The sequence below is a fragment of the Micropterus dolomieu genome, linkage group LG14 (genome assembly GCF_021292245.1).
Source record: "Micropterus dolomieu isolate WLL.071019.BEF.003 ecotype Adirondacks linkage group LG14, ASM2129224v1, whole genome shotgun sequence".
In the NCBI taxonomy this organism is placed as follows: domain Eukaryota; kingdom Metazoa; phylum Chordata; class Actinopteri; order Centrarchiformes; family Centrarchidae; genus Micropterus; species Micropterus dolomieu.
In genome coordinates, this window is record NC_060163.1 from 15,959,853 (window position 1) to 16,104,031 (window position 144,179).

Sequence of the window (144,179 nt, forward strand, 5' to 3'; positions counted from 1 at the left end):
CTGTTACGTCGACGAATCTCCCCAGCCCTAAAGATACTGAACCCAAGGGGGTAAGCCAGAGATCGGACAGTGAAGCTGAGCAAAGCCTGCATGCAGGGATCCATGTAGGCCCAAAAATGAAGTCAAAACCCTGTGACACCCTGTCACACATGAGCGATATAACCGAATTGCTTAGAATATAAGCTCTCCAATCTAAATAAACTATTCGGCAATCAGTGACGCTGCATTGGTGTTTGGCAGGTGAGCCTCGTAGGTGGGCTGATTAAACAGTGACGATCCGAGTCAGACAAACACACTGAGCCATGAGACTTTTTGTAGCTGCAGCTATGCAGCTACCAGAATTACGGTGTTTCTGCCGTTGTTCTACGTCATTAAACCAAGGTTATGCTGCTCGATCATGCGCAGTAGACGCTGGTGCTAACAGGAAGTAGCCCTGTAGTAGTATTTTATTGTTCCAAAACTGGCTTCACTCCTCTCCATTCAAATCAGCGGGTGGCTTTGTCCAGTAATATACTGTCTATGACTGAACCCCTAACTGCCATCTACATATGAATGTGTGCTCTGGCCATCGCCACCTTAGAAATCAGTCGGTTAACTTAACAGATATTTCTTGCATCTGTCTCACATGGGTTTTGTTATTGGCTCTCTCCTTTAGGAGTCAAATGTTGGTTCCTGATTGATCTCCCCCCCGTACAATTGGCATGAAGGGGGAAATAAGCTATAGTGACCAAAACCAGGCTGTGAACATGTTTATTACAGCTGCAAAGTTAGGCATTTTAACATGGGGTTCTACTGGGATTGACTCTTGTAGCCAGTTTTTAGCACTTCTGTGTTGGCTCAATTTTTCAGCCCTGGAGGTTGCTGCTTGGTGCAAATAGGTGAGTATTGGCATGCATTGTGTGGCAAGAGCAGGGAAACAACTCGCAACAATGTCAACTTCTTCGCCAGGGGGGGAAGTTTCCCTCCAGGAAATGATTAAGAAATTTAACCACTTCAACGCTTAAAAAGCTAACAACCTGACGGTAGGAGCAGAGGAGACAAAACCAAAGCAAAGTCAGGCCCAGCCAGGGCTCAGAAGCAGGGCGACAGTACAGAAACCTGCAGCCAGAAGAGGAGCCAGCTACGCTTGCTGTGAAACCCAAATGTGGAGACATGGCGTCTGAAGCAGCCACGCCAAACTGCAGACTGTGCCGCACACCAGCACCCCGGATCCAAGAAGACAGAAACACATCCAAGTAAGCAGTCACCCACCCCCAGATGTAGCACTGAACAGCGCCACAGAGTAATCAGAGCACCAGAGATTCATTGCCCCTGGCCTGGTAACAATTCCATATGCAGGAAAACAAGGAAAGAAACTTTATCTGCCACAGACGTAAAGGGCCTTGAGCGGCTGGTAGACTAGAGAAGCACTATATAAATGCAGTCCATTTACCATTTAGTAAGACAGCTATGTCAACAGCTTGACAAATGTACTGGCAGTTTTTATCATAAGTTCTGTGTCCCGATGAGGTGTTTTGGTTTGGGCCGTTTTGTTGTAAGTTTTGTAAAGGCTTGGTTTTACAGGCAGTTGACTCAAGATCGTGAGGTAAGGGCGAGCAGGTTGAGTAAAAACAAAATGTACTGGACTGTACTCCGAAGTGCAGAACAAAGTTTGCTATGAGGAAGTCAGTTCAAAGAGGCAAACAAAACAGGAGGGTCAAGCTGCCAGTGTGCTGCCCCCAAAACCTTTGGGAAGTTGGTAAGGAGTGGGAGGAGGTGAGAAAAGAGCCAGGGTTTGAACTTTCCTCTCAGGTGAAAAACTTGAGTGCAACACCATGAATGCCTTCCAGAAGAGACTGTCTAAATATGGGGCTAAGTGAACACATTTTCAAACAACTATTGTGTATCCACCTTCTCTATGACTTTTCAAGTGTGGCCCTTTGGAAAAACTATAAACACTTGATTTCTTTTGATTACACTTTGATTATTTGTGTTTAATACAACACGCAAATATTTGCCCTTAATCTGGTTTGCTACAGAGGTATGTATATATATATATAAATAAAGATATTTTGCTGTGATTACTGATAAACTGATAAGAGGCCTAAAGAATCAGGATGCCAACTTGTAAAACATCATTCATGCTTTGACAGGTCTGCAAGATGACAAGCAAACAACTTTTAAAATGCTTGTTTTCTCAAAGAGGGCAGAAAAGGTCAGTGCCAGGCAAAAAGGCAACGGAAAATAAATTCTGAGCACTGGTAGAAGCCATGAGAAGCTTCGGACTCGAGTCAGGTTTGGTTATTATATCACTGCTTGCATTAAGTTCAAGTCACTAATGCTCACTTATAGAGTGGCGACTAACACTACCTGAACTCCCTCATTCAGGTTTATGTCTTGCTGAGTACTCACCTAATATGCTCTTCCTCTCTCTCTCTGTCCCAAAAAGAGAGCTCTGCACTTCCGTGTTACGTGGTCCGGATTGTAACTCGTTTTTGTATGTTCCTCTCTTTCTCTCAATGATACACAAACAATGCCTAGTTGTAAGAGGGAAACAGACTGTGGCCAAAGCCTGCACTTATTGACAGTAATGGATAGAATATAGCAAAAATATGGATTTGGAGCTCAGGTTGGGTTCAAATCTGGTCTCACATTTTGCAGTCCCAGTTGGTTTCTGTTGGGGCAGATCTTAAATAAGTCTAAATTCTAGGCCTGTGCAGAACTTTAGTTAAAGGAGCAGTTCACCTACCAACACCTCATTGCACCCTCCACAGAAAAAGTAAAACCACAGCCTGGCTATTTTACATTTATTGTTTTTGTACAGTTTAAATAAACATGGTTCAGTGTGTTAATTATTAAGATGTTGTTACCTTTGGACAGAGCCAGGCTAGCTGTTTTCCCTCCTTCTTTATACTAAGCTAAGCTAAGCTACCATCTCTTGGCTGTAACTTCATATTTAGCAGCTGGACGTGAGTGTGGTATCAATCTTCTCATCTAACTTTCAGCAAGACAGCACATAGCATCTTTTTAGTATAAATTATTAATTAAAATGTTAACTTGGTATGTGTGTATGATTCTGACCCTCAGGATACACATTAATCTGGCTATGAAAAAAAAACGGTTGTCATTTTGCATACTGGTCAATCACAGAGCTGAAAACATAAACAACAAGGGATTCAGGTCACCAGGGAAAACAGAGCAGCTAAGGAGATTCCCCACACTGGAATAGTCAGGGCATCAAAGGGGAGGAAGGCAGTAAGTAAGGATCGGATTTGGGTGCTGTTGGTGTGTGCTGCAGTAAAACCATCTCAGAGCGCTCTGAGTGCGTTATCTCCTCGCCTGCCTGGGCAACTGCCTCTCTACCCCTCTCTGAAGGGAACTAGGCTATTAAAAACCACACACATGCATGCACACACAGTCGTGCATGCTGGACTCATGCACACTCACTGGGCGCGCACACACACACACACACACACACACACACACTCACCCAAAACCACCTCCAAAATGTGGGGAGTGCGGTGCATTTGGAGCTAGCTCACAGGGTCTAAACTTGCCTTCCAGGTGAAAATCCACAGGGGCCCCAAGCCATTTACGTCTAACCAATACAAACGGACCTTCTGCGCATGTAGAGGAAGGAAGAAAGAGGTGCCAAAAATACATCAATCTGTCATTATACTCACCATGTAGGTGATTATAGTACAGAGAAAAATAATCATCATCCTAGCCCCACAGTATGGTTTTATACAGCAGACCAGAGGGTATGTGTTGTTAATGGTACGTCATGGTGGGATACTTTTGGCCCCTTTTGCTAAAAGAGGGTGATGAGTGATAATGAGACTCAAGTGGCATCACTTGGGGACATTTATCAGACTTCACACAGCTCCCTTTCTTCACATGTGCAGTCGAAGTTCCCAAACACCGGGAAACACAATTTGATGTTTAAAATTGGTGGAGTTCCCCTTTAAACACAAATGCAGAAATCTTTTTTTTCCTTGTACTCCTGTACATTATCTGTCATCTGTGAAGTGATGGAATACCACAGTCAGCTGTAGGTCTAGCTTATAGGCTTTCAGGCTTCATCAACTCCTTCCTCTGACAGCAGCTCAACACAGTGAACGACATTTTGGGGAGATATTCTCTGTCTTTACGGACAGAGGAGGCTGTTAGGGATTCATGGTGCCTGCGGGAGATTAGGCTGGAGAGCAGCAATTAAACCAAGACACAACTCTCCATCTCTGTCTCTCCCTCCACCTTTCTCCTCCTCCTACCTCAGACTCACACAACTATAGGTTACTATGGAAACTACTTCTCCTCCCTTCCTCTCGCCATCCCTCCCACTTTTTATCTCAACCCTCCTCTTGATCTTGCTCGTCATCCTCACCTCTTTACCTCCATTCATTCCATACATTCATCCTGGTCTTTGTTGTCTCCTCATTAACACCTTCGTCCTCACCTCTCTTCTCTACCAAGTGTTTTTTCCTCTTCTTCCTCTTCCCACTACTCTCCATGTTGCTCCCTCTGTCTGACTTTTTATCTGTCCTGCTGCTTCCAGCATGAAACCAAATGTCAGGTCTGAGCTGGCAGTGAGAGGAATCGTAAGGGAGAAAGATGGAGGAACAAAAATGAAGAGAGGGAGACAGAGAGGGGCGGAGATAGTGGTGAGTAGTAGAGAGAGAGAGAGATGGGAAGCTAGAGACAGTGATGTGGAGGTGCAGGGTTAGATATATAGTATAGATGATCAGACAAAAAGAGAAAACCAAAATTTAAGGCTAATTTAAATAGATTGCTGAGTTTGGAAAGTTTTTACCAAATATTCTGTAAATAATATTTTGTGACCATGTCCATGCAGCGTCTGTTCTGGAGTTTTTAATCACATCGCAGATCTTCCTCAGCAGTACTGCAGATGTACGACTATGGGGGGGGGTTCAACAACACAATACGACAACACAACAGTTGAACCTGGTTCTGCTTTTGCAACAATGCAACACGATGTCATCCGCAAGACACTTTACGGACACTCAAATACAATACGTGCAAGCGCACATTCCTGGTATATTACATTATGTTAATACCTGGATATCATTGCGACTAAAGGTGTAAAATCATGTCTCATACTATTTTAAACAGCTGTGAGTTTGTCTGAACATTAATCTGTATTTGGTGTGAACACCCACCAAAGGCCAATTTATACTTTTACATCGAATGCACCTTCCCCTGAAAATTTAACTACATGTTGCAATGACGCAGACCCCAAGAACTGTGATTGGTGGGCCTGGTAGCATCGCATTTCCTCTTACGCATTTCCAGCTTGTCCTTCTTCTTCTGTCTCAACTGGTTCAGAGGTCCCCATCTCCTACGACGCACTATTTCGTTCCTGCGTTTTAAGTAATTTCACCAAAGCTAACTGCTGTTCAACATCAATCAGCTCCAACTTCAGCATGATGCGCTCAGTTTCAGTCGCCATTGTTTGTAGCAGACTACACCAACGAAGAAGAAGAAGAAACTCAACACAGTGGAACACAGAAAATCTACCGACAACTAGCGTTTTGGCGGTGTAACTGCAGGGTATAAATGCTCACAACGGCACATAGCCTCGACGCAGAAGTGCAAATTAGCCTTAAGGCAGAGGTGCTGCTGAACTGAATCAAATCAAACACTGTGTCTTTGCCATGTTGGCCAGAAAAGACTGTGCCCTACATGAACACCAAAACCAAGTATGCAAACCAAACCCAAAAGAGAATTCATTGCTCAAAGGCTAGGCCAGTCAGTCACACCTGACTTTTCCAATGCATGCACTCCAGACACTATTTTATCCTCTACAAATCCCTCCGACTGAACACAAAGGCCAAATCCATCACTAAAATCATTGAAATCTTCACTCCAACACATCAATGTATGGCTGTTCTTCTCTGACCAGTCTCCAGAAATATATAAAACACTTTTCTTGTGGAAGTGTGAGTTTCATTATGAGCTGCCCAGAGTCACAGTAGATATGTAACCCTCATGCTCTTCTGTTGTTTTTCTTCGCTACTCCAATGGGCCTTTTCATATACTGCCATGTGAGATCGTTATGTGGAAATATTATTATTATTGATTTTGATGATGAGGCTTTCTCATAAGGCGATTATAGATTGTATTAAAAACACATCAAACATTCAGGATGGTTGGCTGTGATATTTATATTAAATGTTTATCATTTAGCACTGGCTCCAAATATGAGGAATACATCTAGCACCTTTACTAATACAGCATCTTGGCTTGTTACTCAGATAATGTGACATGTCATTAGCTGGTTTAACTTGCTCTATGATTCCCTCTTGATTTTGAAGTAATTAAAATCTCTTCTGATTTAAGTAAAGTGTTTACAATTAACTTCACACCTGTTTTTAGCTCTTTTTTTGAAGAGGGCTTGAAAACAAATTTAAGTGAACACAGAATTCAAAGGGGACTATTTTTAACTGTGTGGGTGAGAGGTATTTGCCTTTGTGCCATGTCAGACTGGCTGTAAGATCAAAGTTTCTTTTCTGTGTCATGGGTGGGATCAGTCACCTTTTTTTTTTTTTTATCACAAACACTTTCATCACAATGATAAGTGCCATTTCTTCATGCATATTTTGGATTTACTTATACATTCATGGTAGAAGTTTTAATAATTCTTAAACACTGACGTTATGCAAGTGACCCCATTTCTAAACCGATGAAAGCATCCTCACGTCTCACTCTTTCCTTCCATCTGGTTAGTTCTTTTTAGCATCGCTGCAACTGCTGAACTGAGTTTGAAACCTGCTCTTGGTTCATCAGATGTGAAGCTACTGCTTCTCCTTGATTCACACAATGAGAAAGGTCATCCTTTTGTGTGTGTGGCTGTGACTGTAAGAGACAGATAAAGAGAGGATATAGTGCTTTTGGTTTTGGACTGGCAATGTGGTAGCTCTTTTGGTCTCTCAACAGTGCCGTTTACCTTCCAAAAGATTTTTGAGACTTCAAAGGCTGGTCACATTCTATATTTTATTATAAACCCATGAAAAGGTCTAAACCAATGATATATTGATCCCACTAACATGTTTTTCCTGTAAATCCAAAGCCTTGTAGATATATAACTTATTCATAGACCATTAATTCCCATAAAAGTGTTTTTATTAGAAATATCCAAATACAAACTATTTACAAAAAGATAAGCGTGAAGTGTGGAGGTTAGTTGCATCAATGGTGTATGAATGTGTGTGTGTTGAAGGCATGGATATTCTTCATGTAATTATGAAAAAACCCGTTCACGTCAGTGTCTGACTTGGAATTACAAGTCGGAGATATCAGGAATTTCTGAAACCATTATCTCCCACTTGTTAAAAAGTACTACAGACATGTTGACATGGTGATGCACCACCGCTGGCAGTTACATGAAAATAAAATCCTACATCAACACTAATACAATCTATTCAGCTAATTTCATACAAGCTGTTTGATCTGGTTTTACTTGGCAACCAACTGCTCTAAATATCCAGCTTATCGTCATCAGAAAAACAACCATATAGGTTGTTTGTTCAAGCCCATATTTACATTTAATGTGGCAGCAACCTGTAGTGGCCGTATGACGGTTGCAAATGAGGAAGTCGGGTACGTACAGAACATACTTATTTTAACCCAAATTATGTTGTAAGTAGTGTAGTATGTAAGTAGTTTAACTTCAATTCTCAAAAATCGTTTAGATTACTCCTGGCTAACAAACTCACAAAAGCTCTTGATGTTGAAAATATGAAAATATCCAACTTTCTTTGTGAGCAGGTACTCAACATCAAGGGGAATCATATCCAAAGCTGTTCTGGCTGTTATGAATGATCTGGGCAGAACAACCTGCTGTGTCATTTACAACTTTGGTGTGGACACTGACCCTCCCCAGCCTATTCAGTCCTCCATAGTTGGTATAATCAGGCAGTGTTGTTTCCCATGATGTGCTGCCATCATCTCTCTCGTAATATCTGATATTTGTCAGCAGGGCAGGGACACAAAGTCAACCTTACCAAACTAGTTACCCATGTTGCTAACATGTTACTCACCATGCCGTTACATTGTGTTGGAGCACATGTAAACTTTGGCTCATGAAGCTTCCGTGTTAGTTATGCAGTCCATGGATCTGTAATTGCATCACATAGTGTGGCATACAAAGATTCGTGGGAAGCCTCTACCTTCTTTAAGAATGTGGCGACAGAAGGCACACCAGCGCAGGCAGTCAGAGAGGCTTTATTATTTTTTTGTCTGTTCATGTTCTACCACTGCTGTTCTTCCCCCTGCTGCCAATTGAAAAAGATGAATTACAAAGGGTGCAGTGGACCGTGCATCACCTTGACCTGGGCGTATAAATGGAAATTCTCTCTTGATGTTGTCATTAAAGTGGCATTTCCGTTCCTTGGAAAGAGCCATTGTACCGCCTCTGCTTGCTTGTCTTTACTCTCCTCGGGTCACTTTTCTTACTCTTAACTTTTTCCTTCTGCAATTTTTCTCCTTCTCTTTCTTTACTTCTGCACTCTACTCTTTTCACTCACTTATTTTTTTCCTTTTCACTCTTATCCTTCCTCTTCTATCTTTTATAATAAGTAGTACACTATTAGATACAATACTTTGCCTCCTAGCGCTCCCTTCTTTTTTTTATTATTTCAAAGACACAGTTTGGAATAATAAACCGGCAGGCTGTGTAATCATCTCTTTACCTTTCCTCATCTATCTCCTTCTGTCACAGCACCCCTGCTGTGACACCTGTCCAGTGACATCTGGTATGAGTGTGTGTTTTGATTTATTTTGCCGTTTGGGATGCTTTCTGTATGCTAGGTGTGCTTTGGTTTCTGTCTGTGTAATGCTTCCTTCTCTCATGCTCAGCATGATGAGATGGTGGGCTTGTCTTTTGATTTACCTGGTTGGCATTTCTTGTTTGGATATGGCTTTGCCACCTCCTCAGTCCTTGGGCCTTCTTATTTCCCAAATTTGCGCCTCCTCGACTCCTAGCTCCTCAAGGTGCATTTTAGGAATAGAGATGTCCTTCAAGATGGCGCACTGACATCGATTTCCGGGTCAAGGAGGCACAAATTTGGGAAATGAGAGAGGCCCCTGTGTCTCTCCTGTTTTCCCTCCCTGTTTTTTCTGTCTGTCTGTTATAGTGTGTTTGTCTGGGTGTGGCGCTCCGGTCCTCACTCTGTTTAAATCATCACATCACCTGTGGCTTCCAGCGCACCTGAACTTGGCTTGGTTACTTTGCCCAGTGTTTTTGGACCAGTTTTTTCAATGTCTAATTCTTTACTCTGTCTCCAGTCTGCTTCTGGGTTCAGTCTAAAGCTTGACACCTTCACTCTTGTTTTCTTCCTATCCAGCCTTCCTCTTCTCTTTCCTTCCTTGTGATCTCCAATGAAATCCAGTTCCCTCAAGCCCCCAGGAAGTGCGCTAACATAGTGGCCAAACATTGGAATTACAACTTCTGGATCCATCAAGTGATATAGACCGGACCCAAGCGACATTTTCCCAAAGACTCAAATTGGGAAAGACGCGGCTGTAAAACAGGGGCGATGTGGCTTCACTTGACACTTGCACAATGTGATTAAAGGGTAATTTATACTTCATATAAATTATAAAATCTCCCATTCCCATAAAACAAAAAATTGATGTTTAAATGTTTTTATATCATATTGCACTGGACCTATTTCATATTGCAGGATCTGGCCCATCCATGACAAAACATTGTTTTGTAGGTATTCTTGATAACATTCGTCATTTCCTGGAAAACAATTTTAAAATGTTGATCATCATTCTGCCCTGGGGGGCTTGTATTAATTTAGTGTATTACTGTACATAAGCACACATTTGTTCACAGATTTTGCTGAAACTGGATTGTATTTGGTGGAGAAAATATTTTCTGTTTTTCTCTCAGATGTTTCCTGGCTGCTCTGCCTCAACTCTGATTTACGGAGTTCCCTGATGGACAGATAGCTTTACTTGTTGCTGTAGTCAGTTCTGCTGCTAGCTAGCTGACATTATCTAATTAGCTTAGTTAGCCTGCAACTACTGGTCAAATTATCTTACTCTGCCTATACAGGGAAGTCGGAACACCGGAGTGTGTGTGTTTAGGTTTACATCTTTACACAAGCACTGGAGGTTTTCAGGCCAATGGCAGGGGAATGATTGCGGGGAGCTGCGCAGGGTGAGCGGGCATCGAAACTGCGCTCAGCGGACTCCAAGTGAACAAGACACGAACAGGTCCGAACACAGCCTTGTTAGTTGACTCAGCCCCGGTGTAGCAAAAGCCAAACTGGCAAGAAAAAAACCTTCGTACTATATTCCCAGTGGTCAAACTGGCCTCTGTTAATTGCAATTTATACTTCTGTGTCAAATTGACGGCGTAGCCTCTGCGTAGCCCCCTACCCTACGCCGTCACCTACGCTATCGCGTAACGTGCACCTCCTCAAAAATGTAACTACACGTCAAGGTGACACGGACCATAAGCACTGTGATTGGTCGGCTGGGTAGCCTCGCAATGCCTCCAAGCCGGCAGGAAGTGCTCCATGCTTTGAAGTAACTTTTACTATCAGCCAAAACAGTGTCTGTAACGTGGTGGATCAGTATATTTGACTGTCACAACCCAAGCGAAGTGACTCGTTTCACTATCAGAACGCGATCCACTTAGTTGATAACATTTGAAAAGGCTACACCAGCTGCAATTTTACCCGCATTCACGTTAGTGGAGGGCTAAACTGGAAGTTAGCCTGCTCGACCGGCAAAAGTCAACACAGTGGATGCTGTAGCGCTACTGCCGACTAGCGTTTGGGGATGTAATTGCAGAATGACTGGCACACCTATGCAAAAGTATAAATGCATGGCCTAAGGCGTAGCTACGCAGGAGTATAAATAGGCCTTTAGTCTCAGAGTCGGTGCTCGGGTCTGGCTGCCGCGTTCATTCACTGGGAGCTGGAATCAGAGTCTGCATGAATGGGAGGGGGCGTAACCACATTCAACTACTGGCTATACTGGCAATCAATTTCTGCGACAAATCCCTCACTAAATGTGTGTTTTTACAGAAAACATGTAAATAGCAAATAGCACTCCGCTTTCAGTTTCATGGAAACTTTTTCCTTAAAGTAATCCCTATGTGTAATCCCCACTGCTACAAAATACCTGTAATCGCGTCATATACAGATGCGCCTGGAGGAGCCCTAACCCATACACACGCACCTAGGGCGTCTATTATACACAACAAAGAACAGGCTGAATGCACAGTTATGAATGGGAACATTTCCTTGGACAGCTCCAGCCAGGGACAGGCCACCAAAAAAGGCATTGTCCCTGGAAAACAGGAACACTTGAGGTTATACAACCTTGGGATGAATGTGAATTTTTTGCAAGCTGAAATATTTTCAATTTGTGTGGATGCATCTTTGCCTCACTTTGTACTGTCTACCATTCATCTGCAACTATTTGAGCAGACACACATATTTGCAAGTCAATTCAAGTCAGTTTTATTTATATGGTCCAAAATCACAAATTTGCCTCAAAGAGCAACACGTTCTATCCTTAGACACCATCCTGAGGCAAACTGACTTTGCATTTAGTCTGAACACACCTTTTAGCAATTGCGACATTCATGCAAAACACTGCATAGGCCACCTACCGCAAACCTCCCTGAAATGTCTCAGGGTTCCCCCCCCCCCAACTGTCTCCCATCCTTTCCCCTTTTCACTCCCACTCTTCGGGCCCCACCTGTGTGTCAGAGATAAAGGTGAGGTCAGCCTCTCAACAGGCTTCCCGGCCCAGCGATTGGCAGCACTGCCCACAATGCAAGTGGCCAGTGGAGCGTGTGAATGGGGTCATGCCTGGGAGACGCGAGATGGAGGGTGAAGCTGCCATCCGTGAAAAGGGAAGAGAGGGATAACAATTTCTGAGGCTTTCTCCTCTGCATTAGCAATAACCGAGGGCCTATAATGTAGTCTGCCTCTCAATTGTTTGTCCCTTCTCCAGAGGTGTAAAGTGGCCAAACGGAGGGAGACAATATGGGCTCTGATGAAGACTGCAGTGTTTGCTCTTTGCTGCCGTGTGTGTTTGAATAAACTTAGAGCAATATAAGTGCTCAGTTGTTCTTTTTTGCTGCAATCTACATTTTTACATTATTATTTTTTGAAATGCCAGCGGGAGACGAGATGGCCTTTTCAATTTAATTTTGATTGTTGTAATGATTCTTCCGTTTCCCAGAGCATAACTTGATGAACTGCAAATTTATCATCGGTGCTACTGCGTTTCTGTTTGTATATAACTATATGTCTCTTATCAGTGAGTCAGTTTGAGAAGCGCCATAAACTAGATATGAGGAAAAATGTTTCATATTCACTGCTTTCTTCCACTTGAATTCAACTAACAGGGTTATGGATGCAGTCACCCTCTACTCACAGGTTTTGAATTAAGAATTTCAATTGGCTTTATAATTTAGTGAAAATGAATCTCATGGCAGTTGGGACAGATCTCCAGGGGGTCCTTGGTGTGTGTGTGTTTGCTATTGCTTGTGTGTGGAGCTTAAACCATGTGGCCTGTAAAAGAAACTATATTACAAGAGCCCAGAAGACCAAACACCAGCTTTTTTTACCACATAATGAAACTCTACACTCATTATCTTGTTGCATATTAGATATTAGTCCTATTTTTTAACTCAATTTTTTCTGGCAGCATGGCTCTAGGGATGGCAATGTCAGTCGACCACTTTGGACCAGACTGAAATATCTAAACTATTGGATGGATTGTCAGGAAATTTGGTTCAGGCATTCATTTCTCTCTCAAAATGAATTGGAACAACTTTCGGTGACCCCTTAATTTTTTTCTCTTGTGGCATCATTCAGTCAGTAATTTGGATAATTTTGGTTTAAGATCAAATACTAGCAAAACTAATTACATTCCCATCAGCCTCAGCTGTGCTTAGTGCTAATTAGCAAACTGTAGCACGCTGATGCGCTAAACTATAGTGTACATGGTAAACATTATCCCTGCTTTAGAATGTAAGCTTTGGCATTGTGAGCGTGTTAGAATTGAACTCAAAGCACCACAGTGTAACACTGCATTCACGTGCTCCTCAGATGTCCCATTTCCCATGTTGTGAAGTAGTTCTTCCACCTTTGTTGTGTTCAGTTGCTTTTAATTCAGAATGTGGAAACAACGTGGACGCTACTACAAAGATGTGTTGGATTGTCATTCACTGTTATCTGTTTCCACATGTATGACGTCAACACCTTGGCAACTCGTACAAAAATTTTCTTCAACTTTCCAAGTTGTTTGTTCCGACTTCAGGGGGCATTCACATGAATATTCCCAGTTGGAAAATAATTTACGATTACTCCGATGGGACTATCTGAGGAGCACATGAATGCAGCATTACTGTGCATTCATGTGCTCCTCGGATAATCCTATCTCCCGAGTTGTGAAGTCGTTCTCCTGACTTTGGTTTGTTCATGTGCTGTTAAGTCGGAATGTGGAAACAACATGGATGCAACTACAAAGAAATCTGGGATTGTCATTGTCATCCAAGTATGCTGAAACAGCTTGAAGCTTTCTATTACAAAGTTAATTTTTGACCCAGAGTTTGTTCCTTATTACCTGAAACCACTAAAGTAATCCTTGTACTGTAAATAAATAACTTTCCTAATTAACCTAGGTCACTCTACATGGACAGCAAACTAACGTTAAAACCCAATACCATATTACAAATGACACAATAGCAAAAAACGTAAATGTAATACATGATTTTGCACCACTAATCAAACGTTTCTACCCATCAACCATGTTATCTACCATGTTTCTACGTGTATGATGTCAGTAGCTCAAAAACTTTAGTAAAAGTCAGAGTTTCCGAGTTGTTATTGTTGCACCTTCGGGGAGTCCACGTGCAAAATTTCCTATACACACACACACACACACACACACACACCCACCCACCCACCTCTGTAGGTTTATTTGATCTTGTTTGAGTTTATATTTTTATGCTTATTGTAACATTTTTTAAAGATGGTGGACTATTTGTCCCATATGATTGAAATTCTATCACTACACACTAAAGGCTTAGTGGGGCAGGTAAAGAAATGAAGACTCAGAGACAGGCAAGTAAAAGGCAGGCACGAGGTCATGACTGGCTGGCAGCAGTGGGTAACCTGTTGAGGGTAAGGAGCAAGTACAAATACTGGGGAGCTGATTAGGGAATTGGGAACAGGTGTGCAGGTGGGTGTGGGCATCAAGCTGTGACTACTGCAGGGCAAGAAGGGAATAACAGGGAGACTTACAGCAGACTGACATGCAAAAATATTAAGAGCTGATTGTAGCCATGACACCCTCTTATTTATTTTCCCAATTAAGGAGTGAGCCTCATGAAACATACATGAAATAGGCCTACATTGCTCTCACTTCCACATGCAGTGAAATGTTTAAAATAAAGATGCAGATATTTTAAGTTGGTCCACAGCTGAGTTTTGGTGTTTGATTAAGTCCTTTCATCTTAGAGTCACTTGTTCCACCTCGAGGGCTCTGATTTAAATGATCCCATTCTGATGATGAGAGAGTTAAGATATATGAGCTTGAAACACTCATATAGAGATTTCTCATTATGTTTTACCATAAAGTATACCCTAAAATAGCTTCACTTTTTCTGTGCTGCAGTCTCCGTTTTTTTAATCAGCTGACTAATACCTTCCAATCATTCTAAGTAACCTGCTATTGTATATACCAGTAACATTGTGTGGCAAAAATAGTGCATTGTCCCATTATGTTTATTAGTAATTTTGATGGCAAGTGATGACAGTGCCCTGAAAGCACTCAAGGGAGGCATCAAATTATGCTAAACAATGTCTCTGCATATGATACAGAGAATATTCAATCACAATTTCACAGAATCATTTCACTGAGGAATCAAGTGAGAATAGATCAGAGCGATGGACACGCACGCAGTTGTATTTACGTCTTTAACACAATCGTGACAGCTTGGCACAGACAGCACTGCTGATGTGTTTTGTGACAATAAATGTAGCCAGAGGATGAAGTAGTGTGGAGTACACAAAACGTGTGATGGCAGTACATATGGTGGTTATGGTTGGGTTTGTTTAGAAGTGGTTATTCAGCTGCTGTCTGTTGCAGTCAGATTGAGATTATTAGGCTTCAGTGAATGGTGGGAAGCTTGCGGAGGCCACACATGCAAAACACACATATGTGCAGAGTTGTGCATATAGTCCAAAAATCCACAAAAACATTGTCTTTAATCCTGCATGACATCTTAAAATCTTATTTTTAGCCAGTTTAAAGATATTTTAAAAAAATGTTTTTTATTTATGTCTTTTGTGACAACGTTGTTCTGGGCACGTTGTGAAGTTGTTGGTAGACATGGACATTTACCAGACATGGAGTGTCTAACAAACCATATCAAGTTGCATAATGTGGAAATGTCTGGGTATCTAAGCCCCTGTTATTTTGATTTTATGTCTATTCAGATCCTCCACGTAAGTAAAAGTAGGAATACTGCAATATAAAAATGTACTTTAACTATCAAAAGGAAAAGCGCTCAGTGCAGAAAATGGCACCCCGATACTGGTATGTATTATTTTATTGGGAGGTTGAATTATTTTATGAAACGTTGGGCAGTTTTATACATAAAAGGTATACAGAGCATGTTTGATATGTTTGTTTTGAATGTAAAATCTTAATAATATTAAACAACAGCTGTAAAATTAGTGGAGTAAAAAGTACAAAATTTACCTCTGATGTGTCAGGTTGGTGCTGAGGCAGGAAAAAAATGGTTTTGGACCAAGAGTTCAACGGCAGCAGTTACAAACAAAAGCAAAATCCAAGGAAGGCTCGGGCATTCACTCAAAAGTCCACCGACAAAAGAAAAGCTGAGGCCAAACTCCACAGAAAGACAACGATTACAGACAAATGCACACGACATAATCGATGACAGACTGACAAAGACCAGGAAGGACTACGGATAATATATTCTCACACACACACAAGAAGGCAAGGTGATTAAACTCAGGTGAGACACATCAGGTAATGAACGGGAAGACACGGACAGGTAATAAAGTAGGACAATACACAGGAGAGAAATTTCCAAAACCCAAACAAAACCCAAAACCTCGTAGTGGAGTATAACTATAATAGTTTGAGTGGGTGGTAGTAAATTAACTCCAGACAGGCCTCTGGAAAACAAATAAATAAACTTTATATTATATATATATATATATATATATATATATATATATATATATATATATATATATATATATATATTATGACAAAATATATTTGTCAAATGTGTTTATTTATTTATCTATATATTTATTACTGGTTGTGGTGGTTACCATTTGGACTGTGTATATAATCTGTGGTGAGAGGTATGTGTGAGTGTGTTTTCACATGTGCAATTGTGTGTGTCCCGTCCCTGGGCTTCTTTATTTTAAACCAATGGGCCGTTGATTCACCTGATTTTGCACCTGCCCTCTGTCATTGAAGTGGTGAGTCAGATGGGCCTTTTGAGGCAAAAATGAAATCAAACTAAGAATGTAAAAAAATATGTTATCACAGTTAATAAATGGAAGCTTTGCAATGTAAATTGCAATGTAGAATTTGCTTACTTCTCTTCTGTTCCTTTTTTTGCCTGGGTCAGTGCTGGATGGGACACTTTCTTCCCTGCGGTGCCCGGTGCTGATTTCCCCTGGACGTCCGCAACAACATATGGGACCCAGGGCAGTGGTCCAAAGATGGAGCCTGCTCACACTATTGATTTGAGAAATCACCAGTGATGTGATCTGATTTAGCCGACATAAACTCACACTCAATTTAAACAATGATATTGTTTAAAATACCAAGAATGTGCATCTCTTGCAATTTTGAATATCCTGTATTTTGCATTTTCACAACTGCCGAATGAGCATGTTGAGTGGAAATATAAATTTTTGCAACCAGGCTTTTTTTAAATAAAGAATTTTGTAAGACCAAAAAGTAAAAGCTTTATCGAGCAGTTACTCCTTTAGTAATTTTAGGTTAATGCAGATATTTTAATGTGATAATTGATGATAATTGTATTATTTACACTCACCTGGGAAGTCTGAAAGGTGCTCGGTTTGAATCAAACTATGCCGCTGTGACCAGACCCAGATTCCCCTGTTCCGGAGAACAAATTGTGCACTTTCACCTAAAAAATGCCCTTTGTGCTGACAGAATGTAAGGTGTTGGTACTTTTTCTGTCTCTTGCTCCGAGTGCCTGAGGCCTTTTTCAATTTCTAACTTGTCAATTATATTGTTGAATGTGTCTAAAAGCTTAAAGTCAAACACACAGTGTACTAAACAAAAGATAAAGTCTCTAAGTCTCTGGTTTCAAAGAGTTCATTTCTAGTTTAAAATCATTTGATTTGGTTTTGGTCAGCAGCTTTATTGAGGTACGAATGCACCATGTCTCAAAATGCTCAGGCATAGAAATGTTTTCTGTTAAAACAAGAAAAGTAACACGAAATATCTAAGTCACTATAGTGGCAGCTCACCCATGAACAGGCCTGGAATTTCAAATTACTTCACATATAGTTTGTAGGCTATTTCAATGCATGTGTATTTACACTTCCTTGTTTCTGTGTATAGCCAACAATTTTGCAGCTGAGTAATATGCACAGTATCTCAGGCTCACTAATTCAATCATTTCACCCAATGTGATCTATAAGAAAACACACCTTTTGCATGTTTGACAGGATTCAGTCCTTGTGAAGGGTAAATCAATTTAAGGCCACTTTAAAGTTCATGTCCAAGCTGGGGTGTAAGATTCTAATAAAATTTGTAAATTTTGGTCTAAAAAATACAGTCTTTCATCATATGCAGTTCACAGCTGATATTATATGTATTATATATTATCACTCTGCTAATTTTATCAGTTTATTTTATATATTTGTTTGAGCTTAACTGTCCAATATTCAGTGTTTATTTGAATTATTTGAGTACAGGCATTTTGTAAACTATAACTTCAATTTTAAGTGGTACTTAATCTAATTAGCCTATACAGTAGGCCTACCATTTCAGATATTTTGGCTATCATTGTTATTTTGCCCTGTTCTTAAGATATTTTAGATGTGACAGGCCAATGCATGTATTTAAACCCATTTTTATAGCTTTAAAATAATGGAGCATTGTGTAAATTGCGCCTGCTATGGCTGTACATAACATTTTGATTTCTATAGTTTAACCAAGCCCATATTGTTAATCAGCAAAATCTAAAATTAAGTTTATTTCACATGTATGCACAATATGTGATATTTTAGATCATTTTATATAGAATTAAAATATCTTTACTAGCAACTAACTAACCAATCCTAGAAAAATTACTTTTACTACATTCATGTCAACTGCACAATCTCGACAGCTAAATCCTTTGAAAAGCAATTTTTATGTCTAATTTAAACAGACAAAAAATGTAAGTGACTCAAAATATCTTTGACTTGCCTGTTGTAGGCACTATCCATTTTTTTAATCATTTACTTGCAGTCAAAGATTCCAGATGATATAATTACAGAAGAGGTTTTAATTTGTGAGAAGTTTTTTTTTTTTACCTGAAGTTACCAAGTTCTATCTTTGACCTGAGATTATTTGATGAAAACGACTTAGCCACTGCTTTGGGCCTCCATGTTCACAAAGCCCCAGAGTGAATGCCCCCCTGATGTTCAGAAGAAGATATGTTCAATCATATCAGACAATTACAAAACATTTTTTATTTCTGTTGTTTGTGTCATAACATGTTTAGGCCTATACATCTTTTTATGTCAGTTGCACTCATTCTGCATACAGGATACTACTGGACACACTTTGATAGGATGTACAACAGTATAGGGATGACATCAGTAGAATACAGAAGGTAATCAGGAGACTCTTTCTGCCGCCACATATCTCATCCTTTCAGAAGCTCCTCTTGTTTCCCAAACAATATTACACGTTATAGGATTGTCATTATAAGGTCAATGCGTCTGATTGTAAGGGCTCAATTGTGGAAAAAAGCATTGAGATCCTCATAAGGGGGCGCCCTGTCATGATGCAAGTGCACGTCGTGGAAAGGTGGAATGTTTTCCGAGTGCGCACCTCCACTGCGCGCTCCAGAGGGCCCAAAAGGTATGCTGTGACTGGGTCGAGACGTGGTCAGTCCGGAATAATGCATAGAGTAATGATAGTTCCTGTCTGTCTCAGAAGGCTCCTGCTGTCTCCCGGACAGTCCGCCGTTCAGGCAGACGGGCGGGCTGTGCTGCCCCTCGTAGTCCGGGCTGCTATAGTCAGGGGATGTGCCACCCGGCGGGTACACGGCCTCGTACCCAGCACTGTAGGAATGGCCCCGCAAGTTAAGCGCACCGGTTCCGGGCTGGTAATGAGGGCTGGAGAGGCGGGAACACCGGTACGGGTAGGGGTGGACAGAGAAAGGAGAGCTGGGCATGTGGAAGCGGGCTCCATCTGAACATGGTTCAGTCAGGAAGTTCCTGGTGTTGAGCTGCAGACAACCTGCCACCAGGTTGGTAGTGGGCTGGGACAGGCCTTTGCACAACATCTGCACGTAGGTCACCACATCTGGACGTTTCCCGTTGCGTAAAATCTCCCCAAGGGCTAATATATAATTCTTGGCCAGCCTCAGAGTCTCTATCTTGGAGAGTTTTTGGGTTTTGGAGTAGCATGGCACCACTTTGCGCAGATTGTCCAGCGCAGAATTCAAGTCGTGCATGCGCGTGCGCTCCCGCGCGTTTGCCTTCATTCGGCGCACCTTAGAGCGCTCGACGCGCGCCGCCGTCATCTTGCGTTTCTTTGGGCCGCGCTTCTTGGGTTTGTCTCCACTGTTTTCATCCTCGCACTCCTCTTCCTCGGCATCGTCGTCCTCATCATCGTCGCCGGCCATCTCAGACTCAGCTCGGCTGCTGCCTTCCAGTGGCTCGTCCAGGTCGTCCTCGCCGAGATGACAGGGCTCGTGCTCATCTTCCTTGGCCGTGCCGTCCTCGTTCTCATTGTCCTCCACCCAGTCAGCCGCGAGTCTCTGGACGTCCGGCAGCACCTCGCTGAACAGCCGGCTCAACATCGTGGCAAGCAACCTGTAAAAGACACAGTCTAGGCTTTAGCTGGGCTGCTTTGCGCCCTGCTGCTGTTTACGCACCATAGACGATCTGTCAAAGCAGGAGAACCTTCCTCAGTGGGCTCCCACAAGGCCTCAGGCTGTATATGTCCCTCACCCAGGGGAAAATAGACTACAATTAATATTCCGTTTGTTTCATACAGACTTGAAACGGTGGTATTTAGCCTATTTGAGTTTATAATTGAAAACCAACAATTGTTTTTATTAGGCCTTTAACTAAGTTTTACTTGTACTCCAGCTTTTAGATCTAGAAAGTCGTTCACTTAAAACACGTGAGCGATGTTTCTCTCATTTTTTATGAGATAGTTTTGATCCAATAAACCCAAAATCCGGACATGCTGTACGAAATATGTTTATAGGAAATTTTGATTAAAGACTGGATTAAATGTTGTCTCTATGTGGGAAAATTGAAACCCCAGTTCTCATGTTTAGTCTGACATGAATCCAGTTGGGGCCTTAAAACAGGAATAGGCTACATCTCCGTATTAAATGTTTGTGTGTGGTGTTGATGATTTCCACCCCAAATTTTTCTTTACCGGACTTCAACTGAAGTAAGAAAGATTCCCGATTCCGAAAGACTGAAAAATGTTGTTTAAATTTTTATTTTATAAAATCAGTTTATTTTAATGGCATAAAGCAACAGTCGGGGCCACCCCTCGGCCTCCAAATGTGTTTCGGTCTGTGCCCTCCAGCAGTTCGGCGCAGGGAGCGGTGCTGACCTGCTTCAGCCGGTCCCCCAGGGACGCATTAGGGGTGCGGGTGCCTCCTCAGTCCAATAAATTGGAGAAATTCCAGCACAGCCAGGCCTCACACTGGACCACAGGATCCCAAACATTTTTATGTCTCTGAATTAACAGTTTTAAAAATGTATAATAAAAATAATCCACTTTAAAAGGACTTTATCCCAAAGAGCATCTCGAGAAGATTTATGTTATTAAAATAATTCTGTATGAATCGTTGATATTTCAGTTGACATATGCCACCAGGACCTAGAGCCTCTCCAGGTTCATGATGCCAATTTTGGACATCACTCGAGACCACGCAGGCTACAGAAAAAAACGATTACTGACATTTCCTTTGCTGAACTTTAGTCCGGCTCATAGTTCCGATGGAGTGTCGACCTGGACTGTCGTTTTAACTTCACGGACGCCTTTCTTTTCTTGAAATAAAAATGCAGATTTTAGGGTTAATCAAAGCTGTATTTAAATGGTCTCAGTGCCAGGTTTTAATTAAATATTTATTCATAATTTGAAAGCTTATTTATTGGAAGTGTTTCCCCCTGGATTCCTGGCATGATAATGAGCAATAATTCAGGCTAAAAAGACAAGTTATTTATTAAAGCGACATTTAAAACTAATATAAATGCTGTAGCATCTCCTAATCTTCACGGATTCTTCCAGTAGTCTGAGCTCAGCTGTGCGGTGGAGTCCAAGGACGGATTTTTTTTCCTAATCTTGTAAGCACAATGTAATTAATGCCAACCAATACCTTGTCAATTAGCCTGTGTATCTCTATGGAGAATTCTACCCCCACAGTGCTCTGACGCGCATCGTGCAGGAACACACACACACGTGCGCGCCCGCGTGCACCTCTTTAGGTTTTCTATTCTACGGTTTTCCCAAAAAAATATATCAAATTCACTCTCCAGGGCTCATTTTCTAAAGTAATTTAATGAAAATTATGAATACAAAAGTGCTAGGACAGCTTATCTTATAGTGATCAATAAGATATAGATAGATATAATCTTTCAAATTAAACGTAATAGGTGGATCAATATCTTCGATAACACCAGCGATAAAGAGATAAAGAGATTACGTCGCATGCGAGGAAAAAGACGCAATAGATTTGAGCAAACAGTCTCTTATTTTGATAAATGCAATTACCTCTGCCTCTAATTCCTCCCTCACAATACAACAGGCTAACACACACTAAGGCAAAAACAAACCTTGATCCACATCTGATGGTCTTAATATTGATTGGAAACGTGTAACCTACCTCCGCGGTGGAGCTCAGTGACGGGGCAAAGCGCGTTTGTTTACACCATCTCTCTCCGGGTGGGCATCACATCCACACGCCCTGTACGGATGCTTGTGCAGGCGAGGCGCTGTGTTCTGCTCTCACACCTCTCTCTCCTCTCTCGCCACCCTGCTCTGTCTCTCTCTCCCTCTGTCTCTCTCTCTGCTGCTGCTGCTATCCGGAGCCCAAACGCGTGGAGGGAGCCGTGTGGCACCTCAGAGGCAGGACTGGGTGGGTTACATACCAGCTCTGATGCCAGGCCCATATGGCTGGCACGTCATTGGCAAGAGCCATCACATGAGAGCCGGTGATTGACATGCGGCCGCATTCACAGAGACTGGCTTACCCCTGGGGGAGAGGGACTCGCCATCTGTCACTGAGCTGAAAGAGAAAATGGAATAAGGAGTGAATGGCACAAAAAACGCACTGGATTCAAACAGCTTCTGTTAGCCTCCATCTTTGGGAAAAACGGGGTTAATCTCATAGAGAAGGTTTAGGAAAACAATCCCCTTACCAGAAATAATTAAAGCAATCCTATAATTATCAGTTTTAGAATGATATCATTCATTTATTGGATTGTTAAAGGATTGCTTATAGGGTAATGATTTTGTTTGATAAGGGAAAGCTGATGAATAAACCAACAAAAAATACAAATAAACCCTTTAGGGAAATTTATTAAATTACATGATTAGTGCTAGTAGAAAATGCCCCAAATAGGCCAATAGGCACAACTAAATCCCAATAGAAATGTTATAAGGCAAAGCTGAGTTTCCAACAGGAAACTGACAAGACAGAAAACACTACTGCCTTCACACAAAGGCCTGGGATAAATAAGGGACCCGCCATAAAGATCAGAGTCAGGGTGCAATTGCCTAAACGAGTCAATTGAACTGAGCCAAGCAGAGCGTCTTGGTTTGGGTTGCCAGGCTTGGCACCGGTGCCGGTGGGCGGGCTGGTGCCAAAGGTGGCAGAGGCACAGATTGCAGAGAGGGGCCAGAAGATGGAGCAGGACAAGAGAGAAAGAGAGGGGCAATATAAGAATGAAAAAATAGAACTGGAAGGCTTTGCCATAACGTTGCTGAAGTACACTTTATTGGCTCACCGTTTCCATTTTCAGTGAAGCAAACCAAATTGTCTGAATGGCTAGATCAAAATGTTTCTGCTCATGGTTGTCCAGCCCTGTCCTCTGCTGATGAAGACTTGCTGTAGGGTCACACCCCAACACGGTGCCCATGTGTAATCATCCTGAGGGACACAACTGTGAAGAACTGAAGAACATTATATTTGACTAATTTGGTGGTTTTAGTGAAAAATACCCTCATCATTTTCAAATTGTGATTACATAGAGGTTCCTTTTTAGTCTTTTTCCATGCTGTAATCACATTTATAACAATTTTAAAAATTTAAAGACAAAAAACTTAGCATTTCATTTCAAAGGACGATATGTCATTAATACAATGATACACTTCAAATTGAAATTTGACTAATAAGGAGCTGAAGATGCGTATCTGTTTCCCAACAAAATAATGATTTAATTATGTTGATTTCAGTCTATTATTTCGAGGTGTCCTATATCATTATGTCGTGGGTTACAAACCACTATGCAATTCCACAGTTCAGTGGGAATACTGAAGTAACCAAATGAATGCATGAATGGCAAAAACTGAGTTTTAAAAATGAGCTTAAAGAATTTTAAACCTAGATGAGAGTCTGGTTCATTGTGCTGTTTTATTCGGACTGACTTTTAGTGGTTTAATTTAAAGCGGAACATGTGGAGGTCAAAAGGAGTATTTAGCTTAGAAACAAGGGTGATAGCTGCAACTGCTTGTTTTTTGGTTTTACAAGTAACCTTAAAATAAAGCTGTTCTCTGCACATTGTCAGTCAGTTGGATGGTTGAGTTCACACAGGAGCCTCAGTTCATGTGCTTTCTCATGCTACATGTGGGTGACATCTACTGGTAATTAAAGGCTTGTGCATGTCTGGAGCAAAATATTGAAAGTGATGTCATCATTTTGCTCAACACTAAACAGGACATGGAGTCAGTTTATTTTTTAGTAAGGTGTCATAGATGTTGTTTTGCTAATGATAAATTTTGACTTTCTAGAAATGAATGTGTGACAACAACACGTGTCACTATGCTCATCTTCCAAAGATGCTTTGAACCTAATGTCTGTATGTATTCCATGCATTTATATTCTGAAATCATGATGTTGTTATCTGAAATGTCCAGCTTGTCTCAGTCAAATGCAAATCATGTTTAACCCTTTTTTTTTGGAATGACCTGAATGGTTCATACTTTCATTCAGAATCAGAATCAGCTTTATTCTGTTCTTTTTGTTGGCAGATCCAAATCAGACAGTGATGGATGTGCAGAGAACAGGCTGTTTAAAAGTTGATCAGCAGCTCCTTAGGAAGGTTGAGCTTCCTCAGGAAGTACATCCTCTGCTGGACTTTCTTGATGATAGTGTCAGTGTTGGGCTCCCACTTTAGCTCCTGGAATATAGCTGAACCCAGAAACCTGAAGGATTCCAGGAGGGCAGAGTGGGGGGCTCCTCCTGAAGTCCATGATCATCTCCACAGTTTTGAGCGTGTCAAGCTCCAGGTTCTTCTGACTGCACCAGAGAGCAGGCTGATCAACCTCCCGTCTGTAGGCCGACTCATCACCATCCGAGGCCGATGACCGTTGTGTCGTCAGTTTGACAGATGGGTGTCCTGAGGTGCAGTGTTGGTGTAGAGGCAGAAGAGCAGTGGGGAGAGCACACACCCCTGGGGGGGCCAGTGCCAATAGTCCAGGTACTGGATGTGATGTTCCCCAGCCTCACCTGCTGACTCCTGCCAGTCAGGAAGTTTGTGATCCACTGACAGGTGGAGGCTGGCACAGTGAGCTGGTTGAGTTGTCCGGGATGATGGTGTTGAACGCCGAGCTGAAGTCCATGAACAGGATCCTTGCATATGTCCCTGGAAAGTTGAGGTGTTGCAGGATGTAATGCAGTCCCAAGTTGACTGCATTACTTCCTGCAAGATCAAATCTACTTGAAATATTTCTAGACTAAATAAAACATGTGTTTATCACATATTGTGTTCATCACACAAACAGCAGAAGTCATAAGACACCTCCTAGTGGTGGTATGAAAAAAGACAACAATGCTCACCGCATCATTGATATTGACACTGATGAAATGCACATTACAGTTACCTTTTGTGGTCATAATACTATAATCCTATACAGTATTTCTCTGCAGCTCTGTGTATTTTAATGCTGTGTGGTTGTAACATGTGATGTTGTGTATTTCCATGCATGTCTTCTCTTTTTGAAAATATTTCCTCTGTTTTAAACATTAGATGACACAAACAAATGCTCGTGTTCACTTTTCAAGGGTAACAGTTTGAACTGTAAGTGAACTGAGCCACAGACGGGCTGTTTTAAATTTCCAAGGTGCAAGTTCTATTTTTCATCTGAAGACCTCTGAGTTTGCTGTCAGCAGCAACTTTCTCTGGAGCTGGCAGAGATCCAGAGCCTCTCTCAAGTTCATGTCAGTACAGGGTGAACCTGTGGGAACCGGGATCATACAGGCGGCGCCCTTGTTACAGGACGGTCTGCTATACTTCTCCAGTCCAACTGCATGAGAGCTGAGAGGAAGTATTTACCAAGCCAAGAGGAAAATCAACAATTAGTCTGATAACAAAAATGTGTGAAACACTCAGTGAGCAAAGATTATATCCACAAAAGAAAGCGTCTTTCTCTCACCTCACACAGATTCCGTGGTTGTTGTTCTATGTTTTTCTTTGTCCTTGTGTCACCCCTTTTTTTTATCTTTAAATGCACAATAATTTACAAAACTATGGAGCAGTTGTTTGTGTTTCCATGGTCAGGAATGATATGGTCTCCTGATTTATTGACATTAATTGAAAAGAAGTTCTGTCTTTCTCTCTTTTTGTTATACATTTGCACATGAATTTCTGTCTCTCCTCGAACTTACTCTGAAGCACTTCCACACACTGACACAATGCTTACTGACTGCCAACACTCAACACTGTGAAGAGAAACTGTTGCCATGGCAATGCATTTCCAAGTGGTCTACCATTTACAGTATATATGATATAGCCTAAATAGCTATCTGAGAAACAGCAGTTTGATTTTTGACTCTACTTTGAGAAGCATTTCACAGGATTTCATGATGACTTGGTGACAAGTGTGAGAGGTCCAGCTGATTGCAACCATCTTTCAGCTCCTCATCAAAAAATGAGAATGTACTACTGCACATTGTGCATGAACAGTAGCTTACAATTGCAAATAATGTGGTTTGCTGACAAAGGGGACTTTGAATTGCTGTGTTCTCAACTTTCTTAGATACTGTGCATGAAATGTCTTGTTTTAAGTCACATCCAGTTCGTGCCAAGAAAATAAAGAACAGCCACCAGTAGATGATGTTTCTTGATATTTTTTAATAAAATAAGATAAAATAGAACTTTATTCATCCTGAGGGAAATTGTCATGCAGCAGTTGCATGTCAGAGATTAGTGCAAATATAAAATAACCAATAAACACATTTCCTGAAGTTGCTTCTTAGTGAGTTGCATATAGCTATGTGTGTACGAAAATCTCAAGTGCAGATATACTACATATGGTTGATATTTATATGTATATGGCTGATCTATATCCATGATATTGCACGCAATGTCCCTTTTGTCAGAAAATAATTAATATAATAATCTCTTCTAATTGTCTCTTATAACTGAATATAGTAATTAAGTAGTTGCTATTGTTATTATAATAGTTACTTGGTTAAATTTTATTCAGTTTTACTCAATGGCACCTTCTTTTGCTCTGTTAATAGTTTATTATTATTTTAAGTAAGCGATCATTTGTTTTGTTTTTTATTTTACAAGACAGTCTTGTGGAGGTCGCAGTTTTAAAAAAATACACGTTCTCCCTGCAATAAATGCCATTACTAATAAGCCCTATGTAAAATTCAAAGAAAGTGTTTTGAACTTCTGTAACACTGATGACATCTTGACAGTTTTAGAAACGTCTTATTTTCTGCCGATCTCAGGGGAAATTGCTTTCTGGGCCACTTTTTTAAAATTCCAGTTGCAGACATTTTCCGACGGCAACTGAAAGCATCACCCCCCGCACCCCCGCCCCTCCACCTTCACTCCTAAACGGACAGTGTGTAAGAGAGGGAGGGAGGGAGAAAGAGACGTGAGAGAGGAGGAAGCAGGCAAAGCTGTCAAACGCAACTCAAGAGTCCAAAGAGACCAGAGGACTGGTGGGACAGAGGAATGCCGCTGGTCACTAACAGAGACATTATTTTAAACCTATCTTTTTATACATTGCAGAACCATACAGCTTACACAGGCTGTTAAATCGGACTTTTAGTTGAACATTTGTACGCCTGGCTGTGGAGGTGACAGGCTAGATGCCATGAACCCGCTGCTGCCCGCAGACACGGAGGTGATGGAGCGAGAGGCAGACAAGGATGCGAGGAGGAAGATCCAGTTCTCCGTGCCTTCCGCCGTGCCCACCCAGTTGGACCCGCGGCAGGTGGAGATGGTGAGAGCATATAGGGGATTGTGGTGTGAAGCCTATGATGATGATGATGATGATGGTCATCATAGTGGTGGTGGTGGTGTATGTGTCTGTCTGTTTGTGTGTGTGTGTGTGTGTGTGCGCGTGCGCGTGTGTGGAAGAATGAGGTCAGACCTGGGTCATATACCAAACCCATTTCAGGATCACCAGTGTGTTGTGTCCCTTTTTTGTGCAGCCTAAAACATAATCTCTAATCACATAAGCACTACTTTTAGACTGTGAGGTTCAAGAGCACATTGTCAGCTTTATTCTATAGACTATTTAAGAAGGTAAATGGACACAGAGGACTATGGTTTTAGCCTACCTGGCAAAAGCGGTAAAAGTACAAAGATACAAATCTGAAACATGCGTGCTTCCAACTTTCATCCTGACTTTTAAGTATCCACAAAGTGAGCATTGCCCTCCTCTGTGGCTTCTGAAGCATCAGGACTTGCCATTGAGGTTGACAGACAGTTACATAACCAGTCTAGCACTAGACTTTGCAGAACTCTGTAGTTTGTACATTGGGTATTTCTCTGTGGGCAGCAGGGTATGGGCAGCACTAGGATTAAGCTGAGCTGTGCAGCCTCAGGTTTTGGGGGGGGGTTTGGATCCCGTAAAAGTGATGAGGCATCTCTGCCCTTCAAAAGGCATGCATGAGGAGGAAGAAGAGTAGGAGGAGGAGGAAGTGAGGGATAAAGGCACCGTTAGTAATATTAAAAATGAGATTACGTGCCTGAGTAATAATGCATTCACCACATCTGTAAAGCAAAAGATAGGTCACATTGTTAGTCATGTTAGAAGGAGGTGGTGAGTGCATTATGTAAAATAAATCAAGCATAACTCAGTTTTCTGTAGGTTATGCTGAACTTTTCCAAAGTAAATGCAGCTGAAACATGCTGAGCTGGTACTGTAGACATTATGTTAGAAAAATAGTGCAGCATGCAACAGGAATAATGTTTGCTGGTGCAGTATGGATATAGACCAGCATTTAGTCTGGCAATGGCCGCCCATAAATATCATCAAGGTAACTCCAACTCCATTCCTCCATTAAATTCTGCTTTATTGATTTCTTCCGCTTTTAAGACAAAAGGCATTATTGTCTTAAGAGCCTGCTGCTCCCTATTGGTGGGAATCTCATTGGAGACCAGGTGCAATGTCCAGAATCCTCTTCCCAGTAGAAGATTTTGAGATTTCATGGCACATCTGCTTGGACAGCATGTTTCGCCTGGAAAGTAAAAATAAACTAATAAATCAATAATATAGGCACTCAGATATTTCTCACACCACTGCTGTTTACAGCCCAGCATGCAGTCTCTAAGGCTTTAGACTACTTTTTTTACCTAGTCATTTGCTTTTTTTTTAAAGCATCCTCATGTGGCAGATTTCATAAAAATCTCATCATAGTACTTTTGAAAAGCTAAGAACACTATTTGGGTTAAACTAGCTCCTCCTGATCTGATGTGTTAATTTCTTTTTCATGGTAAGTTGTTACTGGTCTGAAACAAACCATTACTACTACTGCTCATTACTTCCATAGTATTAAAAGACCCCTTCCTACATAAATTCCAACCCGTAAATGCTTATTGACAGCATCATGTGAGCTGAGTCAATTTTCTAAGACGCTCTGGCAGTTTGCTAGCACAGGACCAAGTAAGATTACTTCAAATCTTCCACAGTGGATCTATTGGGAATTAAAGCAGCAGCATTCTCTGGCAAAACATGCAAAAGGTTACAAGGTTCTTGTATCATAATACGTTTTCTTATAGCAACCAAAGCGCCCTAACTCTGGTGTTGCAATTTACAGGGGATTGGATCCTTATATCACCTGTTGCTGAGATTCATAGTGGAGAAAAATGAGCTGGCGATTTGAGGCATTTCTTCAATACTTAACATACCAGCAATCCAGCTGAAGGGATAAACAGTCACTCAGCTGCAAAATAAGTTTTATAATCCTTAATTTAGGCAGCATGCATGAGAACCCCCCTCTCTATTTTCCTTCCTCTTCCTTATTTTCAAACTTAACTTTGCAGTACAGCCTGCCACTTTGTTAATTAGAAATACTGCCTGATGGTCCTGTCATGTGGGATGAGACTCAACTGTCCTTGAGACATGTGTGAATGCTGAAACCGCTACCCTCCTGGATAAGTGACCCCAGCATGCTTCTGGGAAATGGTTCTTTCTTCAAGGGACTTTGACCGTAGCTGACAGTTGTGGAGGAAGTATTCAGACGCTTTACTCAAGTAAAAGTACCAATACCACACAGTAAAAAGATTGCATTGAAAATTATACTTAAAACTATAGGCAATTTATTTCAGAAGCATTTTTTGTTGTGATACAATAAACAAAAAAACGATCTGTGGTTGTTTCAGGACTGTAAAAAGCACGGCCAAACATTATATGAAATCATTGGCTGATCTACCATAACTACCTACGCGCGATCCACCCATGCACTTAATGCACATGGAAATGTGGCTTTGGAGGGAAGCCTATAGGGAGGGGGTGGAATTGTTTCAGTTGGATACTTTCAAAATCTAGCTGTCTCTTGCTAGTTCTCCAACGTTGCCTACCCCAGGTTTAAGAAAAATATGTAAGTATGATTAGGAAAAGGTGTTGAAAGTAAAAATACTCTGTGCAGAAAAATGTCTCCTGTGACTGTTATTCTATCACATGTGATAGCATTAGATTATTATTATTACTCATGCACTAATGTAAATGCAGGCTTTTACAGTTGAGTAGCTTGTTGAGGTGAAGTTTATTTAACTATTTTGTATAGGACTGCAACTGCTTGATTGTACGGTTTGTAGAAATTCTGAAATTCTGTCACAGTTACCCAGAGCCAAATATGATATGTTCACAGTGCTTTGTTTTGTCCAACCACAAGTAAAAAAAAAATCAAGATTATTAAACATATTTTTTTTAAAAGCATCGACTTCTCAAAATGCTGAAAACCAAAGCTGAAACCATCTAATTGCCAATTAATTTTCTCTAGATCAGCAAATCTTGATTTGTAAAGTTGTAAATAGTAAAGCTGTCAAATAACTCTAGTGGAGTAAAAAGTACAATATTTCCTTAATGTAGTGGAGAACAAGCAGAAAGTGGAATAAAAAAGAGAAATATCAAGTCCTAACATTCCACCTCTGGTAGCTGATCAGGAGCCTTTATTGTTGCCCTTTTTGAAACCATGATAGAGATGCCACCTTTCCTGTAATCTACCATTGCCCTGCTTAGATTCTGAGGAATGGGGTAAATGTATTATTTTCTCAGCAATGACTGCTCAAGAGATAAAAGTGCAAAGTTGGTCATTGTCACACCAATAGATTTCTCATACAGCCCTTTGAGACTTGGTCAGGGTATATCATCCCTTGTTTCCCATGTGAAAGGCAGACCCTGCTGCCCTTTCCCACTGAGAGTGACTAAAACCTGTGCAAGTGTTATGGGGCTTCAAGAAGAATATGTGTGGGTCAGCTTGTGTACAACATTTCCAAAACACGACCATAACATTAGCACTGAAATGGCAAGCAGTAGCACGGATAAAGAGACAGGCAGAGAGATGAGTAGAAAGAGTGGGAGGGAATAAATAAAAAGTCCTGAGTTGAGAAGGACGAGAGGGAGGGGGAAAAGGGAAAGATAACTGACAGAAGGCATGTACAAAAAGGGAAGAGAAAAATCACCAGCCAAGGAGATGACTGATTAAAACCAAAGAGATTAGCTGTGGATGACTGAGGCCTGAATCAAGGGCAAGGACAGCTAATGCTAAGAACAAATTTTCACAGCAGGACAGCCAAGAGCTCTAAACTCCAGTAGGGTCTTATTCAACAAACCTAGCCTACATTCTGCTACTGTTAACACATTATTCCTAAATTGGGTAGCAGGTAGCAGGAAAAACACATTTGCTTGCCATTGAAGAAGATACAGTAACTCCAGTTGAATGTACAGATGTGAAGTTCTTTAATCAACTCTCATCTAATTTTTTCTTTCAAAATGTTCACTGGAAAACAAAAGGTCAAATGGCAGTAGTAGGTTTCATTGATCTTTTCCTGAACCTCAAATCAAGCTCAACACAGGATTATTCGCAGAATAAATTGAAAGCACGGCAAATGGACTTATGCTTCCAATGCATGGTAGATAGGATATTTCTGCATAAAGGTTCTTTAGTAGCCTACACAACCCACCCAGTGCTGTCACTGCGCAATATAAACTTCCAGATTGAATGTTAGGTTACCCTGAAGATCATCCTACCTACCAAAAAATGAGGTGGGGGTTTAATGATTTACTATGTGAGCACTTAACAGAATTCCTGTGCTGTTTAAATTCTTCTTTCTGGCATTTTCTGTGGCAGTGTGGTTGTAGCTGCTGCATTTCAAACTTTGCTGCATAGTTCTCAAACAGGCAATAAAACCTGAAGCAGAAAAATGTATAAACACATCCGACATGCACAGTTGGTGCAGTGTTTGGTCCAGCTGTCCTTACTCTCATTGGCCACAGCATGGTGTATGACTGGTTGCATCAAGTTTATTTATATGATTTGTTATACAGCCTGTATGATGGTGTGTAAAACCTTGAGCGATATTTCAGTGAATGCACACATACCATTTGTGCACCTAACAACATAAAGCATTAGGTTCGTTTTTAAAGTTTTGTGTTTTCAAGATGTATAGGCTTATGCAAACTTTGTCAAAAATGACTTTCAGCTGTGTTTTAATTATTCTTTAAAGATACCACACCGCCAAATGGTGGGGTGTTTAAAGGCCATTTTGCCCATTGAAACAGACATGTTAATACATGTTTTTTAATTTTCTACAGACTTAGCCATTTGTGTAGAAGACAGTTGTCATTGAGAAATTCAAATACCAAAAAAGTTTTACTGTAACCACTTTACTTGTAAAACAGCCTATTCTAGATTTGTAAAGCAGTCATATCTCATTCAGTTATTGCTACTGTCATCCCAAACAAAACTGAATCATTGAAACCTTATTGAACATTATAAAAATACAGTACTTGTCCAATAAGTCAGGATGACTGGTTAAATAAATGTTTAAAAACCAAAACTAACTCAACTCTGTAATGGCAGAGCTATTGTCAAAAATTATAAGTCAAAAATCAAAACAAATCCTTAATAATAGCAAATTTCAGCAAACCAGTAGGTTACATACTGCTCACACACACTGAAGATTGTTATATCCCACCATTTAGCCCAGTCAAGAGGATGAATATATTCTAATGTGCTAAAATGTTTCTTACAAACCCTGCTACTGTAGATGCACACGCTAAAAAATGTGAAACAAATCAGTTACAAATCAAAACAGGCACTTGCAGGCATTTCAGACATGCAAAAGGACTTGTTGAAAACACTATGTTCCCTGTAGAGGCCTGACCTTCTGGCAAGCGTGTTAACAAAACACTCAGAAAAGGTCATTGTGTCTGAAAAGGCTCTCAGACAGGTGCTTCACCTGTGGCTTGGTCCTTTGACTGCACATGCTTTTTTCCTGAGAGATGTGCGTGTGTGTCAGTCAATGTGTGTGGAACTGCTCATGTTTGTTAGATTGCGGCATTTAAATGTTCATGTTCAACCTCTAATTGGATGCTTTGTAATTCATATTTAAATCTGTTCCTCCACAATGGCAGCATATTTAATTCTAGTGTCTGAGTGATGAATATGTATGAGCACGCAGAGTGAAGAAGAAGGAGAAAAGAGTTACTCCAGCGTGGAAACTGCCCACACATTTCATGCCTACACTCTCACCCGTGATTGGCTTGGCAGCCGCTCGTATCTCACGATATTATTACCACAACACATTACAAAATAGAGAGAGTGATGCATCTATTGTTTATTTCATAACACTTTTAGTTATTCTTAGGCAGAAGACAGTGGTGTTTTTTTATTGTTTATTATTTTACTATAAATAATCAAACATTGGTGTAGCTTGGGCTTAAATCATAAAAACAGGTGAAGAAAACAACACACAAGTATTTAGTATGTAGCCCCTGTAGTGTTATATTATTGGATCATAATTATTAATACTTGAATAAGGAGTACTTTCAGGTTGTAGTTGGTCATGGTAGAGCTCATTAACTAACTACTTTATATACTTTGTGTAGTTTTATTAGTAACAATGCATTATATTATATAAATAATAAATAAAATGTTTCCTATTTAAAATCTCAATATAAAAGTTCCGAGTTACTATAGGTGTAAAATAAATGTAGTACAGTAACAGTAATAGTTCCATCTTAAATAGAGTGGTGTAAGTATAAGCATACAATGAAATTACTCCAATAAAGTACTAGTACTAGTTAGAAAACCCATTCAGATTGAATAACTGCATTGTTAAGTTGTTATGTAACAGTTTACATCAAGTAAAGTATGAGCTCCTCAAAATATATACATATCAGACTGAAACTGACTTTAGATTTTAAAGTTATCTTTCAGCACATTTCCTATCAGTTGCATAACTGTTGCTTTCCATGACTCACTCTGCTCCACACATAGAACATGGGAAGATGAGGAATCAACAGGATGGCAGATGTAGAATATCGTTTTTGAGCCCACAGTTTATGACCTGAGTGGAGACCTCAGGTAGCATCCAACACGTGCATTTAAAAATACATCAGTCGTGACAATAGCTGCAATAGCTGGAGATAATTTTATAATGATGCCTTATGTTCATTTTACTGATATAGTAACTGAAAAGATTGCAAAACTATTTGGACAGGACAAAAAACTGTCATGATGTTGAAAGGTGTAAAACCTAAGAAACAGAACACCGGTATTTATACTGTGAACAAGCCACCACCCAGCACCAATCAGTGAAGGCAAGAGGGCTATTATATGGGAGAATGATGTAAGATTGTTCAAGAGGGCTTAAGTAGAATTCGACATCCATCTGATGATAAAATAACACACTGGACGAATTGAAAAACATAAATGATTGCCACAAATAAAAGTAATCCAGCTGCCATCTATGACCAGATTTAATCTTCATTCAGAAGTCTGGACTACAATGTTTTGAATGTTGTTATGTAATAATATGCATTTTCTCATTGCAAGAAGATCCACAAAGCTAAATAAAAGCCTTTTCACATCAGTCACACCCTGTTCCTTGTTTTTATGGATGGGGCTGTTTGTGTCAGGGTTTTGCGTAGCTCATACATGCGCAAATATATGCACATTCAAGTCTTCAATCTCTCTCTCTCTTTGCTAAGATTCGACGTCGGAGACCGACGCCAGCCACGCTCTTCAGATTGACGGACCCACCATCACCAGACGAAGAAATTGGCCCTCATCAGGTAGCTCAGCTGGTGTGCACTATTTTGGCCTTCAAAATCCACCAAAAACTTTCAGAATTAATGAGCAGAGATATGATTTTAGGCTGAAGAGATTCCAGCTCTGCCAGTTGCCTCAATACACCAGAACACAATGCAATGACAAGTCTGTGTGTTTTGAGTGAGGGGTGTGAGTTTAATGTTTTCCTGATTGTTAAACAATCACTTAAATTTTCTATATGTACACAAAGTGAATGCAGCATTCTCAGACTTGTTGCCTGGTGGTTGAAGAAAGGCATTCTAAGAAATGTTGCAAATTTGCATCAGAGGCAGGAGGTATATTCAGTGGGAGTGGGTGCACACCAAAAAAAAAATCCAATCTGAGCCAATTCTGTATCTGTCACGAGGCAATAGGACTGCAATGCAGACAAACAAACAAAAAAGGATGAAGGAAGATATAAAGGGTGGGAAGGGCCAAGGGCATCTGGTGGACAGGTGGTGAATGGCAAGTCTTTAAATTGACTCTGGTTAAGTCCAAAACCAAAAAATTGGTTTCTTTTGAATACGGCTGACAGTTAAATGCAATTGTTTTGTGTCTCTTGGATCACACCTTTTCATCTTAAAGGAATGTCTCATCTTGGCTGCCTTTCTACCTTCATGCTACCATTTCAAAATTAACAAAATAATAGCAATTTTACTATATTTTCTAATTTATCTGAGTCTCTGGTATTTTAATGGACTCCCCTGATAAAACATGTAGGTTACTGTGCATATGTGCGTTACTGTATATGTAAACAATGATTTGGATGTTTTAATTCTGCAGTGGGTTCTGGGGGAAAATGGAGCATTGAAAGCCAAACTGGTTCACACGTCAGCCTACCAGCCACCCTCACTTAAAGGTAAACACACTGTCTTTAATGTGTCTGTGTAATGAATTACACAAAATGAGAGAATTTGGGAGACCTAATTCTGCTGTGGCAACTGCCATGTGGTCTATATCTGTTTGGAATATGCGCCTATCCAAGTGAGAACTGTGTGTGTGTGTGTGTGTGTGTGAGTTTATGTATGTGTGTGTTTGTGTGTGTATGTGTGTGTGAGAGACAATGTGTGTGTTATGTGAGATTAGGAGCAGAGACAGCTGTGAGTCTGTGCTGGATCATCCTGGATTATAGGATGGGCACACAGCTGCAACATGGTCTCACACACATACACCCAGAGTCACACGCATACAGACACAGAAAACATTTGATATAAATATGTATATTACTTATTATTATCTTCTGTTTTGTAGGCTTAAAATGTCTACATTGTTCTACTGAAAATGTTGGTGTGATAAATTATATTTTAACATCCTCATTACAAAATGCTATACCTTCTTTTTTTTTTTTACATAAACATAATCTATACCAAATATCATTACCAACATATTGTCAAAGACTAAATAAAAAAAGGGGGGAAAAAAACAAATAAACATCTGATTGTGTTGTGGTGTGGGGACAGAGTGGACCCAAACGCAACAATCGGGAAGAACAGGCTTTATTGAAGGGGAAAAGGGGTTGAGGGAGTGGAGGTGAGGAAATGGCGGACGCCGGGGAACCACGGGCACGGGGAACCGAGGAGACTGAGACAAGGGAGCCGGGGGCACTGGGGACCGAGGAAGCAAGGAGGCACGGGGAGGAGCCGGGAGGACGCCGGGGAAGAGGTCCGAGGGGAGAGGGCAGGGTGGCGAGCCCAGCTGACGGAACGGAGGACGGAGGTGAGTGGACCGGGTAAGGAGCAACGACGATCAAGCAGGGGTTGACTGGAGAACCGGGGTAGAAGTACTGTCAGAGATGAGGCTGATTGCTGGCAGGTGTGAGTTCATGCGGGTGGCCCGAAGGCGGGACCAAGAGGGGGCAAGGAGCCTCGGGCGGATGTCCCAGGGGCAGGGCAGAGAGAGTACATGGGACCTGAGGCGGACGTCCCTGGGGCAGGGCAGCGAGAGAACATGGGACCTGAGGCGGGCTTCCCAGATGCAGGGCAGAGAGGGAACATGGGACCTCAGGTGGACGGCCCGGAGGCTGGGCAGAGAGGGAACCGGGGAGGTCAGGAGGTCGAGAGCCTGAGCTAAGGTCCACAGGGGGCCGAGCAGAGGGTCGACGGCGAGGACCGGAGGCCCCTGGAGGCCGACCACGAGGCCGGCGGAGAAGGCGTAACCTCTCCGGAGGTCGGGCTAAGGGGCGACTGGTATGAGGGCGAGACCTCTCAGAGGCCGGGGAGTGGGGCGAGACCAGAGGCCGGGGATTAGGGCGAGACCTCTCCAGAGGCCGGGGAGTAGGGCTGAAGGCCGGCAGCGAGACAGCAGCAGGGGGAATCAGGGACGGGGCTGCTGGGCTGAGGGCCGGCGCCGAAGCAGGAGCAGGGGTAACCAGAGACGGGGTTGGAGGGTTGGGGACCGTGGACAGGGAACAAGGAGGTGGCGTGGTCTGGGCCGTGGGCTGGGTGACGGCCTTGGTGCAGGGATCAGCCGGACCACTAACGGTGCTGAAGCCGATCAATCCGCTGAAAGGGCACGAGGAGCAGGAGTCGGCTGGACCACCGACGGGGCTGAAGCCAATCTATCTGCCAACAGGGCACGAGGAGCAGGAGTCAGCCGGACCACCGACGGGGCTGAACCCGATCGGTCCCCAAACAAGGCACGAGGAGCAGGGGTTGGCCGGACCACCGGCAGGGTTGAATCCGGTCGATCCACCAACAGAGCACGAGGAGCGGGAGTCGGCCGGACCACCGATGGGGCTGACTTCGGTCGGTTCTCCGACAAGGTATGGGGGGCCGGGGTTGGCCGGACCACCAACAGGGCACGAGGAGCAGGGGTCGGCCGGACCACCAACAGAGTAGGTTTTGGTCGGTCCACCGCCGGGGCGTGAAGAGCAGGCTGGGGGCTAGAGGCCCTAGGAGGCCGGGAATCAGGAGGGACAGGCTGGAGGCTAGCGGTGCTAGCAGGCTGGGGATCAGGACCAGACTGGGGGCTAGCCGGCCGGGGATCAGGCTGGGGGCTAACGGCGCCAGCAGGTCGGGGATCGGGCTGGGGGCTAGCGGCACTAGCAGGCCGGGGAACAGGAGGGACAGGTTGGGGGTCAGCGGCAGGGGCCTGGCAGGACAGGAGGACGCTTCCCAGCCTGCAACTAGCAGGTCGGGAAGAAGTCCACTGGGGGCTAGCGGGTAGGTGGAAAAACCTGGCCAGCCACTCAGGGATGGAGTCTCTCAGCCACGGCCTCTGAGAGACTTTTACCTGGCCAAAAGTCAGAGGAGCCCTCTTGTCGCCCCCCATGACTCGAGTCCCTCCACATCTACTCCAACTCCAACAACTCCATGCAGAGTTGATTCGCTGCCTCCTGGAAGATGGTTGCTGGGTCCATTTTGTGGCTTGATAGTTCTGTTGTGGTGTGGGGACAGAGTGGATCCAAACGCAACATTCGGGAAGAACAGGCTTTATTGAAGGGAAAAAGGGGTTGAGGGAGTGGAGGTGAGGGAGAGGCGGACGCTGGGGATACACAGGAACGGGGAACTGAGGAGACTGAGACAAGGGAGCCGGGGGCACTGGGGACCAAGGAAGCAAAGAGGCATGGGGAGGAGCCGGGAGGACGCCGTGGAAGAGGTCCAAGGGGAGAGGGCAGGGTGGCGAGCCCAGCTGACGGAACGGAGGACGGAGGTGAGTGGACCGGGTAAGGAGCAATGACGATCAAGCAGGAAGAACCGGGGTAGAAGTACTGTCAGAGATGAGGCTGATTGCTGGCAGGTGTGGCAGGCAGAGGAGGAGGCTGATGAGGTGCAGGTGCGGGTCGTTGGCTGGGCTCAGGAGCGGAGGGAGAGAGAGAGGGAGATGGAGAGCACATGCAGGGGGAAAGGAGGAGACACAACACCAGGGAAAAATAGAATCACAAGCAAAAAAACAGAAATAAACAGGACACTCACCGTCAGCCGGGCTGCTACCACAACAGATTGCTTGAAACACTTAAAATGTGACTGCCCAATCCTCCAGATTCTTTTAATATATCCATTTTGTGATACGTTATACCTGTTATAAACAATAACACAATTGCTGTTGAAATAATGTAGCTCAGTATAATGTAGCTCACTATATTATATATATTTTATCTGTCTGTCATGAAACTGCCACTGTACTGTACGTAAAGAGTGAGACTCCCTGAAAACTTCTGACCTCCAGTGGCATAACTTCGCACCTTGCAGCAGTGATGTACAAGTGTACTCCATGACCCCATGCCATCACTGTTGGGTGTGGTTACAGGCCAATGAGAGGGCTGCCCCTTAACACCACTTTTTTATATAGTTTTACTGAACCAATGGCTCATCCTTTAAAGGTGCCGTAGAATGCTCATTTTCAGATTCATACTTGTATTTAGGGTTTCTACTAGAAAAGGTTTACATGCTTTAATGTTCAAAAAGCACATTTTATTTCTCATACTGTCCACTGCATCAGCACGTCATTTCCCCCTCTGTTTTGAACACTCAGTTTTAGCTCCATGCCTCCATTTTTGCCGATTTATAGTTTATATGTTACTGGTAACTTTAGCAGTTAACTACTGCTAACAGCAGCTGCTACTAAGGTAGCTACTCAGATAGCCATGCAGCTAGCCATCCTAGAAGTTTTGGACTGCTGGTTCAGAGCCAGCTGATAACAGGACCTACTATTAGCAACAGCTAGTTGTAAAGGAAAGCTATCTGTCCATCAGGAAACTTCACAGGAAATCACAGAGTTGAAGCAGAGCAGCCAGAGGACATCAGAGGGAAATCCAGAATTTTATTTTTACTATTCCTTCCTTCCATAACCGTAAAAGCACTTTCTGTGAGACACACTGCACTGCATAACCTACAGCTTTAAGTGAGTTTCAACTCATTATATTTTTCTCTTCTGTGTTGGTTTGCTCTCACAACTCTCACAGCATCACAATAGGCCGTAGCAGGCAGCAGTTTTCAGAGAAAAAGCTCTACAAACCCTCTGCTCAAGACCAATATTTTAAAGACAAAATCAGAGCTAAAACAAGAGTGAATATTGGACTTACATCACCAGTTTATGTTGCTCGTTAACAACTGGATGTATTTTTGTTGCCTCCAAGTGGCCAAAAGATCTAAACACAGACATACAGTACATAATCTCTTATATCCACCTGTCAATTAATTCATCCATTATATGTTTTTTAAAGGCTTAAATTGATCTTTGTTTTTAAAGTTGGCACAGTGCTACTTTATTCTATATATTGATCTGTATTTTCAGCTGTTCAGAGGATGGCCCAGGCCCACCTGTCCTCGCTAGACATGTCTTCTGTGGACAAAGAGGAACCCTCTTCTGGGGATGAAGAGGAGGAACATGAGACGGAGAGCCAGCAAACAATCTCAGCTACAGGTGGGTCAGACAGCACGGTCTTTCACATCTTATACTTGCATATGTACCCTACCACACATAGACATATTTTACACTTTGAAAACTCCCTTTCTTGCCAGATCTAAAGGAAGAAAGCAAACCACTGAAAGATCAGTGTGCTGCGCCAGACAGTTTGACAGGAAGTGCTGATCTCAGCCATCACCACAGAGACAAAAAGGAGGCAAAAGAAAGAGAGGAAAGAAAAGGAGAATGACAAAAGAAGAGGACTCCAATGGAGAACTGAGTGTTAGTGAGGAACAAACTTGCATAGCACACATATAGGCCATGTGTGTGCATGCATTGGTGTATGTATGAGTGTATGTTATTTTGGTCTGTGAGTATGTGCTTGCATGAGACAAAAGAGTTGAGGAAGAGTGTGGAAGAGAGAGAGAGAATGTGGAAAACAGACGGGCAATAAGGAAGGTCAGAATATTAATGAGCAGGTATGAGGAAACGTTTAACTGGAGACTTGTGAAGGACATCACATTTCAGTCAACCAAGGATGCCAGGGCTAAATTCCAGTCAGCCAAGGACACTGCGCAAAAAATATGAGAACTGCTAAGAACAGTGGCATTTTCTCAAATAAATAACTGTGGATTTTTTTTTAGGTTAAACAGGATTAAACAGAATTCTAAGAGTTGCTCAAAGTATATCCATGTGTGAAGAATCAGATTTTGAATCACCTTTATTCACATCATCTACAGGGCATGTCATGCAGTGATACTGGTGCTAAAACACACACCTTAAGAACAATTAGAAAGAGCAGATGATGCACACAGCTCAAGATAAAATTTCTATACAAGCGGTAACAAACCTACATTTGCAGATAACATATACACTATCTAATGCATACATGTAAACATGTAAGATTCAATCATATCTGTATTGATATGATCAAAGTGAAAAAATGTCTTAGGGCCCTGATGAGGTTCCTATTTTATAGTATGTGTCATACAGTTTGAGACTAAGGTCTTGCAGTTATTGTATGTGATACACAGATATGATACACTTTATTACATGATATACTACATTATAAAATACAGTAAAGAGTGATAAGATGACAAAATCATATTGGAATGTAACCCAAAAACTATAAGGATGCTTTCAAACTGTTAAAAACAACTATTTCACTTTGCTTTCCTCAACCTTGTAGACATTTGAGCATTTGAGCGCCACCAAAGCCACAGCAGACCAGATCACATCATATCAGACTAATCTGACTAATCATGATAATGCAGGACAGTTTTTCTGGTTTGATTATGCACGGGCTTTTTGTAACATGGCGATTAGCACGCATGATCTGTTTGGGATGGCAGAGAGGATGTTTGGTAACTGAGAAAAGACCTATTTTTTCAAAAGCAACATATATTATAAGTTGACATTGTAGATAAATTGTGTTTTGTGTTGGTTGCTAATAAAACAGTTATATTGTGCAGTTGTTGTTCGTGTGATTGTATGTCTGTGGAGTTAATCTGCAGCAAGTTCAATGTTCCAATCATATTTCTTTTCTGAGAAAAGAAAGACAAAGTGCTTTACAAGTGCTTTATTTGGCATTTCAATACCCAAACGGAGTCATATGTTTGAATACAGTAAATGAGAGTGGGTTTTATTAAATAAGGGCCCTGAGCAAGTTTTTGCCCTTTTATGACATTTTTTTCTTGTGCATTTGTAAACAGCCTTGGATGTACACCACTATTTGTGTTCTTTACATTGTCCCTAAAGATGTCACAAGATCACTAAAATTTGAAAAAAAAAAAGCAGTTGAATTAAACACATTTAATATCTTTTAAGATAAGCCAAGAACCAATTTTGGTTATATTTTTGTCTTTGTCCACAGTATAAACTGTTTTGCCATTGTAAACTTAATTAAATCTATCAACAAAGTCTGGACAATCATTTATATCTGTTTTAGAGTCCTTGGCTAATATTTGATAAGCAACTCAAGATGCCCAATGTTCAGTACTTCTAATTACACATCATATTCTCAGATTCAGATCTACACTGATCAAAATAACAAAAACATTGATACCATAGCAAATCTTAAGATTAACATGGAATTGCAACAATATGCGACGATGGATGATTTTGAAGCATTTTATACACATAGCTATTATTTACATTTACACTGCTTACACTCATCTCTGCCTCCATCTATTTCAATGTGAAAATAAGTTTATGTCAACATATTAATGTCAGTCTGAGATAAGAAAACATCATGAAATAAGCCTTGTTTTAGCATTGCTTCTTTATTCACATTATCACATTATACAAAACATAACAGGAAACTCAAACCTCTTAACTGAATAATAGTTAACTGAAAAGAAGTATATAGTATATCAAAATATACTGTTTGTAAACAGCTTGAAAATTGCTTTGTTTTGATATTATATGACGTGTTGAAAGCAAAAATTGAAGCATTACATTCTTGGTGCTGTAGTTGCTGTGTTTGAACTGCAGGAGGCAATGTGCAATTACATTTAACACAGAGCTCTTCCAACAACAAAGGGGGAACTCATGTACATATTCACCCTCAGAAAAGACATCTACAGAACCAATACAATTAAAGGAAAAACATGAAATAGTTCATTCAATTGAAAGTCTGTTGGAATATTTGTAAAATGCATCACTGATAATCCCATTTTTTTTTGAATTGTTTGTGTTTTTAACCATGCATTTACCTCACGTTAATCCATAATATTTTCATCTGGATAGTTACTGCCTTTTAATCCTTTCTTGCCTTTACGAAAAACACCCCAGTCACATCATCTACCCCCACTCTCATGTCCTGAGGCAGTGTGTAAACCTCCAGCCTGATCAGGGTGTAGCCATTCTCCTTCAAACTATCACAGACCTGGGCCTCATTCAGTGGGACCACAGGGATCTTCACCCCAGGCCCCCCAAAATAGTAACTCTCTCCCAGGGCTCCAATGAGCAGGAGGTGGCCACCAGGCCGCAGGAGTCTCCCAATGTGGCCCAAAGCCCTGGTAAAGGCAGCCAGGTCAGGGCTGACACTCTCCAGGCAGAAGCAAGACACAAGACAGTCGGCCCCTGCTGAGGGAAGGGCATCATGGGCCAGAGGCTGAGGGCAGTGCACGTCAATGGGGAGGATGTCTGTGATGGCTTGACGTAGCTTTGCAGCTTTCTCTGTCCATGCTGAGGGCCTAGTAGAGACAATATCAGTGAGACAACAAATTACATAAATACAGCTTTGTACATGCAGAACATTAATCTACACACGCGCGCCATTTTCAATACAGTTCACATTGTGCTTGACACAGAAGCACACTCCAATGCATGACAGTGTTGAAGGATTAATTAGCTATGCAGGATGGAAATGGCAGTCTGTTGGTCAGTCGGTCCACCACATTGGTCCAGATTGAAATATCGCAACAACTATTGAATGAATTGCTATGAACTTTTGTACAGACGTTTGTGGTTCTCAGAGGATAAATCCAAATAACTTTGTTGATCGACTGACTTTTCCTTCAGTGACACCGGCAGTTCAAAGCTAGTGAATTGGTACGAAATTTACTGCAGGCCTTCATGGTTCCCAAATCATCATGTGTCCTACTGACTTTGGTGCCAAAATGAAGTTAGCAGGTGGTTTTATGTGAACTTTCTTAACAACTACTAGATGGAAAGCCATAACATTTGGTACAGACATTCATGTCCCCCCTCAAGATGAACTGTAATCACTTTGGTGATTCCCTGACTTCATCCATCATGAGTTACATTTGTCTAATACTTTAGTTGATGAACAAATACCTGCAAAACGAATGCCATTCTCATAAGCCTCAACTGTAGTTTTGTATTGAATACTAATTAGCAAATGTAACTAAGATCGCGTTACATCTGCCTCTGGGACATGATCTGCCATGCACTCTACCTCTAATTTAGTGCCTCTCTAACCTGCTGCCACTTCCTCGCTCTCTCCATCTCTCTTCCTGTGTGTGTGTGTGTGTGTGTGTGTGTGTGTGTGTGTGTGTGTAGGTGGGTGATTGCTTGCTGGTGCGCCAAAGTCAGAGCATAGCCACAGCAGCTGCATCTCATCTCTGTAATCAAGCCTCCACAAATACTCAGCCCTACCACTTCCACTCTGTCAGGTTGTAGATTCTACTACTAGTTAGTGTTGCTACACGGCAAACTAATTAATTACCAGTTTTGCTATTCTGCATTTCGTACTTGTTGGCTGCTCTCTAGAACTCATCCTGCTCGCCGCTTCCCTTGTAGTCCAGCCTGTTCTGACTCCAGCCCCTGTTTCCTGCTTCTCCTCTGGTCAAGCTCTGCTGTTCTACCCTGTAACCCTGCATTACTCTGTCTACTTGGATCGTACTCTGGACCTGCTTCCTCTGTCCATAACTGCCCCTGCCCTAGCTTATGCTTCCCCTAACCTGCTGCTCCTCTGCCTCATGCTTTCATATATATCTTTTTACATGATTCCTCTGTCCTCGTATTGTCTGCGACTGTGTTCACCTGTTCGGCAGCCCCATGTAACAAACATTGTACTTGCTTAATGTCAGAATGCTACACCTAGTTTGGTTTGTGAATATGTCTTTGTATGCCTTCTTATCAAACTGACTTTCCATAACCAGGCACTTATGTTATTGTTACATTAGGCACAGTACAATAATTACTCTTTGCTCAATGAGAGGGCCAGAATAAAACATGAGATCTTAGGACCTTTTAGAAGATGACTGATCAATTGTTGGGACAGTGAAACCAATTTTGAGGGAGAAATGGTGACATATTTCTTTCTCTAGAACATACTGAATTTACAAATATAAATAATTTCCTGATGTTAATGCTTGTATAACACCCATCATAATTCATTAATTCTCAGGGATTAATATTTCAACATATCTCAAGTCTTTAAACAGAGTTTACAAGGACCTGGTCATACCGTCGTCCCTCCAGCTTGCAGACATGCTGCAGGTAGGGTGTCCAGTCCAGGCTGCAGCCTCCCTCATCTTGAAGCCAGTGCCTCAGCTCCTGCCTGTTGACCTCCAAGAAGTCTGTGAGGAGCACCTTGCTGAAAACCTCACAGCCACTCAGCACCTGGTATAAGGTGGGACCCGAACCTATGTCCACCAGCAGCTCACCACTCACATCACCTGGAAAGGTAGAGGAAGAAGTGAGACTTACAAAGAGCTAATTGAGACAGCTCAAAATACCTTGCTCTTTCTCAAATATCTCCATATCAGACACAATAATAGATTCAGAATATCAATTAAATAAAACTTATCAACAATAAATGATGAATTAAATCAGATCCACATCAGAAAAAGATGATGAGATGAGACCAGAGAAGAAACAAAGTGTTTGTCTCCAATAACCAGCATCTGGAACATTTGCCTGTTGCAGAAGTCGAAGTATTGATTAAGAATTAAACACAATATTATTATTGAAACCAACGAACTCTTTAAAAATATAGCCGTTAAATAGTAGTCGTAGTAGATTATGACACTGTGTGTTTAATTTTTATAGCTTTTTATTGAGCATGGAGTGTTTTGGACAGAAGTTTCCACGATCCATCACCCTGTCTCCTTACCTTCATTGAAAGCTCTATGCAGACATGCCAGTTTCCACGGCACAATGCTGTCCTTTCTTTCAAAATCAGCCCGTGGTGGAGTGTAGTTATACTGCAGATATGCTGCAGGATCAAATCTCTGGTAGCAGGCTGCCATGTCTGCTACTCCATTCACTTTTCCCTTTTCTTCCATCCTTTTCTTTCTCTAAAGACCCTACCTAACACCTCTGTTTTGTCAGCCTTCAGGTGCACTGCTACCCCATCAGCTGCCTTTATATACCTGTGTATGTGGGTGTGTCTGTGTCAATATGTGTGTTTCTATGCTTTGGACTACTCGAGTTTCATGAGCAGAGATAGCAATCCTGTTTTTGCGTGCGTGTTGCTGCCTGATAGCATTTGTTCTGTTCACTTTCCCTGCCCTGAGGCACTGATACCATCAGATCAGGGGGCTTCCTCCAACACTAGACCCACTAATGGACTCCTCACATGGCTTTCAGGTCTTCCACCCACCTCTCAGAGGCCCTCCATATCTCCACAATCATTCCACAGGGCCTTTTACACACAAACAGTAGACAAGGTTTGTCTCAGGCAACCCTGTTTAAAAGGCACAAGTAGGTCTATCTTCGAGACAAACAGGCTTGTCTCTGTCTGCAATTTCACTTTGGTGATGTTATGCTGAAAAAAATAAATCTGAGAGGATATAAATGTTGGATAATTAAATCTATGAAGTTGAAGTTCGTATCTTTACATGAATATATCTAGTTTTGAAGTTAATCAGCACTTTTTTCAAAACCCAAAGCATTTTTCCTCTATCAGATGTATTTATGTAAGCCCAACCAGTCTTTTTAGGTACTCCCACACAACGAACAATGATCTTGATGTATTTACTCCACGGGTCGAGCCACGGGTTCCAGAATATTTCCTCCATTGTTTTTCCCAACTTGCAATTTAAAAAAGACCAAAGATGGTCTGGCTAAACCAGCTAAACCACAGAATTTGAATATCAGTGACTGGCTGTTTCTTTGGGCATTGCACATGGGATTCGTATTTAATTTATCTTCTAACATTTTTATGTGGACAAACTTGTAGCTTTTTGCTACTGATGATTCAACTCAAGAGAGTTAAACGCCCATCCACGTGTTCAAAACCCTAACCCTTTGGTGACCACATGACCTTTCTGCCACCCTCAGTCCAAAATAGACAAACCCTATTTCCCCACTACTTGCACTCCCCTGACAAATAACAGTAGTGGCCCACACACATTTTACCAAAGTGAATAATTAACTATTTGAATTGATATTTTTAGTATAATATAAGTTATACTCAGTTGCTAACTAGAAAATGTGAGTAAATGTAATTTGGAAATGAAAAAATAAGTGGGTTACAAATAAAAATAGACATTAAAGTAAAACTTAACTTAAAACTTAAAAACTCTATAGTAGAAAAAATTACTTAAGAAATGCTAAAATTAAGGTGACTTTACTTGCAAATGTATTCTTGCTTGATCTACGTAATAATCAGAGTAGTAGATCAAGCAGGATATTTTTATCAGTGTAGTATTGACTGGTAGTGAGATGGGGAATGGTGAAGGCAAGGGAAAGGAAAAGTCTCCCATGTTGACAGGCAATATTGGATTATTGCAAAATCAGAGATTGTCATAAGATGCAGAAAGAAGCTGTTATCAATCTGAGCAATAAATTTCAAACTATCAAAGGTTCCTTTAAGTCCATTAAAAAAGGAGCCAGATGACAGCCAAGAAAAAATATGAGGAATGATAGATTTTTCTAAGAAGCTCATGTGAAATATTAAAAATCAGTCTTTCAATTTAACTAGGCTTTTATCTGGCCATGCAAAGTAGACCCCAGAATGAGGAAGGGCTTATACAGTATCCAACTCAGTCAGTTTTCGAATATCAAAAATATCTCTCTTGTAAAGAAATAAACCAGTTTTAAAGGGCTTTATAGTTTTATTGAATTAAATTACAGAACCTTATAAATAATAAAGACTTCTGCTGTTTGTACACAGGTGGTTTACATTTAAGATGCATGTCAAACTTGATAGTGTTACATCTGTTCCACTACATTACTAATTTTATATTAAATTTTCATGCTCTTATCTTTTTTTTGTATTATTCTTTACACTTGTTAAAGCACTTTGTAACTTGTTTTTGAAAAGTGCTCTACAAATAAGGATTATTATTATTATTATTATTATTATTACATGAATTTAGTGTTTGTGCAGACTAAGAATGTCTCAATCAACAAACTCCTCACATCACTGTTCAGAATTATGGTCATTTTATGCCATGGGATGGGACAAATCTTATTGCTCCTGTAAAATGGGTTGCTATATTTTGAAACCACTAGCCAAAGTGGCCAGCTAACAAAACACTGAGCTTTATCCCCTGATTGAATTAATTTCCCATCTAGTCCCTGTGTATCCCAAGGCAGCAGCTGAACCAATGTGGAACATAGCCATGTAATGATCAAACGTCTTCTCCGCAGGAGTCTCTTAACACCTCGCTCATCCCTGGCAGCTGAACCAGAATACCAAATACACACACACGCTGACCCTCATCAGACATCCAAATATTACAGTGTCCAAAGCAGACAAGGTATTTGAGCTGGAATTCTGCCATGCAGGTGATAGTTAAAATTAGGATATTTGAAGATTAAAATGAGAGTCAGACTCAGTAAAACGGGTCGAGAGTTTTATTTTCCAGGAAAATGTTACAAAATTCCCTTTGGCATTACTTCTGAGTCTGCAAACATTCAGTATTCATGGTTTTTGGACAGTAGTGTTATCATAAAAGCTGAAAAATTTAGCATTTGCAAATACAACTCCAGGAAGAAATTAAATATCTTACACTTAGAAATATAAGTATGTAATTTATTTTTATTTTTAATATATTTAGAGTACATCAATCACCTTTTTTAAGAAACACTTTAATTTAAACAAATCAATAAACAAAAGTGAATCAATTACAATTCATGTTTTCATGGCAGATTTCGATTTTAACCTCTGTCTTCTCTACAAGGCTTCACATTTCTAATCAACAGCAGTAGTATTTTCTACTGTGGAAACTATTTTGACACAAATTTAATGAAAACACAACTGCCATAACAATGAAACTGCCTGAAAGGACCAACAACACAAGCCTTAGTGAGCACCAATCTAAAAAGCTTTTCATGTTAATGATTAAATCCCTCTGCCACAGTTAATGTTCTGAAAATAAAACCGCATAAAAGGTACAACACTGATTATTATTCATCATACTTTTAGCCAAGAAATCAAATACAATTTTAACATTACAAACATAAACAATCAAAATGAATTATGCTGGAAATAAAATAGGCATGCAACAAAAATACAACTTTGTGCTTCTTTTGCATTTGTTGCACATTTAGTAAGTTTTCCAACAAAAGATACTTTGTTATCTTCACCACAGTCTTCCTCTCACTTGTATCTAACATAGTGGTCTTCCTCCTCAATATGAGCTAGGCCTCGTTACACCTTCAGCCCAATGGCAGAGGTGTTGGAGATATGCGGATGGGGTTGTCTGATTGACAGTGTTTTGGGATGTGGGTAATTCTTGCCAATGGCCCCTGAGAGGAATCGCAGGAAGAGTCTCCTGGCCTCCCAGTATTTCGCTGGGCACTCTGCCTTCATCACTGTCGACCTGTAAGAGGATCACAAACCTCTGTCTTAGGAAGTTGGTTAAGTGTCATCACAAACAGGATTGCCCATAGGCTATCATCACATTTAAACCCTTCCTTCTTTTTATAATATTATTCCGTGTGAGTGACATTGTCACTAACCTGTGGTGATGTGGTACGATGGTGAGGCTGTGCCAGTGAGCCATGTAGCTCTGTCCCCTCTGCCAGTCCTCCTCCAGGACGCTACAGTCCAGCTCAGCTGTAACTGCACCTCCCACACTGCACATCCCTGCTGCCTCCACCAACCAATCCTGTCTGGACCGGATCAGTCTGGAGGAGAAGTCTGAAAATTCTCACATTAAATGTACAGAGAGGTGCTCCCACACTGTGTATTGCTTCTATAATTGAGGACATAGCAACATTTGAAGTTCTTATCACGTCTTTGCCAGACACCCATACTTTTAATTAAAATCTTTGCTGCATGTTATTTTTGTGACTAACAGGCTTATTCAAAAATAACTGAGAAGAGAAAAATATGGGCTGTATAGCTGGAAGGTGCTATATTATATGTTGTAACATATCACTGTCCAGTTAAATTTTAATGTTACAACAGTCATTTTGAAATTACCATGCTCATGAGTAAATCAGTCCATGGTCAATTAAATTTTCTTCTATCCTAACTTGCCATAATTTTCTTCTTTTTGACAGTTTTCCTCCTGTGTACTTGTGTTTTGTGCTTCTCCCTTTCTGTCCAACAGATCTTCTGTGAAATTTGTTCCATTTGCACCTGATGATTTAGTCTGGATGCTACAAATGAAAGATGAGAACTATTAAAATGATTCAGAAATGTCTTAATGGATAGTAAAACAGCAAGGCAACTTACTTTTTCTCTTTATATTGCAAATTTTCTGTTTCCTTCTAGCAATCTTATCCTTTGTAGTTCGTCTTAGTCAAAACTTTTCACACAGAAAAATGTTTATCTTCAATGGAGACAGTAGGCTACAGCTCCTCTGATCTTTTCTGCTCTTCTAACTGGTCATTTTGACTATGTGGGTGGAGCATTATGGGGGTTACATTGTTAGAGTTATTTTAGAATGGCTCTAGCTACCACCTAGACATGCTGATATTTGAAACAATCCCCATGCTGCCACTTTGACCACAGAGATAATGAGAATGAGGCACAATGAATCAAGCACTCAACACAACATAACCCAATTACTGTATTATCACATAAAGTACCCTAAATAACCCTCAAATTCTAGTTTTCTCATTTAGAAACCTATATGACAACAATACTAAAAGTCTGCAGCCATTCTAGTGGCTTTGTTAAACTGTACTTAGGCACAGTATAGATGCTTGGAGCTAAATGTTAGCATCAGCAGGCTAATATGCTTACAGTTACAATGCTAACACACTGATGTTAAGCAGGTACAATGTTTATGTTCAAGTTAGTTTAGCGTGTAAGCATGCTAGCATTTGCTGAGGATGACAGGAATGTCATCAGTCATAAACCAAAGTATTGGACAAAGTGTAATTTTGGCCTGATGGTGGCGCTATATGAAAAATCAGTAGGTTTAAGTTAACAATTCATTCTGATGGGGACACGCCGGCCCTACCAAATTTCATGACAACCCATGCAATAGTTGTTGAGATATTTCAGTCTGGACAAAGTGGTGGAACAACTGACCACCAGATTACCATTGTCATCCCTAACATGAGTCTAGCAGGGCTAAAAATATTAAAATGAATACACTATAATGATCTGTTACTATTTCAGCTGTCATCTGTGAATGCTGTAATCATTTTGTTCATGACCAATTCAAAAGGATCAAAATGACCAGAAGTGCAATAAGTTAAAAGTTTGTGCAGATAGACACACACACACACACACATACACACACACACACACACACACACATACATATAGTTAGTGGATTAGTAGAGCCAGGAGTAAGGTATGGGTCAGTTTCTTCCCCTGAGCTTGATGGACAGATAAAAGAGCGAAGAGGAGCAGAAACACAACAGAACTGATAAAGGACAAAAGCAGACAACAGAGAAAAGAACAGGACAGACATAATAGAATAATACACATTTAGCCAGAGCTACAGGAGCCAATTTAGGTATGGTCCTAGGGGCAGTGGGACTCCGACAGTGTCAGTCAACTCTGCTCTGAGTTACTTTTCATTTTGTCACAGCAGGATCCTGCAGGTACAGAAAACCTCTATCACCTTGTGCTTTTTTAACCACATGGTGCAAATGAAAGTCGCACAGGTTAATGAAATAACTAAGTAGAAAAGTTGGTTCCCATAAACCCATGTGTTTCTAATAATTTCAGATTAACAAACTGACAATAATTACAAATGAAGAGTGAAGACTGTGGTGGCCCTGTATTTTGCCACATCCTGTAATGTAGTTAATTGTGAAAAAGCAATGTAAAATTTGAGAGTATTCTTATGTACAGGGTCTGGATTTTTATGTGAAGACCCTGGGCATCTGTCTGAAAATGAATTGATAACTGGACACTTGCCTTTTTCTTGCCTCTCTTTGTGTTTCTTTTTTTAACTGCTACTTGCTGACCAGCAAGTTATCATTATTTGATTACTGCCTCCATTAAATGCTGGTTTTCTCTTTAACACGTTCCTGAGAAAGATCTTGTAGAAATGTTGCCTTGAAAAGAGAGTTGAACTGTTTATTTGGAGTCTAGTAGTGTGCTTTCTCCTTGGTGCCCTGCAGTTATACAATTTTTTTTATCTTGCACCTGAATATTTTTGCCTGGACCTGCGCACAATTGGTCTCTTAAAGCTGGGGTAGACAACACTGGAGAAACTAGCAAAAGACAGCTATATTTTAAAGTATTCATCTGAAAAAATCCCAGGCCTCCCTCCAAAGCCACTCCCCCAAAACAAAATTTCATGCACAGAGTGCATGGGCAGAGGCACAGGCAGGCAGGTAGGTTGTGGTAGGTGGGCAGGCAGGCAGGCCAGTCAGAATTAAATGATTGGCCGTGCTTATTACAGTCCTCTGACTGTGTCAGAGCATTTGATTTATTGATTGCTGTTGGGATATTGTGGTGTATAACATATGTGCATTTGATGTATAACAGTTTAACATAGCACTGTAGCAGCTGGATAGAGGATTAGTGACCTTTTAAGGGGAGAGCAGAGGTCAGTGGTTATGTGGAGACTCAGACCCTTATATGGTGTCTAACAGATGCCTACACATATCCTATAGAACTGTGCCCTTATATGGATTGGTGCCTTAGTTTGCAGACTCAGACCCTTATATGGTGTCTAACAGATGCCTAAACATGTCCTATATAAGCTATGTTTGATGTACAGAGAGACAGAGTGGTCATCGGGCTGGGTCACTCTCCAAGCTGCTACAGAGCTTGTAATTGATGCTGAACTCCTTGATGTAATAAACTTTTATGATCAAGAACAGTGTCAAGCGGATTTCTTCTCAACACATCATCGCAGCATTATTGTTCGGACACCACAATATAAAGATAACAGCCATCATCTAGTCTGTCCTCTGTACATCCATCACTATCTGGTTTGGATCTGACACCAAAAAGGACAGGGACAGACTACGGACAGTCAGGACTGCAGAAAAAATCATCGGTGCCATCCTGCCCTCCATTCAGGACTTTCCTTACATTTTCAGAGTCAGGAAGCAGGCAGGAAACATCAGAGCAGATCCATCTCACCCCGGAACATTTCAGTTCCATTTCCCAAAATGACCTCACTGATGTGGTGGCCGGTATGAAATCCTCCTCAAGCCCTGTAGATATTTGACCCACTGCCTTACTCAAAAATGTGATTGGGACTGTTTGGGTCATGTTTGGTCTCTATCATTAACAGTTCCCTCAGCTCCGGTTTTGTTCCACTTTATTTCAAACATGTAATAATTCAACCTCTCCAAAAAAAAACAATCTAGATCCATCCTGTCCAAAAATTACAGGCCTATTTCCAAGCTGCCATTCATCTCATACTAGAGAAAGTTGTTGCCAATCAGCTCACTGACACTCTCACTACCCACAATATACTTGACAAGTTCCAATCTGGTTTCCGTCACAATTATTCCACAGAAACAGCAATTCTTAGGATCTCAAATGACATAGTGATGTCTTCTGATGCAGGAAAGTGCTCTGTTTTGGTGCTGCTCGATCTTAGTGCAGCATTCAATACAATCAACCACAATATCCTGATTGATAGGCTTAGGAAGTGGGTGGGTATCTCTGGGAGTGCTTTGGACTGATTTTCCTCCTACCTTCCTCCTACCTTTCCTCCTGCTTCTCTGTGTCACTGGGAACTCACATGTCCAAAACTGCTGCTCTATCCTGTGGTGTGCCACAGGGTTCGGTCTTGGGCCCGATTTTATTTATATTGTATATGCTCCCCTTAGGCAATATTATTAGTAATTTCAAGGGCATTTCTTATCACTGTTACGCTGATGACATCCAGCTGTATGTCTCTTTTGGGTCACATGAGTATGACAAACTGACCACACTATGCAACTGCCTCACTGCCATTAAAAGTTGGATGGCTAAAAACTTCTTAGAACTGAACACAGACAAGACTGAAGTCCTTATTGTTGCACCCAATAGCATAGCTCCCTCGATCACTCAGCATATTGGATCACTTTCATCAGCAGTAAAATCAAATCTTAGAAATCTGGGTGTAATGTTTGACGCATCAATGCACTTTGATCGACATGTTAAAACTCTGACCAGGTTGTGTTTGTTTCATTTAAGAAACATTGCCAAGCTCAAATCTGTTGTCTCAAAACCAGAATTTGAGATAATAATCTATGCTTTTATTTCTTCCCACTTAGATTATTGCAACTCCCTTTTTACATCTCTTAGCAAGTCGTCCTTGGACCGTTTGAAAATGGTCCAAAATGCTGCTACAAGGCTGTTGACCAGGTCCAGCTGGAGAACTCATATTACTCCCATTCTGTCCTCTTTACATTGGCTCCCTGTTAAATTTAGGATTTAATTCAAAGTGCTTGTTTTAACATACAGAGCGCTGCATGATCAGGCACCCGGGTACATCTCAGACATGCCGCACCCGTATATTACCACTACCCCATACACATCTAAAAACTAGAGGTGACCGTGCTTTCCAAGTGGTTGCACCAACACTGTGGAATACCTCAGACCTACGCTCTGAGGTCTCAGTCAAAGCATTCAAAAATCAGCTGAAGACTTTTTTATTTAAACAGGCCTTTGTCTCCCTGTAAACTTTTAACTGTGAATAGTCATGTTCTCTTTCAAATACAAAATGCCTTAATTTTGATTATTTATGCGCCTGTTAACATTCACAAATACAATGATTATGTTGATTGATGCCTTTATAATGTTTGATGCTTATATATGACTGTCTGGTTGCTCCACTGTTTTATTGTTGCTTTTGTTATTATTATTATTATCGTTATTATTTTTGTAAAGCACTTTGTGACTTGCTCTGTGAAAGGTGCTATATTAAATAAATTTTACTTACTTACTTACACTGTACGCCAAAACCAACAGACTCAAGAACAGTTTCTTCCCACAAGCCATCACTCAGATGAACAGCTGACTCTGACTCACAATGTCAGGAACCATTTCTGTACAATAACCCAGTTACTCTGCCACCTATTTACTGGCTACCACTTACTATATATTCATCATTTTCTATTTCAGAGCTGTTATTACTGTTCATATTCATATTGTATATTGTATATACTGTATACCAAATCCGCCTACCTCATGTACATAACACCACACAATACTTATTTATTCCAGCGTTCTTTGCACTCATCACACTATGTACATGTATGCTTGTATGTGTACGTGCACCTGTATATCACATCCACCTCCGACATGTACATAATAATAAAAATGGTAATAATATTTTTTATCCTGCATCCTTTGCACTCTGTTCATTGCACTACTGCACTGTTGTCTCTGTCTGTTGTTATTCATGTTCATGTTCACTGTAGCCTGTGTTTGATTATTATTGCCTTATTGTATTATTGTATAAGTAAGCACATCTTGAGCATTGTCCGGAGTCAAATTCCTCATATGTGTACACTTACCTGGCAATAAAGCTGATTCTGATTCTGATAATTTCAACAAATATAAGAAAAATGCTTTTGAAATAAATTGCCTAGCCTAGCTTTAATCTAAAGTCAACATGCTAAATACAATACCTCAGTGCTTTTTATATTCTGCAAACATATATACATTTCACCTCACTGCAAAACTCAATCTAACCTCTTTTCTGGACTTTTATAGAAAGATACAGTAAAGGAAAAAGTAGCATGATGATAAAATAATTTTTTTGCACATGATCCTGGATAGACCTACACATTTGTAAACACATGTTCTAGTGGAAGTTTCCAATGATACCAAATATGTCAGGCTGAAATATATATACTACATACTGTAACGTGTGTGTGTGTGTGTGTGTGTGTGTGTGTGTGTAATATATATATATATGTATAACGATATAACTATCTAATCATAATATCTAATTACAATATTTTAGCAGAGATTTATTTTGAAATGTCAGACTTTAAACCACACTTCCGTTCTTTTTCCGCATTTCGCCGGCCGGCTGGCCTGACGCAAGATCCTGGCTACCACTTCACCGCCAATTTACGAAGATTTCTCTGTAGAAACATTTTGTTTGAATGTCAACGTCAACAAAAGTGATGAATTAATTGTTATTCCTTTAACTGTAGCGGAAATTAATTTACAGAGTGTATGGTAACGTTAGCGTGACGGCCGGTTTTTAGTTCACAATTAACTTGGTGACAGTTTCATCAGCAGCTCTTTCAGTTAGGGGAGGAGTCGTGCACATGTAGACTCCGAGTCCACCTCTGTTTAAGGATTTCTCTGATTAAAGATTAACTGGTTGAAGAAGATGAACACGACTCAATAGAAGACAGGACGGGATAAACTGGGACTTGAGGAAGTTAAGTAAGAACAATTATGCTCTTAATTGATTTACCATCTGGGGAACCAGTAGGATATTCTGACTGTACACTGGGAGACAAGGGACCAACCCTCATGTATTCATTTAAATATACTACTCATCTGTAATTTCTCAGGTAAATACCTCAATTTAATGTATTTTGATGATGATGATTTTTAATTTGTTTGTTTCTCACTCTCTGTATGTATCTTTGTGATGGGAAAGGCATTAAAGTAAACATGTTGCTGCAAAGGCTGACCCTGTATTCAAGAATGGATCTCCAAAGACAACTATGCCGGTCTCTCACCAGACCACTGACACAAGGCAAGCCATGCTACAGTACCACATTGTTATGCAATATATTCCATGTAAACACTGTATAGACTGCAGTCCATCATTCAGCATCCTGGATTACAGAAAGTAAGTTCTTACACCAGATCTTTCTTTGACAATTGACTGAATATCAAACAATTTTCCATATGTGATTAATCGTTTAAGTCAAACATTTTCTTATCCTGGCTTTTCAGTTTTGAAAGTTTTATGCTGTGTGACGGTAAACTGAATTTTTAGGGTTTGACAAAACAAGCCACTGGATGGTATCGTCTTCAGATACAGCAACCTTTCATAGACCCAACATTTCATTAATTGAAAAAGAGTCTTGGTTTTCTACTGAAAAAGCAGATAGCACACATGATTGTGTCCATGACGGCAGGCACTTGATGAACTGCTGTTTATCAAACTGCAAACTTTGACTGAGATGTGCTTTCTGACCTACTCTGTACAAGATGTCATGCCCCCCCTCATGCGCCTCATGCGCCTCATTGCTCCAGAGATGTGTAATGTCAGCACAGGCTTTTCTGCTGGCTCTGCTGATGTGGCAGTTTGAAGGCTGTGATTATCTAGTTTCCCAGGTTACAGATGGATGTGGGGGGGGGGGTTCTCTTTGTCACAGTCATGTACTCATTGAAACAAAAACCCAGCAAAACATGATTGTTTGCAGTTGTGTAAAGTTTGCTGTATTTTGTGTGGAATCTTATATATCATTACATTGGTACACCCACAAATTTGTTTGTAGTTTTTTTTAAAGCATGTGTTGTAAACAACTACATTGCACATTTCTTCCTATTTTGCTTTTGTTTTCAGTAGATTTTAAAAAATAAAAATGGATCTCCTAACTAAGCATCCCTCATTGATTGATCTATGTTTTTTACTTTTTAGGCATCATTATGTTGCTCAAAGTTTTATCCTTCTGTTTTGCAGATGAGTTACATTGAACAAGCAATAAAACAATTCCTTTTATTTCAATGTAAAAATAACATCTTCTCCCTCTATACAGTTTCCCAGGGGAGGGCAAATGGCAGCTCCTTTGCACACCGCAGTGAACTGCGTCAGGCCAAGAGGATCGTAGTAAAGCTCGGCAGTGCTGTGGTCACCCGTGGCGATGAATGCGGCATGGCTCTGGGGAGGCTGGCCTCCATTGTGGAGCAGGTGAGAGACCAAATCCCCTGTAACCTTTCATTGTTAGAAAGAGGAGCAACAACTGAAAAGAAAATTCTGGATGACTTATGTCCAGTGGTGTCTCGTCCTGCAGATTGTTTTAGTTTTAGTTTCCCAGGTTTTGAGAAATCTTTTCACAACAATACATCTGGTAAATGGACTTTTGTTGTCATTTTAAAATGTAATATTCAGCACCAACATATTTCTCTGGAAACAATGTCCTTGCTACTATGGATAATCCACCAAACATGCTGTGAACAGTTTTATTAGTGATTGTTTTTTTCAGTAGACAGTAGCTCCAATAAAAAAAATACCACCACAAGCAGCACTATCTCAGGGACAGATGTCTGTAAAAATCGACAATTAAAGCAAAAAATAACATCATGGCTAGTTACCACTATGTGTAAGTAAGAAAAAAAATCTTTTTTAATTGGGGTGAACTGACCTTTTAAAGCTGAATCCTCAGTGAGTCTGGAAAAAATATATATATATTGGCCCAGCTGTGGTGTATGAGTCCTAATTGGGTGTATTGTCTTCCAGGTGGCCATGCTGCAGAATCAAGGAAGGGAGATGATGATTGTTACCAGTGGAGCAGTGGCCTTTGGCAAACAAAGATTAAGACATGAGATCCTGCTGTCCCAGAGTGTCCGACAGGCACTGCACACGGGACACAATCAGCTCAAAGACATGGTAAGAAAAGGTGGAGGAATGTGTTGGCGGTGTTAAAGTATGAGCCAACACAGAGGGAAATAGAGAAGAATTTGCTGCTGCTGCTCTTTGTGGGTTGAAACTTAGAGGTGACCTCGATGCTTTGGCACTAAGTCATTATCATGAAAACCAACACCAAATACATTTCTGCTGGAATATACTATGAACAGATTCAGTATCAGTGACACCTGTCCAATATAATGCAAAACAATACAATAGCCTGCAATAAATAGTACATTTCTGAAGCTTGATGTTCAGTGTTTCTTGAGACTGTCAGCTTGATGTTGATCCAACTCTGTGGTAAGTTGTTTATGCTATTTATTGATTGCCCTGCAACATACAGTAGGTGTTCTATTTCTATTCTATTCTATATTCTTGTTAGACAGTTCATTCAACCAAATATTTGCCAAATGTGCGTGCTAGATATTATGATCATCAGGTAAGTCAGCTTTTAGATCGTAGCAGGTGTTCTCTCTCATACAGTAGGCCTATACCTTGTGTATAAATGATGCCACCACAGCCAGGGTATGTGGCTACATTTTTTAAAACTTTTTTTTTGACACACCAGCTCACCTTGCCATACCTTACTGATAACCTAAAGGACACCTATGCTGGTGTGGCATAGTTTGATTGAAGTGTCTTTACTCTGAGAAATGATGTAACCAGATGTCTACTGCATTTATGTTGCAGTCTTTGCCAGTGCTGGAAGCCCGGGCCTGTGCTGCAGCTGGACAGAGTGGCCTAATGGCCCTATATGAGGCCATGTTCACCCAATATAGCACTTGCACTGCACAGGTACATATACTTAACAACAGTAACAAAATACCAACTTTGAACTTCTCAAGAAGTGTATGTATTGCAGAGTAACTTTGTTCTGTGCTCTTTCCTCCCTCCTCTTCTGTCAGGTCCTGGTGACAAATCTGGATTTCCATGATGAAAAAAAGAGGCAGAACCTGAACAGCACACTGCAGGAGCTGCTGCACATGAACATTGTGCCCATCATCAACACCAATGACGCTGTGGTGCCCCCGCCGGAGCCCAACAGCGACCTCCAGGGGGTAAATGTGGGTACACACAGTAGGGGGGCTTTGCTGGTGATGGTGATGTGGCAGCAGGGGTGCTGACGGATTTTGTAGAGACAGTGTTTATATACTGTCGACAGTCACTTTTCATTGGCTACACTATTTCCTTTTATCAACACATGCTGAAACACCTCTGCCACCCTGCCTCACATCATCAGTTCTGCCCTCAACCATTAAGCCATGTGCATGCAGTCACTGGGGAAGAGGTGCTGTCAGAAGGGCTCGGGACTAACTTCTGTAGGTTAGACGCCTACTTTACCTGTTCTTCTGCAGAAATAACTAATACGTTTTTCTTGGAGATAATTCTGCCTGAGATATATATATATATATATATATATATATATATATATATATATATATAATGTATTGTATGTGTAAAATAAAGACTTTCCCCCTTGCCATTTTTAACTGCCCCCTCAATCACTTCATCCTGGCGCCGGTCTGTGGATGGATGGATAGATAGATAGATAGATAGATAGATGTATGTATGTGTGTGTAATAGAGGAAAAAAATGTATATACATTAATGTTTAGGTATTTTCAACTTTCCTGTAGCACTTAAGAAAAGGCTCAGATGGGTAAATGGCAGATGGTTGACTCTGTGCCACTGGGTTTCTGTCTTTAAAAGCTTATATCAGCAATCTTGTGGTTCTGTAGGTGATCAGCATTAAGGACAATGACAGTCTGGCGGCCCGACTAGCTGTGGAGATGAAGGCTGACCTGCTCATCGCGCTGTCTGATGTCGAAGGTATGCGGGTTACCACAACAACAGTCCGTGTCAACTGTTGGGTAACAACACCATCTGTCTGGGTTCTTCACTGGCAGGGAAAAAACACCACTCTCAGGGTCAACTGAGAGTCATATCAGGGAGACAAACACAGACCTTCTGGCTTCATGTTTAAAATGAATGCTGATAGGGTTGCTGCAAGGTGTTAGTGATGGGAAGTTCAAATCTTTTTACTGACTCGAATCTTCAAGTCTAAGCTTTTTTTGAGTCATTTCGTTCATTTGAATTAGGCTGCTTATTGCGGCACTGCAGCCGTCTTGTGGGCGATTAAAAAACAGCGCAGTTCTCAAACACAGAATGCCTTGTTTGCTTTAATTGACAAAGTATAATGCCCAAATTCACCTCTTGATCATTCTCTATCATCTTTCTATAAAGCCCCATGGGGCCACAACCAAATTCAAACCATGTAAAAACCACAGAAATATGTTGTCAATTTGCAATCGCCACAACTCCTGCTAAGTCCATTTTCACATTATTTCCTGAGTATACAACCAGACCAGCCATATATATGTATATATATATAAAATTATAATTTCTAACTAAAGTGCACATTCATATAGTATTCTAACGTCCTTATCCATGAGTAAAATCTATATATTAACATCAGATTTGCTGGGAATATATTGAAGTAATAAGCTTCACACATTATATGAATAAAACACACCTTTAATAAGATTTAACAAAATTAATAATAATCTGGATAAAGCCATCAAGTTCTTAAAAGGATTCCAGCACGGAGGAAGGAACAAAGAAATATTAACGCATAATATAAACGCAGCAGTTTGGCAGGTCTGGCCCCATCAGGTCCGGATTCTGCAGACAGAGTGAAACAAACATGAGCACATCACTCTCAAACACTGCCAGGTTGTTTACCAGTCAAGAGCTGTGAAACAACAGCACAGATCTGTTAATAAATTAAAAGTAAAAGTTACATTGTGTTGTGTTCTCTGACCTGAATCAGCTGTTGGCTATTAACACACCACAGGGTGTTAACGTTGCTATGTGGCTGTGTTTTAATGTTTTAATGACCGGGTCCGTTTGTTTTGGTGAGAAGACTACCTCGGAGGTAGTTTAGCTCCCAGTAGAACTCTGTCAGGGCACTGAAGTGGAGCGGACCCAGAACAACTCTGATCAGCTGTTAGCTGTAAACACTAGCAAGACTAAAGTTACGGTACAACTGTGTTAAAACTATTGCACAACATCACTGCGATGTAATAATCTTTTGCTTTATTAAATATAATTAACACATAATTAACAAAATAGATATATAATGTCAGTCTGTTAGCTGACAACCAACTTGCCTCTCATTCTCCGGTGCTGGCAGTAACTCAGGCTGCAGAATGAACAAAAGACTCTGAGGACCCATATGAGTGGTGAACGAATAGTTCATGTCTGCTCCACAGTGCCGAGCTGTCACGTGACAAATGAACAACTCAGATCCAGAGACTCACAGTTATGAGTTGCAAACTAATCAATTCTGTTTCCTGTGCTGAAGGAACCCATGCAGCTGCGAGTCCAAGAGTCCAAAGTCTAAGACTATTCACGCATGCGTGAAAATCAACAAACTACTCAGTCAAACTACTCGTTCCTCCTTAGTCATATACAAGATTAGGTCAAATGACAATTACAAGGTGTGTGCACATGTGAATGATGTCAGAGGGTCATTCAGTATCAGTTGAGTAGATTTAGAAGGATGACTGAGAATCATTATCATATCAATTTTATATGTATTTATTTGTCAGTTAAATGACCCATGTAATAGTGTACCTGCATAGTGTTTTTGGAATCATGCATGAGCAAGTAAGTTGTGTAATAATTGCTGATTTCTTAGGACTGTACAACAGTCCCCCTGGAACAGATGACGCCAAGCTCATTGACATTTTCTACCCTGGAGACCAGCAGTCCGTCACCTATGGTACAAAGTCCAGAGTTGGGATTGGAGGCATGGAGGCCAAGGCATGTTAAAATCACTCTATCAATCACTCTGTTAAAAAACTGTTTATTTACTTTCATGTTAAAAGCCTTGTCTTAGTAGATATTTATCAGGTGGTTAAAGTGCAAAGCTCTTGTACTATGGATTTTCTTTGTTCTACTACTCGTGTTTCGAGAATGCTCTGTTCCCAAGAATGATAATGAGATATGTTAACATTGCATTTTAGATTTTAAACCTGATATTCTTTCTAGTCTCAGACCACTCTTGAGCCACATTCAGTGGTGGAAAGTAACAAGTACATTTACTCATGTACTGTATTTAAGTACTTCGGTATTTCCATTTTATGCTACTTTGTACTTTTTCTTCATTACATTTCAGATGGAAATACTTTTTACTCAACTGCATTTAATGTAGTAGTAAATGAATGCAGGACTTGTAATGGACTATTTCATACATTGTTGTACTGGTACTTTTACTTAAGTACCTCTGATTACTATTGCTATCCTGCTGAACCATACAAAGTCAGCTATACTGTTGCCAAGTGTTATTCATATAATGGATAACATGATAAATAATGTAATGTATGTAAAAGGTAACAAGTGAATTTGACATTTGTGTTGAGATTGACTTTAACTAGACTTTTTAAAGTTGTGTGTTTGTGTTTTTCTGCAGGTCAAGGCTGCCCTCTGGGCCCTGCAAGGTGGCACCTCCGTGGTCATTGCAAATGGCACCAATCCCAAAGTAACTGGTCAAGTCATTACTGACATTGTGGAGGGCAAGAAGGTGGGAACCTTCTTCTCTAAGATCAAACCTGCTGGTGAGTTTACCTGCGCTGCATGTTTTCTCTCGCAACCTCTTCACACATTAGTATTATTGCAGCCATATTAAAGCTGCACCTTCTGTTAAAGTCAGTCAACAATTAATTGGGTTCACCTTGCTAAAATGAGCCCGGTCTAACAGTCCTGCAATAAATTCCACTTTCAGGAAGGTTATAATGTATGGTTGTGCTGCAACTATTTTAAAGAGGTGCTGATTCAGCTTTGCTGTAGTTTGTGGTACTGTTGAGTTGTTTCGCGTGTTTCTAATATTTTGTCTACCATGTTAATATCAATGAAGGTAGACTAAGCACATCATTATAACTCAATATAGTTGAACAGCACCACAAACTACAGCCTCTAAAATGATCATTAAGTTGAATCAACACCTCTCTAAAACTGAACATGAACCTTCATGACAGTATGATTTATTGAAGGGCTGTTTTGTTAAATTAATTAGTTTTATCTAAGTATACCTAATAATAAACTGGCACCTGATTGTACATTGAGTGAAGTCTGTCCTGTCCCTTCACCAGGTCCAACTGTGGAGCATCAGACAGAAATGGCACGTTGCTCTGGAAGAACCCTGGCATCGCTGCTCCCAGACCAGGTGGCACATTGTTTTAGGCACAAAATGTCTACTCAGTTAGCATAATTAGTTTGTGTTGTTTAAGTTTATTTGTAGAAATATTTTAATATAGGTCATTAGCACTAGTTAGTCCTAAGCTTATCTTTAGCGATATGTAGAAACACTGACCCCTTGTGGATGGAGGTGCTGTATGTTCATCCTGCCTGTTTGGTTAACTGTGTCGTCAGAGGAGTGAGATCATCTGCCGTCTAGCAGAGCTGTTGTATGAAAGGCAGGAAGAGATCCTGGACGCCAACAAGATGGACATGGATCTGGCTGTAAATGCAGGTAAAAGAGTGCCACATTCAGTCAGTTTGTTAGGTTTAGAGAGGATGTAGCAGTGTGAAAACTGGAAAGTTTGAAGCAGTGGAAAGTGTGTGGACGTGTTTAAGGTCCTTCCAGAGAAATAGTAAGCTCATGTATCTAAAACAGATTTTAATCAACAGATTCTTCTCTAAAGGGAAATAATCTAATTTAATTGTCATTGCTTTCAAAAAGGTACAACAAACTTACCCACAGATCATTTTGTAAAAATGTCATATCTCTCCACAAGTGGGCGACTGTACCACTTTCCCTCTCTGTTGATTGCCTCAGTTAATGAGAGTTTGATCCCATATCGCCTGATAGCAAAGTGTAACCTTGCTCTCCCTCCTTTCAACAGGCCATTTGCCACAAACTATGCTTAAGCGTCTAAGCTTGTCACCAGCCAAACTCAACAGCTTGGCCTTAGGTCTGCGCCAGATAGCTGTGGCCACCCAGGACGGTGTGCGTCGTGTGCTGCGCAGGACCAGGGTGGCTCACAACCTGGAGCTGGAGCAGATCACTGTGCCCATTGGAGTTCTTCTGGTTATCTTTGAGGCCCGACCTGACTGCCTGCCACAGGTATCCAGTCAGAGTTACCATAATACAGACTGACCTTCTTTAAATTTAAAGATTGTTGATATTTCATAGGTAAGTGTTTTTAGTTACATACAGTATTAGAAAATGCAAGCATAAATACATTAAGATGCCACATGGAAAACACTTTTTTTGTTTGGAAATGCATATACATTCCAACACATTGATTCTCATTCGCTCATCACAAACCCTTTGTGTTTTTCTCCAGGTGTCAGCATTGGCCATAGCCAGTGGCAATGCCCTCTTGCTGAAGGGAGGCAAGGAGGCAGCCAACACCAACCGTGTCCTCCACCAGCTCACACAGGAAGCCCTTTCCATTCATGGAGTCAGAGAGGCTGTGCAGCTGGTAAAATTTGTTTGTTAAGACAAACCTTATAAACTCAGAAGTCTGGATGAAAATTCATCACCTCAATCAGTCAATTAGAAATCAGCTCATGCAAGCATGTACAGCATGTACATGTAGCTATTGGGGTTAACAAACCTGTGTTTTGTTACAAGTTGAGCACTCGCGAGGAGGTGGCAGATCTTTGCCGACTGGACAAGATGATCGACTTGATTATCCCTCGAGGTTCATCCCAGCTGGTGAGGGAGATCCAGTGGGCGGCCAAAGGCATCCCAGTGCTTGGTCACAGCGAGGGAATCTGCCACGTCTACGTCGATGCAGAAGCCAGCGTTGACAAAGTCTTAAAAATTGGTTTGCATATATAAATCTCCCTGCTGACGAAAACCTTAGAAGTTCATGTGTACATTACTCCTGTTTTTAGTCAATGAACATTAATTTACCAAATGTTAGTAAATTGTGGCTGTGGTACTGGTAGACCAGTTCTGCCAGACATGTATGTTAGATTCCAAACAACTATGAATATGTCAGTAACTGACAACTGATATTTTCCCATTCAGTCAGAGACTCAAAGTGTGACTACCCAGCTGCATGCAATGCCATGGAAAGTCTGCTGATTCACAGGGACATCCTCAGGACCCCAATGTTTGACCAGATCATTGACATGCTGCGCACTGAACAGGTAAAGCACCAAGTGCATGTAAATTTCACATAAATTCACATAAGCAAAATAACTCACCAAGAAACTCGATTATAGTTGACCTTTTACCAGAAAATAATATGGTATTCAAATTGATATACTTTAGTAGTCATCTAATTTTAAATGTACATTATTTTAATATATATTTTTCTACAGGATGATTTATTATCATTTTTTCATCTGTGTGGTGTCACTAGGTGAAAATTCATGCAGGCCCTCGGTTTGCCTCCTACCTGACATTCAGCCCATCAGAGGCAAAGTCCCTGCGGACAGAGTACGGTGACCTGGAGTGCTGCATGGAAGTGGTAGACAACATACAGGAGGCTATGGACCATATTCACAAGTATGGCAGCTCCCACACAGATGTTATCGTCACAGAAAATGGTAGGTTGCCCAATGTGTTAGTGCTAGTATTTTGTTGTTGTCTCTTTTCCTTTTTTCCCCCTTTTGTTAAACATTGTCTAACCATTTGCATTTTAAAATAGCAAACAATAATGACTCAGAAGATGCTGTCTATTATTTTGGTCATATCTTTGTACCCTCACACTTTGTTGTCAGGATGAGTGAGTGACTCCACTGTAGGGGACACCCCATTTAAAATGTAGAACAGATACTAAAACACATTTTAAAAGACTTGTCCCCATCATAACTTTGGGTCACGTTTAAACATTTTTGTCTTTCAAGTGAGCCATCACACTGCATCTTTCTAACTCATGTTGACTGAAAGAATTCTGTGCGGTGTTCAGAGTATTTTCTGACTTAAAGGATGTGGCCATATTGCACGTGGGCACATTGCCATTTTTATGACATGTTCATTTGTCTGGCAACTTCATGAAATGTTGATGGGAACTGAAGCTGTCCCAAAAACATCAATGGGTGTCTTTTACTGCTCACATAAATAGTGGTGTTCGTAACATGGATAGACTGCAACGATAGGAACCTTTTTTAAGTAAAAAATCTGGTACATAATAAAAATGCACGCAAAGACTAAGGCACAAATCCCTCCATAAAAGGTTAAAATACAAATATGCAGAAGATTTCACATGTTTCTTTAGGTGATCAGAATAAAACAGTGAGCAACATTGGAGAGAAAGTGTTCTGTTCACATTTCTACATTGAGGATTAATCTCACCTGCAGTGGAGGATGTGCTGCTGCCATCTGGTGACCACAGAAGGTACCCCAATTCATTTAAATGTACTCAGTTCTTTGTGTAAGCTAATGTGAGTAGATAGAGATTTATAAGAATGATAGATACAATAGATAGAAAGATACAATAGATAAGTAGATAAACTGTATACACTATAGATAGATGGGTAGATAGATACTGTGTTTATTCACTAATACAATATTTAAGTATTTACTTCTAAAAGACATAGATGATTTTAAAGCCAAATAGCAACTCAAGGATTTCTCCTGATGAAATTTAGACTTTAGACATAAACTTGCCCACATCATTCTGTCCAAGATGATGAAAATGAGATTTTGTAGCACTGGGTGTGTACTAAAATGACACTGGCAGAGGTATTTGTGATTGCAGTGGCGGCAATGTTATTGCCTGTTATTTTGTAATGAAATCCTCAGAACTGCAGATTTTCTTTCAGCTTTTGCTGTTATTTGGTGCATTAATGCATAATTTCAACTAAATTTCTATGGCATAACTACAATAAATAGTTTTTAGTGACAAATACTTCATTTTAATGCCTGAAAGGTTATTGGATCGGAGATAAAAGGTTCTGAACCAGGAGCACCGATAAGCTGTCTTTCTCTTACAGTGGACACAGCGGAGCAGTTCCTGCAGCAGCTGGACAGCGCCTGTGTTTTCTGGAACGCAAGCACACGTTTTGCTGATGGCTACCGCTTTGGACTGGGTATGTCTTATTGCTATATCATCTGGCTTTTGTTGCTGCTCTTTCTGTTAAATCTTTTTCAACACCCTACATGTTCTTGGTTACATTCATTTGATGTTCTCTCTCAGAGAACTGCACACTTTCAACACGTGATATGGAGGTTACCATTCTCACTTCTTGTCTTTCTTCCTCTGTATTTATTTATTTTTCCTAGGAGCAGAGGTAGGTATTAGCACGGCTCGTATCCATGCCCGGGGCCCTGTGGGCCTGGAGGGGCTGCTCACCACCAAGTGGGTCCTGAGAGGTGACGGGCACACAGTAGCTGACTTCTCTGAGAATGGTACAATGAAGTACCTCCATGAAAACCAGTCTGTCGGGCAGCCTCTTGCAGGGCTGAGGGACAGCAACTAGACTAGACTTTAACAAAACTCGCTCGGCCTTAGCATTGGTCAATATGGTTTGCATTGCCCACCAGCAGCTGGATATTGGCTGATGTCACTGGTTTTAAACCTCTGAAGCACACAGCATGGAGGGAGACGCTTTACACACCAATGGTCCATTCTATCACCACAACCAGAAAGTTGTCCCTGTTCAGACTATACTGTTCTTTTACTAAGAGTTTATAAATGCATTAAATTCTACCTCTGCTTATGATACTTTTATATGAGTTACATAAGACACCCTCATAGGCTCCTGTAGGAGGTATGATGTGGTGGTTACAACACATTATACCTCCACAATTAATTGGGGAAACTGTGAGCAAGAAGGGAGTTTAACAAAGATTACTTTAAGACACAAGTACACATAAGTACACAATTGATATCTGGACACTGAAGGGCTAGCCACAATGGTTCATACTGATTGTGCTGTAAGTGCTGTTGTTGTTCATGTAACATCAGTTTTTCTCTTGCTTTTCCAGGTTGAATTTTCTTTGTGTCTCTGAATGTACAGGTATTTTGAATAGATGAGGTGCTGGTGTAGGTAATATTAGACATGAACTAATGCCACAAGTTTGCATTCAGTTGTAGAACTTTTTACTTTATTTAAGTTTAACCAAATCATGATGTGTTACAGATTTTAACATGTCCTGTATTGGGCCTTGATTACATGATTAAAATGTATAGTATGACAAACGTATACAAAAGTATCTGAAATGGACCCCCTTTGTTTTAAAACAGTGCACTCCAGCTTGTATGCATCCATTGTATTTACCTTTTTTTTTTTTGTATTTGATCATTGTTACAAGTTGTGCTCATTTTTCCATGCTTTGTTGCTTTCCTGCTTGTTCCTAGTTGCGCCCAAAGCCTCTGTCAGAGCAGGAACAGTAATTGACAAGCTGCCTCCTTCAAGCTGGAGGGGAGAACGCAACTGCTTTTAAATTACACTCTGTAACATTCCAGCCTCTGAGCTCCTATCTGATGTCTTGCAATGCACACTTAAGGATTGGTTGGTTTGGGTTGTTTAATAGTATTGTAGAATAAAAAAAAAAGTTGAAAATAATATTTTTTTGTATATGCTTCATTCTTTCTTTGATTTATGTAGTTGAAATGTTGAGGATTTATACACATATGTTCTTCTCTGTCCTGGCACTAGTGTTTCTACTTTCACAAAGAACACAAATTAATGGGGAAAAAAGTCGTACTGATCTGAAAAACAGATGTCTAAAAAGGCCTTTTTAACGTTGCCCATAGGGGAATTACGCATTGCTGGAAGTGGGGCAAGGAAGATGGAAGACAATACTATAGAGGTTTAATTATCCAGCCATCAGAAATGAAAAGAGGGAGAAGGAGAACTGAGACTAATAATGGAATCACAGGCTTATGTTCTGGGTTTCTCTGTTTCTTTCGTTTTCTTTCTCTTTTCTAGCATCTAAAGAAATCATTCTCCAAAACGCACTACTTACCCTTCAATCAGCTTCCCATCACCAAGTCCAAAGGGTTCTGAGATGAATAGGGAGACAAAACTCGGATCTCACTCTTCTGTCCTTTTTATGTGTGAAGTGATTGAAAATCTCATCTAAATGACTTGAGGTAGAAAAGGAACGATCCAGGGACATTAATTATTGCCTGTCTGATGCATAGAATTGTATTTTACAGTATTGCATGCATCAAAGTTGTTTGATACAGTAACTATATACAGTAGCTATTCGGGCATATGTGTGTATACCCAGTTGCTGTATTAACACCAGTTTTCTACTTAATACATAATAACAGGACACTGAGGAGCATGTTGTCATGAAATTGGGGGCTTCCATTGCCAGGTCACTGATTGACATTCCTTTGTTTTATTTTAAAGCAGAGAAGCAGATTTTGCATTGAAATAATCATATCTTGGCAATAAACTGCCACCCTGTAAATCATATTATCAAAATTCCCAGCTAAACAGCAGAGAAACAAGAGAAAATTGCTTAGGCCATACATTTTTCTCGAAATCCTAGACAAATAACAAAAAACTGACCCCAGTTGAGACAGACCATGTCAATAGGAAATATATTTTGTTTGTTTTTGATCACCCGAGTTCTCTCCTCAACTGATGTACCAATTTTATTTATTTTAAAACTAAACTAAGTGCAGAATTCAATAATGTTGTAGTCCTAAAGTACAAACTGTAGTAGAACTCTGACTGAACGGAATATATAAGGCTGTTTGAAGAGGTTTCAGGTTATTTGCCTTTACTGATCTTTTTATGTGAAGTTTGGTTATGGTTATTACCATAAACTTTAAACACAAATGACCATAGACTTGTTTTCTGTACTTCTATATAAGTATATAAGTACTTACTTTCTGAATTTGGTTAATATACGAAGCTATTGCCCCTTCATGACCTCAAATTAACTTTCAGTTATGGCTGAGGCCTGGCAGCCTGTACATTTTCTCTGATCTGTTATCTGACATTGCCCCCAGACCCCAGCTGATCAGATCCCATGTTGCACCCTGTTGATGTTGTGTTGTCTGCTGGGTATTGTTGTCCACAGATATAAAACGGATGATGAGGGCAAATCATTGGACTTGTACAGCAAGGCTGACAGTCCTTTAATTGGACATTACTCAAGGCCAAAACTCATATTTCTTGTTGTGCTTGATCTTAAGAGACTCTCAAATGCACTCCCCGCTGGGCTTCAATTTTTTTTGAATCAATAATTAATGGTCAGTTATTTATTCATGTGTATCGTTGCCAATTACGCAGCGTCTAATTAACAATTTCAATAATTGATATTTTTTTCTGAAAGGGTTCAGTATCTTGGGCTGATGAAAAATGTATGAGCGGGGATGTGGACTGGGTTTTGTTTTTTGTTCTGAGAGAGCTTGATGCTCGGGGCTAGTACCAGGCCACTTTGACTCCAACTCTTTGAGTTGGCGCTGGCCCTGTGATGTGGATCTAATATGGGCATCTTTCATGGACCCAACGCGCTTACTCTGTACCATGTGATCTCTTAAAGACTCCTACATGCTCATCCTCAGATACCCTTTTTTGGTCTTTAATATCAAACTTCAAAGAATAAGCTTCTGTTTCCTTGATAATTTTTCTTTGTGTATGTAGAATGACGATATCCTGGCAAACTGTAGAAACTCTTGGTCTGACTAGGACCTCAGTGGTTACACTTCTAAATCTAACTCTGTGGCCTGATGAAACTAAAGTTCAATCACCATACTAAAGATTTATGAGAAGCCATATCCCCTGATCTTTTTTATAGTGACAGCTGTAGTAGTCAATAGAAAATGAACAAAGGCTCCCTTTAGTTGACTTTCATCAAGTTTTCGTTTATTGTGATTCCAGTAGGACAAGAGGTTGGGGACCGGCGAGGCAAACCCTTTTGCTATGGGACGACCAAAGCAAAAAAGATCATCACTATTTATTGTGAGCATTGCTTGAGCACTGAGGTGGGAAGGAACTTAACCCAACAATGCGAAGCAACCCAACAAAACCGGAACCCAACATCAGACACACCAAAATCCCCATCATTAAATGTATAATTTCAGGTTTGGACACAACAGTGTTGAGACCACACTGAAACAGTGCTGGCATTAGGGGAACAAGAGGGTGGAAAGGTTAACGTGGGGCTCAGTAAGGTTAAAAAAGCTGTGAATCAGTTGCTCTCAGTGACACGTCTCAGAGATCCAAAGGTTGGGCTGGTGCTTCCCCACTCGCTGTGCCTCCTGTACTCTCCAGGATGCAAGAAGTACTGGCGTCCCCTGTAATTGGGGTGTTCATGCAGAATCCAGTAGCCCTCAATGACATTGACAGAGGAGATGTCACGGGTGTGGAAACGCTCATTCAGATCTGGGCAGTCTTCCATTAGCTCCAGATTCTGGCCCGCAAAGTCAGACCGCTCAAAGATCTTCATCCTGTAGTTCCCGGTATACTAAAGAAGAAATGATGAGAGACTAAGACGATACTGCCATATAATCTAAGCATTTGTTCAACTTTATATTACCACAGTCAAGTAGAACAATAAACAATTTGATTAACTTTTTTCCTTACTAAACTTGTCCTGATCCAATGACCCAGTTTATTTTTACTACAGTTATAGGTCAAGCTAAAAAGAGATCTTTTAAAATAGCTGCAGGTACTGGCACTGAGTGGTGAAATCAGTAGGACTAGGCTTGAGAACTAAATGATCCTAAAATGGCACTTCTTCAGAAGAACTTTTAGTGAGAACATTGCTGCAAACAGAGTAGGGCATCAGTTAAAACTCACAGGTGGCACCATACGGCAGGAGCGGATACAGTCATTGAAGCCTGCCCAGCGCTGGTAGTCCGGGTACTCGCCCTTGTGCAGCATGTACTGGTAGCCGCCATAATTGGGCTTCTCGTAGGCCACCCAACAGCCGCTCTCCACTCTTATCGAGTTACAGCGGCTGAAGTGACTTTGCATCTCAGGACAGTCACTGCTGCACTCATAGTGACGACCCTGGAAGTTCCTGTCTTCGTAGAAGATAATCTGCACATGATGGATAAGTGGACATCATCACCACAGCACTATGCCAAATACAAACTAATATACAGTTTATATGTATGACTAGTTCTCTGTTCTTCCACTGTTCAGACTCTTAAACAATAATAACTTTTAGTCTGCATGGTTTTCATCACCATACCATTTGATATGAGCCAGGTTTGCAAATTAGCTTCATCCAACAAAGTTCTTGTTACTGAAGAATTGTAAGTGAAGAATTTTGGAATAGAGAAGTTTAAGGGAGTACGAAAACATTTCCCAAATGATTTACTAGAAGCAAAGTTAAATAAAATATAGACAAAAAGTCTTGGCCTAGTTTTTACAGGAATTAAGACTCTTGACAGAGTTGGATTAATTGCAATTTTACTATCCTCAACAGATGACAAAGGCATAATTTAACTATAGTTATAACTTACTAAGTCTTATTTTGCATGTTGTTTGCTTTCATTAATTCAAAAATTTACCACTAATTTCTAGCATTTTGTTACATCCCTGCATATGTTTTGAAAACATGGTAAACTTTAGAGCTACTGACCTTAACACTTCTACCCACAAAAGCTTGAGTTAACATTAAATGAAGGTCTTAAGCATTTTATGTGAAAAAAATAAATTCTTTTTGAGTGTGTGTTTGCAGCATTTATCATGTCAACTGCCATTTTAGATGCAAATGATCAATATATCACACATCAAACATTCAAGCTGCTTTTACTATATAGATTTTAAATTGCACGCTTACCTTGCCCATTGTAACTGTGTTAAGTTCACAGCAGACCAGACATCGGGCTGTACCAGACCTCTTTATAGACCCTGCTGGGATCAGGGCTTTGCAAATGTGAAACAAAGCTTTGTCGTGTCAGCAATGTACGCTCTATAGACTGCAGAACACTATACTGTTGGACTGGTGAGCTGCAGCAGCCCTTTTGTCTCTGTCAAATCTCTGTCTATGGAAAATAGTGTACAACTGCACTTTCTCAGAAGGCTACAATAAGAGTTGCAGCATCTGCCTTTATTGGCATGAATGACAGAAATCTACATGCAGACTGTGAGCATAGGCAGGTCAGCAAAGAGAAAAGGTTTGCTTTCTTTCAATAGGTATTTGACAGTGACAGATCATTAAGCAGCCGGCTTTTAACGGGGGAAGATTTACGCTAAGCAGGAAGCAAATGTCCTGCTTGACCAAAGAGTGTTATTGTGTTGCATGGATTTGTTCAAATAAGCTCAGAAAGGACATTGTTTTTTATCAAGTGTTTAATTTGAGTTGTGCATAGTTTACATGAGAGTCCTCATCCTCCTGAATGAGCCCACCATGGGGTTGTGGCAGCCCCAGTCACCACAGGCCCTGTACTCTCCAGGGCGCAGGAAATACTGGCGTCCCCTGTAGTTAGGGTGCTCGTAGAAGATCCAGAAACCCTCCATGATGTTACAGGAGTAAATGTCACGGTAGTGGAAACGCTCATACACGTTAGGGCAGTCATCCATGAATTCCATCATCTGTCCCATCATGTCAGGCCTGTTGTAGATCCTCATCTTGTAGGATCCTCTATACTGTATGTGACAGAAACCAGAACATGATTATTATGCTAATTTGGTAGAGAGCACTTTGGTAGAGCTTTCTGTCCTGAGCTTATTTCTTATTTCTTCAACTTTGAATTCAAGTAAGTACTTGTGCTACTTTCTTTAAGTAAATAACTACAGATGAGAAAGAGCAACAACTATTCTGCAGCATGACAGAATTTGATTTTTTCCCCCCCTCCCTAAACTGCCAGAAACACTCAATGTGACTAAGAGAATTAGAATGAAGGCACCAAGTCTTATGTGGGTGTATTATATTCACTGTGTCTCCTTGTGGGCCTTCCAACAGAGACTTTATTGCTATGACCTGCCTGAGTATCTGTAAATGACATAAAAAGGCCAGTGATTGACATCCATTTCTAAAACGGCATTTGATGTACAAGGTGAGCGGTGGGGGTTGGCGGGACTACCACTTCTATCTTTCTGTTTGATTGACTTACAGGGGCGAACATCTGGCAGGAGCGGATGCAGTTGTTGAAGCCCATCCAGGTGTGGTAGTCAGAGTACTCGCCAGGGCCAAGGATGTACTGGTAACCCATGTAGTGAGGCTTTTCATAGGCCACCCAGTGACCGCCGCTGACACGGATGGAGTTGCAGCAGTTGAAATGCCTGTAGGTGTCCATGCAGTCACTGCTGCACTCCCAGTGGCGGCCCTGGAAGTTGCGGCCTTCATAAAAGATAATCTTGGGAAAAGAGAGAGAAGCATGTATCATTTAAGTTAATGTTAGGTGTGTACATTTACTAGTTGCAATACTCGTGAATGCACTGTAGGGGACACTGCTCTCCCTTGAACAAAATTGCTTTTTCAAGAGTCCTTTGAGTGTACAAGCCTCTCCAGTCTGCTGTTCTTGTATATTATTTTCTGTGCTTGACAGGTGAAAATCAAGGCAATTGAAAGTTGTGTTATAGCTGACTTTTATTTAAAGAACAACTCATTGTATGCTCGCCCAATCTGAACACTGTCAACTTCTCAAAATTAAGGAGCCAGAAATTGTTGCTGTCATACAGATGCAATGAATATGTCATCTACGGATGCCACGTAATTGTTGATCTCCACAGAGGCTTCCCTTTTAAACACCTATATGTGTGTTTTTCCACCCCAGAATAAGTCATTCTGTTTTTTTGTAGTTATTATCTTTACTTGAATGACTACTTTTGCATCCTCTCCTCCTCTCTGCTGCATTTTCTATATTTGACATATGTTCCCAAATCATGCCATTTTCCTTCTTCACCTCCTCGTCAAAGCGTTTGCCATATTGCATGTGAGCTCACCTTTCCCATGGTTGCAGGGCTGTGGATGTTTTGCGCACCATGGACACACTTACAGGTCCTTTTATACTCTCCCACTAATGATGAGGCCTCTGACACGTCAGGGACTACTACTCTTTACCTTTTCAAACTACTGTTCCCTTTTGTCTGACAGCCCGCGAGTAACTTATCTGTCTGCTAGAGTTTACCTATAGAATTGACAACCCCCCCCTCCCAAAAACACCACACAATGCTATATGCTATTCTGTGTTTGTATGACCCTTGTTCCGTCATGACCTTGTGATGCAGCCTTTTGAAATGTCACACAAAGGCCCTTTAGGTAGGTGGCCCCCAACAACAAAGCCTTTAAAGTGTACATTGGGTTAGGTCATTTTTGGGGGGCTCGTTCTAAAAAAGTACTTAACCATGTCAGGATTTTCATTTCATGTCTTGCTTGCGTGGAAAATTATAACATAGTTACCTTTCATTCAGTCCCAGTTGAAGTGAGTTTGGATTGTTACGTTCCCTAAGTGGTACAGGTCACAATGTAATTGTTATTCAATTCCTGTTAAAGGGAAAGTGGTGTTGATACTGTGGACTGAGTCAAGCTTTTGTGTTGATGTAATCTACAGTGATCTGTTGTCTCTTGCTTGCTTCCATAGCCTGCAGTTGTACTATGATGCCAGACGGGACTGGTCTGTTTGCAGATGTACCGACAGAACTGTGTAGTGTGTTTGTCTGTGTGTGTGTGTGAGTGTGATATAAAAGGCGGGGTTTGGGGCATCTGTGTGGTTGAGTCTTTGTATAAAATGATAGATGTTTGGACTTGTCTTTAGCTTGTAAGCATAGCCCAGAGCTGAAGGGGAAAAGGCCAGAATGATTTGCAGCCATGCATTGTGTTCCCAAAGCCCAGCTGATGCCAGAAAGGTCAGTCTCATCCTTTAGCCTTTCATCAGGATAAAGGGCTCGTGCCCCCTCTCCACTTTGTGTGCTTTTTGCAGCTTCAGTTGTGTAAAAAGGCAAATGTTTTCAGAAAGCACAATAGCCATTATGTTCCTGGGGGGAAAAACTGCTACTGTGGTAGTATAGCCGGAGCCATACGACACTATTTCAGTGTTAAGGAACAGCGTTGATAAGCTTTTGCTCCTTTGATCATTCATTGACTTGAAACTCTCATAGGCTTCAATAGCTTTCATGTTTGAAGCTGCACTCTTTTTCTATGACATAAGTAGATCATTGATATCCTTTCATCACAGTGTGCAGTGTAATTGTGGCAGATTATCAGATGGGATGTTGTTTTGTTTTGTGTGTTTCTCAAGCAAATATTTACTCAGGGAGGAAAGGTTTTATCAGAACATATAAGAAACAAATGTTTAGATTTTCCTCATATGTTCATTCATAGATTAATGATTTCTTTCATCATGCCTATTAAACATAAAATCCTTGTAACCAATCTTGATGCAAGAGGGCAGCAGAATGACAGGGAAACCATACTCTGGCTGGAAAGCGCTTTTTCAAGCTCTGCGTGACATAGTAGCAAGCATTCACTTTTCTGAGGTGTCTTTGAATGGGACTCTAGTAGCTCCAAGGCTGCTGCTCAGCGTGACCTCTAACCTTTGTATTGAGGGAAGAACGGTAACTGCGGTGCAATACAATGTCTAAACCAAGAACAAAAACTACCAGTGCCATCATTGTCATTGTTCTGATTTTCATCACTGAGGAACATCAGCTAACCCTAACTCATTAGTCGGGACCTTGGCTCTCTCCATATCTCTGTGGCGTCCAGAAGGGAACATTGTTTCACAGGCTCTCAAATGATCATCTTTAGCTGTGCTACAAGACATCTCCTCCCCACCCTGAAGGGAAAGTAACATCACAGAGGCCCTTGCCTGCTTTCTCAGTTCCCCCAGGAGGAGAAGAAAGCTACCCGCTGTGGAGCATTCCACTCTTCATCTCAGAATGACGGAAGAAAAGGAAAGGAGAAGGGAACAGAGTGTGGGGCTAGATTTGCAGCTCCATTGTGTCCGAGGATCTCAATGTGCAATCTGTGTAATCGCGTGGGAGATGACGACACTATTAGCCCGCCGAATGACTGTCAGTTGGGGACCTCTGTGATTGATGTGCACCCCACAGAGATAGGAGAAACTTTGACAGATAGCAATCCCTGCACTAGTTAACTTGCAACCTTTTTCATCTATCTGGCTTCTAAAAGAAAAACCCATCCGTGTAGCTGATACCTAATTAGAATGTGAATGTGCAATTCACTCAGTAAAACATATTTCAAGTCATAGGAGACTTCTTTCAATTCAAAACAAATTGTGGTCCCTTTCCAAACCATGGTGTCTCTGACTCCGCTGTATACAATAAGCCTAACCCCTAAAATGTTGTTGGGAGAGATAGGAGAACAGCCGCGCTTGCAGTGCCTCCAATGTGCTCTTTTACTGAACAGTCATTACAAAAACAGTGTAGTACTGAGGTGTAAACAAGGGGTCTGTGTGAGTTTTGCTCCTGAGAACTGGCTAATCTGGTGCTGAAAATGTGGTATGATCGGAAAGCGCTCGCCAAAAAGCCTCCCACGCCGGGAGTAGAATGAGGACCTCTGTTTTGCTGAGAGATCATCCTCTCCATTCTTTCTGTCAGAAAATCTCCAGGCATCCTCCCTCTCTTGTCACTGCCAGCGCACAGGCTCTATCGGGACTGCCAGACGCAGGATCCACTATGAGCCTGTGCCAGGGCCAGGATTTACCGCGATGCGTCTGATGTGCTCCATCTTTTTGCTGGGGGATAATTAAAAGAGGAAATGGTGTTGGAAGAACAGAGTGGAAAAGCAGGAGGAGGGGGCTTGGACCGAGCAAATGGATGCAGCTGTCAATTATGTTGAGTTGTTGATATGTTGTTTGTTTTCCGCTCTTTGAGATTTTGGGTTGAACCGCTTCCCCATCAGGTTTTATTTGTAAAGTTTCTGGTAAATCTCCACTCCATATGTGTAATAAAAAAACATTTAGGTTAATGAAGAACTACACTTAGCAATGAAATCACCATATTTTCCCTTAGTTTGAATTTGATGGCCTGCAGGTGATCATTTTGGTGCAACAGTGAAAGAAAAATCATCCACAAACATCTACTCAACTACTGTACTTCTAAGATTATACCTGCTTTATAACCTGGGAGAAGATCCCCCTTAGGACTGCCATACCAGTTCCACATTTGTGATAAAGTGATACCAAATTGGCTTTAAAATATCACAAATTTATTATGTACATAATGTCTTGTGTTCAGAATTAAAGTCGAAGTTGAATTGTCTTTTGCAGCAACCAGTTTCTTGTTTATGGTGGATTTTTCTTCATGTCAGGACAAGCTGTCTTTGAGGAAACCTGGACTGTTCAAATCATTCAAGCATCTTCTTTATTTGACTACATCGATTTGAGATGCTCCACCATACAGCATGACCCAAACTCTGTGAAAAGCAGGACAACTCCTCAGTCTCTCTGCAGACACACCAGGGGGAGTTGTGGCTTTTAGTTGCTCTCACTCCTCATCTTCACACTCTGTTTTGACGTGGCGTGTCTCGCATGCCCCAAAGCTTTAAAGGTTTAAAGAGCAACTTTTCACCCTGTAATCCAGGTGCCTTTCAAACAAGTCACGCTGTTTACTGACACATGACAAAAAAGTTCAACCCCTTCTCATCTCTCTGCTTACAAGACTGTAACTCACCTCAGAGCCTGGTAGTCATTCCTCCAGAGCGCCGTGAACAAACAGAGCCTCGGCGAGAAGGGGCCCCTGCCTTTCACCACTCACTAAATTTGTAATCAGATGTGATGCTGTTGTTCACTTCTTCAAATTTGTCATCAAAGCAAATGTGTTCTGACAACAGCTAGTGACAAGTGCACCAGAGGAGAGGCAGCAAATCAGCTTTTTCACACCGCGTATCAATTATTGATCATTTTACCCCCCACCCCACCCCTTCCTCCCCACCCCAGCAAGTAGACACCTTGTGATAATGAAATACATCAATTTAAAAAATAAATAATAAAGTGGGGTCGGCTCCATTGTGACAAAGCCTTAAGAGCTTGATTGACTGCCTGCACATTTTCCTCATTGGCAGTCAGGCAGATCAAAGGAGGGTTCTTCTTATTGCCCAAGGCCACTTGCAATTTATTTAGAGGAGCAGTGCTGCTGTCCCAGCAGGTAACATTATTGGGCAGAGACACTCAGGATAATCATAGCTTTGAGGTGCCTCTCAAATCCCACCTCTGCTGACTCTATCATGCATGCGCCAAAAATACATGCATATGATTTACAAAAATCCTTCCTTATTATATTAAATTAAGCAGCATAAGACTACATTAATGTCCTTGCAGGGAATATCCAGTTGCTCAAAGGCAGTGACCTTCGCTGCCCTAAATATGTTAGGTTATATTAGTTTTGGCTAAACATGTCAAGATGTTTTTTTTTTTTTAACATCATCTTGGATTACTGGATTATTTGAAAATATTTGATTTTTATGTTAAAATTTACAATATGTTTCTCTAATAAAATGTTCTCAGCTATTAAACAAAACATCAAAGCATTTTTTATCTAACAATTTACAGTATTCTCACAGGGGGAAAAGTTCCGAGATGTGGCATGAAAAGAAAATGTTTTCAACGCATGTACAATAAATATGATTGATTGAAGGAATTAATCATCTGATGGGATGAACACATGGAATAATAAAAAGTTTGGTGCTACCGAGTATGTTAAAAGTCTATGCTAAAAATTTTGTTTGTAGTTCATGGCACACCATAATAATGTTACTTGGATTTCCAATTTTTCAAAGGCCTTTCCTGTGCACCACATAAATTATACAAAACAGAGAGCATAATAACGGGATGCGTTTTTTTTTGTCCAGACCAACTCGTTTGCTTATGAGCACACAGTTTAAAATAATATAAGTATTAGATCACTTTCCCATAAGACCCAGTTAAAACAAACTATTGTAATTATAACCAGATTTATTGTCCAAGTATTTTCGCCTTTTGCAACTTGGCTACCAGAAACATTTAAGTTCTTAAAATTCACAGTGATTCAGTTTCATCAGATTAAGAGATATTATTGTCAGCCTAACAAACTAAACCAAAGAAAGTGAAGATGTATTTTAATTGTTTTTTTTTGTGTGTGTGTGTGTGTTTGTGTTGCAGCCATTAAGTTCTCAAGAAGAAAGAAAGAAGACTTAGAAACTGTTGAGATAATCTGGATTTAGTCCTGCAACAGAGGCACTTTTTAAAGGGGCTGAATATAATATAAAAGCTATATATTTATGTAAATTAGTTTGATTGATCTTATTATAAAGGAATTTGATAGGACTCAACAGATAAGACAGGCTTCTAATATTATTTGAAATATGAGTTTCCTTGTGCAGCCAGCTTTGTGAAAAGAACATCTTGTTTAAAATAGAAACCTTTTACATTTTAAAAATACAAAGTGAGTTAACTCTCACATTTTACATATGGGGCCTTTCTTTTAGTAATATCCTTGATGTTGACAAATGTTAGCTTTTATACAAATCCTAAATATGTTGGATAAATATATTTAAATATATATAGTTAAAGCCATGAAACACAATTGATGTTATGTATTTAACTTAATATCAGTGAACTGCAGAACTGCACATAGCAGAATTTACAATTATACAGTAGAAATTACTATTTTATGATTCAAATGTTTGTAGTTGTATTAAATTTATTTTTTGTTCTCTCAAATTGAGTTCCTGCTTTTTCACTCTCTGCCTTCAGATGTCTCTTCAGGATTTGTAAGGAAATAGCCACCCTTAACTCTTGTTTTTGGCCAAAGTTGGTCAAAATATATTGTAGTTCCTTTTAATAGTTCTATTGCATTTGCATAGCACAAGTTTTACTTGACCAGTTTCAGCAGATATCCCAGTTAATTTGACAGGTATTTCCAAGCACTAGAGGGCACTAGAAGCCAAAGCAATGGCTAACCCTTTTATACCACAGCCATATCGTAGCTGGTATGTGTGTTTGTTTGCTTGCATGTATACATTTGTAAGTAAGCTTGGACACGTATATAGGCATGAGTTAGACAATGGCATCAATTCATGTTGTTCAGTTCTGTGTGTGTGACTGCCATGGCTCCTGTCTGTACTGAAGCCTATCAGTGCTCAGACTTAGTTTTACCGAGGGAGAACTCAAAAAACAAACACACACACAAAAAAACAGTAACTAACAGGCTGACATGACCTGTGTCCCAGCGCACACGCTGCTTGTCCACTTGTTTGTAGAAGCGACACACACATTCGCTGCACACACACTGCAGCGTTAGAGTTGACTTTAGATTGCTAGTTTCAAACAAACTTAGACAAGACACACACACATTCGTGTACACACACACACGCATACACAGCATGGTCAAACAAAGTCTCAGACAGACAATGAACGGTTAGCTTTGTAGCAGTTTCAAGCCAGTGTGTGTTTTTGAACTGCAGATGTGGATGCTGACTGAAGGATCAATCCACAAACTGCAGGACTGCAGAGATGGCAGTTCTCCCATAGGGTCTGGCACAGCCCTGGCCTTTTTGTTGTACACCATTTACACTGTTCATTTGGCCATGTGGCGGAGGTGGTGGTGGTGTGTGTGTTGTGCCGGGTGATCATTTGAGTACATCCTCAAGCCTGTGTGTGCACATTGTACGCCTTATGTCATTCGTTTGCTTTGTAGGCAAAGGTTTGCGGATACACAGTGTTTTAAAAAGATTTCATCCTGGCACATTCAGGACAGCAGAGCAAGAATCTTAATTGAGTTGTCCATTTTCTGCTCAGAAATTACAGCTCTTATGAATCCTATAGAAAAGGCTTTTCTCAGTGGCAAGCACTGGTTTCCATTTCTACTGGGATCTGTGAAGTATGTGAGATGGAATCAAGAATGTTATTAGCATTCATGCACAGTTGTTTTTGTGTTGAAGGATAGGGTAGTGAGATGCATAAAAAACTTGACTTCATCTGAGTAAGGCCTCAGAGGAGCAGGAAAGAGGCACCGCTGTCCCTGGACTGTGGTGAGAACGGGCCCTCAGCACAGTCCCTGGAAGACTGAAAGCTCCACTCAAGGGAGTTTCAACCAAATTAAAAAACAATGATACACCAAGGGAGAATCTAATGCCAATTCCCATCATCAAGACCCACATTCTTGACTGTTTTGCTTTTAACTTTTTTTTTTTTTTCTTCCCCTCTCTGACTCTCTCTCTCTTTTCCCTCCGCACTGTTGTTTTCTAGTTTGTTTTCCACCCGTACTCCTCTGGCTGTCGCCGAGCGCTACAGCCACTTTCAAAGGCTCTGCTGTCACGCGCCGCCTTTGAGTCCCGTTTGAAATTTTAACGTACATGTTGTCAGGGTGCCGTCAGGAGTGATTGACAGGTCTGTCCCAGAGCAACACCGGGCTTGGCAGGCTGGCTGTCTTTTGTCAGAGGCAGCCGAGGAGAAGCAACAAAGGAAAGGAGCAGAGGAGGAAAAAACATACATAAATAAAACAAAACTGCTCTTACCCATTTCTCAATACAGACCAAATTAGATTAATCTTAAGGCAGAGAAAGGCAAGCAGGCAGTTGTGGAAAAAGACTTGATATTTTCTCTGGCTTTGTTCCCTGCTATTGATGGTGCACTGCTTAGACACCCTCTCAACAGGACACCAAAGGCAGCACAGCAAGAGTTGTATAAAGAGCCAGCTGTACATATTAATGTTTATTATCACCTCCCTTCAATGCAGAGAATTTTGTCCTGGCCACTCCTTCGTTTGAAAATATACATGTGATGTTTGTGGCCTTGTCAGCCGCTGTGTTTAAAATAAAAACTGGTGACCACATTGAATCATCTACCTCATAAGGATGACTAAAGTTTTCAGCCCTGACAGTGGCTTTGGAAAGGAATTCTGTGCCTGAAAATTAAAATAATGTGTATGTGAGAAATTGATAACATGTTTTTCGATCGATAATGAAGACGCAACAATGCCAGATTCAGATATATGACTGTCAAAACTGTCTTTCCAGCCCCCTGGTGTGATTCATAGATGGAGGAGTGTGCGACAGCACAAAACTCCATCCTCTACCTTTCCTCTATCTCCATCGCCAGCGAGACATTTTGTTCTGAAGCCAAAAAATACACGACAAGAGACAAAGCAGTGTAATTGTTTATTGGGATGTATTTCCTAGACATTTGATTGGATGACTGAGCTTATTCACTCTATTTTGAATTCTTTATGTGGCTAATATTTTCCCTCAGTTACAGGTCACTGTAAGCATTGCCAGAGATGTTGTAATTTCCTTTTTGGAGATAAAAGTCATTGATTACTTCCTGCCTCTTTAGACAATCCAAGAACTAAAGTGCAAGATAAAAATATTCAGTGTTACACAGAGTCTTTGAGATTCATGTCAAATGTCAGTGTTGGGTTTGCAGGGCAGTATAGCTGGGCTCGAGGCCCACAGTGGCAAGCAACCAGTCTGCTAAAGTGTCTTTGAGCAAGACACTGAATCCTTTCCAGCTCCTGCCTGATCTCTGACCTCCCAGCGCAGCAAGCGCAAAGCACAAAGAGACATTCTCCGAATAAAATCAAAAATAATGAGAATAGAAATGTAGGTTCATGTGAAAGTTGTGCAGAAGTTTGTTTGAACAGTGCAATAGAGCTGTAATGATTGATTCAGTGGTGTACATGAAAATGAGGGCATTAACAAGTCTCACCGCTTTGAAAATCAAGGACATTGTCGTCCCATCTCCCTTTTTGTACAAGTACCGCTTGGTGTGAAGGGAGTTGAACAACAACAGCCACAGGAACTGGAACAGCAAAATATGACTGTACACCCAGTGTTGAGCACGCTGTTCCTGTCAGTCCGGGCCGATGATTATGACATGAAATCTGCGCGGGCCACAATGAGATGTAAACATGATGCGAAAAAGCAAGGGGTGCTGCAAAAAGACCTTGAGGCAATTTTAGATCTAAAAGTGACCATGGATTGAGGGAACTGGCTGTTTATGCGGAGTTTTGGGAGGGTTTCTTACAATGAAATAACTTAATTTTGAGTTCCCGCAGCTGTACATATACAGGAAAACAGCTTTTTTTTTAAGGTAATGTGTGAATTTGTTTGTCCTCCTGGCTCTGTGTTGCAACCCGCCAAATTAGGTATTTTTACAGATCCATCTGTTTCAGCCATAGACAACTTGTGTCAACAACTATAGATTTGAATCGGAGATGATAGTGTAAGCCTTGTAAAGAGCATGGGTTTTGCTTGTGTGGAGTACCGCACATGATGAGATGCGTGACTTTCTCTCACTCGCTGAAAGGTTAGGCTTTTCCTTCTGCTGGTATCTTTTTAAAAGAAAACATGTCTGCTGTTTGATAACTGCTTGACATTTGACAGTCTTTTCAGGCCAATCAGACAAGTTATTTTTTTTTTTTTATGTTGGCCATCTGGAGGAGCAGCAACAAGGAAAACACATACAGTATTGTCACTTTCCTCAAGCCTTTCAAAGGCAGTCTTTCGCCACTGCTATCAACATCAGATACCATGAGTTGTGTGCTCATTTTTTCCTCTTTCATTTGTTTATTTTTCTCTCTTTTTTTTTTTTTTTGGACTAACTCAGTCTGCTGAGACCTCATCGCTACCTTCAGAGCTTAACTCAAGAAAAATCACTTTCCAGTGTCATAAGTGTCAACAGCCTAACCTTACTGCAGCTTTGCCACAATGTGAACCTTCTCCTCTCCACTTCTCTGCAGTTCTCACAATCAGCTCAGCTGGCTGCACTGAAGAAGCACTCTGTTTTTTCCCTTTGGAGCATTGTCGCTATATCTTTCTTTATAGTTTCAGAATGTGTTCTACTGTAAATTATCAACTGTATGTTATCTTGGAGGAAAAGCGAAGAGCTAGAGGGAAGCAACAAAGCCACCAGTCTCTCTGGTTACATAATTCATGTCAGCCATATTCAAATAAAATTTATCACATTGTCAATCATCGGGAAGCAAACGTGTGTGTGTGTGTGTGCGTGTGCGTGTGTGTGTGTGTGTGTGTATGCAAGAGCACTGATAATTCTGAAGTGATAAATTAATAACGTCCTACCATGGGAGCATGTGAATGAACATGTTTAGTCATTCTGTTTGACAACAGAAGGAAACGTCCTATTCCGTGGGGTAGAAATCAAATTTCACACTTTTCATAGATATTGTTCTCTCCTCCGAATGTTTAAAATATAGAGTCTTGCTCTGGCAGGGAAGTGGCTCAAACAGTACTTTGCACTGAAGTAACTTTTGTTTGGCCATAAACCAGGAGAACATTCTCTCAAGGAGAAAATCAGTATGTGGTCTGAATGTCCTTGGTTCAAGATGGAATTGTTTATTGACAAAAACACTGGTTCATGACTTCTGAATAAATTGGAGAACCTTGGAAATAAAGGTAGCAACATATGGTTGTTTATATTTGTCTTTGCAGTTAGCTTTTCTGTACATTTCTGTTTGTTGTCTTTTCAAGGATACTGTAGACTTTCTAAATAAATAATTACGGTACATCATTTTACCCGGCGGTCCTGTGGCACATGTCCTCAAAACCAATACCATACTGTACCAGCCGTTCCACACCTGCTCTCCAGTAAGCTCTGCTTCTTTATGATGTGCCTATAGAGGAAGAGCTCTCCGAATGCATAGGCTTGAACATGTGAGGACTGACTGAATGGATGATTAAAAAAGACTGAGACACACAGACTTCGCCACTGATTCCAGCTCTGAAGTCAGCCAGCCAGGTGTCGAGTGTTTGGGAGATATCGTTTGAAAAACTTGTAAGAGATGGAGAGAGGGAGTGAGTGATTGAGACTCTTGAGCGATTATGAGCAAGAACAATGTTGCCACAGATAAACAAGCCCTCACATCTCAAACTGGAAGTCTAAAATGTTGAACGTTTGAAACTTTTTTTTTTCTCTCCAAATAAGACGAGCCTCCCTCTCATCGGCATGGAAAGCATGTGTTTTCAGCATGTGTACCGGCACAGACAGCCTACCACCATATGCACCTTCTACCTACTCCATTCTGTCCTGCTTTGCACAAGCACGCCAATAGAAGCACTGCTGCTATCTAAGCGGAGGTATACCAAACAACTCATTCTCTTTTTCCCTTTCGTTTCCTTTTGTGTAGGGCCAATCTGACCCCTGTCTTGCACCAGGTGTGCATTTCCTTGATCCCGCTCTCGTTCAACCCTCCCCTTCATATTTACACCCCTGCCGCCCGCAATGAATGATTCACTTGGAGAGGCTCCCTTCCTCCATCAGAAAGCTTTGCAACCATACACTACAGCCCAGCCTCGATTTCTCTGATCTCACTATGTTGTGTAACGCTTGAAAACCCTTGCGTTCTCGTACTTGTTTCTTTTTTTTCCACGCTCTCTCTCTTGCTCTTTCTCTGAGTTACATTCAGTATTGACTGTTTATGCTTTTTAATGTTGTGGAGAGGGCCCGGGGCTTGCGGATGGGGGAAAAGCGCTCTTCTTGACACACTTACGCCCCCATAGTGAACTCTAGCTCCCAGCACTCTAGCAAGTACACAGACCTTATTCTTTTTCCTCTCCCTCCCTCCTCTGTCTCTTTCGCTCCCTCTTTCTTTCTGCAACTGGGAGCTCCTCTGAACATCAGCACCCCGTGTTGCTCCACTCCAAAGATCACCTTATGGAAGATTAAGATGCTCAAATGCTCAAGCAAAATATTTACACAATAACCCCCCTTTTGCATCAAAGCAGAAGCAGTGGAGTGATCTCAGGGGGGTGTTAGAGTGCGCCAGAGAGTGCAACAGTCACCTCTGAGCAGAGAAGGCCTCGGTCAAACCTGACAAGGAACAAAAGTGATCTCTCCATCTTTAGGTCCTCCATGTGTCTTCTATCTGTCAGCCCACCTTCAGATCCCCTTTTGACTCATACTCTCTTTCACACACTTACTTTACCGATCGATGGGCTGAAATCTCTCCAGCCCAGTTGTGATGAGGAATGACTACCACAGATGATGCTTAATATGAACATGCAGACTTAAATAGTTATTTGTCTGCTGGTATATTTAACTCACTTCTCTTTTTCACTTCTTATCTTGCTGCCAGAATATATTTCTTCCTTTGTCAGGCAGCTTCATTTTGTGTGGGTATTCTCAGTAGAACACTTTAGAAATAAATTGCTGTATACATATAAAATGAAGCCAGACCTAGGGAGCCATATGTTGACTGCTGTAGGCAGTGTGGGTCAGCCAAGTGTCTTGAATAAGTCCCTGGACTCCATCTGCACAGCTACACAGCAAAGAGGTTCTCAATTCAACATAAAGTGTCGTCGTGCGCCTGAAGCTAATACAGAGCGACAGCTAGCTGCTTGCTGAAAGGCCGATGTCTGCTCTTTGTGTCAGCGCTGATACCTGCGATGGCCATCTTAACAGTCTTCAGTGAGTGTGGGCAGCCCATATATTATCACTGGATTTTCTTGTGTGTTCCTTCTGCTTTGATATCCAGTGATTGACTCCTCACTGGCATTTTCAAGGGGAAAAAAAGGAAACTTCAAGTCCCGTTCATCTTTCAAGTCCCGTTCATCTGCTTAAAGAACATTTCATGGTCAAAAATTGCGTTCAGGCGCCGCTTGTTCTAGAGGCAGCCACTAATAGAGTCGGTTTGAAAGCTGTTTGGAGTGTGTTTAATGAACACTGGTACACAGTCAGATCCATCAGCGCCGGCTCTTTGGCGGTGACAACCAGATCCTGTAATGTCGATGTTTGGAGATAATGCTACAAATTAAACAAGCACATCTGTCCCATTGCCCACAAGGGAATATACGTTACAGTTCACGAAACAATGAAGTACAACTCCATCCAAACATGTGACCAGATAGATAGCAATGATAAGAAGCACTAAATGGGATTCTAATGTGAAAAAAGCCAGGGTCTGTTTCTACTCCTTAATCATAGAGCCCGGTGACAGACCAAAGAAGATGCTTTCACCGTCAGACAAAGGAAGAGAGAGGCTGAATCTGCAGTGGCTAGGACAGAGCCCCCCTCTCCATCCCGTGCACCCCTCCCTTTTCAACTAAAGGAAGACATCATTATGAGTAAATGACATGAGGCGGTTGGTTCTGTTCCACTCCTGGTCCCCCAAGGACTCTTTTGCCCCACTGTGTAGCCTGTTCCCATCCTGCTTTGCTGCTGGCCACAGGCCTTCAGAAGCCCAGGATCAGGCTGCAACTCAAAGAGATGGACGCTCGCACATTATTGATTGGACACTCGATAAAAGGTCATGGGGGCCCTCCTCTGCTGTGGGGTCCAGCGCTGTGAGTAAGCCCCTCTCCATCCCGCCACACACACACACACACACACACACACACGCACGCAAACACTGTCCCCTGCATCAGCCACCTGGGGGATAAGCAGAGCTTGCAAACAAGCTAATCATTCTTTCCCTTTTTCTCTCTCTTCTCTCACACACACACACACACACAAACACAAACAGCTCCTGAGTGGCTGACAAATGTCAGAATGGCTTGTATGGGATTTTTAAGAAAATTATTTATTAATTGAACTGGTTAATTAGGTCCCTGAGGCTTGCACGCTAATTGAGAGCCACAGAGCTGGCGAGGCAAGAAAGCCAAAACAAAAGCGATGGCTCAAACAAATAGACAAGCGCTTGAGAACTGCTAACTCTCACAGTCAACACACACACAAAACATACACATACACACAGTCCCCCATAAATTAACGAAAAAATAAACAAACAACTGTTTACATTTTTTTTTCTTCTTGGGCTTCCCCTTTTCCTCGCATAATTTTGTGACCTGCCAAATGTTCTCCTCTTCTTGATGTTCCAGCGATGGAAAGAGACGCGCAGCCACTGAAATCTGCCACATTGCACAAAGCATCTGTCTCCACACAGCACCCTGCATTCATTAAGTTTGCACCAATTAGCAGCCATAGCTCATAGCACAAACATCCATTTGTGCCTCCCACTTTGAAAAATCTTCCTAAAGTGAGTGTGTCCCTCAATATGCCCTTGTGTCACCCAACTTTATCTTCACAAAGTCTCTTTTTCTTGCATAATTAGAGAAGAAATCCATTTCTTCTCCTATCTTCTCTCAGGCTCTGTCTTTGTCCCTTTTTATATTGCGCTCGAGTGCACCTTGAGAGCGAGTGTGCTTTTGTCAAGAAATCACACCAAGGTTGTCTGAAAGACTTATGAGATGGAGTCATAGGCGGAGGTTGGTTTGGGGACCAGAACACAGAGAGAGGCACGCTGACACTTCGACAGTTACACCTGTTTCAACAATTATCCTGCTCTCTGATAAAAGCTGAACTCCTTGCATGTGTGCTTCGTCGAGCTAACTGAAAGTTTTCATTGGTGCCAAAGTCTTGTATATTCTAACTTCCAAGCCCCAGTTTCATAGCATTTGAGGGTTGGGTTATTGTGAAGGAAAAAAGAAAACTAGCTGATGCTGAACATTATAAATAGATCTATGAGCCTTTTTGTACTTTAATTTAAAGTGCAACATAGGAGTATAAGATTTTGATCTGTGGAGCAGACTTATAAGACACATGGAGATTAATTGGTAACCTCACAGCAGTGTTGATTCTCCATGTCAAATGATGGATCATTTAGTGACTTCTGGTAAACACCTATGTTGACAGTGATAGCTGGGTCTAATGATGTTTTATAGGGCATATATTTCAAATTATTGCCACACGGGGTGCATTTAATTTAGTACATCCTCTGCCCATCCCATATATACAATTAATATAGTTTATGTATTATTATACTGTATACACTATGTATATGCATTTTCTTTCAGAACATATATGTAAGGGCAGTTTTAGGGTGTTGGCATGGTCTTGATGTGAACTTTCGCAAAAGCTGCACACATTGTAATTCAAATCATCGTAGCGTGTTGCAGTCTCTACAAAAGGTCAATGTTTGATATCAGGGGTAATTTTGAAGGCCTTAAAAACAGTCCTCCTTAACATTCATAAGCATACATGACCCCAGCAGCTAGAGCACTATCACATTATGATTACCCGCTTAACACTATCGTGTTGTGAAAAATGCCCCCCCACCCCCTCCTTCCCCAAGTAAACTCTGCTTCTGACCCGCATTTCCTCACTCTTAAGGGACTGCTTGCGCTCTGTCTCGGTAGGGAGAGTTGGATGATGGGGCACCAGGGTCAGATGCTATTGAGCGATGCTTCAAATAAATGTATGAATAAATTACTTGATAAATGAACGGCTGGACTGAAATCACTGGAGAAAACCAAAGATTTGAACTTTATCGAGTAGTTGTGGAGAAAAAGGAGGAAAACAGCCAATATGAAATTGTGCTCTTTTTTCAGTTTAGAAGCTTACAATTCAAATTTCTTAGCAGAACAGCACAGTTTTGATTGATTAATGAAAGCCTCTACTGAAATCAAGACAAAAAGTCTGAGACTGAAGCAGCATGTGTAGCAGAAAAGGCAAAAATCCTAAAATTGTTCTCTAGTTTCAGTTTGATCAACTGAAAATCAATTGCTTAGTAGAATATCGAACTGTAGCAGAAAATAAAGTCAAGGCTAACACGTATAACCTATAAGTCACAAAAACTCCTTACCACACCATAAGAGGGATGAGGGTAAGGAGTTCAGACATCCGGAGGGAGCTCAGAGTAGAGCTGCTGCTCCTTTGAGTCTGAAGGAGCCAATTGAGGTGCTGCAGGCATCTGGTCATGATGCCTCCTGGGCGCCTTCCTTTGGAGGTTTTTCAGGCACATCCGACTGGTACGAGACGCAGAAGACCCAGAAAATGCTGGAGAGATGATATATCTCGTCTGACTTGGGAATGCCTCAGGATCCCCCAGGAGGACCTACAAAACAATGCTGGCGAGACAGTACTCTGGACAAGCAGAAAATGGATGGATGGAAGTTACAACATACATTCAGTAAAGTCCAAATCAAGTCTTTAATAAGAGAAGTCAAATTACAATTTTTTGGCAAAGTCCTATATTACATTTTTTGAACCTGCAGACAAAGTGAAAACTTTCTTAGGGTGTAGGCACTGAATATGTTCAGTAACTGGAGGCCAACTTCAAAGCAGCAAACATATCAGAGCCAGCAAGTGTACACAACACACTTTTCTGGAGCCCCTAGGGCTTTGAAGTCCCTGAATCCAAAGACTACCACGTATGATACAGATCTAGTGCTTCGGCCAACACAGCTTGCTGCGTGTGTCGATTGTGGTTGTATGTTGTTCATTCATTCGTGTGCCACAACTGTGACTGGCAGGTGCACAATGTCATGCATCAAAAAATCAAAAGACATTTTCAAAATGCCACGGCAGACGCGAATGATGCTTATTGTTCACAAGCCAACTGACAATGAGTCAAAGTCAAACCTGGATTCCATAAAAGATGAGTTGTAAACACAGCTGAAGTTGCACAAAATGGAAGTAAATTGAGTGCAGCTTGAGTGTAAGTTGCCAACTCAAGTCACATCTCTGGCCTAACCTGCATTATAGTCTTGTATAGCTGCTTTAAAATGCATGAAAAGGCCAAGCTTAATGTTTTTGAAAGAAGCAACCAGTTATGGCGAACTGCTAGCGGCAACAAGCATGGTCCAACAATTACCATATGGACAGTAATTTTATAAGTGCAGTTTTCTATTTGCATTATTTACAGCTATCTTTTCTCTATTTGCTGGGACATGTCCAGGCTAAAACACAGATCACAATCTGCCTGCTTCTCTTCCTCTTTGGTATATTTAGATCTAAAAGTTGTAGTATCTACTATTAAATCCATTTAGAATGTGTTTGTAGACAAGACTTTTATTTCTTTTCATTTTTATTTTTTAATCATTTCTTGCTTGTCTATTCAAAAAAGGCAGCAGCAGAGCTGGTAGATGCCACAATAGAAGTAGTCATGACGAACCTCATCCTTGCTTTGTACTGTATTTTTCTCAAACACAACTCTAGATTATCCAATGTGCAGCAGTAGCTTGTCAAAATATAACATTTCCTTGCAACTTGTAAACAATAGACCAGCATACCATCAGCATAAGTAGCTACTTGTACGTGGGTTTAAGACAAGAAGTATGCTTAACAGTTCAAAGTGATATCACTATGAAATTTAGCATCATTAAAAAAGAAAAAAAAAAGTTACACGATAGGCCCATTCAGCATGGAGTGCTTCAGTAAGTCTGTCATCTGTGATGAACAGTTTGTGAAACTGAATATAGGATAATGTGCATTTGTTAGTTGTTTTGCTTTTATATCTATTTTGTGCACAAACACTGTACCAGTCCAAATGATCTTTAAATCTTTGAAACTGATTGTCCCAATGGTAGCAAGGGTTTTCAGATTGTAATGATTAGAGAGTCACAGACATGTGGTCTTTAAAAAAAAGTATCTTTCTGTTTAGATCTAAACCATCATATTGAAATGAGAAGAAAAAGCTATAAACATCTGTCATGTTTTAGTGTGACATTAGCCACAATGTCATCTATGGCTGTGTCCATGCACAAAAGATTTAAGGGTGTGCTGTGACTGTGGATGTGCCTCAGTCTTTAGCTGATGAAAATCCCCTCTACACAGCAAGGCCCAGCAATCTCAATCCCCCTCAGACTGGCACCGATCGATTGCTGGTTATTGACATGACACCTGCCGAGCCGGGCTTTAAGCCATCGAAAACCGATGTGGCACATCAAAAATAGGGCGCCAGCTTTCATGTTTGTAAACAGTATCGATTTGCATAATAACCTTAAAAATTAGTTCCCTAGATTAGGCAAGGACAAACCTGTTTCAGTGTTTGTTATGATGCTTGCAGCATATGCCTAATTAGAGAAAAAAAGGCAGAGGCTGTGATCGGCTTGAAAAACAGGCTGTGATCGGCTTGACAAGTCGGTGCATCGCTGTCAACACCTTTTGGTTTGCCACTGTTAATGAAAGCCATTTTCCATTAAATAATAAAATAAAAACACACCTCTAGACTCCTCGGCAGACAAAAGCGCTGATGCGTCACTTTTACACGGATGCAAATTATTGCTGTGTGTCACAATCATTTATTCATGAGGAGGCCTTCTATCTCTTGGCGGGTTTACCTGCACCACGGAAGTGCTCTTTCCTCCATTGTGCCACGGTACTGAGAGAGATGTCAGCCTCCAGGAGTGATGAGGAGACAGATGTACTAAAGAAACAACACAAGCACCGCTCACTTCACCAGACGGGTCCAGTTTAAAAGCACTGAATTATGTATCTTAGCGGCTGCCACAATCACAGAATGACTTGTCAGCATTGAATATCTCACTTTCCTGTCTCAGACAAACTGTGACCTTGTTGGCTACTAAGGAGCATTGATTAGCTGCAGATGCCTACAGATCAACTATTGCCAATTATAACGACATTTACAGACGTAGTCGTTTACTGCCATCAACGTCATGCTTGTGCCTTTAATAGACAATTACAGTTCACATTATATCACCAGAAATTAGACCTGCAATTCTATAATTCTTGTGTGTTTTAATGCATTTGCACTCCAGTGCTGCAACACTCAGGCATCACAACAAAAGATGCTACAAGGCAAAGATGAAGAAGCCTTCCATTTCAACTCCCAGTTGTGGACATTTTTCGTATAATCCATTGCAACACCATTCCTGCAGCAGGAATTCCCCAGTGAAAAATGCAAAAGATGAAAAAAAACAAAAACACGAGCTTATGGAAAAATAAAGGACTAGTGGTGTCTGACAAGCCTTTAAATCTAGGACAGTCATCCCAAAGAGGAATGCATATACTCATTGCAGGGACATAAAAGCAGAGTTTTAACAGTGCTACGAGGGCGATGCAGATGGTAGGCCATTAGTTAGATGCTGTTCTTATACAGTAGCCTGTGAAGACTTCTACAGCACCCTGCATGTTTGACAATGTTGCACCGGTTTTTATACTGAAAACTTTTTTATAAGAGCCAAACATATTTATTCTAGACGTGCAGATTCAGTGTCAGAAAAGACTTGTAGCACGAGATAGAAGGTTTTCATGGATTCATTCAGGGAGTGTTTCCAATTTGTTTCTTAACGTTTTGCTACAGCTTTACTATTTGCTTTAAATCAAAGGTCAACACCTATGCTTGTCTTAGCAAGATAAATCCATGAAGAACAGACATACTGTATGTATAGATGTAGAAATTGAGAAGGAAAGCAAGAAAAGCATGAACCATTCAACAAAACCTCATGAGTGGATGTGGCAGATTACCACGGCCAGAATGGTTCTCCCAGACCCACCTTAAGAAAACAATACCATATGTGCAAGCTTATTTACGAAGTGCTGACACTAGAGCCTGAAAGAATTAGTATTCTGTTAGGTAAATGTTTTCCTCTGGGCTCTGTCTCTGCAACAGCTTACAGATGTTTCAGCCATGCAGAAAACGCAAGGCTTTTCCCACCACGGCATGAATGAAAAAGCATGTTGAAGGTTTTGCCCCAGCCAAGCTTGGAGAGTGATCTACGGCATTTTGCTAAGTACTACCTCCTGCACTGGCCAAGGTTTCATCTGACACAGACGCTATTGCATGGACTCCAGTGCATATTGTTCGTCAGGGATTTGTCAAACTGGTGACTCTCCAGCAACAGATGTACTGGCAGCAGTGCAACTTAGACTACACTGCACAGGAGTGTAACAAATAATGTTATATGCATTAGAAGTGTATACGTAAATTTGTATATCCTGACTAATTTGTTTGGTGATAGAAGAAGTTCTGATTGCAAAAGGCTACCTTTTTTGCTCTTTTTATTCTCTTCCCAGCTTTCTTCTTATTCTCTCTGTCTGCCTCTCTCACACATACACACACACCACTGAAGAGTCGTAAAAGCTAACAGAGCCAATCTTGTTTACAAGGAGTAGCGTAGGACCAGCAGACTCCCATTTACTAGTATAACAAACCGTGAGGGAGGGGAGGGAGGCAAGGGAAAACATTGTTATCAGCAGGCCAGATAAACCCCCTCCAGAGGTAGCGCTGATAGAGAGGCAGCCCCGCCGCTGGGCAAATAGAAAGATCCTATCTGGCCCTTGCACTGAGCCGGCCAATCAGTCCGGCAGGAGCTCTGAGGCTTTCTCGAACAGGGGAGATGTGTGTAGAGAGGACACCAGAGCATCACCAGGCCTGCTCCTGTTTTTAGGTGGACTTTTAGAGGAGAAGATGGATCTCAACCGTTTTGTCGAGACGGCTGAGAGGAGAGAGGCCTTGGCTGGAGCTGCAGGGCTCTGGGTTAGGTGATGCTAGTGTGGGTCAGGTTAGGATTGAAAGAGGTTTCTTTTACAGACAGAAAGGAGTGAGTTTGGGGTTTGAAATCATTTTCTGGTCACCATCTGCAGCTACAAAGCTACTTTGCAGAACCAAAATGGATTTAATTTTAATACCTGGTTTGTTGAATGATCCCATGATAAATATTAATTGCGGGTCAGCAAGATTTAATGTTGATTCTTAGTGTATTTCCATGTGCATCATCGCCAACATTGGGGAAATGCTCATATGCAATTATAGTTATGTTAATTATTAAACATTATTAAAGTATCAGAAAGGAATCTTGACCTTGACCATCACCACTTCAGCGACTAATGTGACTTGCAGTGTTTGATGAGATCAGTAATAACATCAATTCAACAGCTTCACTCGAGGGCCTACAGCATATTATCACTCCTGCAGACCTCTGTTATAATACTTTTCAGGTCAGACTTTGTACTACTTGTATTTTGGATAGAAAATGGAAAACACACTTATAGAGGCTTGAAATTTACTGCCCTCAAATTTACGATGTTATTCCATCGTCCTCGCTGTAATTGTCATTTTCCAACTTCTCACTGCTCATTGGAATTTGTGCTTTTTCATTTCCAAGTAATGACTTTCGCGAATGTCCTGATGTCTTTTAATTGACATTAAATTCCTTTCTTTCTTTAGGATACTGGTATTGTAACAGAGGTGGGGGATGTGTGATTGTTATGAATTTTTAGCTAAAATTAACTTATTGGTTTTCTCTTTATTTTGCTTATAAGAAATTTCTTTCTGTCTGTCATTTGTGTCTTTTCATGTTCTCTCCCCAGATTACTCCCCAGTCATTTTCTTGCTTTTCTTTGCTCAACATTTTTCATGAAGGTTTGCCAGAAAAAAAGGCAAGTAATGTGTCTTCTTTCCTCATCCACTAGTGACTTTAGTTTTCCTTTGGGGTACATACCTTGGAGGGAACATCATCTTAACATACCTCACTTTCCCTCTTATTCAGAATGAGATACACTCAAGACCAGAGGTATAAATTAACTAGTTATTTCATCTCTTGTTATTGGGCATGAGAGGATATTTTGAGAGTAACACAACCTTTTTTTCTGAGGGCCTTTACCTCCCTATGATTCATTTTGAAAGCACTTTTCTATCATTTCATTCAGCTCTCACTGAAGGCAGCTTTGCAACACCGTTAGAAAGGGGCACTTACTGAAGTTGCAGTGATTGTACTTGAGTAAAATATTTCTGCACTCTTTCCACCTCTATTCAGCAGTTTGATATATGATAGTGGTGAGAGGCCAAGCTTCTCTATGACAAGCAAGAGGCACATTTCTAGAGGCAGAGGAGGGATGCAGGGTGAAGAGGCTACAGCTGTCATTGCTCATCTTAATGACATGCTGGAGTACACACACACATACAAACATACACGTGCACATCAACACACAAAACTCTACACACATACTACAAATGTGGGGTAAATGAGGAAGCTTTGGATGTATGCATAAAAACACTTGGGTGGGCCTTGCACACACTTGCATACATATAAAACTGCTCTCTTTCATCCACACACAGAAAATGTGCAGGAAATGAGGAAAGGAGGCTCTGGATGTAAATATAAAAACGCAAGTACTCGTGTGTGAATGCATACTCAGACATACACAGACATTCAAATGGAGTCACATTAACGCACACATTCGCTGGATTTGTACACGCCGTCACACAACATGAATGTGTTTTCCTTAACATTCAGAAGCAAGTACACAGCCATACACACGGATGGCACATACTGTATAGTGCACAGACACACCTTCACACACCAAGCACTGCCTGTGACAGATGTTGGCAGGAATATTGCCAGGAAGAAAAGCTCTTTCATTTCTTTTTATTCTCTCTGTATTTTGGCATGCTTATCTCTGTACACAGTGTGGCCATGTCACCGAAGCTATTTCTTTTTTCTCCAAGCTCCTCTGTGCACGTTTAATTTTTTTTCTCCTTATGTTATAATCATGAAATTGAAGTCATTTGTGCCAAGAGAGATTAGAAGAGAATCGGGGAAAGCGAGGGGGACATTAGCAAAGATATTTTTGTCAGTAATGAGCTAACTCTTTGTTATGCGCTGGGCTAAGAAGGTCTAATGATGACGTTTGTACCAGGAGGAAGAAACTGAGTCTCCAGAGTCCACACACAGCCAGAAACCACAGGCTTTGGTGCAACTCTTAACTCTATTCAATTATGCAGATGAGCCTTTTGGGCTAGTGTTGGCAGTCACTTTAATGATGACGTGGGTAAACAGACATAGCTTCCTTTTCTGTTTTTAAGAGTCCCACCCCATCCCCCCTGCAAACCCCGTATTTCTTATTTTGCACCCACAAGAAAGTTAATTGTCTTAGTCATTAAAGAGGTATCAGCTGTCATACTACTGACAAAGACATAAAGAGAAGGGAAGGCAGAGGGATGTGAAGAAGAGAGAGTAGAGAGAGATTTATTTTTTGCCTTCCAGGCTGATGGCAAAGAATCTCCTAAGATGCAATCATGATATTTTGATGCAGGATGAGGACTGATCAACCTCCCCCAGGCAAAGGCTCTTTGGAGATGTTTCTCTGTTCTCCCCAGTGGCCACTGGGTGGCAGAAGAGCACAAGGAACAGGCCGCTCTTTTAAACGTCTCTGCTTCACTCACCAGAGAAGTGAGGAGAGGCTTTTTGCCTGTGTGCGAACCAACTACAAAAATCTGAAATAAATGTTAAACTTGCAGTCAAGTATGCAGATATGCTCCACGATCACATGGCTGCAATCGTACACATGCAAGTGCATTCATATGCAAGCCATCTTAAAACAGCCTTTTGTAAAAACAGTGCAGTAATGGACTAAAATACAGACAGAGTCAAGTAAAAGTGTTGGGGACTGCCATAATCAAAGGTATAATTAAAAGCATTTATAACATTTATTCACATTCAGTAGGTGAGAAGCTTAAACCCATGCACACAGGCACAAAAACTGTGGCTTGTCGGGGTAGGTAAGGATAAAAGTGTGCAAATAGGAAGTTGATTTTAAAAATGATATGAAATAGCTTTTAGGAGAATAAAAGGTTACATTTAATTTTCAGTAGAATTTTTCATATTTTGATTTTAGTGATTTTTTTTAGATGCGTAGCTGATTTGGTGATTGATGAACATTAGACATTACATAGAGCAATCAATGTATGCAATAATACTGTTGGATACTGTAAACATGAAATGTGTTTATTTATAGCCTAATTTATGACACATTCGCATTCAAATATTTTACTCTGACATGTATTTAAAATAAATGCTCACTTACTAAAAACTAAAGCTGCCCAATAAAAGCAAAAAATTATGATACTGACATCTATGGCCTCTCAGATATGACTTTTTCTTTGGCAGCTGATACTCTGACAAAATGCAGTCTGTTCCCTTTCAGATAGCGTAGATGTATGCGTAGCCATTTATCTGAACAACATTTTGTCTGTGTGCATGTGTGAATCCAGGAGTGAAAGCAAAGTGAAGAAATTGATTGATGATTATGCGGATATTGCATAATATCAGGCTCTGACTAATGCATAGTCTTTATGGATCTTAACTTACAGTCTAGCCTTTAGGTGGGCACCGATCAACCGGCATATCAAAGCCAGAACATTATTCAGAAAACTGTTTTTTTTTCTGTAGTGTTTCTTTGTCTTTCTGCTGATTGTACACTGGATGCCCAGAGCACTTGTGACTGAAGACAAATTAACTTGGGAATGATTGTCACATAAAAGTCTCTCTCTCTCCATGCTATTCATTTAAGACTCTGGGCATTAAGACCAAAGTTGTGTCCTCGAAAAAAAACTAAATTTTGCTTTTGCATTGGCTCCATATTTTGCTTGTTCCAATTGTCTCCCCACTTGTATTTTTATGGTGTGCCCAGTAGAATTGGGGCCACTGAATGCCAATGGTCACCACAATTCATGCCTTTGAGATGTCCTTTCTCAAGTAGCCAAGGATCAAGGCTGCATTTTTTTGCTACAAAGGCTTATAGTATGAAGGTTTTGACACTTCAATGTGTTAGTAAGTGTTTGACACAAGGATTCTGGGTAGTATCAGCTCCTTGAAAAATGTCCTCATGTTGTACTTTGGTCTAGTGTCAGATCATGTACAGGGAGGGCTGAAAAGCTGCAAACTACTTCTCTCTTTTTTGGTCTTTTTTGTGGACAGACATTAAATCTTATGCTTTGTTTGGAGATGTAATATCATACCTGTACCCAGATTTGCATCACGCCGCTAGCTACACAACAAAACCGCATTAAGGTGACATGTTGCAAATGCCCCTCCCCACGCACACACACCCCAACTTCATAAAACAACCCTCTAGGGAACAAATACTAAGTGAAAGCATGTAGGTAAGTGAGACAAACTGTGCGGGAGAGACGTGGCCATTGTCAGTGTTTATTGGACGCCATCTTCTTGTGATGTGACAGGGAGTCCGAGCCTCATCTCTACACCGTGCATCTCGGCGCTCTCAGCAGGAGGCTCGCGCTCCCCTTATCCCCGGCGCCACTGCCAGCCGTCTCTGCTGAGGTGGTGTGCTAATAATTTAAACAGCCCAATCAAAGGCAATGTGATGTTTCACACAAGGGAGAAAAAAGGAAGGGAGGAAAGTGATTATTAGTGTTTGGGAGAGGCAGCCAGAGTGATTGAGCTGAAGGAGACTTTGATTCTAGGGCCTCTCCTTGTTTTTTAGAATGGCATTGGGTTTAGCCGCCAGGCTTCAGGAATCTGGTGAGCTGTCAGCATATGACGATTACTTTTTTTTTTTTTAACACACTCAAAACCACACACAAAGAGATTCACTCTTAACAGTTTATTGTAGTAAGCCAGTACCAAGTCCATCCTTCTGAAGGGACGAAATTAGGTTTTTGTCTTTTAGGATTTTGTGTTCAAATTTTTATTTTTTATTGTTTGTATTGTTTTTATTCTGCACTGCCTTGAGAAGAAAAGTATAATTTTGGGGAACAGTTTGAAAGAAAAAAGTCACTTTGAAAATCACTTCTAAGGAGTAGTTAAAATAGTTCATGTTCAGTTTGGTTTATTGTTAGGCTACATTCAAATCATCTACTATCTGGAATGAAAACATCCACATGCACAGCAGACACACACACACACACACACACACACACACACATGCAGCACAGTAGAGATGAATCACCTTGGCTTGTCAAGAGGTTGGTTAATAGACACATTTGATGTCACGCAAAGCTCAATGGTGTTGAAAGGGTTTTGTTAGTGTGTTGATATCACCTCCTGTGCATAAAGCTCCACTTAAAACAATAAATAGAAATGAGCGCATCCAAAGCCCCTGCAGTTTAAACTATATCCCTTTGATATGGGATACCTATTACTGTTGGCTTTATCTAATGGATTGGATTCCCACACCTCATCCGGTGTTTCAAAGCACTGACACCTTCAAATGTAATGTGTTATCAGCACATTAGCTGCTCTAGAGCCACTATCAATGGCTAATTTTTCTGCAGGGGACAATGTAACGCAGTTTGAAGAAGGGGAGAGACCTTTGAACTCTGCACGCGGTACTCACTGAATTCACACCATTTGTTTGAGTTGATTGATACTGACTATTTCATATTACTGATTGGAAACTTACTTGCATCCTCAGTTGCTTTGTCATTTGTTTGTCTGAGAGAAGTCATTTTATTGCTTGCATTCCTGTCTAGTTGTAGGTTATCTTTGCTGTTGGACAATCCTTGGCAACATTATTTCTATTTTTTTCGTGAGACTATGACCGTACCTGCAGGATAATGATTACCTTAACACAGTTAGATCAAACTTTCAGGGGAGAAATTAACTCACAAAACAGCAGTTTGACACAAATAAACACATATCTTACATGTTAAGACTTTGGGTGTTGTCGCCGGTGGGAAGATAGGGGTGCAAAATTAGTCACTATAAGACATTATAAAACCTCAGTGTGGTAAAATTCTCAAATCCTGCTATATTAACATAATTCTATCAACAACAACTTTGCCAGTTCCTGCCTATTAGCCAATTATCCAAACACTAATGATATGTCACAAAATAACTTTTTTAACAGCGCATTTTGGATGACAGCGTATTAAGAGTTCACATCTGCAGTGTCTGCATTTCCCTAAAGACAGCTTCCAACAACTTCTACTGGAAGGCTTCTGGATTAACTGAGCAGCAGTAGCTTCCTTTATGGCCAGTCCTGTCTCCTCTCCACCAACAGCTTTAACTGCTTAGAGAGTCACATGTTAGCTTTCCTGCTAGCTGCAGTTAGCTTAACTGCATGGTTTGACATAGGTAATTCTGATTTCCAGGGATTTGATTTCCTTAAGTGTATGCTATGCTTTTGAAATGCACTTGAGTGAACATGACACAGCAGGCGTTGATTCAGTCTGACTCCTAATGTGATTAACTGGAAGCTAGCTAATTGATGTGTGGCAGCAGGCTTTGGTTGTTGTATATAAAACAATATTTACTGCCATATCCTAATTTATTTCTTGCTAATTTAACATTACTAAATCAAAATTATATGTGTCATGTATGCAAGGAAATGTACTGCATTATTTCCTTTTAAAATGTGTTTTTTGTTCTCATAGTAAATTCATAGGCTACTTATTTGTACTAAAATAGCTCTCTGTCTCTTGTTTGAAAAATAACTTTTCATGACTGGTTTGCCTACATGTAACTAAGCAAAAATATGGCCACAAATAATTTACCCTAACCATAGACTGTATAAAAGAAGTGGACGTATTCATCGTGACGTCACCGACTGGTTTGTGGACTCCCGATTTGAAGCTTCGAGTTTGTGAATAGAGTGCCTCTATGTTGACCACCTGCACCGGACAGGACCATATTGGAACGAGACGGTGGAGCTAACGGCCGTGTGTGGAGCTAGCTAGCTTAGCCAGGTGCCTCTGTAATTCACTTTAACTGTCATTTTAACAGGGTTGACAATTTTGTTTAGCGAACAACAGTATTAAAACTAAATGCACTCACCAGAGAAAGTGAACAGCCAAGTCCTAATACGCTTTTTCAATGGCGCTGGTTAAATTTACACAGAGCCTTCACTCTAGCCTGATTGACAGGTGGCCATGATAACGACTTGTCAATCATAGATAATCCCGCCCTGCCCTGCTTTATGGTCTATTTTCCTCTAAATGGGACCATAATTTACTAAATGAACATCATGTTGTATTGAAGAAGACATGAAACTAGCGATTGAGACCATAAAATCATTAGGAAAATGTTTACTGAGGTAATAAATCAGGTGAGAAGTAGGGTCATTTTACCTTTATTTCTAATGGAACCGGACTTCTTCCGCATTGGCTTCGCACTCAGACCAGAAGCTCCCCGCTTGACCCTAACCCAAGTAATAACCCCACACCCCCATCACAAAAACCCATCCAAACATAAATGTCAGTCTATACAGATTAGTAATAATGTTGCAAAATACGAGGCTGTCAGTTTTTGCTGAATATTAGACAGAAATGTACGCTTTTCATCTCATATTTCAGACTAGATTATATTTGAAGATGATTATCCAGTAGCACGTTGACTTGACTTATTACCCTAGATTCCAGCTGTTTATCTATTGGGCCAATTTAAACAGTGGCAGCTGTTAATAACCGTCTAACTCCATGTCATCTGCTGGCCACAAAAGCATCGAAGTACACAGCACACAGATTAAATTGTCCACCACCTGTAATTTTCCCTAGAGGGAGGCAGATGTTTCGTATCCTGTCTGGTTTTGTAGTGGCGTACCACAGATATGTTTTGTTGAGGTGGCAGAGTAGTGCTCTGTTGGATTCTGTACGTATCATCGAGTACAGTTCTCTTTCCACCTCTCCTGACTTCTATATTTCTCTCTCTGTCCCTGTTTTCTAAAATAGAAGTGGTGAAAAATTGCCCTACACACTCCAAGTTTAGCACCACTCAGTACTTTTGGTTAGCCTCAATAGCCCACTGATTCATTTTGAAATGTTCCAATTAAAATAAAAGGGCTAATTGTTAGTTTGCTCAACAATTTCTATGTATTTGTGCCTTCTGCTTTTTCTTCAGACAGAAAAATCCTGTCTTTCACGTCTATAGGCCATCACAGCTAAAATTATACATCTTGTGTCTGAATGTATGCGTTATGTATGTTTATCCTCTTACTACAGTTGTCATTAGGAAGTATGCAGTGCATGTGAGGTCTTGCATGATAACAGGGTTTGTTGTTGGGCTGTGTGTGCAGTGCACTCTATATAGAACATGTTTGTGTGCACTCTCCTGTGATTGTGCTTGAATGCTGCAGCAAAACAAGCAGACATCTTCAGCAGCAGCCACCAAACAGCTCCTGAAGGGGCGGTCAGGCAGCAGCTGTTTGTTTATTTAGATCTAACTTGTAATTACGTCTGCGACAGACTGCTTCAAGTAGAAAAGACATATTTGGCTCCACTCACCAGCCAATCGTCAAAGGGCGCTCGCTGTCCCTCTTGATTACAGTTGTGCACTGTAGCCATGCCATCCCAAAGGCTCTACAAGAAGAGAGCCACCAGGATCTTATTTAAGAAGCAATTGCAAGTGACTCAACTGTTCTGAATGTGTTGGTATGAGAAAATATTTCACATGACAGAAGAACACTTTTATTTCTCACCATTTAATGGGAATTTGCTTTGTGCCTCAGAAAGTAGAGGGCTATAACCAAGCACACAGCGTAAACAAACACAAGTGATTGTAGGTTAGGTTGGCATATGATGCTGTTTTTGTGATGCCAGAACAGTCCGGTGATGTCACAATACTTGGTCCAGGTCAAGGAGGATTTTTGCTTGTGATTCAAACTGTATGTAAATGTCCCTGCACCAGCAAGGAGGCTTGCTCTGTTCCCTCATTTGGCATTCATAAGCAGTTGTGGCGACCTCATCAGTTAGATGGAGCTGACTGTGAGACGTAGAAGACAAAACCTCATACCCTCAAAATGAGGTGAGCTGGAAGGCAGAGACTCCACTTCACAGGACGTGTGCAAACTGAACCAAATTCTCCCTCTCTCTCTCTCTACCCAGTGTCTCTTTTCTTCCCTCCCCTTTCTTCACTCGCTAGTTTAAAGTTGTCCTGGCTTTTATTTTGAGAAATATTAATTTGGTAGAAGAGTGGTGTCGTATCTGAAACACAACACAAAGAAAGAAAAAAGACTGAGGGAGAGTGAGAAAAAAGGGGGAAAGAGGGGAGGAAAAAAAGAGGCGCAATGCGTGCACATTTCTCTCGCTTGACGTTTTGCTGAAGTTTGTACGCCACTTGAGCCCGCCGTTTCCCTCGCTAATGATACCAGCGGAGTCTCTCTGGGGAATGGCGTCCGTTGTGCGCCTGGCTTTCACATTTCCAGCACCAGGTATTTTGGGATACGCAAGCGGGGACTATGAGGCACATCATTCCAAGAGCTCATGTGGCTCTTTCACTCAGTCTCTCTTGCTTCTTTTCTCCTCTCCAATCGGCTTCACTCCTCTCCTCTTTCTTGTTGTTGTTGTACTTCTGCATACGCAGACATTCTCTGTCTCACTCTGGTTCCCTCTCTTTCTTTCTTCTTACCTCCCTTTCTCTTTCTCTCTTACTTTTTGATTTGGTAAGGATTATTTCAAGTGTGGGGAGAGAAAAAATGCGTGCACAGGAGAGGAAAAAAATCTTTTTATTAACTTATTCATTGTATGTGAAATCAAGAGGTTTTTTCTTTTTTTCTCCCCTCTGCTCTCTCTCCCCCTTCCTCTTGGTTAAGGCAAATGAATGTTTAAAGAGGTAATTTACTGGGCCCTAGCAGGATCCACATTGTGTTTTACACAAACAGGCAGCAACAAAAGGAAATTCTAATCTAGACAGTAACACGACTGCACAGAGGATCCTCAGCAGGGGGTCCAGATGAATTATACAACAATCTGTGTTCTCCCTCGTTTAATTTAAAGGTCTGTTTTCAAGGCTATAGCCAGCTCCTACTTCAGAGGAGAGACTTGGCCCGTTGAGGTCAAGCCCATATTGACAAATATCAAAAGGCAAGAAAGGAGCGCCCAAAACGCAGATATGAATAAGTAAAAACAAACAGATAAGCAAACATAAAGCAGTAAGGGAGAGGGGAGGCAGGCAGACAGGCATACACACAACATCTCATCGCCATGAAACATGGGGGCCCAGACGAGGTTTTCTAAGGAACTGAAAGAAACATGAAAACTAAACATGTGAAAGGCACTTCTTTTTAAATGGGAAATAATCGTTTGTTTGATGGCACTGCATGGCTGTCAGGGCCTCTTGGTTTTCCCACAGATAAACAGTGGAGAAGGTGCCACTGACAGCCTGCTGTGCTCACAGGCCTGTTGGACCTTGCCCTTGAGGTTTTGTTAGAAGAGGTGGAAATAGCTTGCATGCGTAAATCTGTTGAAATGATGCTTCCAGAAATGGTCCAAAGCATTTCAAGATTTTTTAGTAAGTTACATAATAGCTATGTGATTGTGCCAGGTAGCTCGTGGTGCTTTTATTTTTAACTTCCACTGATGTATTTTCAAATAACTCTGAATGATGTCTGTCTTTGAACTAAAATATTCTTAGAAGAACAGCCCCCTGCTGGACATATTTTCCCTCTGTCTTTCTCCTTTTCAGCCTTCTCTTTTCCTCACAATTTTAGAACTGAGCGTCAGGTGGTGACAGAATTGCCCAGCCACCCCGAGTCACCTCTTGTCGCCACTGATTTTCTTCATAGTTCATAGGATCCACACACTGCAGCCTCCCCCCTGCCCCGCTCCCAGTCCATCATACCTCGCACAATCAACAGGTCACAGGCCCCTGACCCCTCCCTGTGGCTCACCACCAGCCTGCTTCTGACAGGATGAGTTTGACCTCTGACCCCTTGAGCAGACAGCTCAGTCGGCTTTTTATGGCACCAGTCATAGCACAGAAAGAGAAAGCATAGCCACATCATGTGGCTCTGGGGGGGAAAAAAACACTGGCAGCCTCCTTGGAGTTTCCTTTCTCATCGTAACCCTTCCTCAGTCACATAGCTGCTAGGTTTTAATTGAATAGTGTGACATGACAAATTACTTTGGGCGTTAACCACTCTCCTCAAATGTTGTACTCATCTCCTTTATTTTCTCAAATCATAATCAGTATTCTTTAAGAATCTGAAACTTCTGTAGCTTTTACTTTGCTTGCCCATACCTCGAAAGTCATAACGCAGTGCTAAAGAATATGATTTGATTGAGGAGGCATTTAAAAAAGAAAGGAAAACTCTGATGCAAATTTGGCCCCTCATTCACAGCAGAGCCGCTAGTAATGTTTGCTCCCCTAAGTCCTTTGGGCTCCACTGCTGATTTAACCTCCAGGGATGAACAGCCAGTGATCACAACGCTCAGAGGAAGTTAGCGGCCTTCACTCTCCAGAGGCCAGCACTTCCTCTTGATTTTGCCTGTTCAGTCAAGAAAGGAAAGTAAGGTAAAGATAAAAAAACACCCCTACTAAGCTGTGTGTGTGGGCTTCACACAACTGTAAAACTGCGTCATCAGCACAAAGATGAAACTCTGACTGTGTGTCTGTGCGTGAGTGCATGTGTGTGCATGTGTGTATTTTAGACAAGGTGCCTGCCCTGGAGCTAGATAATGTGAACAGAAGCAGATGGGGAAACTTAAACGCACACCCACTAGGGTATAGCAGAGCTGGCACAAAGTAAGAAGAGGTCTTAGAACATCTCCCAGCCCTAGTGGATGCCAGCACTCTCGCTAGCACTGAAACTGGATGACAAAGAGAGTGAAATAGAGAGCGAGAAAGAGAGTGTGAGAGAGAATCTGTTATGTGTGTGTGTGTGTGTGTGTTTTGTACAGTGTCTTTTTGCATATTTATTCTTTTATAATACCGTCAGCCCTCTGTCCTTCTGTTTTGTTTCTCATCTGTTATGCTGCAACACTAAGCATGTCGGGGTTTAAGAAACATCACCCTATCAAGGTCCACATAAAATTTTTATTATTAGTATTTTCTGTTATTTGTTTAACATTTTAAAAATGAAACATTAAAAATGACTGGGGAGAAGCGTGTTTACAATCCTATGAAATTGTACATCAAATGAGCTCACACGTTATACTAATAGATGATATGCACTCACTTGATCGGTTAACCCCAGATAAGTAACAAGATTTCAGCAGTCCATCATGCAAACACCCAAATGCACCACAACTTGGGCATTGCTGGAATTCACCATCTGCCTCATAATTTTTCACAATTAATATGCAATTAAAACCCTTTTTCACTGGCCTCATGAGGAATAAATGTGTCTCTGAGGGAATGCATTTAAAAGGAAACACGCAGGCCTGGTTATAACTGGGTTTATGCACTTTACAGATTATCAGTAGCCTAAGCTCAACTCCAGCCTGACAAGTCAAACTTTGAAACTTTGTTGTTAGCTCTGAAAATGGCAGTGCATTGCTATGAACACTATTTTGATGGTTTATATATCCAAAGGTCATTTGTCAAAATATCTGAATCTGTTTTTGCACAGGAATTACAAATTCACATCAAAAGATTGTTTCACATTTTCTAAAATCATGACATCCTCAGTCAGGCTTAAAACAAAATATACCTAAATCAATCTTTTATTCTTGCAGAAACATGGCTCAGTGCCGAAGTTCCTGATGAAGATTCATTCATTACTGGATAATAATCATTTTGATGTGAAAAGAAAAGTAAAAAGTGCATAAAGTATTATAAGGTGGTATAATAATTTATGTTTAAAGTACAAGTTTCACTGTACATCTACTCAACTCCTCATCATTGCCATCAGTACTCAACTCACTTCCCCCAACCCCTCCCATGACATGACTCAGCGCTGTATGATTTTTCTAATCTTTTTGCTCCTCACAATACATTTAGAATTAAAATCATATCAAACCCCTGGTTTTCTCCTGGACTTACTTTAGCCACACGTAATAGAAATAATCTTTGGTCCGTTGCAAGAGCTTCTGGCACAAACACTGACTGTCAGAACTTTAGACAGCAGATGATTATGTATCTGCCTTCTCAAAGAGCAGCTGCATCCTGGAAATTAGTAAAATCCTTAAACAACAAATTATTTATAAAAGGCCCATTATTTAAAAATGTGACATGGTTAAAACTTTTAATAATGCTTTCATTGCACCATGTGACATGTTTGATAACCTATTTTGATAAAAATAGCACCCTTCCTAGTCCTTCCTTCATTTATAATAGCACATTTTACCTCAGACCTGACATATGCCACCTGTTATTACTGTATCACTCAATTTTTGCTTAAGGCAAAATTGCCCCAATTTATCGGTCCAAGGCTTTCGATGCTGTCGATCACAAGATTTTGTTAAATAAGCTGCTTTTTGTGGGTTTTGATGTTTCTGCTCACAACTGGTTTACATTATATCTGTCTGAGTTTAAACTGTTGTTGCAGCTGGTTTCAAATAAGTTCCCAAAAGGTTGACAAAGGTGTCCCTCAAAGATCGATATCAGGCCCACTGCTATTCACTCTGTACATACATAATATATATATAATTATATTTTATATAAGCATATATATATATATATATATGTTTAATTTAAAGCTTCTTCTAAAATTCTAAAAGACAAAATGTGTGCATTTAAATGTGCTCTAAATTTACTTCTTATTGATGCTCTAAGTCATTATAAATACTCTCTTGCAGAAGTTATTTGCTTAACTAACTAATTAACTAACTCATCAATCATGCACTTGTGCTAACCCTTAGTCATGCGTCACATTTTGCAAAGCGTCTGAGTCACTTGGGACCAATCCGTTAGGCCCATAAATCAGCTCTGGATCTCCACACGAGCCAGCAAAGGCAGGCCGGGGGTTAAAGTGGGGGCCAATGAGCCCTTCCAAAATGAGATGCACATGTTGCTGCCTGGTGGGTGGGTGCTGCAGAGGTCAGAGGGGATGTGTAGGTTAATAATGAGGTGAACTTGATCTTCTCCAGTCCCAGAGAAGACGGGTTGCTCTTTTCCCCCAAGAGGGGAGAAAACCATTATCTCAAAAGTGATGAGGGAGAGAGAGTGGTATTTTTTCTGAACTGCTGGGTCAGGTAATGGTCGTGAGATTGTAGATAAATTGTTTATTACTAGTGATAGTAATAACGACATCAGTAAAAGTCATTGTTGTACTTATAAAATACAGGAGAAAACGCAGGATAAGAAGAAATTAAACAGGAACAGGACAACCCAGGCTGACAGTTGTAGCTCTGAGCATCATATGAAATGTTGCTGCCATTTTTTTCATATCTTTTTAGTTAAGTTAAGTTTTAAGTTTTGGTTTCAATACCAAAATTATACTTTATTTTGATACCTACATAAACAGTGTTTTCTACTACCCCCTTTTGCTGTTTTACAGTAGAAACCAATGTTGTCAAATATACCATTAGTGTATATATAATTAATGAAGTATTATCTTATGGTCTTTGTATGTCATGCCCTGATTGCACTGTATATGTCTATCTTGTAGAGTAAGCTTAAAGGTATTAAATGTATTTCATGTGTCAAACTCCAGGTAAAGTATTTAAATCCAGTCAAATGAAAGTCATTTTAATTAAGATATTTAGAATTTTTTAAATTAAATAAAGTATAAATGTGTTCCTCTATGATTTCATGCCAGTTTTCTGTTGTCTGCTGGGATTCCCAGAGGCGGCTTTCTGCCATGATGAGCATGGTTCAATTATAAGTCAGTGGGCAAAGGTGATCCTAGTGTTGAGTTTTGGGAAAGCAGGCCCTGATCTCCTCGGGCTCATTGCTCCGAGCTTAATGGTCCTGACAGAAAAGACTTTTAACACACTTGACCTTCAGTCTAGACACTGGAATAACCAAAAGGGTCTCAGACTGAGGTCTTATTCTCACATAAGAAGCCACCCTGCTTGTTGCAGATCAAATATTTATTCTATAATGTAAAAAAAAAAAACACTCACAGTTTAGCTCTAAACAACACTTGGTTCAATACTTGAAATATTGAAAATGCTATTTATTATCAAATGCTTAATATCTACTGTATCTTCAAGCCACCATTTGAGATAGGCTTAGTTGTTAGAATAAGAGCTTTTTAAGATAAGACTAAAAATGTGCTATAGAAGAGAGAATAAACCAAACAGAAATCCACACAGGTCATTTGTAAGGAGAAATACTGTTAATCAGTCATTTCTATCTGAGAGGCCCAGGGTAAACCATCCAGTACTGTTAACCCAGGTAATGAACACATATATATGTAGAGAGTTTCCACTGAAGTTACCGGTTTCATGATAACTAATTCCTATAAAATGTTTATGATTGAAGCCTCCAGTTGTCGCTGAGACTAACAGGATTCTGAACAGGCTTTTTCGAGAGCAGTCAAAATGCTGCGTGTTTTAAAAGTGAATGGAAATGTGCCAGTGGCTAAGTAGCTGTTGATGACAGATAAAAAGTTAGGACTAAATGTATTAAGGAGCTCTTTGGTGAATTTAGCAGGGATAATATCTAGTGGTCAGTTAGAGGATCTTATATGAGATACAGTATTATTCAAGAGCCAAAGGCGCACTGAGTTCAAAACAGCTCAACAACTGAATGCTCTGAAGTTACTGATAGCAGTGCAGCAGGAGAGAGAGCAGGCACCATATAGGCTATTTTGAAAAAAAAGATAAAACCCCAAAAGTCTTCTGTCTTCTCTAGCAAAGTTTAAACTATATTATGAATGCAGAGAGAATTAAACTGGAACTTAATACATATTTCACAATGGCATAATACGTGTATTTGGACAAATCACTGAGCATTTTATCCATAATGTTTAATTCAAATTAAACAGATCGCAAATCTTACTTATGGATAAAAGAGCAGCGGAGCGGATTGCTGCACTTTGTTGATGCCACTTAATGCCCTTCAGGTAAGGTCTGGAGATTGCCGATGTCTCTCTGTCTGTAGAAAACAAGCACACGCACACTCACACATGCAGAAACACACATCCCACCCCCGTGTAAGAACGCTCAAGTTTGATTGATGAGGAAATAGATGGAAAATTGCAGTGTCCATCCTGATGGATGACATCATTTGGCCCAATGTGCTGATCATGTATGCCAAACCAGAGCCTTGCTCACCCCCCACACCCATCCCTTCCTCCACTCCCTTTTGCTTACAATTGATCAGTGGGAGTTTTGTACACCAGCCTCCTTTGAATTTAATGCATGAGGAGGGAGAGCAGTTGACGCGGCTCTTTACAGCCTGTCCCTGTCTCTCGGCCCCCTCCCTCCTTTCCACTCCCCCATCCATCTTTATCTAGAGGGGTGTAAGCCATGACAGATCCAGTAGCACTCTGTTTGTTTATCCCCATACACAGACAATCACTCTGTGTTAAATGGCCCTTCTGCTTTCAGATGGATTATTGTTTACACAAGTTCAATTATAGGGGGTGTTTAAATGGAGACTTATTGAAGAGGAGACTAAAAAAGATGGGCAGTGATTGTCAGTCCTTGATATTTTCTGTCAGTGTTTGTACTCATCATCAAACTAGAGCAAACATTGTCAAGCCTTTCATTTCTAGCCACCTTGTTTGCCAAGGAATTTTGTAAAAGCCTGTTCAAACCATGAGTGTCAACATTACAGGCAAATATTCAAACTGATTTATAAAATCAGGATGATGAGATATACATTTTATAGTGTGTAAATAAATATGGAAAAGACCTCTGACTGGGGTGAGAGGGGTTGTCACATCCATTGGCACAGGAGAGCTCTGCATATTCTTCAATCAAAATTCGTACACATGTAAACAGCTTTGCCAGGCCGTGTTCTCCCAGAGGCTTTCTTTTTGTGGAAGCCATCCAAGCGCCACCTCATATTCAAATGGGCTGACAGGTGAAGAAGAATCGCAGGAAGGGGGTGGAGATGTCTTGATTGATGGGCCAATGGCACGCGGTGGCAGCGGAGTTTATGAGCCAGAGAAAATCTGAATATTGAGAACACGACCATCGTGTCACACTCACCATATTAAGAATTATTTGACAATGCATTATGTTGGAGATCTGTCACACAAAAAAGATGAGTTTGCCCTCCCCTGCGGCTGAAATTACAACCTGCGGTGAAGTGAGGAGTCACTCCCTACCCTGCTTTGTGAATTCTCTGCGGACTGCTTTGACACAGGGGCCCCTTGACAGGGGTGCTACTCACTTACTCAGAGTTAGTGACTGCCAAAATAAATGATAAAAAACATCAGTATGTATAGATTCCACTCTTGTTTTACAACTCTGATTTGTACTGTATAGTTGACCATAGCCTTAACTTTACATGCATTTCTTCCTCCATAACCATTACTTTTAAACTTGAGCTAGCATTGGGCTTGTAGGCCTACACTTAGAGGCACAAAATAAGATGTATATTCTGAGATGCTACAAATTACACCCCACGTGACAGCAGAAAAACAGTTTCAATGTTCTGTCTATTCCAGTTGATGGTTTAAAAAGTTCACAGCTCTCTCCCGTCCAGTGGTTTACTGTTCCATGGAAATTATTTGGCCTATAAACATGCCACCCCAGGTCCATCCCCAGGCTATGTTACAACATGGTGCTAAAAAATGGCTTCCACCTGGCTTACTGGATCAGAATCATTCTTCTTGGCTCTCCACTGCAGCTAATTTTAGCTTTCTGAGCACCACGTGACCATTTTTTGACCATAAAAGAAGCTTCACCTGTTTACAAGAGGCCTGGCTGTAATGTGACTGATGTACAAGTGATCTTTTGACTTCCGTGGTTGTGTGTGCAAAGCATGTGTACGTGTGTGCATATCTCAGTAAAAGGTGTCAACCTGTTTTGTATTTGGACATTTTAATGAGAGAAATTAACCCCGAGGCTGTTTCTTTGTTGTTCACCAGACATGCACGTGAAACAAAAATCTCTCGAGCTTCATCACACTTCAGCTTGTTTTTTGGGGGGGGTGTTTAGCTTGTTCTGGTGCATGGATTGAAGATGACAATCAAAAGTGTGCTGTAATGACTTCAAGGTGTTAATCTGATATTCATTTAGATGTGAGCCGTGTTCCTCCAAATGGTGGAGGAAACAAATCATTGGCCCTTTTAATAATAATCAATGCTTGATCCCCCACCCACCACCATCCCCTCTACTTCCCCCGTGCATCATCTGGTGTGCTGTTGTGTGTGTGTACGTGTATATGGTATAGTGTGTGGTGTTTCTAGGTGTACTCTATGAGCCATGTTTTTTCCTCTGGGGGTCTCTTTGGCTGACCCCCCGACCCCTCGTTCTCTGAGGACAGCCAGCTAAGAACCAAGCAACATATCAAAGAGTGGGGGGCCACAGCCAGGCCACTGGGTTTCTGGCAAAATCATCTCAATAAATAAATATCACAAGACACTGCTGGAGGGAAAAGCTTTGATGTGGGGGGGTTGAGCCCCATTCTCTCTTTTCTCTCTCACTTTTTCTCAACTTTAATACAGGCGCTTCTTCTCTAGTGTCTTCACTCACCACCAAACCCTCACCACTTGCTCTGACAAAATGGCTCATGTGTGCTCCTCTATACACATCTCAGCAGCGCCAAACGTTCAGGGGCTTGTAGTTTTCCTCTCAGAGGAGGTGAGAGTTGGAGAAACACAGTTTTGTTATCAATAGATACAGGGCGCAGGATTGGTTATGAGTATCTGGTGCCAAGTGAGTTAGAGAAAAGCCTTTATTTTCTCCCACAATGGCGAGATGTTCAGGTGAAAAACAAGTGCTTATACTTACAGATATTTACCAATGTCTGTTTCAGTTCAGTTTTAATTGTTTCTACAAAGTAAGATAAGAAATGATTATTGTGTAGAAGTACCCTGTCAATCATTCTTTTGATTTCTTATACTACTAGCTAAACAATAATGCAGTATCAGTGCCCACTTGTGTAAATGAGAAGTAATGGAAATTATACCCACAAAGCTTCTCCACAACTGAATAATCTTTTTCGCTGTCTCATTTTCCACCAAAGCTTTATCAACACTCAGTCTTACTCTAATTATGTCATAATCCATCTAAAATAACTGTAATCTGCTTTTATATTTTACAGGTCAGTCAGGAGTTTTGTCACTGGGGAATGTTTTCAGCACTGGAAAAGATAATAGGTGAAGAAAATGTCCTGATGTAAGTCTCCCAAATTTGTTCAAGGGAATTAAACAGATTTGCCGGCTGTTGCGTCAGTCTGTCACTAGACAGAGATGCTTTTTTATAATGTGACCCTTAGGGATGAATCACAATGTTGACTCTTTGGAGGAATAAATACACACATTGGACTGTACAAGCTAGTGTTTTTTCCTTTTCAGAATTGCCTCATGTCTATTTCTGCAAACACTGAACTTCAGCGCTGAGCGTTGAAAATAGCTGACTATTCTAAAACATATCTGGTGCACTTTCCAGCAAAAGATGTGAAAAACTATATAATGTCAAATACTGTCTACAGCGAATGGCCAAATGCAAACCTGACGGCAGCATTGTCAGGTATTTTGTGATCTGAATTAAATATATAGCAGTGTAGCCAAATATAAATCACCCACATAATTTAGCTGTTGAAAAAGAAAAGACACACAATGATGTAGATCACAGTGAAAAATGTTTGTTTTTGTCAGTATATCTTTCATCTAATTTTAATTTAATATAATAATTAAAAAGTCATGTCAAATTAATATATCATGAAGCTTTGACACTTACACCAGGCAAGGCAATAATTCCAAATAATTGATCAAGTTTGAGTGAAAATTGATGTTTGTTTGCAAATTGGAATTCAACAGAAGATGAATAATAAATGTAAAATATCCATATTGGAAAAATATTCTTATTAGAAGGCTAAAAGAAAAATAATGATATTTCGAAACATTTACAAACTGTAGTATTCAGTCAAACCAAATTTTACCTAGGATTTAATAAAGCCATTATTTATATAGATGAAATAAAGCATCAGGTTGGTCTATTCAATGATAACTTTGCCAGCACGGTCCTCATCACTGTCTCCTGTCACTGACAAATTCTCATCTAATGGTTCAACATGAATAAAAAACATGATAACATGACAACATGATAAAAGCGGGTGGAGGAGGTGAGAGCGAATTGCCTGGAGGGTGAAATATGGGCACAGTAAACTCAGAAATTGGTCAATAATGCTTTTCCTCTCACTATTGAAAGGCAACTGAGTGGTATGTGGATTTGAGCACGTGTGTGTGCTCTAATACACTGAGCAGTATGGGGGTTAAACTCTGTGTCTCTGGGGAATGTGTTATTGACTGTTGACCAGCCCAAATTAATTTTCAACAAGCCTCTGCAGGGGAACAATGGAGATGGATTATCGTTGCAAAGGGAGGGCCTCATGTTCTTTACTCCAAGGTCCACTAAGTGGATGACTGGCCTCTTAATATGCCTCCACCTAACTTGCTTTTTTAATCAAAGATGTATGTTGCAGTTTGTGAGCCATTCACATCACGCTTTAGATTTTAACATGGAGGCATGTTGACAGAACATAGCTTTTATTATCTTCTTTCCACCCAAATTCTTTTCCCAATGACGGTGACTGCAGTCATTATTTCCAAATTCTCATCCTCATATGGATTTAAATATGCTTGTGTAGTCGATGTGCCTCAGCTGAGGAAGTCAAGCAGTTGAGTTAAACAAGAGGCCTCATTGTTAATTTGAGCATCCTGGCTTATTAGTTTGGTTTTGATCTACCGGAGGCGGCTGGGTGTCATCCCATCGCTTGTTTTCCCTCTCCCACTTTGAATGGTACAAGTGACAAAAGGCCTCCCACACACAGTAGCTGGCGCAGTGTGATCACTGCACGCTGAGACACAGGGAGGTGTCAGCACTAATCTCCTTTAAAATGGCTCTCTTGTCTTACATCCGATGCTCACAGCATATCCTCAGCACTGTAATTGTGTCTACTCGACGAGACTTGCCGTCCCACTTTTACACCACTTTTGTTTCATACAGTGAGTGCACGCCACTGAAGTTATGATACATTGCACTTGACTGAGGAGTTGAAAATCAGTGAAATGTTTTTACCTGCTATTCTCAGCCACATCGGTGTGTCTTGTGCTTTCTAATCTCCCATCACTAAAAGAGGTAATAAGAAGTAATATGCAGTACAAAAACACAAACTGCTCCTATTGTCAGCCTAGGGATGAAACCAACTTGTTAAGTGTATACTCAGGCAAAGTGATTGAGACTGTTGAATTTCACAAGGGCTTAGGAATACTAATTGACGACTGCCTCTTCTCAGGAGCTTATATTCAGCACATTGTAGGAAAATTGGAACAGGATTTGAGGTTTTATTTTAAGGACTACTCAAGTTTTTTATTTGGCAATTAAAAACAGAAAGACTTACACCACTTTTAATTGATTACAGTGATGTTTTACATCCAGGTCTGTACCCTGTGCATTAGTGCATCACTCTCCTTATATCACTATTAAGTTGTCACACACCGTTTTATCTACTGTGGTCTCTTATCTCTCCTTCAATTCACTGGCTAGCGCTTCTCTGTAAGGTCATTGTAGGCCTGGTTACTTATCATCCCTAACTTGGAGGAGTGACTGCAGTATGTTTGGATTTTATGCCTAAAACACAATCTGATTATATACTGCATGCATGTTGTTAAATCAGGTTGCTGCTTTCTTAGCCAAAGATGTTCTCTCTCTGTGGAGCTACATGGTCACATAAAGGTGAAGAAGCTGCATGTCCCCTTGGCCTCTGTGTCAGCCTTTTACATATATCAGTCGATTGTTCATGAAGCTGAGTAGACAAAGTGGAACAGATCTTCCACATTGACAGTGGCCTCTGTCTTATTACACAGGATTGGTCAGGGTCAGCTCAATAGCATCACCTCTCATGCTGAAAGAAGACTGTTAAGGAGAGGAGGATGCAAGCCACTCCATTAATTCAATATTAACAGAGGACAGAGATGCGGCAGTTTGGCATTTGGTAAAGACATTTGTTACTCTGGAATTTTCTTCTCCTAATCCCTAAGCAGTGAGTGTGGCTGCAGTGTTTCTGCAGTATTCTGTAAATATGAGAGGCCCACAGCTGAGGTAGTTTTCCCAAGGTCACAGCCTGTGATGATGAGGAGCAGAGCTGACTTGATGCATCTGGACTTCATTATATGAGGCTGGAACATACTCTGCTATCATTCCTACTATCTGCTGAGGGAGATGGAAGACAGCAGCCGAATCCAACTTAGCAGGGGTTGTCTTCCATCTTTCCTCATGTTTGGGGGTTCGCCTTCCATCTTCCTCTCATTTTCCCTTTTGTTATTCGAATAACTTCATCTTTATCTCTACGTCTGACTCTGAAGTGCTGTGTGTTTATGCAAAATCCATGTTTGGCATACTTGTCGAGACTGAAATGAAGATTGAAGTGCTCGTCAGTGCTTTAACTTCACGTCTGCCTCACTTGGATGATTCCCCCCTCTTCCCCCATTCACTTTGCTGAGAAAGTTTCTTCTTCCTCTCCCATGCCTTGTTGATGCCCCGGAAAAGTCAGAGCTAAGTCAGAGCTCTCCCCGTCTCAGCCCCCAGGACAGAGAGCACCTAGCCACATGCCTCGTAGGCTCGCCAGGAGCTCAGCGCCTCTGAACTGACTGATTGCCACTCAGGAAAAAAAAAAAACACCCACACTGTTGCCATTCTGCCATTTGCTGCTGTGCGCGCAAACGTGGAGCACATCAAACAAGCATATTCACTTACCCCCTCTCCACACCACATCAAGCCATACACCCTATTCCCCGAATGCCCCCCAATGCGCTCATCCTCCTCCCTACCAACCCAGCCCGCCTCTGTCTTTGCCCATTGTAAATTTTGCAGATGAAATCAAACAGACTAATTTTCATTGGTGTGTCAGAAGCGGTGCACTGGACTGTGTGGCTAAGAGGAAAAATCAATGCTGCCCTAAGTGGGAGATCAAACTCAATATGTAGGTTTGGATTGAGACATAGTGTCTTCATTAATATCTATCATTCACATCAAGAAACAACAGGGATCCATTATTGATATCTGGCAGCTAAAGTTACATCACCTTGAGAGTTCCGAAGGTGAAAAACAACATAGCACAACTGGGTGTTTTTTATTTCTTTATTTATTTCTGTTTCCCTCTAGTGAGATGTCACTTCAAAAACAACCCGACCAAGGAATGTTATTGTGCTGAAAGAATGTCAGCCAGTTACAATAGGCTGCTTAATGAGGTAGTGTGGCAAACTTTCAGGCAGGCCATAATATGAATTATTTGTCATTGGCTCTCTGTGTGTGTGTGTGTGTGTGTGTGTGTGTGTGTGTCTCTTTGGAAAAGGCCCAGTGTAAAGCGGGATGAAGGCAGGCCTTGATGGAGAGATGTGGCACTAGCCTGGGGGCTCGCTCCACTGTGAGGGTAGTTAGCTCGCTGCACACCGCCATCATTAGGGACTAGGGCACTTGTGCTGGGAAGGTGACACACAAGCCTACATTCAGACAGCAGCACATACACATAACACCTGTATGTATGCAGCACCTCTTCTCTGCGGCTGTCTCTCGGTCTTGGCCTCACACTTGCAGTTATTCCAGCTCTATAATCACTGTGACTGAGTCCCCACATAAAGCACTATTTTGTTGGAATGCAGATCAAGCTGTTATCATGATATATCTTGACAATAAATGTATGTAACAACTAGAAGACTGAACTCAGTAGAGTGCAGATCTCCACCAGGTGTGTCTGGGGGCATGAGGGTGGGGAACAGGGAGTTTTTGAGTCCAGTGTGTATGCATGAGTAGTGGAGTGTAGGGCAAAAGCTTTTTTATATAGTATAGTGTCGGTTTTCTAATATAGCAAAATGGTTATAGTCTCAGTTTTCTTTAAGATGCATAGAATAGTGTAACGGTGAACTCTATTAACTAGTAAGGAAACAATAAACAGGGTGATGAGTCCAAGCTTCTGAATTCAAACATTCTTATGTATCAGGACATTTTGTAATGTATTTAGAAAAAAACTCCACACAAAGTAAACCTCTCCTTCTCCCCTCAAAAACTAAGAAGATTTGAATCTCACTTAATTGTCCCTCCTGGCTCCCTTACTGTCAAGATGGCGGCAAAGATAACAAAAACGGGGATTTAGTCATCTCGTATCATGCTAATTTTAGTGGATCATAACATATCTGGTATGGAATTAATCTGCAGATACACCAGTTTAACATGAGACCATACTTTTTTATATGGATGTAAGTTTTTGAGCCACGACAAAGGCCAACATGTGGCCTATAAAAATATTAAGGTGAGGGGTCCAGTAGTATGCAAGATTAGTTAGATCTTTTTATCATTTTAACTCCATATGGAGTGAAATTGGACTCAAAATGGTCACAAGTATGCATTACATAAAAAAATAAGACTTACAAATGTGTAGAACAATGTGTGCATAATTTTGGGTACTTTTAAATGTGTGTTACAATTAACACACAAATGCCATGTAAAATTGTTTCACAAATGCACACATCACGGCCTGCACAAATAATATTTTAATTTCACTTCTCACCTCCAGGTTTACGCAAGACTGTACATAAATTCTAAAAAGTGTGATGAATAGCACATAATGTAGTATTTTTCCGTAGAGCATTGATAGGGTTGTTAATCAATACCAGGGACCTTGAGTAATTGTGAAGAGGTTTACGGCTTTCTAAAGACATTTATTAGATCCCTTTTCATGGATGGTCGATGTTAGCTGTGTGGAGCTGGAAATATTGGCTGCCTAACTAGGTCTATTAAACCAGCATTTACAGATTTTCTGACCACCCGGGGGCAGTGAAAACACATTGTGTACATAACATTGACATATTATCACCTTATAAAGTTAATATGAAGACTTGTTAGCAAACAGTTGCTTATTTACACATCCAGCAGATATAGAGCATCATTACCATTCACTAGGTCCTTTTTCCATAGTCCAATATTCCTTCTTATTCAAGCTGTTTTGGTGTCCGCTACCTTCCTGAGAGAAATATCTGGCTCTTTAGCTACTAAGTGCTCCACTATGTTCACCAGCAGCTGGTCTCTAACTTTGTCTTGAGGTTGTTTTTTCTTTTCAGAAACAGCTGCTGCTAGGACTGGAAACAAAGCTGTTGAGAGTGGTGAGAGTGAACCAAAACAATAATGTAATTGGCCAGAAAAGCCCTAAAATGAGCTGAAAGACACTGAAAAGTAACTGATATCTGTCTTGTCACTACAAGTGACCCCTTTCACATACACATAGTCATTTGATCCATTGTTAATATAAAAATATTGATTATAGCGACTTTAAAATCATACACTAGATTGCTGATTACCACTTAAAAGAGAGACCTTGATCTCATTTAGTGGTGAGACAAATTTTACTTTTTATTCATTATCTGGATTATTTATTCTATAAAAATAATTTTTGGATATTTTCCCAGAAGCTAAGATGATAGAAGAATTGCTTGTTTTGTCAGACCAACAGAGAAATTAAATTTAACAATTAATTGATTGTCACAATTGTTGTCAAATACTTTCCACTCAAATAATATGAATCAATTAGACATCTTAGAACTTATCTCATCAACCTCTTATTCATTGTCGTCTTGTCAGTTACAGTTGTACACTTGTCAGACATGAGGATGCTCTTAAAGCAACTGATTGTGCTGTTGGCTGATGTAGCATAATATGAAGAACATGACGGATATTCAAATCTGTTTCCTCTTTCAGTTTTGTGTTGTAGCTCAACTACTGCCACTGCGTGACCTTTGGTTTCATACATCAGATGTTGTAGCATTTAATTTTCAAGGAGGTCCGCAGGTTTATGAGAGAGTCTCAAGCTGAAAAAGGAAAAGGGCTCTCCATGTTCTGGTCTGAATTGCTGAAATGTTTTTCTGATGGAACAGCCCTGCACTCCCTGTTGCTTATTCCTCTCCTCTCTGTACTTGATTGCTTCTTTCATTGTCCCTCTTTTCAGAATCTATTGTAGTGCAATACACACAATATGGCCTTAATGGATCCAAAAATCTTTCCGATTAAAGATGGCCTTGTTACTGGCACACCGCAGGATAATCCTTAAGGGAAAGCATTGTGCACCAAATTGTACCAAAATTCCCCTTGTGTGGTAGCCCCTATTTCTTTCTTAGATAAAAGAGACTCTTTCATATTGCAGGAAAGAGAAAATCTCTCAAAATACCCACCTTTCATGTGCATCGGTTTGTTGTTCAAGGTTAGAGGACAATTGTTACTGAATAAAAAATAGGATTATCCTTTCAAAAATTAGTTTTGGAAAAGAGGAAGATATTTAGTCTACAAGTTATTAAGTGGTATGCATTTAAATTGATACAATAGGTATAGACAAGAGGGTTTTGAGCATCAAAGGCTAATGACATGAATAAAAGTAACCACTAACATTTATAGAAGCAAAATGCTCTTACTTCCCAGACTCCTGCCATCCAGGAGTTCTTTTACTTGTTTCCTCTGTTTATCAAGAGCTAGGATTTCATTTATTTTCCAGGGAACTCAGTTATTTGTATTTCCCAACACAAAGCATATATCAACATATGGCAACTTGTAGCAACAGATAATAACAAAAAGAAATGTGGAAAAAACATTTGTATTTAATTTGTATAATTCACTTAAATTACAATATCATGATGATTTTTGAGCGCTGCCATCTTCTGCCAATCTTTAAAATGTTTTTGTATTTGTTTTAGCAAATTTTTGCTAAACTGAGAGCCAAAACATGTCGACATCTCCATGCACACTTTGACCTTTAATTAACATACTGTAGTACCACAGTCCTCTTTTACGTTAATGTAGAATTTGGCCACATCCTGCACTGTCTGTGTCTGTCAGGTGTTTGCTATGATTCTGATAATGTAGGCTATACTCTTTTTTTTTCACTTGTACCTTAACACTCACACTGAACTAATTTCTTTTTTTCACACCACTGTTTGAGAATACAACACATCATTTTTCACCATCACCTCCTTTGTTGTCCTCTTCTTGCTCACCCTCTTCACCTACACTGTACAAATTTGTAATAAGTATTGACATGACCTCAGAATCCTTTACCTCTGTTTTTCCCCCCTACAATCCTGCAAAAAAATCAATTGACTCCAGTTCATCCTTATACATGACTCAAATCTTGAAATCATGAGATATGGTCAAGAACAGCGCAAACAGGGCACTGGCTCTGTATTCCAATTCCCCAAAAATTACTCAAGTGCTTTTTGAACCTATGAATTGTACTGGCCCTGCAGTGGTCTTTTTTAGGGAGTAGCATATCAAAGTGCATGAGGAATGAATGAAGGTTTGCTCCTCCCTGATGAAGGTCACAACAGGGCTTCAGTGCATTGGAGTTGGTTTCAATATGTTCTTTTGAACTACCCGTGCAATTCAGTCTTTTTAATTTTTTGCTTCAAGAGCAATACGAGAAGTTCACTAAAAGCAATGGCTCCACACTAAAGAACACCTTCGAAAACTCCTACACAAAGAAAGTGAACAGTGACCCTCTATCCTCTTTTCTTTTAACTTCGTATTAAATCTAATTGGGGTGAAAAGAGGAATGTCATTGTGGAGGACAACATAAATGTGTTAATATTAAGCTGTATGAAAATTTGTGGCATTTTTATCTTCGGCGAAGGAGACTGAAGATGTTTGCTACTCTGCGGCCATTTCTTCAACCTTTCAATTTAGTTCTGCGACCGTGATCAGGGTCAGGGATTTACTTCTTCTTTTTTTTTGATAACTTCTGAAAGAGTATCTTTTTGTGTTTTGTTTGTTGTAACCTAGGGGACGTATTTAATGTTCTGCGATGTCTTCTGATTTGTATGCTCGCCTGCAGCAATGGCCTTCAACATTGTTCCTCCATGCCACACACATCAAAAAACGTCATTTCTTTACTCTACACAGCGCCTTTCCTCCTTCTTGAAATGTAATAGAACCGTCACACCATGACGGTTTATAGTTCAAGGATATAGCCCACACAAATGCATTAACTGTGCATATTGTATACATTCAAATGGAACAAAGGAGAGTCCCACATTTTCTTGAATACAACTGAACCCTTCTCTCTGGTTTCAGCTCTTCTTTGCTTAGTATTCAATATATGGTCCATGTATCATGGCCGCTCTACTTCAGCTACACTTTAATAGTTTCTTGTTGTTTGCTTGGATACTTTGTAGATTTAAGCAAACTTCAAATAAACAAGAAATCAATTCTCTTCTCCTCACTCCTCAGAATGGAGTGAATCCATAAAAATGGTACACTCACTTGCGAGCATGTACAGACAGAGAGTGTTTTCTCGCGAAAGCTGTTGTTGATCCATTGAGAATGTCACGTAAGTGCAGACCAAGCCAAACAACACAACCTGCTTTGACTGCAGTGTAATGGCTGTGTGCTGTTTCTAATACAGAAAATTTGTACACTAAATTCCTGACATAACTAACAATAGAACTCCAGTGGAGGAACAGAAATGCTGCAATGACAATATTTCACACATGAAACTGCAAGAAACCAATTCAAAATAAAATCATTGCCATGATAGAACATCCAACAACCTGTGGATTAAAAGCTGTTTTGAAGCCCTAGATGTGTTGAAGGACACCTTATCAGGTCAGAATACTTCAAATTCTTGAGCAAACTGACAGCTACAATACACACAGTAATATAAAAGTCACTTTCTCAGCCAAAAACAGCCTTGTTTAAGTTCTTAAGCAAGTCACTGAATCTCTACCTGAACCTAGAGGTGCTGCTGTGAGCTAACCCTGAACTCTGGCCTCCGCGTAGACAGAAGCAAGGGAATGGAGAATTTCCCTACTGGGATTTGTCAAGTATCATTTTATTATTAAAGACACAGGTACGGGGCGATTGTGGTCAGACAGTGTAGGCAAAATGGATTCTGTAGTCTTCTTTACATATTTCTGCAGTTCTGTACTTTTTCTACAAATGTAGTCTTCTTTGCCCTTTTTTATATACAAATAAACACATTGATCCAAGATCACTTTCTAATGTGTAGTGTGGATAGGCATATAGCACAACAAATCTTCAAAACACAGTTGATTTGCCTGTGCTTTTGCCTTACGATAGATTTAGTACGTGCTGGCAAAGGGTACCAAATACTTCCCATGATCCTCTTTTCTGTCTGTATGTATGGCCTTGTGAGTAGCACCAGTTGTTGTTTCATCTTTGATGAAATCCAAACTGAGCTGAGAACTTAATCACAAGTGGTTACAAGCTGCTATTGGGTGCATTTTGATGCCTGGTGTGAACTGAAGTCTGTCTGAAGTGGAGCTAGACACAATCTGGCAATGTTAAAATCTGGATACAAGACAGATCTACTCTGAACTAGATGATCATTAGCTGTAGTGTTGCAGTGTTTGTTTATGTACTAACCCTGGATAAAAACACTTTCAACAATTCCAAAATGATGATCCAGCATTATTAAACTGTAAATTAAATTTAAAAATGGCATACTGATCTTACTGTTAAGCAGAGGTAAGAACCATTGCAGTGAGTGTTTCTTATCTCAGGTGTGCTCTTACGTTGGTAAAATAGTGCAGTAGTGCAACATTACAGAGAAAAAAGCAGAAAACACAAGCAGTTGTCACTTTGCAGTTGTCTTGGAGAAGGTGATAATGTGGGGAGTAAAATTTTATCTTTTGATACGGAACAAATAACATGTACAGCATATAAGTTATATTGACTCCCTTTATGTAAAATTTTGGAAATCACATTTCCAGACAAAACTTTTACTCCACTTTTACTTTTCTCAGTTTGTTTTGTGTTCTAGATCTTACGTAATTGATTTTCCTGCGAACCATGGACATAATTAGGTATTTCGATTGAGGGATTTACCTTAAAGTATAGGTGAGTAAAGCAGTTTAAGTGATCGCTGTGATCATTTGAATGAAACATTTTATTTTTATGATAATCAGTAAATGGATATTGGTGAGGATCTGGGGTCAATACACACTTTATAAGTCTCATGTTTGTGGGTTATTAGAATAAATAATAAGGATTTTAAGTGCAATACTAAGTGTGTGGCGGGTTGAATGGTTGAAAGCTACATAGAGAATAACTGGTACGATGCATTTTGCATGTGTGCAAACAAGTAGTGAAAACAGGTGGACTAAGTGCCCTGTGTCCTACATGAGTTTTTTTTTTTAGCTAAACTGTGCTAAAAAAATTTTTCCATCACATTTTTTGACAATTAGAGTTGCGACTAAGATGACCATCTCATTTCCCCTGCGATGTACTGGTGACCTGTGCAGAGTGTACCCCTCCTTTCGCCCAATGTCAGCTGGGATTGGCTCCAGCCCCCCGCGACCCTGTATGCGGGATAAGCAGTTGACGATGGATGGATGGATGACCATCTCATTTCGTGCCCTCTGTTTACAAGGTTAACTGGGTTTGAATATAATCACTACCAATTTGGTAACTACACTTCATGGAACCTGATACAGTAGTTCCAATTTCTGATTACAATGGCGTGGTTCTCAAAAGGGAACTTAAGACATGATCATAGACCATTCCTTTTTTCATTTTATTTCAAGACGCAGCCCCTGCCAGTGAATTTCAGAATGAAAGGAAGACAAAGATGTGCACATACTAAGTTGCTTTTATTAATACAGAACTGCATGCTACAGAGACTGTACAGCATAAACATTTATTCATTACAAAAAAACATGGTTTTGGAACCATTTAAAATAACAGGAAAAAACAAACAAACAAAAAGATAAGAGCATAAAATAGAACAGGAACATCACAGCCGTTAAGGAAACATTCAAACTATTTATCATTAGCATCTTAATAAACCAGAGAAGAAATCGACAGATTACAGTCGCGTCATGTCAACTACAATGGCACTGAGTGGATGATTCTCTTGTAGCTTTTTTTACAGCCTCTTGCAACATCAACATGCCTATTTTTTCTATCTACCTATATGTAGTAGTGTACTTAAAAGTGGCAGTTTGTGTATTTTTTTGTATTTAATAGTTTTTTTATGAACCTCCTAATATACATAATTTGGCCCTTGTGGGTTTATACAGTATGATGTCCGCCTTTTTATTAAGTTTAAATTTTAATATTTGACAATTTGCTACCAAACACATTTGTTATAGCAACATTTATACTACATACATAGCAATCTATGTAACGTCACAGCAAAGAATGGTATCGAAATAAAAAAAAACAAACAACAACAAAACAAAACAAAACAAAGATCCCTACAGCATGGTTAGAGGGGCAGAGAAAATTATCACAAAATTTGGCACGGAAAATCTGTACACCAATCTACAGTCTGAGAGATGTGACTGTGCAATAAAAAAGAAGGGCTTTAGACACTTTTCCAACTACTGAAGACACGGTACCCACTGTCTCTTGTTTCAAGTTTTCTTTTCTTCTTTTTGTAAAATGGCTTATAGACGCATTTCTTGAAATGAAGTTGTGCATACTTCTGTTCATGAGATCTACACAGTACACTGAGTGGAATCCAGGTTTTCAGCAAGGAAAAAAAAAAAAAAAAAAATCAATAACAAAAGATTTGCCTTTTAAAACCTTCTTGTAAAAATGGATCATTCATATATAAGTTGCTTACCTTAAGAAAAAAAATTTGTACAATGTATTAAGAAAAAAAAAAGTCAAAAGAGACACATACAAGATACAACAAGCAATCTCTAAAGCAATAAATACTACTGGTCCTAGCGTTGTGACATTTTGAATTTAATAACCCTCAACCCTCCCACCCCAACCTCCCCTCAAGCCCACCCAACTTGCCTGACTCCACCCCAAAGGTAAACAACAAAGAAAAAAGACAACGCAGTGGAAGAATGCATATTTAACACAGTAACCCCCCCTCCCATTATTCTGTACATTTAAACAAGAACAAGTAACATCACAATTAAAGTTGTTCCTCAGAGAGGTGTCACCACTAGCCTCATGCCCTCCTAGAGTTTGAACAGATGTCAAATGATTGGTTCGCAAGCTCGTATTTAATACAAATAAAGAAGGAGAACCAACTCTTTCAAGAAAAGGGCTCATTGAATAATCTAGCCTACCTTTTTATATCCGTCTTTTAAACATTTTGAAGTTGTACTAGATAATTTTTCTGTTTGCACTGTTTAACACTACAAAAAAGACAAAACAAAATTCATAAAAATTTTGGCAGATTCACAAAGCTATACTACAGCTCATTGTATCATTTCTTTAATAATTAGATTTTTTTTTGATAATGATGGGTCAAATATTGACCAATGAACTTTAATAAAACAAAAACTAAAATTTCAAAGCCTTATGGCACAGAAACATAAAGAGAAAAGAACTGACGGCAAGTGAAATATAGCAGAGAGAGGGCCTAGAAAGGTGTGTGTGTTGTGTTTGCAGAGCTAGAAAAGAGGAAAAGAATAGGGTAGACTATTCTATAGACTTGGTCACTAGCGACAGAGGCTGAGGGGCCGTGGAGGGGAGGAGTGAGTGGGAATGACACAGCAATGCCGAGGGCCGGGCCATTGAGGACGCCACAGAGGAGCCCGGCTGCCGCGAGGACGAGACGTCGCCGTGCTCCAGGGCTCCATTGTGGGAGGAGGCGCCAGGCGTTTTGCTAGCTGCAGCAGAGTTTTCCAGCTGAACCAAAGATGGTGGAGGCCCAGCCAGGAGGTGCGGGTGGTGGAGTGGCTGGTGGGCCGGTTTCATAGTCAGTGAGAGAGGTTGCATTTGTTCAGTCTGAGGTTTGGACTCTTTTGAGGAGGGGGAGGGAACCACTGAAGAGGGGGAGGATGGGGGGGAGTCTAGTAAGCTTCCGTCTGTAGAGGGAGGACTAGCACAGCTGCCTTCACCTTGGATGTAGCGAATGCACTTTTTTTTTCTCCTGAGGGACAAGGCGAGAGAAAGAGAGCATCTTTTAGCATCACATCTTCAAACTGCATCCCTTCTTAGCACTGTTGCTGACTTAAATGCACCTGTTGGCTTTTCAAATGAAGGAAACCCATTGCTTGAAACTAGTTTTATACAACAGAGAAAATTTTGCAGGTGCATTGAAGTGGCTTTAGAAACCCGGTGCTAAGGAAGGTGCTAGAAATGACAGTCAATTTATAAATACTAAACCATCAGACAAGACGGACATGAAGGAAAGATCACCGGTGAAGCACCTTGACAGGAAGTAGCAGGGACATGAAAAACACACACAGGGATGATGACACAACAAAATGAAGCAGATTAGATGTAGCAATGTTTGCTCTCTGTGTGTATACTCAGCCTTTCTTACAGGCAGAGCTACAGCTGGGGATCAGCCTGTTCTCTCCAGCAACAGAGGTTACTGGACCTGTCTCACTCCTCTACCTCTATCTGGCTCTACTCTCTCTTCTCCTGAGGGGACAGAGTTTGGATTGAAGGGCAAAGGAGTCAACAAGATCCACACTACCCAGAATCTGCCCCACAGACACAAGTGTGTGTGTGTGCGTGAGGGGTCAAGGCATCATGTTTGCATTCCTGCCTTGGGTCGGGACCCTCCCCCTGCCTTCTTAGGCCTGAGGCCAGGCCCGCTGCGTAACCCGATGAGCGAGTATGGGAGGGGAGGGAGGGGGAGGTTGGAGAGTAGGGCATTGTTGCATTTATCTGTGGTGACTCTGCTGCAAAGGCTGCGTTCGGATTTGGTTAAGGGGGAATCTCTGCCCACCTCATCCTTACCCTGACCCTGGCAGTGACCCCCTCTTAGCTTTCTATTCTATCACAACGATGCCTGAAGGCCAAGGAGTATGAGCATATTGGACTCTCAGGGACAGGGAGTATGTAAAAAGACTGCGTGTGTTTAAAAAAAGAAAGATCGAGGCTTTTGGAACATGTAAGGCTGATCTACTGTTTAACTGTTCTCAAATCAAACCTTTTCCTGTAGTTCTGACAGGGGACAAGTCTACGTCAACATGAACAGAAAGAGCAGATTACTGAGAATGAAAAGGAAGAGGGACATCAACGAATCACAAAAAAAAGGGCTCACGAAACCTTGATCGCATGCTAGGGTGAAAGGCAGGCATGCATTTTCCGATAAGCTCGACAGTACAAGCACACAACACCAGACAGTATAGAACACGAGGTAAGTCCGGAAAAGAGTGGGGATGAGGCTGGGTGGTGCGGAGTATCGACCGGCTGTAAAAAGGTATCATTTTGCCACTACATACATCTTGCTCTCGATAACTGTCTGTCAAACTGTAGCAAATGAGCTAATATCCATTTTTTAACAGACATATCGATTCATAGTATGTGCCTGTGTATGTTATTGATTTCCCCGCCTCGGGGGAAATTACAGCAGACGCATCTTTTAGGAAATGGAGCCCAGAGAGAAGTTTTAACCTCTCGACTGAATTATAGCGCTTTCTCTTCTCCTGATCTGCTATTATTGTTTGAGGAATAATGTAGTATTTTTTGATAATGAGTTTGTCAGCTGGAAGGGGAATAGGAGAGCCAAGTGGAAACACCAACAACGACAGACTGTGTGGTGGTGGGTGAGTGTGACTTCCTACTTATTTCAAAAGAAAATTTGAATAGAAAAATCTGTAGGTCATATGTTAAATTCTTGTTGGACATTCAGCACATTGGAAATTGTGACACAATCTGAGAAATTTCCTTTGAAATAGGCTTATAAACTGCTCAAAATTACCTCTTAATGTGACTGCAAAGTGCAGCAAAATTTAAAAAAAACCCCATCTGACTACATTTTGATTTTGAGCCGACCCATATAAATGGTTAAAACAAATGAAACGTGTAACAGCAGAAACAGACAATGTGTTGAAGGGTTGTGTCAAGAAAGATTGGGGCAGGGTGTGGTGCAAGCCAGACACAGAGAAGGGTATTACAGAAACAAATACCTACCATGAAAATATTCCCAATTCAAAGACTGCTTGTGTCAGAACAGAAAGACAACAGGTAGGGACTAAGTAAGGGTTATTAAAGAGGAGTTTGGAGGAAGAAGAGGTGGAGAAAGAGGAGGAAGAGGGCACAGAAAAGAGTGTCACTGAGCAGGCCCTCAGAGAAAGCAGGGCTAAATTTGTAAGCATAACATTGTTATTCAAAAGGACGCCAATTAGAACAAACATGACACTTAAGATGGGAGGGAATTATCCACTGCCTGGAGAGAAAATGGATTTCAACCACAAAAAAAAAATAAAAAATCAGAATGTAAGAAATGTTCTTCCAAAATATATAAGGAAACCATGATCTTGCAGCAAGATATTTTGTTGAGATAAAATATTCAGTAATCTTATTTAGAAATCCATTTTCTGCCACTGGGCTTGAACCGAGTTCAATGAAGAAAAATTGCTATGAGGGAATTTATAGCAGGAAGCTCCTCAGTAAGGAAAAGGAGCAGAAGAGTTTGCCATCTGTTACCACGCTGATGGAAACATGTTTTAGATGGATATCGGAGCGAAGAAAAAAAAAAAAAAATCAAGGAGAAGGAAGCTGCTCATTGTGGATGTCTTCCTCCCATTGGTACTATAGCAGATATACCTGCATGGTTTGCACCATAAACTCAGCTGGTCAAGCCCGAACAAGGCACGACACTTCTTTGGGGTATTTGCATCTGTTAGCCAAAGAGGTAGACACAAACATACACACAGAGACAAAAAAAAAAGAAAAAGAAAATCGACACGTCATTGCACAGACAAATACATGTAGCCAGGGCTTAGGTTTAGGCTGGCTAACACTGGGATGTCCTCCATATTGACCAAGCCATCAGGCTCCAGATCATCCAAGCCCCGACCTGCCAGTTTAGGATTTCTGACCAATGTCAGTGAGGCTTATTGTTATGTACATCCTGCAATGAAACCTCTGTAACCCCAGAAATGTTTCTTCATCAACACAAACACCATTCATACCAACATTCTGGCATATGCTGTTAATACCCTTCTTCCCAAACAGGAGGTAAAAATCAAATAGTGGGAACTAGAGATAGACCGGCAGGGCGTGGCTGGAGGAAGCTGAGAGGTCATAATAGCTTGGCGGGACAGACAGAGGCAGGGGAGAGAAGAGGAAGAAAAGGCAACAGCAGAGAGCGAAGGAGGAAGTCCCAGTGTACAGTTACCCAGCCTTCACCTGGCCCTGGCCAGTGCAAGCACACACCATACACACCTGCACGGGCCACACCAGTTATTCTGTTGATCGAGCCCAAAGCGCGCTCGACACTTCTTAGGAGCGCTCAGGTCTGATGCCGCAACAGGGAGGGGAAGCCAGCAGAGAAGAGGAATAGAACCAAAACCATAAGGAACAGAAATCAAAAGGAGGAGAGAAATAAGGAGAAAAAACAGGTAACAGTGAATCTATGAAGCTTGGCAGTGGCTCATAGTGCAAGAAACCCCCCACCCCACCTGCCCAAAAAACACCCTTAAAGCCATTCTCAAGTGTGCCTTAAAGATAGAACTGAACACAATTAGTGTGTTTCAGAAATTAGTAAAAATCTAAACGCATGCAAATTAACATTATGACATTAATATGGAAACACGCGCTTTCCGTCGTGATCTAAACTCTGATTGGAGTTCCTAGTGACTAGGAAGTGCTTATTCGGTTGAGAGGATTTAAATGCAGCAAATGCACATTGGATTAATTTACTGCTAACATGTTATCAGTGCACTATGGTTTCAAAAAGACAGGGTCAAGGTGGTAGAACTAGGCAGCAGTAGCAGACTGCTAAAACAGCGCAGCTGTGAGTTAGCCCTAGCCAGGGGAAGGATTAAAAGGGCTGGAACCTGAAGAGGGAATCTACTCCTCAGACCTGGCATCAAACAGTTGACTGTTTTCCACCAACATTTGTTGTCTATTGCAGAAAAGCTGCCAGTCACTTGCTAGCTCTACCCAGTAGCTGTGTCATTATCAGGAGTAGAGAAGAGTGACAGCAGAATATTGTGGTGAACTGTTTGAGTCCAGGCCTTGTCTGAGTAGAGACAGATTTAAAAGGAGGAGTGGGCCAAACTCATGCTGGCCAATAGGAAAGACACAAGCGCAGCTACTGAAGCATATAGATTAAGGAGGTTTACCCGGACATCACATCCTTCAGGTCATACTCCACAATAATAATCCAACTTTATATCATCAGTTCCTCAAGCATACTGCATAGTGATTATGCCAAAATACGGAAAATGCTCTTAACTATATGGCAATAAATGGGAGGTAAATGAAATAATCTACTTTTCAAGTCAAGTAAAGAATAGCAACATTTTAAGAAAAGAAAGCAGCAAACAAAGCAAAAAGAGCATATTGCAAAATATAGAATTTAATTTTAAACCTGCCTAACACAATCATAAATATAAATAAATATACATTAATTAAAAAAAAAGAAGGAAAAAAACAAGTTAGTAATTTAATACTCAAAATGACATTAGCACCTGTAATCGGAGGGAGTGAAAGGCAAGGGTTTGGAAAATATTCTCTGTGTTCTGAAAAAAAAGAACAGATAGAGAGGCCTTCAAGAAGAAATCCGTCACCAAACGAGCGCAAAATACATAATAACAAGTCGCCATTGTTCCTCACAGTACGATCAGAAGAATATGAATCATGAGAACAAAAATGGATAAATCATAGAATTAGCAAACCTCCTTAATTTTAAGGTGTAAGTGATTTTTCTTATATTGATATAAAAGCATGCATGAAAGCAAGCAAGGGGCAGCCCAGCAAGCGCGCACACACACACACACACACACAGAGCACTGTAGTGCAGTCTATCTGCAGGGCACAGGCATTATAAAACGGGGCCACGCACACAACACTAGCAAAGTTAATGGCTCTCACAATGCTTCAACTTCATATTCTCAAAACATACATATCACAATACCAGAACGCTAAGGGGCAAAGTGGGGAGGGGGGTGGAGGGTGGGGGTGTCAAGAGGGGAGGTGAGAAGGAGCGTGGGGGGTCATGCATATTCAGTTGTTATTAGCTGGGGAAGGCTAGGGGAAAATGGGGAAGGGGGGGGGGGGGTATTACAAGCAAGTCTACAATTTAAATATTGCATTGGGTAGCATAACTATACCAAAAAAAAAAAGAAAAAAGCCAGGCACAATAACACACACACAAAAGAAGCATAACACACAAAAAAACTAGCTTGACTTTTATCTTGCAAGATGTCACATCTGCCTGACACATGATGGGGCTCTTCTAATATGGGAGATAATTGCAGCTCACTTACCATTGCTCTCTGCTTGCTGCTTTTCCCTTTTTCTCTTCTTCCTTTTCCCCTGTTGGTTAGCCGCCAAAAAAATAGAAAGAAAAAAATAGACACAGACAGGAACCTTAGTTATTATATTGCAGAATGCCCAAAACATGAAACAGAGAATAGGACTCATCTTTGTGTTTACTTATTTATTCATTCATTCTTTCTCTGCCTTTTTTTTTTTGCCTTTGCCCTCCGGTTTGTAACAGCCACTGCAGGCCAGACCAGAATTCTCCCTCCTCTCTCTATTTTCTGTCTTTTCTGCTCTTTTCTTTTTTCTCTGTAATCTTTTGTCTGACTTTCCTCTGCTCTGTGAACATCTAGACATCTTGACGAGCTTCTGGTTTGGGAGACAGATTTCTCTAAGGCTGCTCATGGAAGACTCCACTGGTCAGCTTGATCCCAAAACCGGATAAAATTGACAAGAATCTGCACACTTTAAGTGTCAGAACAAAGTGTCTGGAGCACAAACCATTCACTGTGGATTCATATTAACAACATCATGTGATAAGAAGATGGGCTTGCAATTTGTCCGGTGTCAGATATACATATCAAAAGCAAATTACAGGAAGAAAGTGATCCCTCAGGCTAGATAAGAAAAAAGCAAAAGAAATAACTCATTCTGGTCATGTCACCTAGTGAAAGGGGAAAAGAACAGGCCGTTACGACTTGTAAACTTAAAAACTTACATAGTTGTCTCGTGCTGACCAGCCTGGGTACAACTGCATGTGGAGCTGTCGCTCTTTCCTGGCCAACTCGTAGTACTTGGCCTGCTCCTCCCGCGATAGGGCATGCCACTGTTAAATGAGAAACAGGACACAGAAAGGAGACGTAGAAAGATTTTCACCATGAACAGGAAAATATGTCTGTGCAGGTTGTGGTCACCACAACAAGCTTTTATTCATCTTTAATCTGACCCGTGAATTGCAAAAGTGGTCCTTGATCACCATCACTCTGCTTGTATTCTTTTCCATCAGGCTGTTAACTGCCTTTACCAATGTTTACAATAAAATGTGTGACTTTAGTGACTTACCCTCCGGCCCAGGATCTGGTTGATGGCAGCACTTTCCTTCAGTGTGCACTCAGCCACCACCTTGGCCCTCATCTCCTTCATGTAGAGCATGAAGGCATTCAGAGGCTTCTTTATGTGGACCTGTTTCTTTTTCTCCTCTTCCTTCTTAGCGTCTGACTGTTTCCTGTTGAGATACCAGAGGGCAGAAAGGCTGATTAGAGTAAACCTACGACTGGCTATATGACATGTGAGATTGAAACGTGATTTTAGGGCAGTAAAAGTCTACTCACGAGCTGTTGAGGGAGCTGATGTCACTGTGGGAGGATTCTTGCTTGACGTTGGGTGTGACGATGGCTGGGTGTGGGATGCCCGTGGTGTGCAAACTGTGGTGAGGGGGCACCATGTGTGGGGGGAACCTAGAGGACAGAAGACTGTGTAAATCGTCAGAATGGACACGGGTGAAATGAGAAGATGGAGCACATGTATACACAAGACTAAAGGTGCTAAATTCCATTCCCATCTTTTAGTGATATATCAAAGTACAAAGTGTTTTAACAGTTTATTTGATAGAAATGGAATTGGCCTTTAGTCACAAGAAAAGACATTAATGCACATACACATACAGACATCCACTTGAAAATGTCCAAGGCTGATTCCTGTATTATTATTCACAACCATTTAGCATACTTTAACTACTCAAATGTCACACAATTTGATCACAGAATCCAGCCTGGGCAGCTTTTAGCTTCACACAAAAGTATATTCAAATCAGGGTCAACCATCAGTAAAATACGTTGAAAAGTACATTGTGTGGCAATGCGCAAGTGCAACTGCACAAGGATAAATTTCTTGAATGCCAATTTTCAACAACCCATAAAAAACCTACACACTAAAAGCTTGAACTTAAGTTCATTTTTCTAAAATGTTATTTAAATCACAACCTTATTGAGATAAATTAATTAATCTCTATCAAGAGTGTCCTAAGCAATACAGGTAACAAATCATGTCATATATTTGATGAAATGCGTTGGCTTGAGGGACCTTGAACTCTTCTACTCACAGTTACAGAGAGATTGTGTAGACTGATATATCAGCATCTTCCACAGCTTTTATCAGACTGATTAAACACTTCTCAGATCTAGAAGAACTCCTCCTATATCAGGTTTTTGAGGGAAAAGTTCTGCCTTAACAAATCTCACCTATGATAGCTGAGGAAATGGTTTTCAAATAAGATTTAAGTGACAATGACAGTGTCTTTCATCCGCAGATGACAAATAGCAACTTCATAACTACAATTCATAGAATATCTGAGGAAACTGCATTTTTAGCAATTACACTGATATGAAAATGCCAGATTTTGGAGGGGTAAAGATTGAACCATTCTCTCTTATCAAGGAATATTGCAAACTAGATTAAAATGTCCTATCAAAGTCTAGTATCACTTCAGGTATTGGGTCTCTGTTTGCTTTCTCCTGCCATTCTTTTCTGCCAATTCAGCACTGTCAGCAGCACTGACATTTTTATCTTCATCCCTTTGCACACCTATCATCATTTCATCATCTCCAACCGCACCACGCATCGAGTCCAGAAAGCCTTCTTTGCAAAATCGTTTCACTGGCCACAACAGAAATAAGACGCTGCTGTAGTGTGTGTGACATTGTATGTTTGACACTAATTATTTGTGTCAGATTATTTGAACGTGTGCGCGTCTATCTGCATGTGTATGTTTACAGCGCGAGACCTCGGCTCCACGTGACCACACACAAATTTCAGGGAAGAGAGGAGGATGAAGGAGAAGAAAAAAAGAGAAATAATTCCTCCTTTTTTTTTTATAAAGCAGCTCATTATCCGGCTGTGTCTGGCTGCATGGCTCCGAGCCAGAATATAATGATGAGGATAAACTCGCCAGGAACAACTAGTTTCTGTTGGAGGCCATCTCAGGGGAGTGCCAGTGCGTTCCCCCCTCAAACTCTTTCCCTCTTTTTCTCCTTTCCCCTCTTCTCCCTTCATCACTGACACATTGGTGTTTGTGCCATGTCATCCGTTGATGGGGAGCTCGGTAGCAGTGGCTGCATATCGCCCATCATTAGGGCTGCTGCATTTTCCTCACTCACTCCTTTTCCTCTCTCCCTGTTCACCCCCTCCTTCTCTCTCTGTGCACTTGTTAAAATTTCCTCTGTTCCAAGATGTATTTTTTTCCTCTCCTCTTCTTCTTCTCAACTCCGCCCTGTCCCCTCATCACCTCCACACTCCTTCGCTTCCTCTCTCCCCCTCCCTTCCCTCCTCCCGCTGCCACTGCATGGCCCAGGTTATGGTTTAAACATGACGGCCATCCCTTTGAAGCGTGGGGGCATCATCATCATCATCCGGGCTCATCAGCAGTAAGCAGCACCTTGGACCAATTTAACCAGCACAGAGAGGGAGACGCAGCGGAGACCCCCACCCATCCACCCACCCCAACCCCGGGGCTCCTACGTCTCAATCTGAAAGGTAAGAATGGCTAGCGGTGTTGGGGTAAGGGGGGGGGGGGGGGTCACTGGCGCAGCAAGCCCAGTGTCAGCCAGTGCCATTTAATTGCCAATGCGAAGCAGTAGCCTCTGTGCCTGTTTAATGTATAATGATCCGGCCGGTGCGCTTCTCCCGTTCCCAAGGAAAAGAGAGGGAGCGGGATGATGGAGGAACATATCAAAGGGCAGGCTTAAGCATAAGGGGCAAAGGGGCCTTTACATCCTCCCACCTGTCTCACACACACACACTATGGGGGACCTGCACTGGCTCCAACCCCATTATCAAAATAATGTCTTTCATTTGCTCCACTGACTGTCTACTCTCCTTGGCTCTTTTTCCTCCCGTCCAAAAAGAATGCATTTTTTAACAGGACCTAGGTGTAAGGTGCTCACTGCAGGACAACGAGATACCAGATTTATTCCCTGCATCTTAATTCAGGTCGGGCTGTGGCACAGGGGACTGATACTGAAGCAGCGTGCTCCTGCAAAGAACTGGCTCCCGACAAGAGTACAAGGCCAGGATGTCTTTTCTCTCCGATTTCCTCCACTCAGCTTGCTTCCTACAAAACGTTTGAGCTATCACAACAGTCTGGTCCATTCTTTGAACAAAACCGACTGGCTGAAGGCTATGTATGAAAGGATCCTGCCATTTTGCTGACACAATTAGACAGATTTTTACTAGATTTTGTCAACAATTTTTTCCCCCTCTTCCTTGTCAAAGTCAGAATTCAGGGCGTTTTTTTCCCCATGTGTTAGGAGGGGGGATTGTGTGTGTGTGTGTGTGTGTGTGTGTGTGTGTGTGTGTGTGTGTGTGTGTAGGGGGGAGATGTGTTAAACCCTTACATTCTCCAGAGAGCTCCCAGAGCCCTCCATCTATTCAGTTATACTAATTCAATTAGGGGCCTCATCACAGGGCATTAGCTCTTCCCCATGGCCAGTCCCCCCCCCACACCCCAGCCAGTATATTCAATTAACTGCACTGGAAATAAGATGATCACAATGTAGAGGCTGTCATTAAGGGACCAAATTAGCAGTCACTTAAAGCCCAGGTTGGCTGGGTACTGCTGCCAGATGCCGATGTCTGGACAGACCCACCGTCTGACCCTTTGCGTCGGAGACTTGCTCGGGAAGGGGCAAATCTGACTCTATTCCAGACGCCCTTCTCCAGAATGAGAACGTTCAAAAGTAACGTTCGATGCAAGAAGGTATTTATCAAAGTCAATTAAGTCACTAAAAGGACAGTTTAACAAAGAAACAGCTGTAAAAACTGAACTGTACTGTCTGAATGAGCTTACAAACTCAACTATACTTTAAAAAAATTTAATTCCCCTTGCAATTCCTCCCTCCCTGCATCTACATGATCCATCAATGTCACAGAGGTCTAAACACACCGCCCTCAGGAGCTGCTTTTCCAATCAGGCTGTAATTAAACTAAAGCTTGGCCTCATCCCTAGACTCTAAACCAGCCCAGTCAAAAGTCCCCTGCTGCAAGGGCGTATAGAGGGAGGAGGAGGAGGAGCGGAGGAGGAGGCTGTATGGTTTTTTGTGTTGTTGCTTTTTTGGCTCCTGCAGTCCCACAAATCATGGGCTTTTAGTCATCCAAAATGAATTATTTTCACTTCCCACTCAATATAGAGGACATTTCTCCCTCAAGGGAACAGTAAGTAGTTTAACACCAACTGACAAACACACACAAATGTATACAAGATGGCAACAAATACACATACCCCCATGGGTGCACTAATGTCCACAGCAGCACTTGAGCTGGACCCTAATGGGCTGGACCAAAGCACTAGCCAAGTGTCAGGCCCCGGCTTATATCATCCAGTCCCCTTCAAAGTGTTGTTATGTTTGTTTATCTGTCTGGCTGCTCAAACTCACAGCAAAGACATGCCCCAGCTCATTTCAGATCTGCCTGACATGCAGTGGGGGTAAATGTTCTTCAGGGGCCTCATTAGAAAATGATAAATATAATTAATATTTGAGCACACTATCTGGAGTCCCACACTAGAGAATTGGCCTTTTGAACACCGAGATGGGGAGTGTGAGCTCTCCTTAAGGGAGAAGTTGCTGCTCACTGTCTCTGCATGGGAGTGTGCATGTGTGTTGCTTGCGCATTGCCCTCACAGCCAACACAAACACACAACTGCATGTAAGAGTAAGTGAGAAATAGTGTGTGTGTGTGTGTGTGTGTGTGTGTGTGTGTGTGTGTAGCTCCTAGGGCTCAACTCACCTTGACATGGATGCGTTGACAGTGAGCGCAGTTGGGTAGGGGTGTCTGAAACCCCCTGTTGTGATTGGATAAACAGGTTGACCTTGCCTGGGAAGGGGGGGGGGGAAGAAGAAAGGCAAAAAGGTAAAGGAACAGGGGTGATGGAAGAGGAGAAGGTAAAGCCCTCTGTCTCTCTCCTCTCCCCACCGTGGGCCTCTTTATTCTCATTTGATCAGGACAAAAATCTAGGGGATTGCAGAGCGCAGATCAAAGGGAGGAAAACTCTGAACAATTTGAATGCCACAAATCTTGATAGCAATGGCTAATTAAATTTCATAACCCTTCGCTCGGTGTCGACAGAGTGGGGCCCTGTTCCTCCCCAAGCTGGAACTAGGTGTTTTGTTGTGATAATTAAAGACGAAGCACGGGTCTCTTTAATGGAGCCATCACGCTAATTGAGGTCTACACATTCAAAGACAAACAATAATGAATGTAAATTTATACCAAAATAAAGTGCAGCAAATCAAAGGGCGCCATGGCTGCGCTCGGGGCCTCTCTCGGTATTTAGATCGCGGTGAGAAAACATTAAATTAACAGAGCTTAATTTGTAGCCTTTTGTCATATTAACAAGTGTTGACAAGAGTTACCAGGGGAGAACCCCCGTGTGGAATTGTGGGTAAAATACGGGCAATCACGGTTCATTACTCTAATTGGACCTTACAGAGACATGCAAAATAGTATTTGCCACAAAGTAGCAAGTTGACGTTGGTGAGGGCCCGAGGAAGCTGCAGTGGGCTGCTGTGGTCCAGGAGTGAGTGTGTTAGAAAGTTAAAGGATCAAGTTTAAGTTTTAGAGGACTCAAACACAGAGGACCCACTCAGGGGACCAAGAGGCGACAGAGACAGCTTCCATCACTGACTTTGTGTACATAAAGACCAACATCCTGCTGCACAATGTCCATACATGTAAGGTAATATCTGCTTTTATTGTTTACCGTTTTTCTCTTTAATTTACTTGAAATACAGTTTATGTGTATTCATCATGCTTCGCACAACTCAAAAGAGAATACAGTAGAAAGAGTAATAAAAAGGATTCGCTTACTGTGGTACTAACCATCCTAGCGGATGGGGGATCTGGCCGACAGTGCCAGGTGACAGTGGGTAATAAGGAGATATATCTGGAGGATGTGGAGGCCTTGGAATTCCTGTAGAAGAAAGAGGATGACAGGAGCAGAGAGGAGGTGGACAGAGAAGATGATGACAGAGAGAGAACCAAATCTTTGTCAGTGCTGAATTCATTCTTTGTTGAAAGTTTTCACATCTGAATGGGGCAAACATCACAGGAGTGCAGATGGGAGGAAGAGGAGGAGGAAGAGGGCTTGTTGCTCGCATGTACACAGTGCTAAATCACACTTCCTGATCAAAGGCCTTTGAGGCGGTGGTGGCGGCACAAAGTGTTGGAAGAGGCAGAGGGGAAAGAGGTGAGGAGAAAACACCAACACGATTCTTGTCACATTTGTCTACTGATTCAGAAGACTAATGATATAAAATGACTGAGGTTTGGAAGTTAACAGAACACAACAACATAATTAAAGCCTTCTTTGTGATCAGAGAGCTGCTAATACAGGGCTACAGGTTGAGTCAAGCTGATTTACGCTAGCGTACTGGCTGGAGGGATATGGATTTTACTCATTAGAAACATGTTTTTGACTCAGATTAATGGCTACTTTAATAGCGATACGTTCAGCGTCACCATTCGTTTTGACACAGTTAACGGCAATGTGAAACGTGGTGTATGTGTTGGCTCGTTGGTCTCCATTTGTCCAACTGATACTCAAATTTAACATAAAAACAGCAGCAAATTTTGTTTGTTATCCCCGCAGACAAAGATTGACAAAGACGTCGAATTTAAGGACAGCTCTCGTTGAGGGCATCGCCAAGCAATCACAGCTTCCACGGTGCTGCCTTTACTTTCTGTGGCAGCTGACAGGCGAAGAAACTGCATCGACAAGCTGCCCTGAATGAATGCCTTGAAAAAGGTCTAGTACACAGCCAGGTGTAAAAATAACTTTTTCTCTCATGACAAACTTGAAACAGGGAACGCTAGACATGTGTAAAAGCACAGCGCGCGCGCTCGCTCAGTAGACCAGCAACTGGGGGACTTTCATTTTGGCTGATATGATGTTTCTTCCACACAGCTGGCTCGATCAGTGCCAGCACGGCCAAATTAGAGCCAGATCAGTCTTCATAGATCAGAACTTGGCCAGTGTTGGTGGTTACACCCAAAGTCTGCAGCTGAACCAGGTTATCCAGGAACTGATTCTTGATAGGGATTCTGTTACTGATGGACGATGCGCTGTGCAGCAGGTTGTGTCTATGCTGAAAACTTTTCTTGGAATACCGTTTTAACAAAGGCAAGTTCTATTAAAAAGCCTATGAACATTATCCCATTGCCACACAGCGCTGAAGACCTAATATAGCTCATTAATTAATTAAACACTGAGCCCAATTAAGCAGCCCCATTAAGCACTACATTAAACAGCAGCTGGCACATTATTTCCCCCTTGTAAGGACCATCATAATAAGAGAACATTATTACCTAAAACATTGACTGAATCCACCAGAGACCAGAGGAAAGCATGAAATTATTCACCGAAATGAAAATGCATTAACCTGAAAGGATGGGCTGAATGACAGTTAACAAAATGAAGTGCTGGGTTAAGATGCTCACGGAAATGAATGAAATTGCCTAAAAATGTACCCTAAATGGTTGCGGGAGAGGGATGTGTGGACAGAATCTGACTCCTAAATGTGGGCATGCCGAATCTACAGGATCAACAGGCTGTAAAGATGCAACTACACTTGTGACAGGCACAGGGTTGGTAACTAAAAAGGGTCAGGTCATATCTTCCATTTTGGGGATTTTTGTGTACTTAGTGAAGACATAAAACAGACAGTCGTAAGTGTGTACTGCTCTCTGGTATTTAGATGTGAGGACCTTCAGTTACAGTGGCTGTCTTGTTTTGAGTCTTGGCAAACGGACTTGTGGTCATGAGAAGTCGTGGTTGTTCGCTGAATTCCATGTTTTTATGAGAGTTTTATGAGCCACTGTTCAGGTCCTTGTTCTCGTATGTAAGGCCACTTTCTGCCGAAGCCAAACCATGTCCCCGAGCTTAATAGCTAAATCAATCAGTAACAGATGAGAGCAGGGGTCGTCAACAAGAAGCACTTGAGAACACTTTGACTTTGTCCCACTGTTACGATGACAATCTCGTAAATAGTCCTAGTTATCTTTCTGAGGTCATTAAATAAGGAAACATTAAAAATTTCTATTTCATGATACTTCCTCACACAATAGAGTATATGGGTGGTTTCAATATTAAAAAGCACAGTGGTTAAAACAATACGGTCTACTCTATCGAATACCTGTATTGTAAAAATGACACTTGAATTATGTTTTAATCTTGATTTGAAAACATGTTTTGTAACAACAAAATATGGAGCCATGGTGGCGAGGCATAATAAAACATTTGCACACCCATTAGTACATACAGTTACTAAGAGGCCTTATCTAAGGAAAGCTGCTTCTGACTTCTCAGACTATGTTTTTTAACCGTGTTGGGGTGCTCAAAGTTTAATTCTGACACCTTTAAAACACACTGTACTGTTTTCCAATGGTGTTTTTTTTTTTTTTTGCAGGAATCAAGTAGCATGTTGCTAAATTCTATTTTGAATAAAAATGTCCACATGCCAGTCAAACACACATGCATGCAGTGGAAAAATACTTCGTCTTTACCTGTTTTGGGATCCACGTCTGTCTGTAGGTGAGGTGGGGGATTCCCCGGTGTGAAGTGCTCATTGCTGTAGGTGATCAGAGGCGTGAGAGGGTGCACATGGTGAGGGTGCTGTACCACTGGAACCTTATTAGACTAAGAGCAAGTAGAAGGATACAGAAAGACAGGAATAGAGAGAGAAAGGGGAAAGAAAAAAGACCAGGGGGTTTAATATCTGGGTTAGGGGTTAGAAATTACAGGCGCTTGCCACAGCATTACAGCTTGGTCTGAAGGCTCTCGAAAGAAGAGGTATCAAATTCTGGGTCCGCTCAAGGCGCCAAACCACCAAGCCACAGCGAAAATAGTGTGGTTTGTAATTAAAAACACTTCTGCGGTGTCACCACGGAATTTAGTAACACAATCTAAGAGGCTTGGGGGGTTGCCAGTTCACATTTGGGTCTGATGTGTGATGAGGCACTTTTAACCACGGTTGCAGTGAAGTAATCGATCATCTGTAAACCACGAAATCAAGGCAGCACGTGTAAATCCACAGTCATTAGCAGCTCGAGCCAGCCCTGCTTGGCTCGCCTCCTCCCTGCTCTCGAGCCTCCTCCTGGTCTCCCCTCTTCCTCACTCCCCTACCCTCATCTATTCCCCCAGGGCGCGGTTCATGG

The 144,179-nt window shown here is 41.0% G+C and overlaps 7 protein-coding genes across 22 annotated transcripts in view; 2 read left to right on the forward strand and 5 right to left on the reverse strand.

Moving 5' to 3' along the window:
- Positions 1–18,997: 18,997 nt before the first annotated feature.
- LOC123983333 (neurogenic differentiation factor 2-like) lies at positions 18,998–22,477 on the reverse strand. The gene is made up of 2 exons (XM_046069556.1): positions 22,386–22,477; positions 18,998–20,084 (listed from the first exon to the last, which is right to left on the reverse strand). Exons 1-2 carry the CDS (start codon positions 22,457–22,459, stop codon positions 18,998–19,000), a joined length of 1,161 nt encoding a protein of 386 aa, XP_045925512.1. The 5' UTR covers positions 22,460–22,477.
- Positions 22,478–27,400: 4,923 nt separating this feature from the next.
- LOC123983164 (protein phosphatase 1 regulatory subunit 1B-like) lies at positions 27,401–41,832 on the forward strand. 2 transcript variants are annotated; one of them, XM_046069301.1, is made up of 5 exons: positions 27,401–27,696; positions 34,918–35,013; positions 35,801–35,876; positions 40,253–40,381; positions 40,480–41,832. In XM_046069301.1, the coding sequence occupies exons 1-5, from the start codon at positions 27,568–27,570 to the stop codon at positions 40,611–40,613; spliced, it is 564 nt and encodes a 187-aa protein (XP_045925257.1). In that variant the 5' UTR covers positions 27,401–27,567; the 3' UTR covers positions 40,614–41,832. The 2 variants fall into 2 exon arrangements, with proteins under 2 accessions (XP_045925257.1, XP_045925258.1); XM_046069302.1 differs by having other exon boundaries at positions 34,918–35,001.
- A 785-nt stretch (positions 41,833–42,617) lies between these two features.
- LOC123983232 (phenylethanolamine N-methyltransferase) lies at positions 42,618–46,135 on the reverse strand. The gene is made up of 3 exons (XM_046069406.1): positions 45,948–46,135; positions 45,300–45,510; positions 42,618–43,560 (listed from the first exon to the last, which is right to left on the reverse strand). The coding sequence occupies exons 1-3, from the start codon at positions 46,117–46,119 to the stop codon at positions 43,122–43,124; spliced, it is 822 nt and encodes a 273-aa protein (XP_045925362.1). The 5' UTR covers positions 46,120–46,135; the 3' UTR covers positions 42,618–43,121.
- A 10,052-nt stretch (positions 46,136–56,187) lies between these two features.
- LOC123983073 (delta-1-pyrroline-5-carboxylate synthase-like) lies at positions 56,188–69,275 on the forward strand. 5 transcript variants are annotated; one of them, XM_046069201.1, is made up of 18 exons: positions 56,188–56,546; positions 56,767–56,865; positions 57,878–58,029; positions 58,579–58,728; positions 59,437–59,541; positions 59,652–59,810; positions 60,485–60,575; positions 62,446–62,570; positions 63,220–63,364; positions 63,899–63,972; positions 64,179–64,278; positions 64,652–64,872; positions 65,096–65,233; positions 65,386–65,581; positions 65,788–65,909; positions 66,125–66,311; positions 67,701–67,796; positions 67,990–69,275. In XM_046069201.1, the coding sequence occupies exons 2-18, from the start codon at positions 56,781–56,783 to the stop codon at positions 68,184–68,186; spliced, it is 2,343 nt and encodes a 780-aa protein (XP_045925157.1). In that variant the 5' UTR covers positions 56,188–56,546; positions 56,767–56,780; the 3' UTR covers positions 68,187–69,275. The 5 variants fall into 5 exon arrangements, with proteins under 5 accessions (XP_045925157.1, XP_045925159.1, XP_045925160.1 ...); XM_046069203.1 differs by having other exon boundaries at positions 59,652–59,804; XM_046069202.1 differs by lacking the exon at positions 56,188–56,546 and adding an exon at positions 56,552–56,677.
- A 2,587-nt stretch (positions 69,276–71,862) lies between these two features.
- On the reverse strand, positions 71,863–72,728 carry crygmx (crystallin, gamma MX; the record flags this gene model as incomplete). The annotated part of the gene is made up of 2 exons (XM_046069207.1): positions 71,863–72,138; positions 72,474–72,728. Coding segments are annotated over 2 exons (531 nt in total), but the record flags the coding sequence as incomplete, so codon positions are not given.
- Positions 72,729–73,997: 1,269 nt separating this feature from the next.
- crygmxl2 (crystallin, gamma MX, like 2) lies at positions 73,998–75,038 on the reverse strand. Its single transcript, XM_046069206.1, is given in 3 exon segments — positions 73,998–74,273; positions 74,741–74,983; positions 74,985–75,038. Coding segments are annotated over 3 exon segments (573 nt in total).
- Positions 75,039–127,583: 52,545 nt separating this feature from the next.
- The window catches only part of LOC123982872 (transcription factor 7-like 2), a 55,818-nt gene continuing 39,222 nt past the window's right edge, over positions 127,584–144,179 (reverse strand). For 2 of the 11 annotated variants that reach the window (XM_046068800.1, XM_046068792.1), the window contains 10 exons: positions 143,529–143,661; positions 140,835–140,937; positions 139,755–139,841; positions 135,305–135,445; positions 135,036–135,198; positions 134,692–134,799; positions 133,979–134,042; positions 133,181–133,231; positions 131,310–131,382; positions 127,584–128,676 (listed from right to left, as the gene is read on the reverse strand). In XM_046068800.1, the coding sequence (XP_045924756.1) occupies positions 128,223–128,676; positions 131,310–131,382; positions 133,181–133,231; positions 133,979–134,042; positions 134,692–134,799; positions 135,036–135,198; positions 135,305–135,445; positions 139,755–139,841; positions 140,835–140,937; positions 143,529–143,661 (1,377 nt within the window). In that variant the 3' untranslated portion in view covers positions 127,584–128,222. Of the gene's footprint in view, positions 128,677–131,309; positions 131,383–131,930; positions 132,004–133,180; positions 133,232–133,978; positions 134,043–134,691; positions 134,800–135,035; positions 135,199–135,304; positions 135,446–139,754; positions 139,842–140,834; positions 140,938–143,528; positions 143,662–144,179 lie in introns of all 11 variants that reach the window. The other 9 variants (XM_046068796.1, XM_046068795.1, XM_046068794.1 and 6 more) reach the window with 9 other exon arrangements.

Bases quoted from the DNA above. Each gene is read 5' to 3' on its own strand.
- LOC123983333 (XM_046069556.1), bottom strand. From the start codon at position 22,459: ATGTCAATCACCGGCTCTCATGTGATGGCTCTTGCCAATGACGTGCCA. The intron at 20,085-22,385 runs GTATGTAACCCA...TGTCTTTTACAG, and splicing joins TGGGCCTGGCATCAGAGCTG to GTTGCTTGCCACGATGTTGA.
- LOC123983232 (XM_046069406.1), bottom strand. From the start codon at position 46,119: ATGGAAGAAAAGGGAAAAGTGAATGGAGTAGCAGACATGGCAGCCTGC. The intron at 45,511-45,947 runs GTAAGGAGACAG...CTACCTTTCCAG, and splicing joins GCATAGAGCTTTCAATGAAG to GTGATGTGAGTGGTGAGCTG. The intron at 43,561-45,299 runs GTATGACCAGGT...TGTCTCTACTAG, and splicing joins TGCAAGCTGGAGGGACGACG to GCCCTCAGCATGGACAGAGA.
- LOC123983164 (XM_046069301.1), top strand. From the start codon at position 27,568: ATGAACCCGCTGCTGCCCGCAGACACGGAGGTGATGGAGCGAGAGGCA. The intron at 35,877-40,252 runs GTAAACACACTG...CTGTATTTTCAG, and splicing joins CCAGCCACCCTCACTTAAAG to CTGTTCAGAGGATGGCCCAG. The intron at 40,382-40,479 runs GTGGGTCAGACA...CTTTCTTGCCAG, and splicing joins GCAAACAATCTCAGCTACAG to ATCTAAAGGAAGAAAGCAAA.
- LOC123983073 (XM_046069201.1), top strand. From the start codon at position 56,781: ATGTTGCTGCAAAGGCTGACCCTGTATTCAAGAATGGATCTCCAAAGA. The intron at 62,571-63,219 runs GCATGTTAAAAT...GTTTTTCTGCAG, and splicing joins TTGGAGGCATGGAGGCCAAG to GTCAAGGCTGCCCTCTGGGC. The intron at 66,312-67,700 runs GTAGGTTGCCCA...TTTCTCTTACAG, and splicing joins TGTTATCGTCACAGAAAATG to TGGACACAGCGGAGCAGTTC.